At 38.6% G+C, this 121,896-nt stretch overlaps 1 protein-coding gene across 2 annotated transcripts; it reads left to right on the top strand.

The window, feature by feature from the left end:
• The first annotated feature begins 343 nt into the window (after positions 1 to 343).
• Positions 344 to 62,178, top strand: TRMT11 (tRNA methyltransferase 11 homolog). 2 transcript variants are annotated; one of them, XM_065888843.1, is made up of 13 exons: positions 344 to 420; positions 14,871 to 14,936; positions 16,563 to 16,636; positions 20,161 to 20,242; positions 20,331 to 20,423; positions 20,884 to 21,018; positions 22,016 to 22,172; positions 29,720 to 29,800; positions 33,067 to 33,231; positions 34,398 to 34,470; positions 34,596 to 34,727; positions 42,398 to 42,518; positions 61,893 to 62,178. In XM_065888843.1, the coding sequence occupies exons 1-13, from the start codon at positions 349 to 351 to the stop codon at positions 62,022 to 62,024; spliced, it is 1,383 nt and encodes a 460-aa protein (XP_065744915.1). In that variant the 5' UTR covers positions 344 to 348; the 3' UTR covers positions 62,025 to 62,178. The 2 variants fall into 2 exon arrangements, with proteins under 2 accessions (XP_065744915.1, XP_065744916.1); XM_065888844.1 differs by having other exon boundaries at positions 349 to 420; positions 14,907 to 14,936; positions 61,893 to 62,024.
• Positions 62,179 to 121,896: the final 59,718 nt, after the last annotated feature.

Genomic DNA, 121,896 nt, shown 5'->3' with positions numbered 1-121,896 from the left:
TTTCGAAGACCTGGAATTTGAAGAGTTGTAGGGGAAGTTAAAAGTACATTCCAGGTGGAGGATCATTGGGAACTACACAGTCTCATCGCAACCTGCTCTTGAACACAACACATCTTCTCACACCAGCTCCTGGTACACCGGGACCTCAAACAGAACGCACCCGGCAGCAGAAGAAACCTCTCCTGGAACTGCGGTGCTCAAATCCCGCAAGCCGGGAACCTCCGGAGAGAACCGACTCTCCCCACTTCCGCTTCTGGCTCCTCAGGCTCTGCCTTAGCGGAAGCGGTCTGTAGGGGAAGAAAAGAGTGAGACACCCTCGGTGGCGCAGGCGCGCCGCGGGCTGATGCGATGGCGCTGCCGGGACCCGTGAACAGGTATCTTCTGCTAATGGCACAGGAACACCTGGAGTTCCGCCTGCCGGTAAGCGCCGCAGTGACCTCCACCTCTTTCTTCTGGAGAGGACGGCGGGGTGGAGAGTGGTGTGCGAGCGGAGGCGACCCACGCAGTCCGAGCCCGCGGGCAGTGGGGGGTCTGTGCTTGTCGGGGAGATCACGCGTCCCCCCAGTCCCTCGGCCCCTGGGATTGGTCTGAGCTCTGCGGAGGGTGTGAGAGAGAAGTCCGAGACAGCCTTTCAGCCTTGCTAAGCATTTTCATTCATTCTTCAGCCTATGTGCCAGGTACCGGAGTCAGGCAGGTGAATATGACCGGTCCTCTCCCTCCTGGAGCTCTTCGTCTAGAGAATAGAGACAGCAGACAGAAGTACTCAGGGTAGCGTTTTAAGTGTCGAATATGCGGGTCAGGTTTCGTGGGGGTTGGCGTAGTGGTGGTGATGGCGGGTGGTAGGGTTAGATGATGGAAAAGTTGGGGAAATTGTTTTATTTATTCATTCAAGAAACATTTTCAGAGTACCTGTAATCGAATATTCTGGACGCTGGGGATATAATGATGACAAAGTTTCTGTCTTCAAGGAGTTTACTGTTTAGGCTAAGGGGTGAGCAGATGCATAAACGTAGCACTATGAAATAATGTTGGTAAGTGCAGTGATAGGTAGGGAAATAGCATATAGAAGGGAAATATGATCCACCTGAGGGGTGGGTGATGTTGGCCATTAAGATGGCTTCCAGGACGGCATGACACTTGAACTGTAACATAAAAGAGAAGAGTAGGAGTTAGCCAGGCCAAGGAGAGACATAAGCAGATTAGAATTACAAGCTATTCATTATTACCTGATTACCAAATATGTAGCGAGGAATGACAAGAAGAGAGCAGGAGAGGAGGGCAGGGTTCAGAAAATGCAAAGCGTTAAATACTCTGGATCTTAGAAGGGGACTTTATTGAAGAATTTTAAGGAAGTGACAGAATCAGATTTTTTTTTAAGGAAATCACTTTGGCTGCAGTACGGAGGATGGAGTTGAGAGGAATAAGGAGTTAGGAGTTGAGTCTGTTGGAATAGTCTTGTTAATAAATTAAGAAGGCCTGAACTAGGGCAGGGGGTAAGAGGATGGAATAGACTGGGGATATATTTAGGTGATAAAATCATCAGGGCTTGATGATTGATTGAAGGTGGGGGCAAGAGGGACCAATCAAGGATGATTTCTGGGATGGATATAAGGGTGTTTCCACTTAAAATAGAGCGCACAGGCGGCTGTATGATTTAAATTTTGGTTATGCTGCATTGGTTATGCTTGTGTAACATCCAATGGAGATGACCAGGAGGCAGTGAATATGAGTATGCACAGATGTTGATAGAGCTGCATGTACTGGTAATTAATATTTGGGAGTCTTCTGCATATGAACTCTAGGAGAGAAAATGAAATTATTCAGAGAAAGCATAGCTTCGAAAGAGTGGTGGGCCAAATGCAGGTACTTGGAAGCATTGATATTAAGGGGAATTGGGAAAAGGAGGTCATGAAGAAGATAGGCAAGTGTCAGAATAGGAAGTATGTGAGACCATAAAAATCAAGAGGGTAAAGTTTTAGGATTTTGCTAGAGTGGTTGTGTAGTTCTAGGCAAAGAAGCCAGATTGTTTGGTTTAGTGGTCACTGGAAAATGAGGAAGGGGAGATAGACTGCTCTTAACATAAGAAGGGAAAGTACGGGATTGGTTAACAGTTTGAGGGGGCCCTAGAGTCAAGGGAGGATCCCTATCCCTCTTGGAGAAATTTGCGTGTTTGTAGGCTGAAGGGAAGGGGAAAATGGATATAAGGACACAGTGGGAGGTGTTGGCCTTTCAGTAGAAGGGGAGTGTGGGCGGAGGGGACTTAAGATGGGTGCGGGTAGTTGCCTGAGGGCCTGTTTTCTGGGTAATGAATGAGTCAAGGTTTTTTCTTGAAAGATGGGGGACCAAGCGATTGAATGGAGAAACTGAGAAAAATAGTAAAATCTGAAATAATCATTGAGAGCAAAGAGGGAGCTGATGAGCTACAACAGTTGAGTAGAGAAGAACTCAGGTGTTAGAGCGAGGCTGAAAACGCAGCTGAGGGTGAAGAGCATGCATTTGTAATTGTGCCAAGATTCTGTGATTTTCTTCAGTTGTGTTCAACTCACTGGCCTTGGGAGTTTTGAAGGAAGATTGTGGCATTGATTCGGGACTAATGTGTTGCTGGGCAGGTGCGTTGAGAAATGAAAGCAAGTGTAGAGGCACAGAGGGATGGTTGATTATGGTGGTTTGTGTGGGGGATGTGAGGGGAAGGAGGATGAAGTAATGGGCACTGAGGCTAGAGAGGTGGGTAGGATCCAGATTTTGGAGTGTTGTGAAACCATTGGAAGGAATTTGGATTTTGTTTTAGATTTAATGGAGAGCCATTGACTCTTTTTTCTTTTTTTTCCTTTTTAAGCCAGAAAGTGACAAACATTTTTTCATTTTAAATCACTAAGTGACTAGCAATCATTTGTGTTTTAAAAAGATAGTTCTGGAGTACCAGAGAAAGGATACCACTTAGAGGATACTGGGGTGGAACTAGAGAGAAGCCAAGGACGGTGAGTGCCTATAGTCAGATAATGCAGGGAGAATGGAGTGGTTAAACTGCAGTCTTAAAAATAGCATCCCTAGTATTTGCTGGTTTTACCTGTTTTTTCTTTCTTAAATTCTTCTTAGTATCTTTCCCTTGTGCCAGTTTAATCTTCCAAAAGCTCAGCCATCTTTTCTGTCTCCATTGTCCCAAGGCTGAAACTCTAGTCTGGCATTCAAGGCCTGCAGTTGCATGGTTTTCTCCTCTGTATCCTCCCACCCGCTCCTCCCACAAACAGTGCAGCCAAAATAGACTTCCCCATTATTCCCTGAATGATGCCCTCTTGTTTGGGTCTTTCCTATTCCACTCTTCGTTTTACTGATTTTATATTGTCAATATTCATTTAGATTTGCCCACATATTTGTTTTTTTTAGGTTTATATTTTTCACTTGATTCTTTTTCAGATGTGCAATTTCCTTTTTTTTTAATCCTCCACCAAAATTCTTAATTTTGTCTTTTATCCCTTTCAATATAGAAAGCACAGTTATGTTAAAGTACGTAATTGAAAAAAGGGGTCCTATGGGTCTGTTTCTTTTATGTATTGTTTCTCTTGGTTCTTTTTCATGTGTGTGCTGGGTGTTTATTAAATATATACCAGATATATTTGAAAATTTATTTGAAAAAATAAGTGAGGGCTAGGATGATGTAAATCCTCTTGAAGAATATAGGAACATTAACACACTAGGATCACTTGAACTCGTTTTCAGCCATTAAGTTGTTTCTGTTCTGATTTGCACATACTGCTAGTGTGTGTAGCTTTTGGGGATGCCAGTCTAAACTGGGTGGGTTATCAAACTTCCTTTCCTTCTCATTGTTGGCCCTATATTCTTTTTGTTCCGCTAGCTCCATTAAGCTGTCCAAAGGGCTGTCCGCCCTCACAGCTGCTTTTGGAATTGGTAAATGTCCCAGGGAGAGAGTGGCTGCACCTTGAGATTTCTGTCCTCTCCTGGATCTTGGTTTGGTAATTTTTGTAATCTCTTGATGCCTTCAAGCAGAAGTCAGGTTTTTTTTAAAATTCTTTTCAGCAGGAGGCTTAATCTGAATCACCTAGTTTGCCATCATTGGAAGTGAAAGTCCTCTCTCTGTACAGATTCTCCCTGTGTTTCAGGGCTTAAGTGAGTTTTTTTTTTTTTTTTTTGTGGTACGCGGGCCTCTCACTGTTGTGGCCTCTCCCATTGCGGAGCACAGGCTCTGCAGGCGCAGGCTCAGCGGCCATGGCTCACGGGCCTAGCTGCTCCATGGCATGTGGGATCTTCCCAGACCGGGGCACGAACCCGTTTCCCCTGCATCGGCAGGCGGACTCTCAACCACTGTGCCACCAGGGAAGCCCCTTAAATGAGTTTCCATTGAAACTTTTCTTCTAAAACTGAAGTAATCTTTTCTTCCTTTGTACTCTGGTACAATACTTCTTTGCGTCTTTAAGGGCACTCACTGTTGTACACCTCACTTTTCAGTTACTGGATTAAATGTTAGTTCTAGTAGAGCTTAAGCTCCCTCAGGATAAATATATATTTATCTTTACATAGCTCAGTGCCTTGCACATATTAGTTGTTTAATAAATATTGAATTGAGTGAAATAGGATCTCTTCAGGGAAGGCAATCAAAAGGACAGTCTACACTTATGGACCCATCTACTGTAGGAGAACTGCTAGGCAGGAAAACTATAATGAGTAGCTGCCTTTATGATTTAAAATGAAAGATTGAGTGCAAGTGTGGTCTGGTTTTACCTCTGTGCAGTTAATCAGGGCCAGTTTTAGTTGGCAACTGCCTTATTGTACTAAAAGTAAAGTTCAGACCCCTGGGTTTCATTTCTGGTTCTGAAGCAAACTAAATGGATGAAAGAGTGGCTAAAAGAACTGAAAAGCTCGTGAATTAATGTATCAGGTATGCATCAGATCATGCCATATTTTTATATCCAATGTCTAATATAAATTCTTCTATTCCTGATGTAAAAAGATTCTCAACTGGAAAGTGAGTTTGCCATATGATGAATAAAAACCTTGTGTTTTGATTTTTCCAAGTAGGTTGATATTGTAGTTTAATATGTGTTTTGCTTTTAAATTTGAAACTTGGATTATCACATTTACTCTCACTTTAAATCATTGCTTAGATTTTAGGTAATGGTGCTAATCTTATGTTGTAAAATTTCCAATAATCCTCACTTTTTAAAAAAATCTCTTAGAACATTTGTGCTTTAACCTGTTGCTAATTTCTAACAATGTATTCCAAGAGCAGCACACTTCCTTGTTTTAAATGTAAAGCTGATTTCATAATATGGTTTAGTACAGAATGAACAATAGTCATTCTAGGTCAAGAGACAATCTATAACTTCATTTTTTCTTTTAAGTACTATAACTTTGTCAGTCTCACTTGATTTCTTGACTCACTGGACTTCAAGGATAGTGTTGGTCATCATCAGCTTGATTCCTTAATAACAGCCTAGGTTCTTTGCTCCATTCTTTACAGACCTTACCTCATGAGGTAGCTGATTCCTGTTTTATAGGTGGGGGAACTGAGGGTCAAAGGAGTTAAGCTTCTTGTAAAAAAAAAAAAAAATCACACAGCTGCTATTTGGAAGAACTGAAGAACAAATTGTGGTCTGACTCTGAGGTCCAGTGATGCCTCCTATTCAAATTTGTGTCACCCATGTTGCAAAAGGACTTTTGGACTACCTTCAGTGATTTACTGATAGTCTATGCTAGTTCTTGGTCTGTCCATGTGATTCAACTGAGTTCAGCACCTTCTAATGCCAGGGATTAAGAAAATGATTTGTTGCCTAGACAAAAGGGAAAACAGAGAAGGTACTAGTTGTTTAAACCTCCCATTCTTCTTGGTCTTGAGGTAGAGGACTTCATGGTCTGGGTGTACGTTCTCTCATGGTGGCTGTGGCTCATGATGGGCGTGGTTTTCGTCCCTTCCCCTAGTTGGAATGAAAGGGAATTGTAGGCACCCCTCAGTGGGGACACTTATCTCTCATTTGGTTTATTCCTCTATAAGACCTATACAGAGGAGTGGGATTCTACCTGCTTTATGTTATTTGGGGAGGCAAAATTTGTTAGTAGTATAAATCATAAAGTTTGTATAATATCCTGTGTTTATCAGTACATAGTGATTGCTTCATAGACTATATGTACTATCTGAACAGATTTCAAGTTTGCATACCTGATGTTTTAAAGTAGCTTTTGTATTCTCTTTCTAGTTCTGTAATTTTATCCAGAAAGGAGATTAACGTACCATAACTTGTACATAATGAATCCACAGTGATGCTCCCTAGTTAATCACTTTTCTTTTTTTTAATTTAACATATATTTATTCATCTAATTAACTGGACAAGACAGCAGAGTTAATCTCTAAAGGGACTCCTGGCATTTGGTAAAATTCTATTATTCATCTTTTAGTCTTTTAATCATAAAATAATACATTACTAATGATTTTAGTTTCTAGAAAAAGAATGGTTCCAAATACAGCTTGTAAACAAATACAGTAAAAATAATTTTCTGTGCTAGTAATCAAAAAATTAAAATAACAAGTTAAAAGCACTATTTTTTAATCTACTTAATTAACAAAAACAGTACAACATCCAACTGAGCAGTAGTGAAGGCAAATTGATACTCTCACTTTATAATTTAAAACAGTCCTTTAAGAAAGTATTTTGGGAGTGGCTTCAAGATGGCGGAGGAGTAGACATGGAGATCACCTTCCTTCTCACAGATACATCAAAATTACATCTACATGTGGAACAACTCCTACAGAACACCTACTGAATGCTGGCAGAAGACCTCAGACTTCCCAAAAGGCAAGAAACTCCCCACATACCTGGGTAGAGCAAAAGAAAAAAGAAAAATCAGAGACAAAAGAATAGGAATGGGACCTGCCCCTCTGGGAGGGAGCTGTGAAGGAGGAAGAGTTTCCACACACTAGGAAGCCCCTTCACTGGCGGAGACTGTGGGTGGTGAGGGAGAAACTTAGGAGCCACAGAAGAGAGTGCAGCAACAGGGGTGCGGAGGGCAAAGCGCAGAGATTCCCACACAGAGGGTTGGTGCCGACCAGCACTCACCAGCCCGAGAGGCTTGTCAGCTCACCCCCCGGGGCGGGTGGTGGCTGGGAGCTGAGGTTCAGGCTTCGGAGGTCAGACCCCAGGGAGAGGACTGGGGTTGGCTGCCTGAACACAGGCTGAAGGGGGCTAGTGTGCCACAGCTAGCTGGAAGGGAGTCTGGGAAAAAGTCTGGACCTGCCTAAGAGGCAAGAGACCATTGTTTTGGGGTGCACGAGGAGAGGGGATTCAGAGCACCGCCTGAACGAGCTCCAGAGATGGGCGCGAACCATGGCTATCAGCGCGGACACCAGAGATGGGCATGAAATGCTAAGGCTGATGCTGCAGCCACCAAGAAGTCTGTATGCGAGCACAGGTCACTATCCACACCTCCCCTCCTAGGAGCCTGTGCAGCCTGCCACTGTCAGGATCCCATGATCCAGGGACAACTTCCCCAGGAGAACGCACGGTGTGCCTCAGGCTGGTGCAACGTCACGCCGGCCTCTGCCGCCGCAAGCTCACTCTGCAAGCTCACTCTGCATTCCGTACCCCTCCCTCCTTCCGGCCTGAGTGAGCCAGAGCCCCCTAATTAGCTGCTCCTTTAACCCCATCCTGTCTGGGCGGAGAACAGATGCCCTCAGGCGACCTACACCCAGAGATGGGCCAAATCTAAAGCTGAACCCCAGGAGCTGTGCGAACAAAGAAGAGAAAGGGAAATCTCTCCCAGCAGACTCAGGAGCAGTGGATTAAATCTCCACAATCAACTTGATGTACCCTGCATCTCTGGAATACCTGAATAGACAATGAATCATCCCAAAATTGAGGCGGTGGACTTTGGGAGCAACTGTAGACTTGGGGTTTGCTTTCTGCATCAATTTGTTTCTGGTTTTATGTTTATCTTAGTTTAGTATTAAAAGCTTATTATCATTGGTAGATTTGTTTATTGATTTGGTTCTCTTCCTTTTTAAATTTTTTATATATATATATATATATATATTTTTTTTTTTTTTTTTTTTTCCTTTTTCTCTTTTTGTGAGTGTGTGATTCTTTGTGTGATTTTGACTGTGTAGCTGGGCTTTTGCCATTTGTCCTAGGGTTCTGACTTTCTTTTTTAACTGTAGTTTTTAGCACTTGTTATCATTGGTGGATTTGTTTTTTGGTTTGGTTGCTCTCTTTCCTTCTTTTTTTTTTAATTACTTTTTTATTTTTAATAGTTCTTTTCTATTTTAATAACTTTATTTTATTTTTTCCTTTCTTTCTTTCTTTTTTTTTTTTTCTCCCTTTTCTTCTGAGCCATGTGGCTGACAGGGTCTTGGTGCTCCAGCCGGGTGTCAGTCCTAAGCCTCGGAGGTGGGAGAGCTGAGCTAAGGACACTGGACCACCAGAGACGTCCTGGCCCCACGTAATATCAAACAGCAGAAGCTCTCCCAGAGATCACCATCTCAACGCTAAGACCCAGCTCCACTGAACGACCAGCAATCTACAGTGCTGGACACCCTATGCCAAACAACTAGCAAGACAGGAACACAAACGCACCTTTAGCAGAGAGGCTGCCTAAAATCGTAATAAGTTCACAGACACCCCAAAACACACCACCAGATGTGGTCCTGCCCACCAGAAAGACAAGATCCAGCCTCATCCACCAGAACACAGACACCAGTTCTACACAACCCTCTGAACCAACCTGCATAACCAGGAAGCTTACACAACCCTCTGAACCAACCTTACCCACTGGGAGCAGACATCAAAAACAACAGGAACTACGAACCTGCAGATTGTGAAAAGGAGACCCCAAACACAGTAAGTTAAGCAAAATGAGAAGACACAGAAATACACAGCAGATGAAGGAGCAAGGTAAAAAGCCATCAGACCAAACAAATGAAGAGGAAATAGACAGTCTACCTGAAAAAGAATTCAGAGTAATAATTGTAAAGATGATCCAAAATCTTGGAAGTAGAATGGAGAAAATACAAGAAATGTTTAACAAGGACCTAGAACTAAAGAGCAAACAAACAATGATGAACAACACAATAAACAAAATTAAAAATTCTCTAGAAGGAGTCAACAGCAGAATAACTGAGGCAGAAGAACGGGTAAGTGACCTGGAATATGAAATAGTGGAAATAACTACCACAGAGCAGAATAAAGAAAAAAGAATTGAGGACAGTCTCAGAGACCTCTGAGACAACATTAAACGCACCAACATTCGAATTATAGGGGTTCCAGAAGAAGAAGAGAAAAAAAAAGGGACTGAGGGGCTTCCATGATGGTGCAGAGGTTGAGAGTCCGCCTGCCGAAGCAGGGGACACAGATTCGTGCCCTGGTCTGGGAAGATCCCACGTGCCGCAGAGCGGCTGGGCCTGAGCCATGGCCGCTGGGCCTGCGCATCCGGAGCCTGTGCTCCGCAATGGGTGAGGCCACAACAGTGAGAGGCCTGCGTACCACAAAAAAAAAAAGGGACTGTGAAAGTATTTGAAGAGATTATACTTGAAAACTTCCCTAATATGGGTAAGGAAATAGTCAAGTCCAGGAAGCGCAGAGAGTCCCATACAGGATAAACCCAAGGAGAAACACGCCAAGACACATATTAATCAAACTATCAAAAATTAACTACAAAGAAAAAATATTAAAAGCAGCAAGGGAAAAGCAACAATAAACATACAAGGGAATCCCCATAAGGTTAACAGCTACTCTCTCAGCAGAAACTCTGCAAGGCGGAAGGGAGTTGCAGGACATATTTAAAGTGATAAAAGGGAAAAACCTACAACCAAGATTACTCTACCCAGCAAGGATCTCATTCAGATTCAAGGTAGAAATTAAAACCTTTACAGACAAGCAAAAGCTAAGAAAATTCAGCACCACCAAACCAGCTTTACAACAAATGCTAAAGGAACTTCTCTAGGCCAGAAACACAACGGAAGGAAAAGACTTACAATAACAAACCCAAAACAATTAAGAAAATGGTAATAGAAACATAAATATCGATAACTACCTTAAATGTAAATGTTTTAAATGCTCCAACCAAAAGACATAGACTGGCTGAATGGTTACAAAAACAAGACCTGTACATATGCTGTCTACAAGAGACCCAATTCAGACCTAGGGACGCATACAGACTGATAGTGAGGGCATGGAAAAAGATATTCCATGGGAATGGAAATCAAAAGAAAGCTGGAGTAGCAATTCTCATATCAGACAAAATAGACTTTAAAGTAAAGAATGTTACAAGAGACAAGGACACTACATAATGATCAAGGGATCAGTCCAGGAAGAAGATATAGCAATTGTAAATATTTATGCACTCAACATAGGGGCACCTCAATAGATAAGGCAAATGCTAACAGCCATAAAAGGGGAAATCAACAGTAACACAATAATAGTAGGGGACTTTTACACCCCACTTTCACCAATGGACAGATCACCCAAAATGAAAATAAATAAGGAAACACAAGCTTTAAATGATACATTAAACAGGATGGACTTAATTGATACTTATAGGACATTCCATCTAAAAAACAGCAGATAACACTTTCTTCTCAAGTGCTCATGGAACATTCTCCAGGATAGGTCATATCTTGGGTCACAAATCAAGCCTTGGTAAATTTAAGAAAACTGAAATCATATCAAGTATCTTTTCTGGCCACAGTGCTATGAGACTAGGTATCAATTACAGGAAAAAATCTGTAAAAAATACTAACACGTGGAGGCTAAACAATACACTACTGTATAACCAAGAGATTACTGAAGAAATCAAAGGGGAAATTAAAAAATACCTAGAAACAATGACAATGAGAACACGATGACCCAAAACCTATGGGAAGCAGCAAAAGCAGTTCTAAGAGGGAAGTTTATAGCAGTACAGTCCTACCTCAAGTAACAAGAAACATCTCAAATAAACAACCTAACCTCACACCTAAAGCAATTAGAGAAAGAAGAACAAGAAAACCCCAAAGTTAGCAGAAGGAACGAAATCATAAATATCAGACCAGAAATAAATGAAAAAGAAATGAACGAAACAATAGCAAAGATAATTGATCCTAAAAGCTTGTTCTTTGAGAAGATAAACAAAATTGATAAACCATTAGCCAGACTCATCTAGAAAAAAAGGGAGAATCAACAGAATTAGAAATGAAAAAGGAGAAGTAACAACTGACACTGAAGAAATTCAAAGGATCATGAGAGATTACTACAAGCAACTATATGCCAATAAAATGGACAACCTGGAAGAAATGGACAAATTATTAGAAAAACACAACCTTCTGAAATTGAACCAGGAAGAAATAGAAAATATAACCAGACCAATCCCAAGCACTGAAATTGAAACTGTGATTAAAAATCTTCCAACAAACAGAAGCCCAGGACCAGATGGATTCACCGGAATGTTCTATCAAACATTTAGAGAAGAGCTAACACCTATCCTTCTCAAACTCTTCCAAAATGTAGCAGAGGGAGGAACACTCCCAAACTCGTTTTACGAGGCCACCATCAACCTGATACCAAAACCAGACAGAGATGCCACAAAAAGAGAAAACTACTGGCCAATATCACTGATGAACATAGATGCAAAAATCCTCAACAAAAATACTAGCAAACAGAATCCAACAGCCCATTAAAAGGGTCATACACCATGATCAAATGGGGTTTATCCCAGGAATGCAAAGATTCTTCAATATATGCAAATCAATCAATGTGATACACCGTATTAGCAAATTGAAGAATAAAAACCATATAATCATCTCAATAGATGTAGAAAAAGCTTTCGAGAAAATTCAACACCCATTTATGATAAAAACCCTGCAGAAAGTAGGCATAGAGGGAACTTTCCTCAACATAATAAAGGCCATATATGACAAACCCACAGCCAACATCGTTCTCAATGGTGAAAAACTGAAATTATTTCCACTAAGATCAGAAACAAGGCAAGGTTGCCCACTCTCACCACTATTATTATGCATAGTTTTGGAAGTTTTAGCCACAGCAGTCAGAGAAGAAAAAGAAATAAAAGGAATCCAATTCGGAAAAGAAGTAAACCTGTCACTGTTTGCAGATGACATGATACTATACATAGAGAATCCTAAAGATGCCACCAGAAAACTACTAGAGCTAATCAAGGAATTTGGTAAAGTAGTAGGATACAAAATTAATGCACAGAAATCTCTTGCATTTCTATACACTAATGATGAAAAATCTGAAAGAGAAATTAAGGAAACATTCGCATTTACCATTGCAACATAAAGAATAAAATACCTAGGAATAAACCTACCTAAGGAGACAAAAGACCTGTATGCAGAAAACTATAAGACACTGATGAAAGAAATTAAAGATGATACAAACAGATGGAGAGATATACCATGTTTTTGGATTGGAAGAATCAGTATTGTGAAAATGACTGTACTACCCACAGCAATCTACAGATTCAATGCAATCCCTATCAAACTACCAAAGGCATTTTTCACAGAACTAGAACAAAAAATTTCACAACTTGTATGGAAACACAAAAGACCCCGAATAGCCAAGGCAATCTTGAGAAAGAAAAATGGAGCTGGAGGAATCAGGCTCCCTGACTTCAGACTATACTGCAAAGCTACAGTAATCCAGACAGTATGGTACTGGCACAGAAACAGAAATATAGATCAATGGAACAGGGTAGAAAGCCCAGCGATAAACCCACACACATATGGTCATCTTATCTTTGATAAAGGAGGCAAGAATATACAATGGAGAAAAGACAGCCTCTTCAATAAGTGGTGCTGGGAAAACTGGACAGCTACATGTAAAAGAATGAAATTAGAATGCTACCTGACAGCATACACAAAAATAAACTAAAAATGGATTAAAGACCTAAATGTAAGGCCAGACAGTATAAAACTCTTAGAGGATAACATAGGCAGAACTTCATGACATAGATCACAGCAAGATCCTTTTTGACCCACCTCCTAGAGAAATGGAAATAAAAACAAACATAAACAAATGGGACCTAATGAAACTTAAAAGCTTTTGCACAGCAAAGGAAACCATAAACAAGACAAGAAGACAACCCTCAGAATGGGAGAAAATATTTACAAATGAAGCAACTGACAAAGGATTAATCTCCAAAATATACCAGCAGCTCATGCAGCTCAATATCAGAAAAACAACCCAATCCAAAAATGGGCAGAAGACCTAAATAGGCATTTCTCCAAAGAAGATATACAGACTGCCAACAGACACATGAAAGGATGCTCAATATCACTAATCATTAGCAAAATGCAAGTCAAAACTACAATGAGGTATCACTCAATACCAGTCAGAAGGGCCATCATTAAAAAATCTACAAACAGTAAATGCTGGAGAGGGTGTGGAGAAAAGGGAACCCTCTTGCACTGTTGATGGGAATGTAAATTGATTCAGCCACTATGGAGAACAGTATGGAGGTTCCTTAGAAAACTAAAAATAGAACTACCATACAACCCAGCAATCCCACTACTGGGCATATACCCTGAGAAAACCATAATTCAAAACGAATCATGTACCACAGTGTTCATTGCAGCTCTATTTACAATAGCCAGGAAATGGAAGCAACCTAAGTGTCCATCGACAGATGAATGTATAAAGAAGATGTGACACATATATACAATGGAATATTAGTCACCCATAAAAAGAAAGAAAATTGAGTTACTTGTTGTGACATGGATGGACCTAGAGTCTCATAGAGAGTTAAGTAAGTCAGAAGGAGAAAAACAAATATCGTATGCTAACACATATATATGGAATCTAAAAAAAAAAAGTTCTGAAGAACCTAGGGGCAGGACAGGAATAAAGACGCAGACGTAGAGAATGGAAGTGAGGACATGGGGAGGGGGAGGGCTATGCTGGGACCAAGTGAGAGAGTGGCATGGACATATATAGGCTACCAAATGTAAAATAGATAGCTAGTGGGAAGCAGCTGCATAGCACAGGAGATCAGCTCTGTGCTTTGTGTCCACCTAGAGTGGTGGGATAGGGAAGGTGGGAGGGAGATGCAAGAAAGAGGGGATATGGGGATATATGTATATATATATAGGTGATTCACTTTGTTGTACAGCAGAAACTAACACACCATTTTAAAGCAATTACACTCCAATAAAGATGTTAAAAAAAAAGTATTTTGGCCACATATACTCTAAGAAGCCATAAAATTTTTCACGTCTCTGAGTATAGTAATGATACTTTAGAGAAGCAATCTCAAATGGAAAAATCCATATATTTGTGAAAATAAGTATTTAGCTTTGTTTTAAACTGATAAAGTTGAAAACACCTAAATGTCCAACATAAAGTATATTGTTTCCTACTGAAAAATTTGCAATCCTGATGCCAAGGAAGAAAATGTTTATGATATTAATATTCAAAGGGAAAACACAGGGATCCTAAACATCATTACAAACATGTTATTTCTTTTCTGAACATCCTCAAATCATCTAATTTATTTGTATTGATCCATTGTCAGATTTACTAATCTATTGTTTTTGTAATCTGCTTTTTCCTTTTAAAACTCAGTGCATTTTCTCAAAGTTTTTTGACAATGCTTTTTTTTTTTCCCTAAAATTTCTCTGAAATTACTTACCATGATTGTGACTGTAAAGTTTTTTTAGAACCCAGAGTTGTAATTTGTCTGGTATTGACATTTAAACACCTTAAGTAGATAATCTGCTCTTTGTGTGTGTGTGTATGTGTGTGTGTGTGTGTGTGTATGTGTTTGTGTGTGTGTGTGTTATAACTGCATCTTAATAGACTTTAAGTTCCCTGTGTTAAAATGTATTCTCAAAAAAAAAAAAAAAATGTATTCTCTCTCTGATATTTTCAATATAGGAAATAAAGTCTCTGCTTTCACTTTTTGGAGGTCAGTTCACCAATAGTCAGGAAACTTATGGAAAGGTAAGTTGAATTTGTATTTTTCATTAGACCATATGTAGTATCCTTTTAAATGGAACCTTGGATTTAAAGAGAAGAACTCAAAATCTTAAATTTATATTTTTTTGGTTACCTGTGTCTGTTTTTAGGGGCAATTGAATAAAAAGGATATTTTGGAGAAATTTTGGTTTTGGAAAGTTAGATTTATTTCCAGTATTCACTTATTTTATTAGTTTTTGAATTGCAGTTCAACAGATATACCATAATTTATATCTGTTGCTTCACTGGAAAAAGGGCTGTCTTCTATTGATGAGGTATAATTAGAGTTTAGAATTTAGCTGAATTTCAGGCTTATATTGGTACTCATTTTAAAATTTGTAATTGTGCATGTGTGAAATTGTGAGTTTATTTATATATTTTGTATTTGATGGTTTATCAGTGTATTAGAGGAGTTTGGAAAAATAGAAAAAGAAAAAATCATTCACAATTCTTCTTCCTTGACGTGACTTATAATTTGGGGATACTGCCTTCTAGTCTTTTTTCATATACGTTTTTTCCGCTCAGTGGTAATGCTACCAGTGAACTTCTGCATTTCTTTTTCATTTGATAGCATTAATGTAGGCACATATTTCTGCATAGCTTTCATTACTATCAGGGCTGTGTAATATTTTCCATCGATTAGCTCTACCGTAATTTATCTAAAGATTTCATTTCATTCAGGTTGCTTTTAAATTTTTCCTAATAAAAATAATACTGAGATGACCATCTTTTTTCCTGTTTGGATTATTTTGAATTTTTCTGTAGGGTAGTGTAAATATTGGAATAAAGGCTGGGTGTGGCAGGGAGGACTTTTCACAAAAGATGAGAGAACTTAATTTGAAAGTCCCCTGGTGTTGGACTTGTACTCCTGAATGAATTTCACTTATTGAGGGAGGAGGAAAAGAGGGAGAGTGTGGATATAATTGGGTGAGGGTGTTAAACTGAGGTTAGGATCCTGCTACATTTTGCTGCATTCTGGCAAGTGGTTATCTGGGTGGAGCACAGAAGTGCCTATAATCTTGGGTATTAAAACCCGCTGATGCACTTGGAACTTTTTTCCTTAGATAAAATAATAAAAATAAATGATAATTTAATAATATACTGTATAGTTTTCCATCATAGTTATTGCAGAGACAATAACTATGTTTCCCACCCCCTCGGGTGGCCACAACTACCTAGAAAAAAAGGGATCATTCAAAGAAACACATTACTTAGTAGTTAAAAATAAAATAGCTGTGTTATAAGAAATAATTAGCAACAATAAAAAATTCTGAAATTATATTTTGGGGTAAAATACTCATTAATTCTTGATCAAACTATATAAGAGCAAATACAAAATTAACCTGAAGTTTAAATAGCCTTAAATTTGCTGATGTTTTCATTTATACAGTCATTTATAAAAGTGTTCTGATACTGTACTGTATTATCTTAACAGGTTACCTATTAAAATTATTTATTTATTTATTTTTTATCTATTGGAGCAATTTTTATTTTGGTTAGTGTCAAATCAGATATTCTTACATAGAAGTAGCAGATAGGAATCTCTCCTTATTGACTTCTTAAACGAAAGCATATGAGGCCATAAAACCATATATTGTTGTTTTCTTTCAGTCTCCTTTTTGGATTCTTAGCATTCCCTCTGAAGATATTGCCAGAAACTTAATGAAACGGACAGTGTGTGCCAAGTAAGAAAAACTTATAGTGTCCTCCTGCATGAGTGTAAACCAGACTTCTCATAACTACTCTGTCCTACTTTTTGCTTATGTTGGCAGAAGGTAGAAGGGGGTTGATTGTTTGGGGAGCTCAGCTTAGCTTGTAGTTACATGTGTTTGCCACTGGATGGTGGTAGGAGAACAGAGGAGAGTTATCTGCTGAAACTGAGGTTGAGAGAATTTCAGTGGTGAAATGCAGAAACGCTTGCTTTAGAATAATTTTTTTAAACTTCTACATTAAGCAAGCATATGGTATAAGATGTAAATGCTATGTTATTACATAGGATAAATGCCACATTTAATTATAACCAAAGTATTGAAAACCTAAAAATGTTTTTCTTATGGATAGTTTTTAGTTAGATGAACAGATTGGTGAAGTGTAAGATGACAAAAAATGAGGACTACCTAAAGTATGTTTTCTGTTTTATTTGATAGAGGAACTCTGATTATCATATCTTGATATGGATTAATATAATGATGTCTTCCTTATTTATCCTGCCTGAGTGTTTTCTAGCTTTTATCATTAGTATCTGTTCTTTTTTCATTTCTTTCCTTTCTTTCATTTTTTTTATTGTTGGAAAATTCTGTCTTTGGGTTTGAAAATTAAACTGCATTTTTAGCTACCATTTTAAGAACTGAACAACTTATCCTTGAATTGCTTTTTTTTTTTTTACATGCCCCCCATCCCCAAACATTTCTGAAAACTTCTTTTTGCTTAGGAATTATAATATTTAATAATGCAGTGCAAATAAGAATTTACATATATCTAGTTTTGTTAGCATGGTTAGCAATACTTTATAGCATAGTATGTCATTGCTATATTATTGAATAGACTACAACCCCCATATTAGATTTATCCTATTGAAAACTAGCTGCAGTACTAAATCTAATCTCATAAATTGAGGCTTGTTGATGGGTCTTAGTCAATAAAAATGACTAGAAAGCAGAAACAGAACTAAGAAACACATCCTTTGAAAAATTATTGCTCTACATTAGCATATTAAAATTTATAGCTCTAAGAGGTGTTTGAATTCCAAAGGTAAAGCTTATAGGTTTAAAATAGCTACTTGAGAACCAGAACTTGTATACTTCCTTCAAAGCTCATATCTTCTGATGAATATATTTGAGTAATGGTTCAATAAATAGTTGTATAACATTATGAAATAATGTCCCTGGCTGCTTTTTAGTCTCTGTATATTTTGCATAGCTTAAGTGATAACTAAGTAAGAACAGTATTACTGCAGAGGCCTTATCTCTATAAATTTAATAGAAATGGGGGAATTCATTTTCAGAGGATAAAATTTACAGTTCTAATTGTAGCATTAATTGTTCTGGAACTAATAGACTTTTAGAACAGTGCATTCAAAGCTAACTTAAATTCAGATTTTTTTGTGGTAGAATAGGGATTGAAAGTTCATTTTATTTGACTTTTTTTTTTTTTTTAAATAAATTTATTTATTTATTTTATTTTTGGCTGCGTTGGGTCCTTGTTTCTGTGCAAGGGCTTTCTCTAGTTGCAGCGGCGGGGGCCACTCTTCATTGCGATGCGCGGACCTCTCCCTGTCGCGGCCTCTCTTGTTGCGGAGCATAGGCTCCAGATGCACAGGCTCAGTAGCTGTGGCTCACGGGCTTAGTTGCTCCACGCCATGTGGGATCTTCCCAGACCAGGGCTCGAACCTGTGTCCCCTGCATTAGCAGGCAGATTCTCAACTACTGCACCACCAGGGAAGCCCTATTTGACTTATTTTTAACATGGACTATTTTGAGCATATCACAAGCAGTGATACAACACTGAGGTACCTACCTTGTTAGATCTCAACATTTTGAGATATTTGCCACAGCTTTTTTTTTTCTTTTAAAGAAATAAACCATGACAGGAACCATTGGTGCTCCTTGTGTATCTTTCCCCATTCTATTACCCTTCTTCCCTCAAAGCATAGTTTCTTAAAGCATTTTTATTTGTCAGAAAGGTTTCATTATTACTGCTATAATCAGTGAAATATTTTAGGTCATATTGACATTATATTAGTAAGTTGACATCCATGCTTATTTATATAGCACCCATGAGATGTGTCAATTCATATAAGTTTTATAATCTCTAAAATAGGGATCATAATAGTGCAGTCATATATATGAAAACTGTTTACTCCGAAATCTAAATCACAAAGGGTGTTACTCCAGTGTTCCAATTATAACTGAAGCTTATGATGTTATATATCTAATATTTTTATTTTGCCATTTAAATATAAATTTATTAATGTTATATAAATTCTTTCTGAAAAAGAGGGTAGGGAGTATTATTTCATTTTTACTGATTCTAGGTTATCACTACAAGCATTAGTTGCTATAAATTACTGTATAATGGTTCATTAGGGATAATTATGATTTATGGAATTGTCTGTGCCTTTCCTGAATGGCCTGGAGTTCCTGTCTTTTTGCATATTTATATCTGAGAAGCAGTGTATAGATTCTGGAGTCGGATGGATTGGGTTTGAATCTTAGCTTCACCAATTGCTATATGACCTGAGAGAGTTATTTAATCTTTCTGTGCCTCAGTTTCCTCATTGGTTAAATGGATGATGATACTGGCAGCTACCTAATAGGATTCCTGTGAGGAATATGTGAATTAATATTAAGTGGCCTTAGAACAGTCCCTGGTACTTTGAGTTATATTGTTAGCTCTTAGTTAGCTAAGTAAGGGTAGTATTACTGTAGAGGCCCTCTTTCTATAATTCATTACAAGGGAAAGGAGGAATTCATTTTCAGAAGATAGTATACTCAGTCCTAACGGCAGCATTACTTACAATCAAAGTAGTTGAATTCAGATGCACAAAATTGTACTAATATATAGATCAAGTTCCATTACAACTAATTCTAAGAATTGTTTCATTGATTACAATGAAATTTTGCTTAATTTTTTATGTTCCTTGATAGACGCATTAGAATTTTTTGTAGTAAGAATTTTGTTTTTGTAATAGTCATAAAAGTAATTATTACTAAATGTTATTAAATAATGGCTAAATATTAATGGTAACATTTTTATCTGGTCATTTTTCCTTTTGTTTTATTCAGAAGACAGTGGGAATGATTGAATTTCCTGCACCTTTATTACTGTTTCACTAAAATCGCCAGTCATTTTATGGAATCATTTGTGTTCTAGTTAAAAAATGATGAAGTGATAACACAACATTGTAAATCAACTATACTCCAATAAAAATTTTTTAAAAATGATGAAATGATTATGATGAAAACTTCAAATAATCTTGACTTATAAATCCTCCTTATTTGTGTAAAGTTCAACTTCTGTGTTAATTTAGACTTAAGCTATATTTGTTTCCAGGATGCATATTTCTCATTTATAGCTTAGAAAACATAGGCAATAATTGTTTTAGTGGAGCAAGCATAAAAACCAGTGAAATAATTGTTACATATTACTGTATGAACTCATTTTTTTTTTTTTTTTTTACTGAGGTTAATGTCAATCATTTATTTCCTAGGTCTATATTTGAACTATGGGGTCATGGAAAGTCTCCAGAGGAGCTATATAATTCTTTGAAAAACTACCCTGTGGAGAAGATGGTGCGTAGTAAAATGTGGTTTTCTGTAAGCATATCTGTAGATACTGCAGAATTACTAAGCTTAAAGAATTTATCTGCTCTTATTTTAGGTTCCATTTCTGCATTCAGATTCTACATATAAAATAAAGATTCACACATTTAATAAAACGTTGACACAAGAAGAAAAAATCAAACGGATAGATGTAAGTGAATTTAGCAAAAACCAAAAACCTATGAGATTAATGTAATATAGCCACTGTTGATATATAATATCCGCAATGCTAAGTGCTTCTTTTTTTTTTTTTTTTTTTTTTGCGGTACGCGGGCCTCTCACTGCTGTGGCCTCTCCCGTTGCGGAGCACAGGCTCCGGATGTGCAGGGTCAGTGGCCATGGCTCACGGGCCCAGCCGCTCCGCGGCATGTGGGATCTTCCCGGACCAGGGCACGAACCCATGTCCCCTGCATCGGCAGGCGGACTCTCAACAACTGCGCCACCAGGGAAGCCCTGCTAAGTGCTTCTTTTGTACCACATTATGTGCTAAGTATTTTCATGTTTTGTCTTATTTAGTGCTGATACCAGACTTACAAGGTTGGTATTATTATATAAGCACTATGTTTTCTTTTAAATTTTTATAAGACATTGGAATTACTTTTATTTTTTAGGCCCTTGAATTTCTGCCATTTGAAGGAAAGGTGAATTTAAAGAAGCCACAACATATATTCTCTATTTTGGAGGATTATGGTTTGGACCCAAACTGCATCCCTGAGAATCCACATAATATCTATTTTGGTAGATGGGTAAGCAAGTGTTCTTTTTACCTATTCTATGAAACAGAAACAGAATCAGGGACATAGAGAATAGACTGGTGGTTGCCAAGGGGGAGAGGGGTGGGAGAGGGTAGGAGTGGGAGTTTCGGATTAGCACATACAAACTGGTATATATAGAATGAATAAACAACAAGGTTCTACTGTATAGCACAGGGAACTATATTCAATATCCTGTGGTAAACTATAATGGAAAGGAATATGAAAAAGAATGTATATATATGTATAACTGAGTCACTTTGCTGTACAGCGGTAATTAACATTGTAATTCAACTATACTTCAATAAAAAATTGAAAAAAAAGAAAAAATTCTAAGTGGTAGGCCTTTGTATTTGACTCTTTATATGTAAAACTTTAAAGGAGCTGAAGAGTCAGAACTACTGTATGAATTAAAATCAGTGGAAAATATGTGGTTGTGTGTTTTGTTTTTCCAGAGATTCTGATGAAATGCAAGAGGATTGTTAGATATGGGGCCCAGGTAGGAGGTCATGTACCTGGAAGTCTTAAGTCATCGGAAAGTGTGAACTGCTTTTTTAATAAAGCAGAGCAAAGGCAGAGTGCTGTGATAGCAGGATTCTCATTTGTGGAGCTCTCTGATCTAGGTTTCCATTCTGAAGAGAAATGAAATTACTGCAGAGCAGTTCTGCCCACTTCCCTGAGGCAGGAAGCTGTGGCTTATGTTACAGAATATTGTTATTTAGGAGAAAAAAAGAGGTGGCTAGAGCTCACCACCAAGCCCTGGAATAATTGCATTCAAATTCAATTCAAATTTGCTTTGAAAAGCAAAAGTAAATGGGAACACACTAAGAAATAAAGGTATTTGTCCATAACTGCCTTAATCACATATTTATGTGAAGCAGTGGTAAATGGAAAGAAGTTCTCATTATCAAGATACTATGGGTTTATTGTGAATAATTATCTTAAATCTGTTCTGTACATTTACACAAATTGAAAATTATCTCTAATCTAGATTGCAGATGGGCAGAGAGAGCTTATTGAGTCATACAGTGTCAAAAAGAGACACTTTATTGGAAATACGAGCATGGATGCTGGTTTATCATTCATCATGGCCAACCATGGAAAAGTGAAAGAAAATGATATTGTATTTGATCCATTTGTTGGAACAGGTATTTTAATTTAATTGTTAAACTAGTGTAGAGATGTTGCTTGTTTATATTAGTCAAGGTCATAGTAATAGTTTTGCTAAAAGATAAAATAATCCTTTATTTATCATTAGATAAGAGACAACCACATATTTGTATAGTAGCCCATATTTAACACTTTTACCACTTCCAAAGAGGATGCTGAAAGAATTTTGTGGGGTTTATTTCCCCGAGTAAACCACTAAGGGGAGTATACCATACATTGTGGAAATGTCGTAAAGCTATATAGTTTATTTAAATAGGAAAACTCTTACTATACTTCAGTTAAAAAAAAAAAAAGGAAAACTCTTGGGGGGAAGAAAGACTTGAGTGACAGAATTTTAAAAAGTATTCATCTTTTAAAATTGATAATTATATACTTACATGGAAAAAAAATAATGTGCCTTTGGTTTGTGGAGGTTCATATGTGAAGTTTGAAAATAAGAAAAGTGACTAAGTATCAATGGACTACAGCTTGGCTGCTGAGGCTATGACCTGGGTTCTGTATGCACTTGATTGGATGTCCTCATAATTAACTTTGTGTGGAAGTCCTAAAAGTCCAAGTTTATTTCATCTGACTCTGAAGACATTTTCCTGCTTCAACCCATTTTTTCCAATCTTGCCTGTACTTAGGGAGTACTCACATTTGGGTTCATCTGGCTGAATTCATTATGATTCAGATCGTTTAGGAACAAATTATGTGGTTGGAGTTTCTCCCTGTAGTGGTCTTTCCCCATCAGCAACTCATTAGAAACTCATCAGAAACTTTGTAAGCAGTGATGATGCAGTAGCTACTGTTTGTTGACTAGTAAACATGTCAGGTACTAGCTATGCACTCTAATGTTACTATCTAATTTAATTCTTACAACTACTGAAATTGAGATACTTAAAAAAATCTTCCTGAGATTATGGCACAGACAGAGAAGTTAAGTGACTTGGTCAAGGTTATACAGTGTAGAAATCTCATGAGATTCAAACTCAAGCAGTCTAACTCCAGAGCTCGTACTCTTTACTATCATAATGCTGCCTCTCTCAGCCTTAGGATCTGCCAGCCAGCTATTGTACCATAAACTAACTTGAGGAATACAATCCCATGTCATTAGGAGCAAATAGAATCAAGGTCAAGAGATTCTAACTGGTGGAATTATTTCCTGTGTTGTTGAATTAATCTTAGTGAGTCTCTCTTCTGCTATTCCACCATTGTCTTCATATATCCCACCCCCAACATACTACTATACCTATTCCTTTCTTTCCTATCCTCATTATCCTGAGTGCCTCCCCAACTTTTTGAACTTTACAGGAAATAACGCCAAACTGATAGAAAAGTTACAAGATTAAAAATAGAAGAAAGAACACATACATATCCTTGACCCAGAGTAGACTGTTGTTAAAATTTGGCATCATTTGCTTTATCATTTATTTTCTCATTATGTTTATATACAAGTAAGTTGCATCCATTACATCCCTTAACCTCTCAAAGACTTGGAATATGTTTCTTAAGAATAAGGATATTCTCGGGCTTCCCTGGTGGCGCAGTGGTTGAGAGTCCACCTGCCGATGCAGGGGACGCAGGTTTGTGCCCCGGTCCGGGAAGATCCCACATGCCGCGGAGCGGCTGGGCCCGTGAGCCATGGCCGCTGAGCCTGCGCAGCTGGAGCCTGTGCTCCACAGCGGGAGAGGCCACAACAGTGAGAGGCCCGCGGACCGCAAAAAAAAAAAAAAGAATAAGGATATTCTCTTACATAACCACAGTATAGTTTTCAGTGTTAGTAAATGTACTATTAATACAGTAGTTTAGTGTTTGTATTCCATTTTTGGTAATTGACCCACTGATGTCCCTTTATACCATCTGTTTTCCTTTCCAGGTATTGTATTTTGTTGTTAACATTTCTTTGATCCCTTGATATGGAGTATATCCAGAATCTTACTTTTTCTTTTATAAAACTTACAATTTTGAAGAATACTATCCCTCCTCTATTTTTTATCCAGAATGTTCCTTATTTTGGGTCAACCAAACATATACATATTTTAGAAATTGTGAGTTTTCACATATACTACAAATTCTGGTCTAACCGTACAGATTTCTTTTTCTTTTTTCACTTAACTTCACTTAGTATTTCTTAGAAATCACTTCCTTTAGTTCATAGAGATTAGCTTCGTTCTTTTTTTTTTTTTTTTTTTTTTTTTTTAATGCGTTACGCGGGCCTCTCACTGTTGTGGCCTCTCCCGTTGCGGAGGACAGGCTCCGGACGCGCAGGCTCAGCGGCCATGGCTCACGGGCCCAGCCGCTCCGCGGCATGTGGGATCTTCCCAGACCGGGGCACGAACCCGTGTCCCCTGCATCGGCAGGCGGACTCTCAACCACTGCGCCACCAGGGAAGCCCCGTTCTTTTTTATAGTTGTACTCCATGGGTTTATGTACTGTAATTTAGTCAAACAATCACCTAAACTTGGATATAGGTAGTTTCCCATATTTCACAGTTACAAATAATGCTTGCAATGAGCAATCTGTACATATATACTTTCATAGTGTTGGGAGTATAGCTCCAGGGTAAATTCCTAGAATTAGGATTGCTGGGTTGAAGAATGTAAGCGTATGTAGTTTTGTTAAATGTGGCCAAATTACTCTCCATTATACCATCTTGCCTTCTCACCAGCAATATATGAGCCCCTGTTCCCTCACAGCCTCACCAGCAGAGTATATTGTCAGGCTTTTGAAATTTGCCAGTCTGTTGGGTGAAAATGTTATCTCAGTGAAGTGTTCATTTATATTTCTCTTACGAGTGAAATCTAATCACTTTTTCTATTTTAAGGTCCAGTTTTATAACCTTTTTGGAATTATCTCCAAATCTTTTGCGATTTTTCTGTAGACTTTTTGATTCCCCCCCTTATTTTTAAAAATACTTTATATTTTAGTCACTCTCCCCCTTTTTTCCTGTTTTATGTATGTAAATATGTAAAATATTTTCTCCCAGTTTGCCCTTTGTGTTTTGACTTTGCATATAATTGTTTTTTTGCCAGGCAAAAACTTTCCCACTACATCCAAGTTATAGAGGAATTCAGCTCTGTTTTCTGGTACTTTAGTAGTTTTGATTTTTTTCCTTTTAGATCTCGAATGCATTTGGAGTTTATTTTCTTGTATGCCGTGAGGAATTGATTTAATTTATCTTTTTCCAAATGGTCACCCTCTATTAATTCTTAATCTTGTTCTTGGACTTCTAAAACCTTTTCCTGTGAAGTGATTCTTTGAGATACATACATGTACGTGTTTAGTATGCACACATACCCATAGACCAGACCATAAAGTTTAAAAATAGTTACCAGTATGGGTAAAATTTCCTTCCTTTGATGTAGACGAGGCTGGGCATATTATGAAATGCTAACTTCCATAGCAGTCAAGGTGTTGACTATTTTTAGTGTGGTAAGGGGTGAGCAGACCTGCCCCTAATTTGCTTTAAGGCTGCTCCTTAGGGTGGGTAGCATATCTTGGTCATTTGACTGTTTATACTGTATAGGACAATTAATGGAAAATTAATTGCAATATGTAGGACAGTTAATGGAAAATTGCAAGAGGAAGATCTTTGCAAAGATGCTGCTAAAATACATTTCATAATTTGTATTTGTTGTTTAAGCATAGCTTTAAGACTTTAGGTAGTTTTTGGTGCTTTTGTTTTATAACTGGTAATGGCTAATAATTGAGAATAGGCACAGTTCTTAAGCAGTTTGTCCTCTTTACTGGACCTTTTGTCTCTTCGATGGGTAGTACCTTCTGAAGGATTGGAGAAATAAGTAGCCTTGTGCCCTCCTCCATGGTCGTAGTTTTTTATAAGTATTGGATGATATTCTTTTCCTTTTTTAGTATTTTTGTTTTAATTCAAATGTATGATATCCCTTTTCCATTCTAAAGGTACAAAATAGATGTTTATTAGTTTCCTGAAGGCCTTACCCACAGGAAAGGCCTTGTGATATTCTCAAGGTTATAGAGTAGGTTAGAAAGCTTCTGGGAAGTTGAAAGGAGAGATATAATCTTTTCCTCCCTAAATACCTTTCCTTTTCCTTTTAGACAGTCTGTTCTCTTGTCTAGAATGACATTATGAGCTACAGAAACACACTTTCATTTCCATTTTAGCAAATACATTGAGTCTCATTACAGTAAGATTTATTTTAAGTTGTACATCTCCATTTTCTCAAGGGGGAAGATGTATATCGTGGGTCAGCTGTCAGTAATTAGGAAGTACTGCTGTTCTAATATGAACATTGCTAAAGGAATGATCAGCATGCATAAGTTGAATACCTATAATGGCACAGGCCTGCCTGTGATGTGATACAAGACTCGTGAATTGTATACAACTCTTATTAACTGAGTGTGCAGCCTTATTTAATTTAATTTGTTTAATAACAAATTTTACCTTTGTGTATCTAATTAGTCGGCTAATGAATATTTACTTCAATTGCTGCTGACCCTAAAGGAAGTTATATAGTATAGCGTACCATAAGAGCAAAGAGAGCGAGTTTTAAATCCTTACTCTGTCAGTTACTATATGACTTTGAGCAAGATGCTTTACTTGTCTGGGCCTCAATTCCATCATTTGTGAAATGGTAATAAGTAATATATTGTGAGGTTAAATGAGGTAATATATGTATATGAAATTCTTAGGAAATTGTATGATGGATGGAAGACAGTCAATTAACCATACTGTTGATCATTTTTTAATTATTTTGTTAAGCACTTAGATACCTTTTTGGTGAAAGATGTTAGATATAGCTAATATTGAATGGTGATGATGAACAATTTGGCCATGAATCCATTTTCTAGTTCCTTCTTTGGCTGATTTCCAAGATATTCGTAATTTGCAACTATTGGCAAATTATGGCAGCAGGCAAGGTAATTGAGGGTTAAAATTGTAAACTTCTAATTCTTTGTTCATAATGAAAATAATTGGCACAAGTGTGTGCCGATGTCTGTAGGTGCAGTGATGTAGCTCTGCAGCCCTAGCTCTGATTGCTTTTCCCTTTCCCCTCTCTCAAATGAGTCCACTCCTTTAGTAGTTGGGAATATACCCAGGAGACTATTGTGTACTCCTTGCCTGTTCTACCTTCAAGTGGCTCATAGGTTTAAGGAAAGGAGTAAAACTTTGAAATTTTGTCATTGCAGATGATAGACATGGGAGCAAGGTGTTGAGAAGCCCACTGTCTACCTCTGAGAGGAGACTATGAGGAGGAAAAGAGAAAGTTAGCAGAGAGATAATGGATCTCTGTAGGTCTTTGTGAGAATCTCTGCTTCCCATTTTATCCACAACTCTTTGTAGACCCCTTTTCCTGAGTCTCATAGTTTGGTATAATCTCTGTTTTCTGGCAGTATCCTTTTGCTTAAGCTGCTAGTTTAATTTATGAGTTGTTTTTGTTTGTTTGTTTGTTTTTATTAAGGATTACATAGGGGACATAGTATTACAATTTTTCTTCCTTTTCTTTCGGCAAAACCAAAGCCCAGTTCTCATTTTCACATTTTTATAAGGCTTTCCACTTAAATCTCTACAGATGAAACTCATAAATTTGTTTCTATATCTTAAAAGTTCAGTTATTGTGTCCTTTTACCTGTAAGATATTACCCTAACCTTAAACTGGTTACTATTTAGGTAATAAGACATTAAAATACTGATTTGCTAGTCTAGATCACATATGTGGTATTTTTACACTTGATAGCTAATAAGAAATCGGGTGAGTCATGTTATCTGCCCCCTCAACACTTCACCCCCTCCTTTTTTATCACCCCTTCTTCCACCAAAAAGCTTCCAAGGAAACTCCAACTGAGGTATAACTAAATGTGAAAATGCTTCAATTTAATTTAAAAAATAACTAGATGATTAACAGTGATTACCCAGTGACCAGTTCAGAGAAGCTAATTTATATTGATTTTATTTGAAACTTGAAAAGCTTTTAAAGGGCACAAAGTTAACTAACAGATGTAGTCTAACAGATTATTCATCTCCTTTCAGCAGTGTACTCTAAATTGGGTCTTCTCAAAACTCACTCTAACCAAATGGATAAGGTTCTGTTTAAGGAACACAGGAAAGCTTTTGTGTTCCCCTTGACAACTAGTTCTTCTAGGTGAGTATCTGCCTTAATTGGCAGAATTGTAGTAATTCCTCTAATATGGGTGAAGTGATTTTTGTATTTCAAGTCATTACTAAATATAGTACCTTTCCTAAATATGGACTGTTCCATTTATAGGCTAAGCATTATGAGGGCTTACTTAACCTTACCTCCTCAAACAAATGCTTTTTGTAGTTAGTATGAGGGAACCTAGGTTTTGGTTTCTGCTGTACTTTTAGTCTTCCATTTCTCTTATTCATGGCTCCATTAGGTAGTAGTTATAATATTTTTCATTGAGCAAAGTATTTTTAAGTACATGTTACCAAACTATGTTTTAAATGGCTATGGAAGGAACACATTCATTTATAGACCTTGACCCTCTGGAGGCACTACCCATCTTAATTTTAGAGATTACATTTCAAAAGGATATAATGGAAAGAGCCCTAGTTATTTCCCCATATCCAAGTTTGTGCATAGGCTAAGAATATTTTTCTGTATATTTCTGATTTCAGTTTGGCTGACAGATAGTTCTGCAGTATAGCTATTAGGACTTACCCAAGTACTAAGAACATTTTTAATTTGGATAATTAAAAAAGTGAAGTTCATTGAAAAGAACAATTATTAAGATATTTAACTTTGTGAATTTTTATTCTTAAACAATTTAAAAATATTATACCTTTTAGTTTAAAGGATTTCATTAATTTTTAATCTTTATAAGGACGTTCCTTCATATGTGAACTGGTCACACCTACCAAATTACTTAGTCTAGTCAAATCGTGTTAGGACATCTGTGCTTTCTTTGTTCACAGCACTAAGTAAACAGAAAATTCATTGTATTAAATATTTTTGTGTATGTCTGATAACAGTTATTCAGAAATTTGTATCTACAGTTTAAAATCAGATAATTACCTCACTGACAATAGGAGTAACTATTTGTTGTCCTCATATTTTAATTTTTGTAAGAATTAATCTCTTATATATTAATTATGCCCTCTTTAAGTTATTTGAAACTCTGACTTGAGTGAGAATTAAGCCCAATTGTCAGACTTATTTATTGCCAGCTCTTTGTGTAGCAGCCTTGTATGTTCATTGTAAGAAAGGAGCAAGATGCTTTTGTATAGACTTCTCAAAATAAGATGAAAATGTTTAAATACACATTATTTTGACCAAAAAAAGGATAATTTCCCCAAAGTAGTGCTGTTTAAAGTAATAATGCCAGGGCATATATTAATTCCCTGCTTTGTGACCAGTGTGATGAGCACAGCTTACGGGTTTGTTTTTTCAGTTCTGAAGCCTACTAAATATGGCCAGAACCAATGTCATTCTAGGGTACTCTGCCTACAGCTAGTTTGTAAGAATTTGGATCAGATTAAATAGGGGAAGAAATAAGAGTCTGGGACTTTCTGGTTAACAGATCACAATTGTGTGATTTTTTTCAGGTGGCCTTCTGATAGCATCTGCTCATTTTGGTGCATATGTATATGGGACAGACATAGACTACAACACCGTTCATGGCTTGGGTGAGTAGTGGTTCTAGACAGTGTTACAGTCTTTGCTCTTGTACCAAATGTGCCTTTAAGATACTTAAATAGTTATATATGGCATTATACATCTATTTTTAATGTTAAAGTGTTGTGATATAGTTTTAATTATTCTTACAACAATAGGACTTCATTGGGTATCTGCTTTTTATGAAGTGATCCAGTGTGAGCAAAATGACCCCCGGGGAAACACAAAGATGAGTAGGAAAAATCCCTCCTCTCAGAGCTATTTTTGGTCTTAGATTTTTTTTTTTTTTTTTTTTTTTTTGGTCTTAGATTTTTAAAAAGTAGGCAATCAATAAGGTTGTAAAACTTTTGGGTTGGGAAGGAAGTGGGAGAAGGACTAGTCAGTTTTAATTAGCATATTCATGTTAGTAAAACAGAGTTTCTACTTAACAATTATCACCGTTCTTTTATTCAGCAGTCATATGTGTATACTCTAATTTCTAGTCCTTGAGTACCATACATGTTTTTAATTTCACAACTGACCAAAACATCTTTGAGACAGTTAAGGTGACAGTAATAGTAAAGATTCTGCATTAGACTGAGGGTAATTTGAGATAAGCATCTGCTTGCTTTTGAGGCAATTTTGGAAAATACTTTAAAATCTAGAAGCTTTGCTAATGAAGTGTGATTGGATGAAATTGAATCAAACTGAAAATATTTCTTTATAGCTGAATAGTATTAAAAATGTAAAGTTTCTTTGATTTTGAAATTGTAGTTATGCTGGTATTTCATTGTTGTAACTAGAATCAGCCTATAAAACATGCTTTTCCTCTTACTCACCCAGTGTAAATTATTATATAGGTGAGAATTTATTAGACTTTATTTTCTTTTGCTTAAGTAATTTGATATATTGTATTTGATGAACTATCTTTTTTCCTACCTTGCTATAAAGAATTTAGTACTATAAGGAGAATGAGTAACATTTTATAAAGGTCACCTAAATGGGCTAACCAGAAAAAGATAGTCTTTGTCTGCAGTATGTTAGAGTAGACAAAGTGCTAAGAAGAATTATTCCTGTTTGCATTTAGTAGAAGCAGTATGTTTGCTTTAAGGATATTATCCTATATAATTCATTTGAATTTTTATTTATTAGAGTTATGTTTTAAAGTTATGTGATAACCTTTCAGTCTACTTGGGTAGAATTCTGACTGAGGTAGAGGTTCCTCAGAGCTTATCCAAGATGCTGTTAGATATGCCGTTTCCTATGCTTCTAATCTCTTACTATACTCTCAAATACTTTCAAGTTTCATCTATTTTAAAAATACAGAACTTTTTCTATCAATCCTATAGGGACCCTCCTAGCTACTACTTTGTTTTCCTCTTCCTTTTACCAAAGTGTTTCTTTTTCTTTTTTTTAAGAGATTGAGTTTTTTTAATTAATTAATTTATTTATTTATTTATGGCTGTGTTGGGTCTTCATTGCTGCACGCAGGCTTTCTCTAGATGTGGCGAGCGGGGGCTACTCTTCGTTGTGGTGCACGGGCTTCTCATTGCAGTGGCTTCTGTGTGGCGGAGCATGGGCTCTAGGCACGTGGGCTTCACTAGTTGTGGCGCGTGGGCTCCGTAGTTCTGGCTCGCAGGCTCTAAAGCACAGGCTCAGTAGTTGTGGTGCATGGGCTTAGTTGCTCCCCGGCATGTGGGATCTTCCCGGACCAGGGCTCAAACCCATGTACCTTGCATTGGCAGACGGATTCTTAATCACTGCACCACCAGGGAAGTCCGCAAAGTGCTTCTTTCATTTTTTTAAAATAAATTTATTTATTTTTAGCTGTGTTGGGTCTTCATTCCTGCATGTGGGCTTTCTCTCTAGCTGTGACGAGAGGGGGCTCCTCCCTGTTGCGGTGCATGGGCTTCTCACTGCAGTGGCTTCTCTTGTTGCGGAGCACGGGCTGTAGGTGTGAGGGCTTCAGTAGTTGTGGCTCGTGGGATTTAGAGCGCAGGCTCAGTAGTTGTGGCACATGGGCTTAGTTTCTCCACAGCATGTGGGATCTTCCTGGACCAGGGCTCAAACCATGTCCCTTGCGTTGGCAGGCGGATTCTCAACCACTGTGCCACCAGGGAAGTCCCCCAAAGTACTTCTTAAAAAGACTAGTTTATTTGCTATTCCTCTTCTTCATCTCTAACTGCCTTCTGCCTGTTATTTTTCAGCTTGCATGCCTACTGAAAAATCTTACTGAGGCCACAGATCTACAGTATTTGGCAGTGTTGACCTTCATAAAGCAGCCCTTGGTTTCCTAGACAGTGGCTTCATTGGGTGGTACTCTGATTTCTTTGTTTTGATCTTAGTCTCCTGAAGGCCCTGCAGTTTTCTTCAATGTCTGTTTATATGTTGCTTTTCTCCAGGCATCTCTTGTTGACCCCTTTTATCACACTACATATTGTGCAGAGTCATGTCATTCTTCTTTTGCTTTTTAAGTTTTATTTTTATTGTGAAGTAGATCATAATACAGAAGAGTTTATTAAAATAACAAGAGTAATTATCGAACAAACATTTATGTAATTGCCACCTAGGTTAATCAGAAATATCATTCATTCTTACAGATTTAACTTAAGTTTATATACTGACATCTCTCAGGTATACGTATTCTGGCCTCTAACTACCTGCTGAATATCTCTTTCTGAAGCTTCTGTAGGTACCTCAAGGTATATCAAGATTGATGTATCTCAAATGAATCTCATCTTCTTTCCTAGATTTTCTTTTCCTCTTGGTTTCTCAGATCTTAATTGATGGTATCATCATCCACTCATGTCTCCTAAACTAAAACTTTTGAACTTCTTCCTTGAGTCCCCCACTTTAACTCTTCATCTCTTGTGTTCTCGTTTTACCTCCTCTGTCCATGGTCACAGCTCCTGCATTTCCCAAGTTAGCTCTCTTCATTTCTGTTCCATTTATCTAATTCGTCAGTGTTTCTACACTGCTAGAGGAAAGGGACCATGTTCTGTTTAACTCTGTGTCTTTATTAGTACGCTTTGAATGCATTAATTATTGAATGAGTGTTTTAAGGCAGTTTTATGTTAAAGGATAGTTAGACATCAGTACAGTTTACTTTTTGAAATATTTTTTACAATAAGTTAAAATAAAAATAATTGTTCCTTGTATAAATAAAATTAAGATTTGAAATGAAAGCAAGTTTTATTTGATTAAATATAGGTTTAGATAAGTTAAACGTTACTTTTAGCCAAATGACGAGGTAAGAATGTTGTTTGTTAGTTCTGTCTTCCTTTTTCTTTCCCTTCAGGAAAGGCTAGTAGGAAAAACCAGAAATGGAGAGGACCAGATGAAAACATTAGGGCAAATCTTCGTCAATATGGTTTAGAGAAGTATTACCTTGATGTCCTGGTTTCAGATGCATCTAAACCTTCTTGGAGGAAGGGCACATACTTTGATGCAGTCATCACTGATCGTAAGTTTATTTTTATACAAAAGTAGGAGTAGGATTAGGTTCCTAAAGTCATTTACATTTAAGTTACAAAATTTATCAGTACAACAAAGAAAGCCAACTTGTATTAGTATTCCCCTCACCCCTGACTTCTTCACATAGTGAGAAGGAAAAAATTATGAGTGTAGGGCAGGACACCAATTTAACTAACTGGTTTTGATTTTTTAAACTATATGTATTAACTTGTCATCCCTTTTTCTCTTCGGCTTATTTTTTAAGACATAAATTTGTTTTTATATTTGTTTTATATTTGACCGTAATTGGTTATTAGTGTAGCAACTGGAGCCAAAATGTCATTTGCAATTATGGTATCACATTTGAAGAAGAAAGTTTCAGATATTTCCCATTTCTCTATGTGTAAGCTTTTATGTTTTTTTGTTGTTGTTGTGCCCGTAGTAACTGGCATCTCCTGGTATCTCAACCCTTCCATCTCAGACCTTTTCAGTTCTTTGGTAACTTAGATATTTTCAAATCTAACAAAAGAAAAATTAGCAAGTATGAATATCAGTATGAATATACTTTTGAAAATTGAGTGACTTTTTATTAATAATCTACTTTATTATTTGCTCTCACTCTCTATGTGTATTTATAAAAATACGTAATTTTTTTCCTGATCAGTTGAGAGTAAGTTGTATACATCATGGCCCTTCACCGCCCCCCCATACTCCAGTGTATATTTCCTAAGAGTAGGGGTAGTCTCTTAGATAGCCAAAGTACAGTTACCAATTTCAGTGAATCGCTAATTCTTTAATCTGTAGTTTCTCATCCAGTTTTGTCAATTGACCCAGTAATATCCTTTATAGCATGTTTTTCCCTGAAGTGCAGTATCTAGCCTAGTGTCAGGTATTGCCTTTAGTAGTCATATCTTTTAACCCTCCTTTAGTTTGTAACATTTACAACCTTTCTCTGTCTTTTATGACATTGACATTTTGAAGAATACAGTCACCTGCTTGCCTGCCCTCCCAGTGTTTTAAATAGAATGTCCCTCTTGTTATGCATTCTCAGCTGGAATACTGCATAGGTGATGTGTCCTTCTCAGGGTGTCACATCTGGAGGCACATGATGTCCATCTGCTTTGCAGTGGTGATTAGGTGACTTTTGACTATCCGTGTTACCTGTTTTCTGTCTAGCTCCATATGGTATTAGAGAGTCTACAAGAAGAACAGGTTCACAGAAGGAAATACCAAAGGGGATAGAAAAATGGTAAGTAAAAGTTAAATATGGTATGTTACTACTTTGGGAAGAAGCATATTGCTTTTTTTTAATTAACTTAGTTTAATAGTCTTAAAGTTTTTCACTGATTTTGAAATTTTGTTTTCTTTGTCTAGTCCAGAAAGCCACGTTCCTGTTTCCTTGAGTTATCATCTGAGTGATATGTTTTTTGACCTGTTAAACTTTGCAGCTGAGACCCTCGTATTAGGTGGAAGACTAGTCTATTGGTTACCAGTGTACACACCAGAGTATGTAATATTAAATAATTTTACTTTTAATTATTTAAAATATTAAATAATTTTACTTTTTCTTATGGTATTTGTATATCTAGCATACTTTTTTTCCCTGTCTCAGGGTAAATATCTTTGTGTTTAATGTGTATGATGGCCTTCATTTACCAACACGCTGCATAAAACAGGCCCTTTCTTCTTATTGATTGAATTGCTTTGAACTTTTTATTTTACATCAGGGGTTGGCAAACTACAGCCTGTGAGCCTGATATGGTTTTCAGCCTGTTTTTGTAAGGCACTTGAGCTAAGACTGGTTTTTACCTATTTAAAGGGTTATTAGAAAAGAAAAAAACAACAAAGAAGAATATGTGTCAGAAACACATGTGGTCCACAAAGGCTAAAAGATTTACTATCTGGCCTGTAAGAGCAAAAGTTTGCCCCTGTTGTATATCATACTTAGCTCGGGGCCTGTGTGTTCAATAGCTCTTTGGCCAGGCCATAAACTTAGATAAATTTTAACAACTTAGCTGAGTGATTCATCTATCTACTGCTAGTTAGCTTGAATATATATTGGCTCTTAGGATCACCATAAATGCAGTAAAATCTTTTTTAAAAGCTAAGACCAAACAAACTACGAGCTATGCATATATTTAAAGCCCTGATTATGTTCAACATTATTGGTTTGGGTTTTATTATTCAATAGTTATTAATTATAAACAGAGCTGTGTACACCAACAATGAAAGACAAGATGTGTTGACAAAACAGGATCTTTAGATTTGAAAGGCAGTGTCAAGCTGAAAATTTGGCTATTTGTTCAATATGCTATAGATATCTTTTTTTAGAAATTATTTTAATTTCTATATTTACTATACATAATTGTACAAAAAGCATTTTAGACCAGTGTTTTCTTGTTTGTCTTTTCATAATGGTTGATGGTCCCTCAGCAGTTGGAAGCTATGCTTTTTTGTTGTTTCTTTTATAAATGTTTCATTGGGAGCTACCATGACCTAACTTTATTTTTTTATTATTATTAATTTAATATAAACTTATTTATTTATTGGCTGCATTTTGTGTCTTCGTTGCTGTGCACGGGCGTCCTCTAGTTGAGGCGAGCGGGGGCTACTCTCTTCATTGCAGTGCACGGGCTCTAGGCACACAGGCTTCAGTAGTTGTGGCTCACGGGCTCTAGAGCACAGGCTCAGTAGTTGTGGCCCAGGGTCTTAGTTACTCCACGGCATGTGGGATCTTCCTGGACTGGGGCTTGAACCTGTGTCCCCTGCATCGGCAGGCGGATTCTTAACCACTGCACCCTCAGGGAAGCCCTGTCCTAACTTTAGTTTTGCATCTTTTTTATCAGCTAATAAGACTGTACACATTCATACCCATACCCCTTAACACAGGGCTTATGTTCTGTTAAGAAATTAATTATTTCTTAATTTTGGAAATAAGAGAAATTAATTCCAAGGAGTGAAATGACTTGTCTAAAGTTAAAAGCTAGCTAGTTTATTGTTTTCGTTATTCCTAGTGCTGTTCACATAATTGAACATCTTGCCAAGATCCCAGGTATCTGGTATGTGAAGTGATAGATGGTGTTTTATTAATATTTTCAGAGAAAAAAAAATATTTTCAGAGAAGAGCATATTTGTTTATTTTTATTCAAAAGTGGTTTCTGCCTTAGACAAGCTGAACTCCAGCAGCAAACTAACTTGTCTTTTTGTTTTAATTCAAGTTTTCAGAGCTGGAATTTTTAAAAATTTATTTGAAATAAATTTCAAATTTACAGAAAAGTTTCAAATGCAAAAAACTCCCATCTCTCCCCCATCCAAATTTTCCAACTATTAACATACACCTCCTCTACCCACCTTTCCTCACCCATTACATTAATCACATGCCCATTATCAGTTTTGGAACTATTTGAGAAGTTGCAGATATGATGCCCCATCACCCCTGCGTATTTCTTTGCATTTCTCAGAAGGAAGAGCATTGTTGTCAAATCACCATCAACCCCTGAAGTCTGGAAGTCAGCATTGATAGTGCTGCTGTCCAGATCATGGACCCCAGTCAGATATTACTGATTGCAGTCTCTCTAGGAAAATGTACTGCATTGACCCATCATGTCATTCTCCTCCAGTTTGGAATATTTCCTCAATCTTTCCTTATCTTTTGTGTCCTTAACAGTTTTATAGAGTACAGGGCTTATATTGTGAAGGTTGACCCCTAACCCGGTCCATCTGATGTTTCTTCCTTGACCAGACTCAGGCAATGCTCTTGGTAGAAATACCACAAAAATGATACTGTGCTCTTAGTGCACTGCATTATGGGGCACACAGAGCCAACCTCTACTGGAGGTCTTAAACTTGATCATCTGGTCATGTTGTTCTCTGTCAGGTTTCTCCGCTGTGAGTTATCATGTTCTTCTCGATTAGTATTTCCCAGGGGGAGGTATCACAAGATTACACCAATATCTTGTTCTTCATCAGGTGACTACTCACATTGACAACCACCATAATGATGACTTTTCTATTCCATCATTCCTTCTGCATTTTAAGTTGGCATTCTACTATAAGGATTAGTTTTCCCTTCCCTCCCATTAATTTATTAATTTATACTGGTATGGAGTCATAGATTCCTATATTATTCATTGGGTTATAATTTATTACTATCATTATTTTGTTGTTCAAATTGTCCCAGATTTATGATCAGCAGGAGTCCCTCTGAGGTGGCTCCTCTGTCCTTTTGAAATATCCTCATTAGTTTTTGTATGTTTCTTATATTCTGGCATTTCTGACTTTCCACTCTTTTGTAGTTTATTATTTAATTATAATTGAAATTAAGTGTGGTTATGAATATCTTCTGTAATTCTTTTATTTCTTTTTTATAAAAAGTCAAACTGGAGGCACTTTCAACTATTTTAGTATTTCTGAAGACCCTAAAAAATGGCCACTGGGTATTTCTTCAGTGACTTCTTTTTTTTTTGGTTTGTTTGTTTTTGCGGTACGCGGGCCTCTCACTGTGTGGCCTCTCCCGTTGCGGAGCACAGGCTCTGGACGCGCAGGCTCAGCGGCCATGGCTCACGGGCCCAGCTGCTCCGCGGCATGTGGGATCTTCCCGGACCGGGGCACGAACCCGTGTCCCCTCATCAGCAGGCGGACTCTTAACCACTGTGCCACCGGGGAAGCCCCCAGTGACTTCTCTTTTAATAATTTTCGACAAGGGGAAATTTCCAAGTCCATATAACCAAAGGGATTTTTTAGAAGTAAAAAAAAAGGCACATTTTTGTCACTTTTTTTTTTTTTTTTTACCTTAGATGTTTTATCAAAGGACAAATTTCATCCAGGCTAGGACACACATGGAAAGACTACTATGGCATTTACTTCCCTGACTTATTTGTCAGGTCTTCTGATGTTCATAACTAGACTTCTGTTGTGCCTTCTCCTCCCCTTAACTCAAAGTGATCTTATTAATGAACTTAGTTTGTCTTGTGTTTATATTAGGGAATGAACTATTTTCACTTTTGCAGTAAACATAATCCAAAGTATTTACTCTTTTTAAAATAACACAGTATTAGATGAACTTAAAACTAAAGTCATCTGCAAAAGTTTGAAATAATGTTCTTGCTTCTGAATTAAACAATTTAGAATTATTTTGATTATGTTGTATTGCATATATAGCTTTTTATTAGACTAAGAATAAAGAATTCATTTTAAAATTGTACCTTAGCACAGCTTAATTTGAAAACTTTTGTATTTTTGGTATAGTGAATGTAGGCTTTTAGTCCTACTATTGAATTAATTTACTCAGCCAAATCCTGTTATATGATTGAAGTTTAAAAATAAGACTCGCACATTATAATCAAGTTAAGGTATTATTCATTAAACCCAGAACATTTTTATTTTTTTTAAACCCAAGACATTTTGAAAGGTATAAGACGATAAAAACAAAATACTACCTAACAGCTTAGTTATTTGTGAAGAATTGTCAGAACTGATGATTGAAAAAGGATTTTCTCACTATTTGGTAATTTAAATTGTGGTGAAGAAACTGCTACTCAACAAACTTCTGCTTCCTCTAGTCCAGATTCTCCCCACTCTAGTATATTGTATTTTTGGCCAGCATCAAGACACTCTGTATATGTTATGTCCTTCAACCTTTATTTATTCTGTTACTAATTGCTTGATATACTGTTTCTTCTTTCCTCAGCCGTAAAATTCTAGTCATCTTTCAAGGCCTGGCTTAATTGTTACCACCTCTGTGACACTTTCTGAAACCTTCTAAGCAGAATTCATCAATCCTTCATATGTGCTCTCCTAGTAGTTTACTCATTACTCATAGAGACTTACCACATAAAATTATTCTTGACTTTTGGTATTTGTGAGTTTATTATTCACAATTTCAACTATTTGCAAATGACCCTGAAGATCTGTGTAACATTCATTTGGGCAGGGCATACATTCAACTCGTGTATTTGATATTATAGGAGTTGCTAAGCTGTTGAGTGAGTGTAGCTTTTTGCCCAGGTTCCACATATCCCTATGTGTTGTTTTCTAATTGTCATTTATACACAGATAATGTTCTTGAAGTGATTAGAAACTGTGTTTTTTGTGAAGGATGTCCTTTACTGGAAATCCAACTGCTAGTGCTTGTGATAAAAACGATGACAAAGTGAAGAAGTCTAATAAAGTACTCCAAAGTAAGATTTGGGGATAAAGTTTAATTGTGATAAAATGAATTTTGTGGTGGCTCAGAGCCACACAAAACAGAACCGAACATGTTGTTTTTCATCTTTCATACAGGAAACAGAGAAAAGTGATTCTTTTAAGTTGTTTTCAGTAAGTGCTCCAATCAGCACAAAATCTGTTTCTCAAATGGGAAGTGAAACTCTAATGACATTTGGAAATAGTTAGCTTGAGTCATGAAGATTCACAGGAAAATAAATGGCTGTCAAAATTGATTGATGGAAAAGCTAGGGACCTATACACTTTTTTTTTTTTCTTCTTTAAAAAAGGTTGAAATATAATTTGTATACCATGAAAGTCACCTTTTTAAAGTGTACAACTCCATGGTTTTTAATATAACCTCAAAGTTATCAACCATCACCACTGTCTAATTCTAGAACAATTTTTAAATAAATTTATTTTATTTATTTATTTTTGGCTGCGTCGGGTCTTTGTTGCTGCGCATGGGCTTTCTCTAGTTGCAATGAGTGGGGGCTACTCTTCATTGCGGTGCGTGGGCTTCTTTGTTGCGGAGCATGGGCTCTAGGCATGTGGGCTTCAGTAGTTGTGGTGTGCGGGCTCAGTAGCTGTGGCTCGTGGGCTCTAGAGCGCAGGCTCAGTAATTGTGGCGCACGGGCTTAGTTGTTCCGCGGCATGTGGGATCTTCCCGGACTAGGGCTTGAACCTGTGTCCCCTGCATTGGCAGGTGGATTCGTAACCACTGCGCCATCAGGGAAGCCCTCTGGAACATTTTTATTATCCCAAAAAGAAACCCTGTATGCATAAGCAGTCACTACTGCTCTTGTCCCTAGTAACCACTTATCTATCTCTGTGGATTTACCTATTCTGGCTGATTTAGATTTTAAATAGAGGCTTAGATTATAGGGGAATAGTACTAAAAACAGGGAATTAAGATAAGATACCATACTATCATAATAGTCTAGGCATAGTACAGATTTATAGCTTCTACTTAACAGATTGCAAACAGTCCATTAGTATGAAATATGTTAGTAAATATATAGTAAATAATTTTTAACTGCTGTTTTTTATTTTTTAGTGTGATATTTTGGGAGTACACTGTTAAATTGATTGGCTCATTCATATAATAGAGTAGTGGTTAAAAACAAGTTTGTTAATGATAATGATGACCTAAATGATGTCCTTTTCATGCTTAAACTGAAAGTTCAAGTCAAAAAATGATCTAGAACATGTAAATGTTTTTCTGCTGTTAAGCCAAATGCCAATGACTTAGTTTCACCAGTTTAGCATTATTCATGTTATAAATGTTAATTAAAATTGTATTGGTTTTGTACTTTGATTTAATTTATAAATTTGTTTTGGGTTTTATAGTTATATAAATTATATAAGCATGAGGAATTTATGTTTATATACATTTAAGAAACATTTTAATAAAAATACCTTGTCAATAAAAGGTATATAAATAAAATTTAATAAAAATACCTTTTCCTTTGCCAAGAAATAAGATTTTTTTCTTTAAAAAAGGGTATGTTACTAAATTTGACAAGTTCAGACATTTCTAAACCCTGATGTTTGCAAGCCTAAGGTCAAAACTATATCTTCTCTTTGTTACCATTACTTAAGTCTGTCAACTATGGTGTAGAATGTATTCTTTCATATCATAAATGCTTTGTGTGAAGACTCCAAATTTGACATCAACTTAATGTCATAGGAGCACAACATTTCTGACTGTATAGTGAGCATTAGAGAATTATTAGGTGAGATGAAATCTGAAATGGCCATTATTTGTTGGAAAGCCCTAAGGAGGGAGGCAGAGAATGACTTCAAGAGAATTCCTTCCACTGATAATGAAGTGAAGTGCATTATGAATGTTGCTTGGTAAGTGGGTGATGAAAGTTTTGAGCATGTGGTCAAGGTAATGAGGGAGAGCTTGTTGAAGGTCACAGGGACCTAGAGAAATCAGTGAACAAGTGGTGGGGAAGGCAGTGTTGATGCATTAGAATTGGCTGGTCGGATGGTGGTCCTTTACAGGAAGCGCTGATCAGCACCTTTCCCATTTTGGATCAGAGCTTTAAGATATCCCGTATAAGAAATGTTTACAGGCTGTTTATCTAGAAACATATGAAGGTTTGCAAAGGAAAAATAAAAACTGGCAGTCACAGTGTTCTTAAAGGTGCCCCTACCTAGTGAGCCCTCTCTCCTGCTGTTCTTCTGAATTCTGCTCCATAACTGTTTCCCCCACATTTGTTACCTGTTTCTTCTACCAAGATTAGTGCCAACAACCTATCAGACATGAAGTTCTGAACTACTGCACCCTAACTGTCCTGCTTTCTAGGTGTCGTCATCTTCATTCACTAAGTACATGTGCTGTACAGCAGCAAGCACCGCTGCTCTTTATCATAACTTTGGTTTTATTTCATGGCAGAGGATTGATGTCATCTGTAGTGTTTAGTTTAGTGGTAGTTTATCCGAATAATCTTATATAACAAGGTTAATAGAGGTCTCAAGATGTCATAAAAAATTTTGCAGGGACATTTCATTTTAAAGGGGTATATGCTGTAGTGGACTTTACTTTGGGAATTTATAAACATCTCCAGTTGAATCAGTCCCTCATGAATGTTAGGGGGTTTTTATGGAATGTATTTCTGTCTGTCTTATGTGCTCTCGTGGGATCCTTTAGGGTAGAATTGTCATCTTGTATTTTTGTGGTTTAAATGCTTGGCATTCTTCAATAAAACATACCTGTGTTCTCTCTCATCCTCATTATACAGGTAAAAAAATTAAACTACTTTCTTTGGATGTGGTTATGTTAAATACTTTGCTTTTTATAAATGCAGATTGTTTATGGATTATATGGACAATTAGCATATGTGAAATAAAATGGCACAGCATGTAGTGGGAGGACGTCCCATACCACACTGGATAACCCCCATGATGATCCTTTGTGGGGTTCATATGTGAGTATCCCTAACAGTCAGCTGCTCTTTCTTCAGATACACTGAAGAGATGGTACCCTGGCACCCTTGCTTGAAACTCATCAGCAACTGTGAGCAGAAGCTTTCCGGTCGCACATCAAGGCGCTTGATAACGATGGAAAAGGTGAAGGGATTTGAGGTAAGTTATCCTAGTGTTTTTCAGATAAATTCTGGAAGAATTTAGAAGTAGATTTTTCTAGTTTTCCTCTAATGAAGTTTGGAAATGTTAGTCCTTGATTTTTTAAGAAATATTGATGAGTTCAGGAAGAGGTAAAAGTTGAGCAGGTTTGTGGCCTTTGGTGGAGTTCAGAGGGTAGGAATAGAATATAGAAGTTGGGGCTTCCCTGGTGGCGCAGCGGTTGAGAGTCCGCCTGCCGATGCAGGGGACACGGGTTCGTGCCCCGGTCTGGGAAGATCCCACATGCCACGGAGCGGCTAGGCCCGTGAGCCATGGCCGCTGGGCTTGCGCGTCCGGAGCCTGTGCTCCGCAACGGGAGAGGCCACAACAGTGAGAGGCCCGCGTACCACAAAAAAAAAAAAAAAAAAAAAAAAAAAAAAAAGAATATAGAAGTTGAAGACTAGAAATAAAAGTTGACCTTTACTTTTCAGGCTTATTTGACATCCTTGGGCTAACTCAGTTATAAAACAGAGCACTCTTAATTAAACAACCATTGTCTAATTAGCAATGTACTAGTTACCATTTCTCCCCAAAAGCAGAACCTACTTGATTGCAGACTGTACTGAAGAGAAAATGTCACTTTGTATAAAGGAGAAAGTAATTTGCCCCCATCTGTTAGGGTCCAACACGTGTTCTCTCTCTTTTTCTTTCTCTTTCTCCCCCACACATAATTCATTTAAGCTTGAGAAGAAAGAACAAAACATCTGTTACTTCATATCCAGATCAGAATTGATATGAATAATACCTCATACTGGAGCTTAATTAAATCTACAGAATGCTCATTGGGCTGTACTTATCTTGATTGACAACCAAAGCTCTTCCATATTCACTAGAAATTTGAGTAAGCCCCATTTTGTTTTGGATTTATAGGGCAATCGGAAAAGAACAGGGTGTTACTGCCTGAGGATTTTGTCTTACTCATCCTTACTCTGCATTTGATATTTTTCATCTACTTCACAGCTTATGGGTTCTTTCACAATAATAAAAACTAATGTTTGTACAGTCCCTTTTGCATATATTATTTTACATATTTCTTGTTTTTGTCCTTTTAATGTCCATTTCCTGTCTGTCTCTAATTTAGACCCTTATTACCATATACCTGGTTTATGCTGATAATCTCCTAAATTACCTTGCTCCTTCCATTTTTCACACCTCTAGTTCTTACATGTTAAATAAATCTTCCTAAAACACTGCATTCGTTAAGTCACTTCTTGATGCAAAAATTTTCGTGACTCATTTTTATAACAGAGTAAGGTTCAGAATCTTCAATGTGACAAAATTTCCTCAATAATTGGGCTCCAGTATCAGGGCATTTCTGAAGGCTAAGCTATGTGTATATATACATATACGTATATGTGTATGTGTGTATTTGTGTACATGCATACATACATATGTAAAGGTATATGTGATGTAATTAAAATGAATGTCTGATAGTCATTTTAAACAAATACTAGAAGTTTATATGCAAATAGCAGATATTCTTGGAGTGGCATCTTGTACTCAATATACTTATGTCATAATTATTCAGCATGTTCTTAAAACTTTTAGATTTACATTTAAAGAAGAAATATATTAAACAGTTATTTTACTTTATAGTACACCTTGCTTTTCTTCAAATTATATTCCTGGACTTTGCTGCTCACATTTTATACCAGACAGGTCACTTAATGTTTTTTGGAAGTCACATCTCGTTCCAAGGATGACAGTTTACCATTAAACGTTTAAAACATAAGCAGTTTTCAGAAATTCCAAAAGAGTTTTCAAATTGTTTGACACAGTGACACAACCTTCCAAAGCGATCATTTTAAATGGCCACCATTTATTTGGATATGCAGTAAGCCCTCCCTATCCGAGGGTTCCACATCCACAGATTCAGCCAAACTGCTCATCCTAAATGTGGTACATGATCCACAGTTGGTTGAAACTGAGCGTGCGGAACCCGTGGATGCCGAGACCCGACTCTCAGACTTGAGCATCTGCCAATTTTGGTATCCACAGTGGGTCCTGGAACCAATCTCCTGTGGATGCCAAGGAAGGACTGTACCATAGAAGCCCTCTTAACTAACCTCATTTCCAACTCAGTTGATTAACCAGTACTGGCTATTCCTGCTCTAAAACACAATGCATGATGCCTAGAATAGGTCAGATACTTTGAGCTAGTGAGTTACTTGGTCTCTACTATATCTGTACATTTCTGTACTTACAGATGAATTGTCTATTGTGAGTCACTTGTTTTTTTCCTGTGAGCTGTTTATGCCAGTTATATTTGCTATGTCATTTATATAATCTAAATACTAGTTAGACCAGTGAAATGTGAATGGAAGAATAAAGTTGTCATTTCTGTAGAAACAAATATGAATGCTTTAGAAAGATAGGACAAAGTGGATTGCTGAAAAATTTAGAATCTTGTATTGGAAATGGTTGAGATAACTTTAACAGGTTGGAAAAAAGTTACTGCAATCCAGGTTTCTGTACTGAGGTTGCTTTGTAAGAGTCTAAGTTCTTGCTTCATTTTACAGAAGCCAAAACTGGACATCTTTGCAGGTCTTAATTCTGTATCAAAAGATTGATAACGTGGCATGTGGAATCTTAGTTCTCCGACCAGGGATTGAACCCACGCCCCCTGCAGTGGAAGCATAGTCTTAACCACTGGACCACCAGGGAAGTCCCTGAATATACAACTTTTTAAGTTGAAATAAGATGTTTAATATATTAACAAAGAATTTAATTTTGTCCTGCTTTTACTGACTTTTTAAATTAACTGTAGTCTACTCAGCCTGCCATAACAGAATACTGCAGACAGAGTGGCTTAAATAAAAGAACTTGATTTTCTCACAGTTCTGGAGACTGGAAGTCCAAAGCCAGCAGGTTTGGTTTCTGATGAGACCTCTCTTCCTAGCTTGTAGACAGCCGCCTTCTCTTTGTGTCCTCTGTACATACACACTGCTGATGTTTCTTCCTCTTACAAGGACATCGGTGCTATTGGATTGCCACCCCACAGTGATGGCCTCATTTAACTTCATTCACCTCCTTTAAGGCCCTATGTCCAAGTACAGAAATATTGGGGGTTAGGACTTCAACATATGAATTTTGAGGCACACAATTCAGTCCATAACACTGATTATCAGTATCTGTCACATTGAATAAAAGCCTTCTGTTGTATGTTAGAGTATGCTTTTTTCATACTCTCCCAGTCACTTCTCATGTCTTTTATATTTTGAGGGAAGTAGTAAGACATTTGATAATTCAGATAGTAACATTACAGCTCTTAGAAATCACAGCATTTAATGTACTTATATGAGTTATTAATAATAAGAATAATAACATGTGCCAGCCACATGAGTAATATGTATAAAAAACAAATATTACCTATAGATTTTGTAGTTTTAGTCTTGAAATGAGAAAGTAAAGTGAGTGACATTAGCATTCTTAGTGAGGTATAATTGGCATATTTCTCATCTGTACATCATGGTTCAATGTTTGTATGCATTATGAAACGATCACCACAATAAGTCTAGTTAACATCCATCACCATACATAGTTACAAATTTTTTTTTATCATGATGAGGACTTTCAAGATCTACTCTCTTAGCAACTTTCAGATACGCAATGCACTATTATTAACTAGTTACCATGCTGTACATTACGTCCTCATGGCTTATTTATTTTATAGTTGGAAGTTTGTACTTTTTGACCCTCTCCACTGTCTCCCTCCTCTAACCCCCTGACAACTATCAATCTGTTCTCTGTCTTAATAAGCTTCGTTTTTTGTTTGTTTTGTTTTTTAGAATCTACATATAAGTGAGATCATATGATGTTTGTCTTTTTCTGTCTTATTTCACTTTGCTTAATGCCCTCAGGGTCCATCCATGTTGTTGCAAATGGAAAGATTTCATTCTTTTTTTATGGCTGAGGAGTATTCTATTATACATATCATGTCTGCTTTATCCATTCATCCATCGATGAACATACAACTTGCTCCCATATCTCAGCTGTTGTAAATAATGCTGCACTGAATGTGGGGGTGTATGTATCTTTTCAGATTAGGGTTTTCATTTTCATAAGGTAAATGCCCAGAAGTGGAATTGCTGGGTCATATGTTAGTTCTGTTTTTAATTCGAGGGGTCTTCATATTGTTTTCCATTGTGGCTGTACCAATTTACCTTCCTTCCAAAAATGCACACAGGTTCCCTTTCCTTTTTATCCTCACAAACATTTGTTATTTCCTTTGGATAACAGCCATTTTAATAGGTGTGAGATGATATCTCATTGTGGTTTTGATTTGCATTTCCGTGATTAGTGATGTTGAGCATCTTTTCAAGTGCCTGTTGACCATCTGTATGTTGTCTTTGGAAAAATGTCTATTCAGATCCTCTGCCCATTCTTTTATTTTAATTTTTTGCTTTTGAGTTGTATGAGTTCTTTGTATATTTTGGATATTAACCCTTATCAGATACATGATTTGCAAATGTTTTCTCCCATTTGGTAGGTTGCCTTTTCATTTTGTTGATGATTTTCTTTGCTGGGCAGAAACATTTTAGTTTGATGTAGTCTCACTTGTTTTTTTGTTTTTTTGGGTTTTTTTTGCGGTACGCGGGCCTCTCACTGCTGTGGCCTCTCCCATTGCAGAGCACAGGCTCCGGACGCGCAGGCTCAGCGGCCATGGCTCACGGGCCCAGCCGCTCCGCGGCATGTGGGATCTTCCCAGACCGGGGCATGAACCCGTGTCCCCTGCATCGGCAGGCGGACTCTCAACCACTGCGCCACCAGGGAAGATTCTTCCTTTTTTTAATGTGGTGTATCACGTTTTATTGACTTGTACTGAACTCTTCTGGCATCCCTGGAATAAATTCCACTTGATCATGGTGTATGATTCTTTTATGTATCATTGAGTTTGGTTTGCTAATATTTTGTTGAGGAGTTGTATATCTGTATTCATCAAGGATATTAGTCTATAATTTCTTTTCTTGTGGTATCCTTGTCTGGTTTTGGGTAATGCTGGCCTCGTAGAATGAGTTTGGAAGTGTTCCCTCTTCCTGTATATTTTGGAAGAGTTTGAAAAAGATGGTATTAATTCTTCTTTGAATGTTTTGTAGAATTCACAAATGAAGACATCTGGTCCTCTGCTTTTGTTTGTTGGGAAGTTTTTGATTACTGATTCAATTTCTTTCTTTCTTTTTTTTTTTTTTAAAGATGTTGGGGGCAGGAGTTTATTAATTAATTAATTTATTTTTGCTGTGTTGCGTCTTCGTTTCTGTGCGAGGGCTTTCTCTAGTTGTGGCAGGCAGGGACCACTCTTCATCGCGGTGCATGGGCCTCTCACTATGGCGGCCTCTCTTGTTGAGGAGCACAGGCTCCAGACGCGCAGGCTCAGTAGTTGTGGCTCACGGGCTCACGGGCCTAGTTGCTCCATGACATGTGGGATCCTCCCAGACCAAGGCTCGAACCCGTGTCCCCTGAATTAGCAGGCAGATTCTCAACCACTGCACCACCAGGAAAGCCCCTACTGATTCAATTTCTATTAGCAATTGGTCTATTCAGATTTTCTGTTTCTTCATGACCCAATCTTAGAAGGTTGTGTGTTTCTAGGAATTTCTTCTAGGTTGTGTAATTTGTTGGCATATAAGTGTTGATAGTGGTCTCTTATGATCCTTTGTATTTCTGTGGTATCAGTTTAAAGTTTCTTCTTTCAGTTCTGATTTTACTTATTTGAGTCTTTTTTTTTTTTTTCAAGTGAGTCTAGCTAAAGGCTTGTCAGCTCTATTTATCTTTTCAAAGAACCAGCTCTTAGTTTCATTCATCTTTTCTATTATGTTTTTAGTCTCTATTTCACTTATTTCTTCTCTGATCTTTATTTCCTTCCTTTCTAGTTTGTTGAGGTGTAAAGTTAGGTTGTTTATTTAATGTTTATTTTAATGCATTAAAAATACAAATATTACCTATATATTTTGCAGTTTTAAGTCTTGATATTAGAAAGTACAGTGAATGACATCAGCAATCTTTATTTTGTGGCCTCCGTAAAAAGTACTTGCACCATATGATGATTATGAGGGCTTGAAGTACTGTTCCAAAGAATTGGAAGGAGAAAAATCTAGAGAAAAGGCTTTAATAATTAATGGAGCCCCATAATAAACCAGTCATTTCTGTTTTAGTGACAAAATTAAGACCCATTGTGGACAATTTCACATTTGCTTTTCCCTGAGTTTAATTTGTTTAAGAAAGTCTAGTATATTTTTTTTGGTAGATTTATAATATTTCCCTAAGCAAATTTGATACACAGAAGAAGAAATAGAGAATGATCTAAGAATGCTTCTGAGAATGCTTTTTCTTATCTAAAAATGATAAATAAGGTCACTCACCTTAGATATTTTTAAACCTATAAAGGCAGTGTTAATTTTTGTTTGGTTGCTTTTTATCATTTTACTTTTGTCCTTTCAAATTAATTTATAAAACAAGGCAAGCCTTTTGCTCAAGTAATGTTTTGAAATGGCCTTCACTTTATAAGATCAAATTTAATCAGTGAGTTTTAACTTGTATGGAGTTTATTATAACTGAAATTACTTTGTCATGTTAAATTAGTCGTGTTTGGCTTTTAATTAATTACTTCATTTCTACCTTCTGTTTGTATGGAGAGGAGTGTATATAATTGCAGCAAGATCCCAGTCCTTTATAATGAAAGTGATGACATAAAATTGTCAAACAGTTCTCATGCACATCTAACAAATTATTCTCGACCTTGTTCAGTGTTGTTGATTTTGGCAGTGGAAGACTATTAATTTTAGATTTTTACACTTTTGTATACTGTGTCTCTTCATTTTTGATTTGTTACTTGTTAGGTTTAACTTCAGTATAACTTTTGACCCACTTGATGTGTTGTTATAAAGTGTTCTCCCTCCCCCCCTTTTATAATGTAAACATAAGTTATAAATGTAAAAAAATCTAAAGAATATAGATATTTCATAAAACTTTGTATCTTTACATTATTGGCTATAGTTTTCAGACTTACTGAACATTAGTAGTAAAGGAGAAAATTCTTGCTAACCATGTTAAAATTATGAAGATGCCTGATTAAGAAAAGCTAGTTTTCTGTCATTATTCCCTGTTGTAGTCTGAAAGCAAAGTGAATGACAAATAACACTGTTTAATGCTTTATTTTTTACAGCGGTTTCACATCCATTTGACCTTATTATTTTGCCTCTGTTAGAGATGAGGAAGTGGCCAAGGCCTAACCCAGTCCACTTAAATAGGAAGTGGCCAATTTGAGACCAAAACTCCTCTTTGTCCCTGAAATTCTCTCTCCTTTTTTCTAGATCATGTTGCCTCTTCACCAAAACACAATTCTACCTTTAGAATATGCCAAGATTAAAAGGCAAATGTTCTTCAGTAGCATGTTACAAGTTTCTTTTAAAGCCAGTTTTTTCTCATCACTCATGGGGCCATGGCAGAATGATTTGTTTTTATTAGAACTTATTTTTCCTGTTGATACAACATGTAGTCAATGCTGCTATATATAGTTGTGGTCACAGTGGTTACTCCTATAAAACATTTTTCTCATATAAAATTCATAGGAGAAAAATGCTGATCTCTAGAGTTGTCCAGAACAGTTCAGAAATCAAGTGTAGTAGTTTGTCTTCAGTGAAGTACCCAAAATAATACTCTCTCAGTGTTTTATACCAATATATTTGGATAGACAAATGAGTACCCAAAGCAGCCATTTTTAAGACTTCCTTGAAATTTTTTTTTAAGCATTAATGCAACTTTTATATGCTATAGTACTTGGTTAAATATAAGAAAATTATCTTAAACTGTCATTGCACTAAATGGGCCATCATGTGCCCTATTTGTTTTGTGACTTATTTACTTGACATTCTGCCTTACACTGCTGGTGGTTTGAGAAGTACTGAAGTATAGATAAATTTAATTTTAGATACCATATGGACATTAATTTAGACTAAAGTTATAATATTGTGTAAACCAGTTGTTATTTTTTTTATAGCTAGCCAGTATAGTTCACATGATTTAAAGTAGAGAATATTGGGAGGTCATAGTAGCAGGTGATGAAAGTTAATGTAATTTTTTATTTTGGACCAAATGAAAGAGTCCAGTAACATGAAGCCTATGAATGCTTCATTAATCAGAATGGAAGGTGGCCAAAACTGAAAGACTTGACTAAAGGACTGAAAGATTTTAAAGCTGTGGAGGGAGAAAAGAACCATTAACATCATAACAACAACGGTGTTTTAAATAAGAGAGAGAAGAGAAACTGAGGTCACTTGTTTGAGAAAATGGCTTATGAATGGCTTGAAGTGGAAGAAATTAGTCTTTGTATAAGTAGTTTCCATATTAGAATGATAGTAGTGTTACTAATCACAAACTGTGGTGTTTTGCTGACATAATGCTTGTGCCTGTTTCCATTATGCATTATCCTTTCCCAGGATCGATGTCAATTTTTTTTCCTTTGGCAGCCATTTGAATTAAAGGTGGTCTCTTCCTATTGACCTTTCTTTCTGAAATACTTTGTTTTTTGCCTGTCTCTTGCCAGGATGGTTGGGTATTTTCCTTTTGATTAGAGCTATGAAAGATTAGAGATTAGGTATGAAGTATTTCAATCTTGTAACATGCCTGGTGGGAAATAGATGCTACTTCATTTATCAGTGAGAAAAATAAGACAGGGTGACAGTAAATCAGAACATGATAGTTGGATATGAACTGAGTCTAGGTCATAGTACAATACAGTATTCATTACCATCAAAATGTGTGTCTGTGTGTGTGTGTCTCTGTGTGTGTGTGAGAGAGAGAGAGGGCAAGGGAGAGAGATGGAGAAAGAGAGACTCTTTTAAATTATTTTGCATTAGAAATCAGAAGGAAGCTATTTGCATTATTTATAAATTATATTTCAACTTGAGATATTTAAAAAAGGCTTATAAAAACAGCAAGAAGCCTGATGCTGCATATCATATTGTATTAATTCAGTTTTAAGGATCATGCCATCTACTTAGTTCTGAATGAATCACTTTTGCTGTTAATGGTACTTTTCCTTGAATTTAAATTTTAGAGAGTCATCACTTGACTCTTTCTTTTATACTTCTGCAACTAAATGACTTTGCCAAACTGGATGTTTTGTTAAATTAATGCTATCATAATAGTTTTAAATTACTATTTCTGGTAAACCAAGAAAAAGCAAAAGTCTGTCCCCTACTAGCTCCAAGAAGGAATCATTTAAGATACCTGGATCCTTCTACTTATGATGCTATTTGGATATGGCTCTTTTATTTGCAGGAAAAAGCAGTTGTTCTCTGAAGGCAGAGAGAGCATCCATCTTAATATTCCAGCTCTAATGCTCATATTTTCAAACCATGGCAGTAAAACAGTCTTTAACTGCTGTTACAGAATCTTAGGCAGAGGTCAGTTGCAAAATATAAAGTATGATCTAGGGGTCCAAGGCATGAATGGTTTAGGGAAATGGGAAGTTTATGTTCATAGTCAGCATAATCCTCTGGAGCGTTTTTTATAATTCTCAAATGGCACATTTTCTATTTTTGGTATTTTTATTTATTTATCAAATGGTTATTTAATTTAGAACTATATTTCTAGTGTTTTTCAAATTCAAACACAAACTAGTGTCTTCTTCTCACTCCATGACCCATCAAGAACCCAAGCCTGAGATTTTAATGTGTATTTTTTTTGCCCAAAACCTAAAGGGTACAGTTTAATGAATAATTATAAAGTAAACATCTCTGTAACCACCACCAAGGTCAGAATTATGGAGTATTGGAGCATCCCCTTTTGTGGCTATTTTTGATCATAAACACCTCCTCCTGCAGGTATAACCACTAATCTTTTATGGTAATCACTTCCTTACTTTCCTTTGTAATATTATCACTATCGAATTCATCCCTAAGCAAAATAATTTTGTTTGTTTTTGATGTTTACATACATAAATGCATGTGTATTTTAATTAATTTTTCTTTTAATGGATTGTTGATGATTTTAAGAGGTCACCTGGGAGATGAATTGTCTCCAAATTAAAGCAAGAGTATGTATGTTCATGTCTATGCATGTTTTGGTCTGTTACTCATCCTCTGCTGCTTAGGTAAGTAAGGTTCTTCTTAACTTTAATTGACTTTTAGATATAGTAGCTAATAAGTTGTCATTACATTTTTATCCCCTGTGTTGACCTGTATTTTAATGTTTGAGGTTAAGTTTTGAATTTTATGGAGTTATAGGTTTTAGTGGCGAGTATGTAGAAAGTATTCATAGTTCTGTATCATCATGATAGCACAGATATCCATGATGTTTTTTTTTAGTTAGAAAGAAATTATGTGTTGAGTGCCAGATGTCAAAGTTCAATCATTAGGTGTCACTCATTTTCAGAACTCTAGATATAAAGATTTTTATATATATTAAAATATTTTAACAAATTTTAGGTAACTTAATATCTTACAGAGTAATTAAACTTTTTACAAGTACAGATTATATGTAAATACCAAGTTTAGGGATGAAGATTTCCAACCCTTACCTTGCTCCCATTAAGAATAGTGCTAGAGGGTTTTTTTCCTTAACAGTATTGGATGCCAGACTTTTGACCTGCTTGTCCTTGGTTTGGAAATGGCCTAGTGCTGTTTATAGTTGTATAACTTTAGCACAAGTGGTTTCTATAGCTACTGTCCAGTACCAGATGTAGAACACTGGGAAGCTTTGATAAGGGGAGCAGGATTTTTAAACAAAAGCCGGACATGGATAATTACCCTGAAGCTGAACTGAGGTCCATTATGTTCAGCACTGTCATTTACATTTCATTTTCACTCTCTGCTGATTATAAGAAGGAAAATCTACTCACTGTTTTCCTCTTCCATCTCTTTGCCTTCTTCCTCTCACCTTATTAAAGAATGTGTATTATACCTTTAATCTGTTTCATGAATCCTCGCCAGAATTAGGTGAGCATCACCAATTTGATGGCTTTTACTTAACGATGACAGCATCATTGGTTTCCACTTATCATAGAATAAGTTTCGTAAGCCATTTGTATTCAAGTGTTTGCAGTGAAACTGCTGTTTTGTATAAACGGCTGCCACTTTGAGAATATAAATGACTTAAGGTTAATACTAGTGAGGTAGAAGAAATCATTATCTCATTATCAGGAGCTGTCAGTAAGTGAAAGGACAACTTAAACCTGACCTATAATTAAAATAGCCATTTGGTTTTCTTCCAGATGGTTTTCAACTTCATCCCCAAAGTGACACCTTTCTAGGGGAAAGCTCTTGTTTTTAAACAGTAATTTTTATAAATTGATGATTATTCTTAGGTATATTGTTGGGGGGTTCTTTGAAAGTAAGTCTTTTGGCAGTAAAGGGATACCGTGAGAGAGAATTTTGGCTTCAGTTAGAATGTGGGTTGGGAGTGATGAGACAGACTGTAGAGTTAAGCAAGGGGATCCAGTTTGTAGTAGAGGGGGACTGGGGGCAAGGAAGTTGAGAAAATTCATACTTGATGACTCCTTTTTTTTTTTCTCTGTAAAGAAGGATGTAAGTTTTTGTTGAGAGTGAATGGAAAAGGTAGTATGAGAAATGAGAAAACTGTCTTTTACTGATTTTTACATTCATGTATTTTTCATATTTTAGTATGTTTTCTTTTTCTGATTTGATTGCATGTTCCCTGAGGGAAAAGCCATGGCTTTCATCACTCAGCATGTGTTTATGGGACCATTTGTGTCATGTGTTGAGACAGAACAGACTGATAAAACATAGTCCTTATCCTTAGAGAACTTGAATGTGGGAGAAACGATGACCCAACCCATTCCAGCATAATGTGTTTGGTTTTGTAGTGATCAGTGCATATTGCTCTGTGAACACCAGAGGGCGCCTACCTGAGGAGATGGTCCTTGAGTCAAGAGGCCAACATTTTCAGCAAAGGTACAGAGACATGAGAGGGGTTATGGTGCATTCAGGGAACCCTAGACATTGAAGCATGACTGAAATACTAAGTATGTGGGGAGGAGTGGCTTGAGAAGTGGAAAACCAAAGGCCTGCCTAGTGTTGAAGGTCTTTACATACCAAAGAGTTTCAAGTTTATCCTATCGGTGATGGCAAGCCCTGAGGAATGTGAGTTAGTAGAGTGGCAGAAGTTCTTGTTTTAGGAAGGTCACCCGGGCTTTAACATGCAGGCAAGTTTTTATTATGGAAAGATGCCTGTGATACCAGCCTGGAGACTTCTGGCATGGTCATGTGAAGATGATGAGGCTGTCAACTAATAAAGGTAGAAACTGGAGATTGTGGGTGAGACAGTGGAATTGAGAGCTTCAGGGGAGGTAGATGTGCCAGGACCTAATGACTAATTGAATAATTGGGGTAAGGGAGACAGGAGTTAAGGATAACTTTTAGAAATCTGGCTTGGGGTAGCTGAGTAGGTGCATGTATCTTTACCCGTCCTCCCTACTTCCCAAAGGACATGGTGCAGTGCCGCTTTCCTGGACTACTGCAGGAGTCTTCTAGCTGGTTTCCCTGCCTCTGGAATTTCTCCTACCATTACGTTTCCTGTACGGTAGCCGGAATATCTTTCACAATGTAAACAGATAATGAAACTCCCCTGCTTAAAAGTCATCAATAACTTTGTGAAATTTAGACTAAAATTCAGAGTCCTTCACATAACCTTCAAGGCCAGCCTGATCTTAGACTTCTGGCCTGTCTCTCCAATTTCATTTTGTGCCACCTTCCCTTTAGTTTTGCAAGCCTTAGCCACACTAGCCTGCTTTCAGTTCCCAGAATGTACTTACCTCTTTCAAGTCTGAGTGTTTTCACATTGTTTCCTCCCTCATTGTGTTCCCTAGAACACAATGTGTTCCCTAGAATGCTTTCTTCTGGTCTCTTTCTATGAGTAAATTTGACTCATCCTTTAGGTCTCAGATAAATGTCACTTCCTTAGGGAAGCCTTTCTTATCCATTCTCTTCTCCCCCATCTAACTAGGTGTCTCCTTATATTCTTATAGTAACCCTTTTCTTCCCAGTGTTTAATCATGGTTTGTAAATACATGTTTGGGTATACATTGTTTAATGTCTCTTCCCGCTAGTATATAACTGTGATTTCATGGAGCTTGACTGTTTTGCTCACCACTCAGTAAATATTTATGGAATGAATAGTAATTTTTCAGTGATTGTTTTGGGCCCCTCTAGAATAAAAAACAATCAAATTCAACAGCATTTAAATCATCCATTTGAAAGAAGAGTAGGAATAGATAAGCCTAGCTAAAAGTTTTCTGTTTCAAAATACACTGAATTTTATCATTACCCTGATATCACTCCTCAAAAGTCAGTGGTACAGAAACATTTTAATCCCATCATACCTAGGCCTCATTTCTCATGAGAAGCAAACCAAAAAAGCAGCTGAATTGCCATTCTGTGGAAAATCATAACACCTTCCTTCTGTTTAAGGGAGATGATAACAAAGAATGGCAGATTTCTGGGAGAAGGCAGTAATTAGAAGGATAGTTTTACCTAAATGGAGTTGTCAACTTTAGTTTCTTTAAAGTCTGAGCAGTTTTATGATGTTCAGGACGCTCTTACATATATGTATTCTCCCAGTGTAATCCAGAGTGTCATTAGTTCCATTCAAAGTGTCAGCTTCAGGGCTTCCCTGGTGGCGCAGTGGTTGAGTCCGCCTGCCGATGCAGGGGACACGGGTTCGTGCCCCAGTCCGGGAAGAGCCCACGTGCCACGGAGCGGCTGGGCCTGTGAGCCATGGCCGCTGGGCCTGCGCGTCCGGAGCCTGTGCTCCGCGGCGGGAGAGGCCACAGCAAGTGAGAGGCCTGCGTACCGCAAAAAAAAAAAAAAAAAAAAAGTGTCAGCTTCAGATGTAACTACAAAACATACAGTTTTTTTTCTTTTCTTGAGAAGTTGTTCCCCTTTAGATTAACATTTATTAAATTACAAGTGGCTGAAGTACTTTCCTTTCAATGTCTCCTGTGTTCTTTTTGATGCTCTACTTTTGATGTAGAGTTATTTGTAAAAATAAAGATTAACTTGAATAAGGTCTAGTTTATGTACTTTTCCTTTATTTTTCTCGAGAATAATTTGCAAATGGACATAAATGACAATGATACACTTTACAGTCACTAAGGTAAATATGTATTTGTATATTTCCACACTATTCTTCTAAAAATGAAATGGTGTGAATAAATGCCAGTGCCCTCTGAAGGAAAATGGCCATCATGTTGCTGCTCTGTAACTCTAGGTGTTTACAGCAATCAGGACTTAGAGACAGTGAGGGAAATAGAGCACTCCTGGCAGTCAGATGCATGATGGTCAGCTCTGCTTTAAACTATCTGTATCCACAGCGGGAAATACCATACAGAAGGATTTATCTGCTTTAGCCAGCAGAGGGCACTGTACACATAAAAGTACACTACCAATTGTAAAGCTTCCTTTGATTTTTTTTGGCAAGTGTGTTAAAATTCCTCGAGTGGTTTATGTTTAGAATTAGCAGTACTGATAGGACAGGAAATTGGCTGGGTGGGACAGTGGTTAAAGGGGTTCTGTCTAAAAGTTTAGATCTGAAATATGTGCTACCAAATATGTTCCTGTTCCGTGAAGAATGTCCTCTAAATGTCAAACTCCATTTTGAACGACCCACTAATCTACCATGTGGGAAGTTAACTCTTTAACCATTGTTTTGATGTAATTTCTACTTAAAAAAAAAAAAAACTGTGATGGAAAACGCATGAGCTTTGAAGTCTGATCTAGTCTACAATTCTGGAAATACTGCTTACTAGATGTGTGACTTGTGGCAGATAATTCAGACTCTTCTAGTCTCTTTCCATATCTGCAAAATTTAGATAATAATCTGTGAAAAGATGCAGAAAATTAAATAATTCACTTATGTAAAACACATAGTTGCAAATACGTATCAGTTGCTTTCTTGAATCAGAACTTGTATGTTTCTTGTCATATTTACAATTGCTGTTTGTCTTACAAAGTTAAGTGATAGGTCTGAAAGCTGTGTATTTCCATTATGTAGCCATCTGTAGCTAGCACAGATTTTCCTACAGAAATTCTTGATTTCTGGTTATAAAAATGATAAACAGTAGATAGTGTAATCAACAATCTTAATATTTTATTCATATTTCCGTAAGTACTGCCATGTGCCAAAATTTAACCAGTAGTTATGAAATTTGGGAAAAGTGGTCTGTAATCTTTCATTGCCATAGTTTTCTCTCTTGGCATTTCCTAATTCTTTGTGTATTTTTATTTTCCATGAAGTATTTCTTGCTTACTAAAGATTGGCAGAACTCAGGTTTCATGATACATAGATGATATCATGACTGATAGTGATAGACAGATTTGGAAGTGTTAGAGAAACCAGAAATCAAACATTGGGGCAAGATTGAGTTAGTGAGGGATATCAAGCGTTGTGTTGCTTGAGGATACTCTTCTCCTTTTAAGTAAACCCTTGGCATTTGAGATGCTGAGTTGAAAAAAAAATCTGCAGATATTCTTGGTTGAGATGGGCAGGGAATGTGAATAGAGAAGAGTTATCAAAAGGTGATGAAAAATATGTAGAGTTGAATATCATCATCTCAAGTGTGAGCCCTGGTAAACTAAACTAAAGATAGGATGAAAGAGAGAGGGAAAAGAGAAAAAAATAGCGAGCTTGCCATTTTATTCAGCATCAAGTTAACATAAGTTCTGAATGCTGCAAATGGTATTTTTCATAAGGACCAGAGTATATGTTAAATGTGTATTGTTCATAGGTAATGATATTTACATATATGGTATGTATGTGATAATATGTGGACCATAAATGTACTGAATGTTTTATGTGGAACATTTTATGAACCATATCTTTTCCACTTAGATGAAAATGGTAGCCAAAGTCTCTGGAGTGTCTGGCTTATCCCGAAGCAGGACTTAACGCTGCTAGTAATAGAACGGCTCTTGCCAGGTCCCTGGCTGCACGAGGGGTTTGGAGCTTTTGGGTTCTCCAGGAGTTTTTGTTATGAATGTCTTATTTCACAGTTAGGGGGCAATCAATCTTATAGAAGGAGGCGTTCCACTATAGGACCCAAACACATACCTCACATTGATTCTTCTCTACTCCCTGGGAGATAAATAGCATTTCCCCCAGCCCCCAGAGGTTGCATTTCGAAGGTTAATAGTCTTTCCCCACTTTTCCTGTAGCATGTATTTCTCTGTCACTGGGTCTCTGTAGCACTGAATATATGGCCTTTTAGGGGCTTATTTTGCTTTTACTACTATATGTTCTGAGCGAATCTTGAAGTCTAAACTAGTTAGATAAAGAATGCCATAGGTAGTATATGTTTTTTTTGATAAACATTAATTGTCATAGGTTTTAATCATTACTTTTGGGTTTTCCAGGTTTCTGCTGTTCATTCTCAGTCTCTGCCTCTGGTCTTTATAGTCTCTTCTTCATCCTCAGTTTGTCCTATGTATATCCTTTAAGTCAAAGACAAGCTATTTGGTTAAGCTCCCGCTTTGGTCTATGAGGATACCTACCTTCCATTGTGCTTCAGCTTTTCTCTCCTGCTTCCCCCAGTGAGCTGCATAATTGGCAGTTTAGGTGGCTTAGGTACACAAGTAACTGAGCCTGAGTCAGTCCCTGGCCCATCCTGGTCTTCAGCTGTCTTACCATGCCTCTACCTTTTCATATAGCACTCTGGGATCACACATTTCTGTCCTGTCATTCCACTGCAGCCCCAGGACATTCACTGAAGTAGTCTGCAGTGCATTTTGAGATGTAGAGGTGTTCTTGCATGGCTTAGAGGAGCCACAGGGAGAAGAGAGGACAGAAGGCAAAGCTGGGAAGGATCTCACTGCCTGACAGTGTTCTGATCCCTCTTGTACAGAAGAGGAAAGTGAGAAGACATTCAGCAAACTGATGTGCAATTGGATCTCACTCCCAAATATTAAGGGAAAAGCCTCAGAATTGAACCCGTTTGGATTTTAGCCAGAATGCTGGAATATTAGATTTGCATTTTAATAAGTTGCATTTGACCCCATTATGGAGAATAGAGAGGGAGCCACAAAGGCAAGGCAACTGGCAGTTTAGGAAAAAAGCAAGGAGAGATGAGGAAGGCTTAAACTATAATAGTGGAGTTACGGGTGAAAAGGAGGAGTGGATTTGAGAAATTTAGGATGCAGAATCTAAGATTTTAGGACTGACTTAACGTGAGAAGAAAAGGGAGAGCGATTTGACCCAGGTTTCTGATTTTGATGACTGGGTGGAGAATGATGCAAAGAGCTGTGAGAAGTAATGTAGCAGGAGAGATGTCACATCTGGACATAGCTTTACATATAACCAAGTAAAGGTATTTCTGCCAAGATTAAGGTAATGTAGTTCAGAAAGTAGGCAAGTTTTCTAGTGATCTTATTTGATATAAGGACAGAATGTAGAACGCCTGGAAGAGCAGATGATGGCAAGTCCCTTCCTTTCCTATGACTCTTCAGTCAGACTTCTGGTAAAAGTTGGCATGCACAAGGCAAGGCTAAATGCTGGACCATCATCCTGTACTGCTGCTCTCCCAGGTCCGGTCTGGAGATGTGGACGTTGAGTCATCCTGTCCAGTCGACAGTACTGCTAGGGTTACGGTATCCCTCAGGCATCCTGTGGCTCTTTATATCTCCTTCTAGTGTGAAAATTCTGTATCATTGAAATAATCCTCTTAGTTACTAGAACAAAGTTAATAGCATTTCTGATCCAGGTCTCTTCCTTTCTGGGGAGCCTTTGTTCATCACATGTTTATTCCCTGAGATACTCCTGCTTCTTGAGTTGAGGCAAGAGTTAGCTCTTTTGGGGAAAAAAACCTCATTATGTTATAGTTAAAGGGTGTAGTCCCTAGGTCTGGTAGACCTGTGTTCAAATCCTAGCTCTGTCACTTACCAGCTGTATTATCTTGGGCCTGTACTCTTAAATAACTCCTCATCTGTAGATGGTAATAAGAGTGTACTTATCTCTTAGAGATGATGAGTTTGTATTAGATAGTGCATGTAAAGCATTTAGGATGGTTTTTGACCCGTAATAAATACCCCATAAATACTACCTTTCATTTGGTATTCTTTAACTTTTTATCTTTTGGGGATTATACAGCCTGAAGTTAGTAACCATTGGCATGCTTTCACGTGCTTGCAAGAATTTGGAACTGTAGTATACTTAGTGCCATAAAATTTAAATAGCCACTTTTTTTCTTTTTAAATGAATCAGAAAATCTGGGCATGTTTAATAATTTCTTTTTGTGTGTAATTAAAAAAAAACATTCTGGGGCAAAATAGTTTCTGAATAAACAAATCAGCCAACATAATTTTATTTTGGCTAAACCTGGGCTTTTATTAATATTAGATATGAGGGAGAGAATGAAAGTATTCATCTCATACAGGAATGAGGAAAAATACAAAAATATTTTGAGGATTGTTATATTCCAGATATATTTGTAGATATCATTTTTATACTGAAACCAGGATAAATAATTAGGCTTCATATTTTCTAATTATGTCTCCCGCCTATTCTCAGAATCACATTAATCCCTGTACATTTGAATATGAATTTACAGAAATGCATGGGAAATGAGATTTTATTTCTAATTAGATTTTTTTTCACAGTTTAAGGTGGCTAGTGAAATTGGCTGAGAAGCTGATGTTTTAATGTTGTCTGTCAGTCTTCTTATCCTCAATTTTCTAAGCTGAAACATGACATTTTAGCCCAGGTTAATATTTCCAGTTTCCAAATGTCAGTCTAAGCACTAGTCCTCACCTGTCTCTGAAGTCTAAAAGTGTGAAGATCACTTGTTTATCCTGTATCTTCATCTACTGAGGTTACTGAAAGTTGCCAGGAATAGTTTATTTCATTAACTGAACGTGCATGTACTCCCAAACAGTGTTACTGATCTGTATGACATCATACAAATGTAATAATTTGTTGTTGTACACCATTGGAGTAGAAGCTTCCTTGCTTGATAATTCTTACAGTCAAAGACGGTTTCAGTTTGTGCTGAACTAGGAATCGGAAGATGCAGGTGGTTGTCCCAACTCGAGCTGCCTGGATGATTCTCTTTGCATTCCCTGGGTCTCTGTTTTCCCAGTAAAAGTTTTTGTCTTCTCTGTGCAGAGGACTGTTGGGTGGATCAGATGAGGTGAAGTAAGTGAAAACACTTTGGATACCCAAGCATGATACAGATATAAAGTGGTGGTGTATTTCTTGTTCATGTAATAAAGGAAAACAAATGTGTACCAGAGAGTGAGATTTTGCTTAAAGTAAATGACTGTTTTGGTTGCAGGCTAACGAAAGAAATAACTCAAACATCTTTATTTTCTGTATTTTCCAACCCACCAGAACCGGGACCAGTATTCACATCTGCTGAGTGATCACTTTCTGCCGTACCAAGGTCATAATTCCTTCCGTGAGAAATATTTCAGTGGGGTAACAAAAAGAATTGCCAAGGAAGAAAAATCCAGCCAGGAGTGAAAATTAGGATTTTGACAATGGAGAAAGAATAAGGATTTGATAGAAAAGAAATCTGGATGTGAACTTTCATGTATGATACAGAAAATGTACTGTTTTAAATAATTTTATATAACAAAATAAATGCTATAAAGTCAACTGAACAATTCTTTTAACGTTAGCTTTGTTTTATAGATTCTTCTGTTGTATGTGGTCTTTTGAACTTTATATTTATGCTTTCAAGTATTATGGAAATTGAAAACAGTTATATTTTTGGTAATTAATTTACAAATGGTATTGACTTTTTAAACAGATATCTGCTGTATATGTTATAGGCATTAATAGTGTTTGAGAATGTATTCATTAGGTTAGGCTTGTTTAATTTTGGTTTTGATTGTAATTGTTTTACATTGTCATTAATAAAGCTTACCGAGGATTCCTAAAATCGTGTAGTATACGGAGGGGATGTGATGAAGGAAATGAATTTTTATTTATAAATCCCAGACAAGTTAGTAACACAATGATAATGGTGATGATGAGAAAGGCTAGGACCTGACAACTTAAAAAGATTCCAAACTCCTTGAGGCCTGTCCACATCTGAAGCTCGTCTGTACCTTGGATTTGCTTCTGCATTCCTAAACCTTGACTGTCCGTCAAGTTAACTACCCACAATTTTTGGTTTAGAAAGTAACTGATAGTTAAAAGCAGTAACAACAACACAAATCCTTGATGGTTCCCTAATGGCATTAAGTCTAATCAGAGCTCTTTGAAATAGAAGCTGTATTTTCTTGAAGGAGAAACTTTGCTGAGTCCACATTGTGTCCATCATGAAAATATCTTGTTTGAAAACCACTCTACCCATTAATTCAGGATGCTAATAGCTTTCCTGCTCTCGGTGGTCAAAGTACCTCAGCAGGACGGCAGTAAACGAATCCTCTCTCTTTAACCAGAGCCTATTTTTATTTATGCTATTATTTTAGTGTTACTGCTGGCTTTTATGGACTCACACTTTGAATGTGCATAGCTTAGGACCTCCAGAAGACCAGTGCTGCCCAAGCAGAGAAAGAGAGAGCAGGCCATCCGCCTAGTTCTCCCTCCTTTTCTTGTCCTGCAGCTCTGAATTTCAGCAGCAGATCTCAAACATTTCAGTGATTGTTTTGTTTGGGTTTCTGGATGTGATTTGTGGTACACTGGGGAAAATCTAAAAGTATTCAAGGATGATTTATTTTCAGTATTTCTGTTGTAAACTGACTTATTTAAAATTTTTTGAGGTTATATGGGCGGTGAGTTTGAAACTTTGTAGCTGACTAAATTTGGAATGAGATTTTAGCCTTGCCCCATTTTTTGGTTGTCACAAAAATTAGTCCAAATTAGTTCCAAATTAGATCTGGAAAAGTTGCAACATTAATTTTAGTCACTTTGTTCTTAAAAATTATCCAACATTAAAAAATATATATTTCAAATTATTTCTTATTACCATTAGTGGAGGCCTTCTAATCTTTAATTCTTCATTGTTGTGAGGTTTATTTTCATATATATCAGTAAGTTCAATCTCCCATTCCTGAAATGTCACCGGACTCAGAGTGTGAATTTGTGCAGTTGTTTTAAGGTTGGTACTCAGAAGTGAAAAAGAAACCTGATCACTTTCAACCAATTTTGATTTTAGTGCAGGTAACACGTCCTCTTATTCTAAAAAAAAGAGACTTTATTTTCTGGCATCAGGATCTTACTACTTCTGCATAAGTTGGAGAAGATCATTTCTGGGATTGCTTTAGTTTTATGTGTATTCCTCATGCACTTACTGGCTGGAATATCACCTAGCAAAATGCCTACATTTTAGGTAGTCCTGTAGTATGAATTTACAGTGTAATCTGTGAGTGAACCCTAGGTGGTCTGTGGGCTGGCCTATTTAATGTTTATAATATGACAGACTCTGTAATTTTGTTTCTGGCATATATTAAAACATCCGTAAAATACAGACAGTTACAGATATAACCGTCTTGGTGGTATTCCATCATAAGTAACCTCCTTCCCATCCATTCTGGTGGATTTTTTTTTTTTTTTTTTTTTGCTGTGATAGCTGGGAAGGAATAGTGGAATAGGAGGTCTTTGGGGTATTTAGCCAAAGTGGCCAACAGATTAAAAAAAGTTTAAAATCTGCTACAAATTTCTAGCCACTTCCTGCCCAAGGTGACCCAGGTTTAGGCCTGTCCGCCACTAACTTCCTTATGACTAATTCTTTAAGTACAGAGATTGAGCAATGAAACATTTTCAAACTGTTTAAACTCTGGGAGGTAAGTCAGTGTTACCATTATTTCCTTATGGTGGAAACTCATTTAAAATTCAGGGCTGGGCTTCCCTGGTGGCGCAGTGGTTGAGAGTCTGCCTGCCGATGCAGGGGACACGGGTTCGTGCCCTGGTCCGGGAAGATCCCACATGCCGCGGAGCGGCTGGGCCCGTGAGCCATGGCCGCTGAGCCTGGAGAGGGCACAACAGTGAGAGGCCCGCGTACCGCAAAAAAAAAAAAAAAAAAAAAAAATTGATATACCCTACATATTTAAGAAGAACGGTGATTACAACTAAAGAACTTTATTTCAAGTTTGGTAGGGAAAAAGTAGAGTATGAGTTAACATACCAAATGCATTGTAGTGAATGTGTCTAAATTATTGGATGAAAAATGTGCTTTAAAAGTTTGGGACAGAAACAACTTTTAAGGTAATATGTTTTATACTCTTATAATTAAACAATCAGGGATGACTTTTTTTTTTTTAACATCAGGAAATTAGATGTTAAGTTTGTGTTATCTAGATGCCAATATAAGCAAATCTGACTCTTGAATCAAAGGCCTTAGTCCTTTTGGGTTAAGAGAACTAACCCATGCTGGAAATATTATCAAGTATTGCTAATCCAAAGAGATATGTAATAAAACATTATGTGTTGAAAATCAAAGGTGACATTTTTGGGGGGAAATGATCTTTCTACACCATTCTAATCTCCCTTGTAAAACCACAGTGGAACTAAGCTGATGTTCATGGTTCTAATACTAAACAAGGCACTGGCCCTGTATAAATTCATTAATGGAACATAGGGGTAGAAATGGAGGTTGGTGTTGCTGAGAATATTGATGACCTTATTGTTGATTTGCCTGTTTGACCAAAAGGGAGTAAATTATACCAGAATAAGGACTTTGGCTCTTTTTACAAGAGCATGGGTTTTCTCCATTATAAAGTTATTTAGAAAACTAAACACTTGTAAGAATCTTTCTGTCTTAGAAGGATTGTATTCATAGAATAAGCGAAGTCTACTTTGATTTCCAACTCACCCACTCCCATTTTTCTCAGATATTTATCAAGTAATGTGGTTTGTAATCCAAACCAAAAAAAAAAACTGCCTTAATCCAGAACATACACATGGACACAATAACACTAGACTGATGATGTTTGTACTTTACTAAAACATTGAGATGGTCTCTAAAACAGAGTGGTTTAAGAACATAAGGTCTAGAGTGTAAAGAATTGTAATGGAATGATAAACATATCTGCGATTCTATCTAGCCATAGCATCATGGAGACAGCACATTCCTTGATGTTCTTTGGGCAAACCTGACTCTATTCCCTTAATAGAGGTCTGCCTCAGGATGTTCATATGTTTCACTATGTGGGATAAGCAAGTTGACATTTAGACATAACTGAGGCCAACCTGGAATTTGGCTCTTATCCCTTGCTTTATAAGCCATTGTAGACAGGCTCTTAGGGGGATGGAGGCTAAATTCTCATGGCAGTCTCTTAAGAAGCCTGGGCCATGGAACAAAATAGGCTTAAAAGATGAGTGTTAAGATAAGCCAGCTTCACTTTATGTAACTGCTAGCCCTATTTCTTGGGACATTAGGACGTGCTTAGTATATTTTTGTTCTAGAATTTGAATGTTCTTACTAAGATAATTATATCGCCGTGATGCCAAACTGAATCACCTAAAAAGGAATCTGCTTTGACCTCTATGACTTTAAAATCTCTCCTTTAATCAAGCCTTCCTGACTTTCTCCTGAGGGCTTATCAGAAGAACTCTATTTTGTCTAACATCCAGCAGTGGAGATTAGCTGGACTTATGTGTGAAATTAGTCAGATTTTTAAAATGGCTGAGGAGAAAATTAAAATTGGAAATGAAATGGTACTTGGGTTGGGCTTTGATGGGCTGCCCAATTATTGTATCTAATGTGTTGTACATTTGTGAAGTGGGTCAGGATGGTCAGAGCTGGTATTGATGAGCTTTAAAAATCTGTAAAACCTCTTTAATATCTGTTTATTTATAAATCATGGACTGGAGTATCTCACCACAAGTCTGAGTGCTTCCAGCACAAACAGCAAAACTTCTTTTTGCATTATTTTTCTATAGTTTTTACCTCTTGGGTGACAATTCTCCATAGATGCCTTGCGTTTCTGTACACCTTACTAAAGGGGGCACTGACCCCCTGCATCGTAGACCGTCTTTTGGTGGGGTGTGAGCACCCTTGAAAGATAAAGGTAGTGTCTCCACCTCCCCTGCCTCCTCCCTCTTCTGAAAAGGGAAGAAGGCTATTTTAGCTAATAGTTTGCTAACTATTAGCTAACTGCTGGGCTCTTTTCAAAACTGAACACCTGAGCCATCCAACCTGATACTTCCAAAGTGGAGTGGATCAAACAGACTCACAACTACCAAGATAGAAGGGCCCAACAAGCCTCACTTGTCCAATGGAATTGGTATATTCAAGAATGCAGCTGGCTTAGCCCTTGTTGCATCTTGAATTTAGATGAAAAGGTGGCAGCTATCCATTTGGGCAAAGTTTTACCCGCCATTCCACTGCCTGAAACAAAGGGAGTGGCTCAATGGTGTCCTTGATTCATAAAGGTTACATTTAGGGTGGGCTAGAAATACATTTAGGTTACAATCAGGAGATTCCTCGAAATGCCTTCTGCCCCGTTCACTGATGGATTGGCCAAACTGAAACCCAGTGGTGTTGGACTGCTGTGGCTGCTCGATCTCAGCGCCGGGTACACAGACCCGAAAATGGATGTGGCTGACCTGGTCCATGGGCAGAAAAAGCTATTCTCATAACTCCAGCCAATACCCTCTTTGCTGAGCCTTGTTATAGTTTTACTGACTCTTAGGCTGTTGCTAATGACCTACGGTTTGTTCTGTCACTTGGGAAACTACAGATTAGCTGATTAAAGATACCCTTCCTTAGGGGCTACAAATAGTAGAAACAGACTGTGGCTGCCGACAGAGCTGTCTGGGTCATTCTCTGATGAGACCAACTAGAGTAAAGCTGTTGGTTGGGGTGGCACCACCCAGATTGCCATCATTGTTCCCTGGATCCATCATTGTCCCACACATGGCAGCACATCCACCATTGTATAGACAGGACACAAAGTAAAGGACTATGTTTCTGATGCAGAGTTACCATTTGCTGCCAGACTTGTGACTCCTGCCAAAGGTCGACTCTGATTGCCTTGTGGTGAAGGAGACCACATTGCGTGGAGTGTTGTCCAGCCTGCTTCTGGCAGATTGATTATTTTAGATCTTTGCCCCACTCTCAGCGCTGTTGGCGCTTTCTCGGGTTACGACAGTGTTGTTCTGCAGTTGACTCCAGCCACGTCACTTTGGCCCTTGAGACTAATTCGTGTCACATGTTTGGCTTTCTGGACCACTTGGTATTTGGTATGACAACGGTATTATACCTTTCATTGCAAAAGCCACTCGACCATGGGCTGATAGTCAAGGTATCTGGTAGACTTTCCATGCTCCCTACCATCCACAGGCATCTGGAATTTTTGAGCTCTGGAAATTTTCTCTACATTGTTCTGTGTTTTCTCTGGCAGTCATTTACCAAGCCTTCTCAGAAAGGCTTAGTACATTGCTCCAGAGTTGGCTCTGACTAGTGCAGTGTTTTGTCCTTTGTCAGACACCTAAGTCTTTTAGTTGGTGGGTTTCAACTCAGAGACAGTTGTTGATTAATAGCTTGAGTCTCAGGCTGGGAAGGTTTCCAAAACCAGCACCAAAGAGGGAGCTGTGACAATCCAGTCAAAAGGACTCCTCTACCTAGTATGCTTTATTATTGATGTTGAAGCCGGAAAATCAATATTTCATCTGACTTAATATCTTTAATTTTCTTCTCCCTACATTTTCCTCTAGATCTCAAAAAATGTAAACAAAAATTGTCTTCTATTTTATTTTAATGGTAACTGCTTTTCCCTGTAGCAGTTATATGTGCTACTCTATTTTCCCTATTATATGTGTTCTAAGGCTTGCCTGCTGGTGATTGGTTGATGCCAGGGCATAGAAAGAGCATGGTGTGTAGGGGAGCTACATGTGGTTTAGAATCACTGAAGGGTGATGTGTGACCTGGGAATCAACAAAGTACAGCTAGAGATTATGGCAGGAGGGGTTTCTACCTTGCCTCCCTCTGCTCTGGGGGAGGAAGGGAAGCTACCTCAGGATTTTTAGTGGGAAGGAGACATTATCAGGCTTGGTCTATCACCATCACTCCAGTGGTAATAGTTTGGAGTGAAGGGAGATACACTAGAAGCTGGGATGTTTGTCAGAAGGTTGTTGCAGTCATCCATCCAGGTTAGAGATGTAAGGATCTCAACTAGAGCAGTGGTAGTAAAGATTGAATGGAGAATATTAAGAAGATGAAATGAGCATGTCTTGGTGGTTGACTGGGCACAGGGATGAGTAATGGATGACATCCAGGGTTCCAGTTGGGTGACTGCATGGATGGCATGACACAAACTGGAATAGAAAATAGTGGAAAGAGGATGTGTTTAGGATCGGACAGACATCCTGAACATGAGAAGCCTATGGAACAGGCACAGAGACCTGCACAGCAGGCTGTTGAGTATTCAAGGCCGAAGCTGGATAGTGATTGCAAACGTGAGGAGCAGAAGATCCCTGCATGAGACAAAGAACTACTGAGTTAACATACCCCATACAGAGCTAAGGTTCATTCTGTTGCATTGTCCCCCTGCGTGATATGTATGTTTAGCAAAGAGAATTGGCACGACCCAATACCCATGAGACTGGATCAGGCAATTCCAAAGTTATTACAAGAAATTTATATTCGAGTTACTAATGAGATGAAATTACTATGTTGTACTACTAGACGCTGCAGAGAGCAACACTGGCTTTGGGGTGATGTGCTTCTGTCCGACTGGATGGGTGCACGCACTCCATTTGTTGTATACATCAGTGAGCCTCATTGTAGAATTAGAACTTTAAAAACTGATAGGCTGCTGTTAGTTGCCTCTAAGAGAAACCTGCTAAAGAAACACAGGCCATGCTGTTTGAACTCTGGATGTAGAAAAAGAAAATCTCAAGAGTTTTTTTCACTCTTCTCCTTATCCTTTAAAATTAAAAATACTTCCCCTTTCTCTTTTTTAAGTAACTATGTAATAACTTTTGGGTAGCAACATAAAAATTACAGGGTAGGCCAGAATGGGGAAATTTTTAATTAAACTGGGGGTTTTGTTTGTTTCTTCGTTATTGAAAAAAGTTGGGCCAAAATCCCGATTTCCCTCTACTCCCTTTTTATATATACTTACGCATTTGGCAGAGTTCGTGACAAAACCTCTTCCCAGCTGAGGATGGGCCAAAAACCTTTTCTGAAGCTCCTACTAATTTGGATTAAACTAACTGGTCGAAAGCTTCACACAAATTCTGCCAGGAAATGTCATAAGATCCTTTGACATTTAATTCTACAAACAGTCTTATCTTTTGGAGCAAAATAGAGAATAAAAATTTATTTTTTGATTTATGCCTTTGTTAGCTTGTTTTCTTTCTTAGTTTTGGAAAAACAGATCAAGAACCTGAAAACAACAGAACTTTGTTTTTGCCTCCAGTCTGGCTTCTAAACCCGAAGAGAGTAACTTGCATGATGCTAAGTGGGTTCCTGAGGAAAGAAGGGCAAGATGAGTGCCGTGTAATGAGCAAGGCTTCTTGGAGAAGACATGACACGTTTCTACGAGCTGTGAGTGGTCCAGGAGACTCAGTCCTTTAGCAGGTGATATCACCTAGTGCACCAGAACCAAGGGTTAGACCTCGAAGCCTATCAAGTTGATCTCTGTATACTTTGTTGCCATTCTTAGCAATGAAAAAGACACAGCCCCTGTCCTCAATGAGCTTATAGTCGGTGGGGCTACAAGTGGTAGTAAACAAGGAGGTAAGTAGTCAATTCAAATAGTCGCCAGTCTTACCAGAGCATTAGTCCACGGTGAATATAAGAGGAGCATTTAACCACTTCGAATAGTGTAGGGTGTATTAACCATGTGTTTCTGATATTTTGACATGTGGGACCTTGCTGATCTTGGAGAGACTGCTCCTTCCAGGGCCAGCCAATTCCTAGAGGCAGTGAAGGACTCGCCTGCTAGTGTGTCGCTCATATGCAGACCAGGCAGCTCAGAGCCCATATACCCCTACGTCCTCTCTCAGCCCCTTACACTCTGGGCCACTATTCCCATGTCATAATCACTCAAGGGCCAGATACAGACAATTAAGGACAGACCCTACACCCCAGAGCCCACTGAAACTATTCAAACTAGCCAATCCCAAGCCTGCTTACCCTACTTCACAGTTTGTTCCTGTGGGAACCCCAGGAAAGGCTCTTGCCCACATTTTCCCCAAGCTCCCCTCTGCCTTCTGACCAACCTGTGTGCCCCTGCATGGCAAGACATGCTCTCTTTGGGGAACTTTGAGGAGCAAGCTATCTTTTCAATGGCAATCATATTCTAATCTGTTGGTCTCAGCTTACTTGAATAATCATAAAATCGACATTTTAAAATATAAGAGGTGGGAGAGGGTGACATCTAAGTAGACTCCTGAAGAAGCAGTGCAAGTTGCCAGCTGACGTCAGGTTGTGTGAGGGTGAGAGGGGGATTCCAGGCAGAGGGAAAAGCACATTTGGATAACAATTCAAGTAGTTTGGATACTTGGAGCTAAACTAAAAGTGTTGGGTGAAGAGAAGAAATGAAGCCGGAGAGGAAATGAGGGCCAGATCATAAAGGACTTACATGCCTTTCTACAGAGCTTGGGCCTGAACTGGGAGAAGTTTCCTCCCTACGAGGATCGTTCCCTTTATGCTGTTGTCAAGGCTCTTTAGGAAGTTGTAGCTTCTTGCAAAATGGCACCCTGTGGCTGAGATGCTTGACAAAGGTCCTATGGTGGTGGAGTTTGTGGCTTTGCCACTGCTCTAGGGTCTGTTCCTTTCTTGGTTCTGGGTCTCAGTTAATGACCGTTCAGTGGGGCAAGCCACATACTTAAGGTGGCCTGAAGCAAAGCATTACTACCTGGGAGCCTCAGTTTCTTCATCTTAGGCTCCCTTCTTAGGCTCCCAGTTACACTGTGTGCAAGATTTCCCACTTAAATGCAGCAGAAACCTCCCTGACCCTGACTGACAAGACACTTGCTTCAGAGCCGAGAAACAGTCTTGAGTTGGCCTCCTGCACTGAGCGAGATGCTTTTTATTGGTTTCACTCTTCACACAGTGCTGACGGTGTAAGCTTGCAGAAGAGCAAGCTGACAAAAATAAAGACTCCTGAGTTGCCGGCTCTTGTTTGTCCTTATTTGCAAGGACAAACACAAACCCTGTCTCCGGGAGCTGCTTCTTCACTCCAAGACAAATGAGCTGTTGAAGTGTCATGATTTTGAAATCCGAGCAATAGACATAAAGGATATTTTATTGATCAACCTCAAGGAATCTCTCATAAATAAAAAACGGTTTGTGATTCAAACACTGTTGCTTGTTTCAGAGCTTTGCCATGGGGTCCATTGTTCTGATGTCTAAGACCTGTAGTGTTCCCTGAAGGAAAATGGTTCAGAACCCCAAGCACTTGTCTTTCCCATCTCCTTGAAGTAGCCTACCCAGAGCATAGTCTTTTTTTTTTTTTTTTTTTGAGTCACCAAATTCTTATGACCCTTTAAAAGCCCTTCAGTAACGAAGATGAGAGGGAGAGCATTTGTTTGTCATCCTTCTTTCCTCTCCAGTCCCCTCCCTCTATCATTCCCTTCTTGCTTCTCCAACATTTACTGAATGCCTGATGTATACCAACCACCTTGGATAAAAAGGTGATAAAAAGCCTGTTTCTTGGGCTGAGAAGCTATATACATAGTCTTTGGTTAAGCTAATTTTTGTTACACTATTAAAAATCATATTCTGAGTTCCAAACTCTGGTACTTAAAAAAAAAACAAGCAAAAATATCAAACACAAAGCTAGACTGTGCCACTTTCAGTATAATACTGTTCTCTTGCTGAGGAACTAGTGAGGTTAGGAATGGTGGGGAGATAGGCTGGGAGATATAGTCAGTCTTAAAAGAATTGAAAAATTTTCTCCTTTAGTGTATATTTCTTTTTTGGGGCTGCACCATGGGGCATGTGGGACCTTAGTTCTCCGACCAAGGATCGAACCCATGCCCCCTGCATTGGGAGCGTGGAGTCTTAACCACTGGACTGCCAGGGAAGTCCCTTAGTGTATATTTCTTTTCATCCCTTAACCATTTTCTTTAAATGTTCATGTTTCCTCCTATAAACCTCTACAGTTATCTTTTTCATGCTTCCTCTGTGCTCTATAAAGTTCCACAGTCCTTTAAACATTTTTAAAAAATTTGGTGAATAGGCAATAAGTTTACATGGTTTAAAATCCAAAACAGCTTAAAAGGATATACCCAGTGAAAAGTTTCCCTCTCCCCTCTTTCCCTCCCAGTGGGTGCCTCAGCCACCCAGCTCCCTGCCCTGGAGACAACCACTGTCACAGATGGCTTAGCTCAATGTCAAACAACATAGGATAATCCAAATGTGAAGCCATCATTGCAACACACATGTGGAACATGGCAGGAACAAAGTGTGACCGACCCTTTCTAGTTGGGCCCCAACAAGCGTCTTCCTGCCCGGTGTCGTTTGAGCTAATAGAAAGAGACCGAGTTCGGTTCAGAAGCAAAGGACAGTTTTATTCTTTGATCAGAGACTGGAGAGGTGAGAGCTCGCGCTCTAGAGTCCACGCCCTCCCTGACCGGCCTTGATTCGGGCTGCTTTACAGGGTTCTCCTGGCCGGGGTAGGGGGTGGAGCAGAGCTCTCACGGGTCGGGCACTGGCGCAGGCACCGCTATGCTGCTGGGGCTCCAGGTCGCGGGGCGGGAACGGGGGCGGGGACGGGGGGTGGGGTGGGCGGGGCGGGCAGCGACTCTGCACACGCCGGCCGCCATCTTGAATTGCGGTGTCGAGCGCAGCGCTTCTGCCCAAGGTCCACGAATGAGGTGTCAGCGAAGCCTTTTGTCGTCGGGAACTCTGGTCTGAAGGGCCGGGCAAGGCCTCTGCACGCGGCAGCCTGTGAGCAAGTGAGACTAGACCAAGCACAAAGGAAAAGGAAAAACAAAAGGTTAGACTTTATTACCTGGATTCTATTTTTATTTCCCAGGAATTGTTGATGGGCTTTGCCGGTAACAAAAGAACCAGAAGTGAGAGGGTCCCTCCCAGCACCATCAGGACAGCTGTGACTTCATCTGTGTCTACTTCTCATTGTTAACCTAAAAATAATAATAATGTTTCCTTATCTATCTCCCTTGGAATGAGAGTCTATTGAGATGATGTGTATAAATGAATTTTAAAAGATTGTTCTGTAAGGGAAGAGAAAACCCAGAGCCTAAAGCTAAACCCGTCAGGCATATTTGTCATGGGAAAGAGTCAAATCCTCCAGGCTATCGTCCAAAAAGGTCTTTCACTTGATTTCAAAACTTCCAATGAAGAGACGCGGAGGGGCTGTTGGGCTCAGTAGGGAAAGGTAAAGGATGGATTTATTTCCTGTCAGTTTTCAGATTCTTTCTTGAGTCCTCCCATGAGACTAGTGGAGGCAGTGCCCTTTCTTAGGTGCATAACTAAGCAAAGAATGCGACTCCTTTTGTTAGCTGCCTGATCGGCCACCTTTGGGATCAGCTGAGGCTTATTTCCTGGGCTGCTTGATTCCTTTCTGGTCCGTGGAGTGGTTTCCAATCGAGAAAAGATTTGGTCAAGGTTACTTTGAAAAACATGTGGATTTGGGAGAAAAAATAGATTGCTGGAGGACTGTCTCTTTAGGGTGGAGGTCACCATCCCCCCTGAGGCAAAGCGTGCCCTTTACTTGGGAGGAAGTTGTACTTCTGGAAGGAATGCGGACTCGGTGTGCCATTGAATGTGCATGTGTGAAGGGGACTTGGCCTGAGAGCCCGGGCTGGAGCCCTTGTTTATCCACAGAAGATAAGAAGCAGGGACGGAGATAAGGCGGGCTTTGATGTGTGTGTGCCTGCACCTGGCCCCGGAAAGGCTGTGTCTAGTGCAGATAGCAGCTCCGGTAGGCAGCCCACTGAGCCTTGTGTAGTGACAAATAGCCCTGCAGTTATGTGGACGAGACCGCTGTCCTCTGGTCAGTGAATTCTGGTGCCATTTTATCAAAGGATCCCTCATCTTATGCCCTTCATAGACTTCTTTTTTTTTAAGAGAATTATTAATATGTACATACTCAATAAATGATAAACTTGTTTTGAGCATTAATTTTCCTTTACAAAGCAGCCTAAGCAAAGCCCCAGGATGCCTGGGAGAGTGTCCAAGGTTGCAAGACTTTACTGCCCCCTATCTCCCTCTTTACTCTTCTCCATCCCTCTGTGGCAGGAAATAAAGTTTATTCCACAGGTAACTGTCTGATGGTGTCTGTGGTTTATGTCTTGACTTTCGGATGCTGGGAATTAAATCTTATGTGTTAAGTTTTCTTTGAAGTTATTTATCTTCCATATATTAGGGAAAAATCAGATACTTTTCAAGGAGAGTCTTTTGGTGAATCATATTGGGATATCTGGGTGGACATACTGTTTCTCTTCCTTGCTCTGTTAGGGGATCTCTGGAGAAGTTTAGAGTCCCCACTGATTGGAAGGGATTGGTGGCTTTTTGGTCAGTGTTGAATATAAATCAGAGGTCTGAACACTGTAATTCTAGGAGAAATCATAGTGACCAGTGAACAAAACAAGCTTGGTTAAAGTTGCTCTAAATGCACAGACACCAGGAGTTTTGTAATGGGTTTGGTGATAATTAAAATAGTTAAAATGTTTCTGTGCAGGGAGCAGTTAGTCTTCAGGAAAAACACAGAAAATGTGTCATTTATACCACTGTCTTCAGGCAATCAAACCTGCCATCTGTATGTGAGATGGTTTTAGCTTTTTCACAGCAATGGAACTCAAGGCACATAGGTCAAGCCCTAGTGGCCTAAGAGATTACCTCCTTATGGCCCTCGTTGTCTTCAAAGTCTTTCTACTAGAGCATCTTTGCTAAAGGGCAGGTGAGGATTGAGAGGCTTCGCTGGGCAGCTCCATCTCCCCAGTAGTATTTCAAAAGGATATGTCCAATGCAGATGATGGAGCTGGCTGGATTTTTGTTATTGTGCCTCAGATGGGTCTAGGAGCCTACCTTGGGTATTGAGGTTATTCCCTTCTGTGCCTCTGGATTTATTGAGTCCTTGCACCTCTGCTGTCTATCAGCACCACTCTGTCTCCCTGTTGATGGCCAAAGATGTGGCAGGTAACAGCTGTACTATAAACAGGGTTAGCTACTAGATTTCTAAGTTTCTCTTCACTTTTAAGATTCTGGGCCCAGAAAGATCCCAGAGGTGGTACAAGCCAATCATACGTCACACAATTCAGGGTGTTCCTCCCTATTCTCTCAATGTATTTTGGACCAGGGATTGTGTGGCTAAAATGAGTGTCTATGACAGCTCTTATAAACAGACCAAAAACATGAGTAGTAGGAGAAACAGTTAGTGGATAGAAGGTAGAGGCTGAGCATGAGGAAATTCAGTGAGCTGCAGTGCTAATAATAATTACCCAAATATACCAAATATTTAATAGGCTGACATTGTAATAAGTGCTTTTTATGGAATATTTCATCTTCATGGCCATTCTATGCCATTTTACAGATGAGGAAACTGAAATTTATGGAGACTAAATGAAGTAAGTGGTTTAGCGGTGAATAATGTTAGATTTGAACCTGCAGTTGACTGATGACATCTGTACTTTGGACCATTACGGTCTACCAATAGCTATTAACTCTTTTCTCCTATGGACTGTAGGTTTTTCCAGGATAAGGCCTCTGGCCCATTTATTTTGGTGTTCTCAATACCTAATCATATTGTCTGGTTGTATGGAATTAAATCCTGTTCTCCATTGACATAGAACTGCACATTGTCATGTCCAAAGACAGCTCTGAGAATATATTCAGAAAATTTATCTGGAGGAAAGGAAGGAAAAAAATCATGGTCAATGGAAATGTGGGTGAGAGCTGTTTCCGCTGGCCATGATGTTTTCACGAGCCCTCTGCTCACCAGCATTCTAGTGAAAATGAATGGACAAGGACCATCAAGACTCAGAGAAAAATTAGATAAACCCTATGGATTTACTTCAAATGCGTTGTCACTTTTTACTTTTTGTGAGCAGCTTGTTTTTTTCTTCCTTTCTTCATGCTGTAGACCCAACCTAGACCTGGTTGCAAGATTTTTATCATATTTCTTAAATTCAAAACCTTAGGTCAAGAACTCAAATTTTAAAATTGAGGAATTGTTTTCCCCTTAGGGTTAGCTACTCTATTACCTACAAGCTCTAAAAATAATGCTTCGCCTCAGAACCTGACATCTGTTGTCTGTGTTTTACTTTTATCTTATCACTGGCTCTCCAGCTCAAGCTGTCCACTGAGGGAAGTGAAATGCCAGAGGGGGTGTGTGTGGTGCCCTCACCCTCCTTCAGGCAAGTAAGGCCAAGTGTGCTACAAGAACACTGTTGACTCTGTCTCTACAGAGAGAATAGACCATTCACTCCATGTTCTGTCACTCAGTGCATCTGTGACAAGGTGCAGATAAAGCACCTCACAACATCCGGAGGGTCTGGGTTGGCCCTGCTCACAGGATGTGGCCAGTCACTGCCAGAGGTGAGGACAAGGCCTGGGCTCTGTCCAGCAAGCACACAATAGATTTGTTTCAAAGTTTCCCTTTTTTCTTTTGATGGAGAAATGAATCTCCCAACTCTGATGACAGACAATGCCCCATTTTAAGGGCTGATGTAAGTCAGTATATTAGATTTCTGAGTTGAGCAGCATTTTGAGAATGCAACCTAAACCACTGTGGTCTGCTTTTAGATCAGAGGACAAATGGATTGTAGTTTCTGTGCTCGGGGAAAGGGAATCACTTGGTGTCTTAGTTTGTTTGGGCTCCTATAACAGGATAACAGACTGGGTAGCTTATAAACAACAGAAATTTATTTCTCACAGTTCTGGAGGCTGAGAAGTTCAAGATCAAAGTGCCAGCAGATTCGATGTCTGGTGAGAGCCTACTTCCTGTTCATAGATTATTATATTCTCGCTGTGTCCTCACACGGCACAAGGGGCAAGGGAGCTCTCTAGGGTCTCTTTCATGAGGGCACTAATCTCATTCGTGAGGCTCCATCCTCATGACCTGAGCACCTCCCAAAAGCCCCACCTCCTAGTACCTTCACATTGGGGATTAGGATTTCAAAGAATGAATTTGGGAGGGACACAGATATTCAGTCCATTGCACTTATATAAATGAAATCCATAAGACTCACGTTTGTGGGTAGTTTCAATCTTCTTCCTCACCATATCTTTCTAAAAGTTGCCAAAAGGTAAGTAGCCTCTTGTTACTTGGAAGTGCTGGTGAGTAGTGCAGGGGCTGAATGAAGGACCACATGATGTGAGAGGAGAATCACGGCCACGGGGGAGCCGCAAGGTAGGGGGAGGCTCAGCCCTCTGGTCCTTTGCTGTTATCACCCCAGAGCTTGTTAGAAATGCCTGATCACAGGCCCCACGCCAGACCTGCCAAATCAGAATCTGCATCTTAACAAAATCCCCAAGTGATTTATATGGACATTAAAATTTGATAAGCACTGCTCCAAACTCAAAACAAGTTTCCATTAATACCACATATGTAACAACTATTGTCTAATAGCAGAGAAGAAAGATGACTAAAGTCATTAACATAGTTCTTAAACTTTTGTTATCAAGGTTAATTATTTGTTTATTTAAACTAAAATGGCCTACTCCCTCCAAAACCATTTATTACACATCAGTAAATCACAGGCTTCTTTTTTTTTTCCCTACACGCTTCACAATCCTCAGAATGAACCAAGGATCAGTCAGTTCTTTCAGTTGCTGATGCCTGTAACCAGTTCCGTCTGATACTTGAAGTTGTTGGTGTCCTTCTTTGCCACCAATAGCCAGTGTGTAGTCATTACACTGTTAGAAGATAATGGCTGTTGTGAACAGCTGTTGGTCTTGCCTGCCCAGAGGCCCATTTCCCTTTTATTTCATAATAACATCTTCCTCATCAGAGGCCTCCAGATTGGTGGGGCTGTCAATCAAGGTCCTCTCCCCTCCAGTGACCAAATGAGTTGGTGTGTGACCACAGCAGGGCCAATCAGGCACTCTCTGTGATACTGAAGCTCATTTAGTCTGTCATAAGAGCTGAGAGGACCATTGCTGCCTAGATCCTGGAGTTTCTGGATTACCATCCTGCCTGAGGCTTGGCTGTTCAACTTTTTCTTCTGTTGCTATTCCATGTTCTTACAATATATTCCATTTTTATTTGCCTAAGATAGCCACAGTTCCTTTCTGTTGATGCAAACCAAAGAACTCTGGCTGAGCAAAGGAGTCTAAATATGTTTCATGTTGTGGAAAACCAATTTTGTTTTTAATGAGGAGGGATGGCACTTATGAATCACCACAACTTTCCACTTTGTTTCATTGACTGGGTTGTGTTCTATAGCCAGGTGTAAAAGATTTTAAGGTTGTTTAAATGTTATGTATAACCTTTATCCTGTACCTTGTTGTAGTTTTTTATATATATGTATGTCTTCGCAAAGGCTAATATTAATCAATAATCACCAGGATACAGGTAGGTGATACTTCCGTGGCAACTTCAACCTTAACCTCAGTGTGTTTTTAGTTTTTAAACTTATGACTTTGGTTTTCATGTGCTCTTAGTACATCCTAAGTGAGTTCAAAATTAACCCCAGGGAAAGAAAGAACACATGTATAGCTTATCAATCTATTGTACAGAAAACAATACTGTTAGTATAGGCCAATCCACTTAACGACCCTCAAAGGATGTTACTTAGTGGACAGATTTTGGTTTTATCTATTCGTAGAGCTGCATAAAAACTCACACACTTTTCCCACAGATGTATTTCTTAATTTTATTAGTGAACACAAAGGACTGAAGGTGATACAAATTAATCAAATGAATAAATGATACTGCCTTATAAACAATCAATTGAATCAAGCCCAGAGAATAGCTAACATGTAGTTACTTATTTTTTAAATGCCTTTGGAAGAAAATAGAAATGGATCCTGGTGAAACGTTGGTTGTTTTAATGTCCTAAATAAATAATCAATACTCTTCAGCCATTTAAAAAATATTGTAGATTAATATTTATTGGACATGTGTTGTCCATGATAGATAAATTAAAAAAGGGTATGTACCATGTGATTGCATTTTATTATCTGTTATTTGTAATGATGTTACATATACACAGAAATATTGCAGTGTCTTACAGTGGTTATCTCTGGGTAGTTTTATTTTATCTTATTTTATTGATTTGTTTTATTTCCTTCCAATTATGTGTTTTTCTGATTTTTCTATAAAAACATGTTTTGCTTTAATAACATGAAAACAAGAAGAGGTTATTTTTAGTTAAAAATAAAATAGAGACTCAGTGAACTTTGTGTATAGATTAATATGGGGAGATATGTCAAGGATTAGATGTCTAGACTAAACCTTATTATACAATGTAGAAATTACAAAAATACTAAATTTTCCTGAGAATGTGGAAAATCTTATTAGCTTTTAGTTTTAATTAACCAAATTCAGTGGAACATAAATTAAGAAAATATTTCTGCAACAGTTCTGATTTTGTAAAAACATCCTGCAATTGGGGATTAAAAAAGAAGAATAAATTAAACTTGTGTTAGAACAGGCGTTTCTGTTTTCTAGACCAGAGCTTCTCAAATCCTAATGTGAATCCCCTAGGGATCTTGTGAAAATGCAGATGGTCTGTGGTGAGGCCTGAGATTCTGTATTTCCATCCTGCTTCCAGGTGGAGCCCGATGCTGCTGGTCTGTGGCCACACTTTGAGTGGCAAGGGTCTCTAGACCGAAGTTGTCATTCTTAATGACATTGGAAATCATTCCAAGCCAAGGAAAAATAAACAATCACTGAGCAAAAGCTTTTAGAGTCCAGGCCAGAAAGCTGGGAGGATTTGAGCCTTCTGGGTCTGGGACTTGAAGGTTTCATCAGAGTGGAACTGAGGTCAGAGTTCTAGGAGTAGGAGTGAGGGATGAGATGGTGGATCAGAACATGTGGAGGTGGGTCGAGGGGGGACCATGCAAGGAGGGAGACCATTCTACTGATGTTGTCGAACCCTAGTTTGTGTGCCCAATGCACAGTAAGGCCAAACAAACCAAAACATCGGGGTTTGGAGCGGATAAAGTTTTATTTCAGGGCCAAGGAAGGAGAATGTTTGTTCGTGCTCAAAAGTCCTGAACTCCCCACTGATTTTGAGGGAAGAGTTTTTATAGGCAGAGTTTGGGAAGAGGAAGGCAGTGTGTGTGACCTTCCTCTGATTGGATGGTAGTGAGGTAACAGGGTGGTGTTGCAGGAATCAGACTTCTGAGTCCATGTGCTTATGCTCAGCTTGAAATTATCATCCTCCACCTGGATAGGAGCCTTATTTCTTGTAGAAGGACTCAGAAATATCACTCCCCTAATTAGTAATTGTTTGAATCTGCCCTTTAGAACTCAGGGAGAGTCTAGGAGGCTGAAGCCTTTTCCCTACTAACAAGAAATGGGGGACATGGAAAGGCTTTTGTTCCCAGGAGAGCCTCACAGGGTCCTGCTTGGTTTCACTGACTATGGCTATTCCTACAATATTATTTGATATAACATTCCTGAAGATGCCACTGATGGTCTCCTTCACCCAGTGGATTAGAAAGAGCTAGAGGTTGGCAAAATTTGGAGAGGATACTTTGGGAGAAGTGGCAGCTTGTAAGCATGGGAGGAGGGGAGGGAGGAGGTGATGGTGAGGGCTGATGTTGGTGCTGACTACTGAGCAAAGGTGGGCCTGCAGTGGAGGGACGGAGGGACCAGGCAACAATTGGGGACCCTTGACCTGTGGGGTATCTGAGGACAGCCCAAGGCATCTCTGAAAGTCTGCCTATGTGCCAACTGACACCCTCGATTAAACCAGAGCTCTGCGGTCCACTTTTAAGTACATGGGAACAGTTCCAGAAGGATTAGTATCTTCTCTTCTCAAAATGAGAATTAGAGTACATTAACTACACTGCTGCCAGAGTCACCCAGAGCCGTGGGCTCCTGGATTGAGGTTGTGTAGGGGAAATAGAGGCAAGAGCTATTAGACTGCATTTCCCAAACAACTTGCCTCCTGAAGCTGAAAGGCAGTGTTATAAGAAAAAATTAATTTGCCTCCAATATACAAAGAAAGTCACAATTAAAGATTGGAGACAATCTTTTAAAACGTTCTGTTTAATAAACTGTGACAATTTCTGACAAGATAATAATGGTCAATAAACCATAAAGAGCAAATTCTATTTTGAGAGCAAACACCAGGTCAAAAACATGGTTTCTGCAGGCCAAAAAGTCATGTACGTTAGGAGGCCCAGTGGTTTTTCATTGTCACTTAATTGTTTGTTTCAAAGCCTTGTTTTGTGTTTGCTTACTACCTTTGATGCAGAGCAGGGATAGTTACAAAGGATAATTAACTTGATACTAGAACAGAACTTGCATTTACTTTGGAGATGAAGACTGATCCCCTGGGTGGAGGTGGGGCCCCTGCTTTGAGCCTAGGAGCATCTAGATTCAGCTGAGATCCTCATCTGCGGATAAGTACAGAGTCACCACTTACACTCACTAGGGGACAGAGATGACAGAAGGAGAAAGTGAAAGGGTAGAAACTAGTTCCCAAAGCTAGAAACCACCGACCATAGTTCACTCACAAAAAGATGTGAACTATTTGCCTATGAAAAGGAGCTCTAAAAACCCAAATGATTGAATCTGAAGCTTTTTTTTACTGTTAAGTAAATAGCTTGACAAGACCACCTACTATATAAAGGGAATCTATTAACTGGAGTACTGTAAAGGAGAGATGATACTTGGTCCCGTCATCTGTTTCTTCTGTCATGATGTCCACTGAGCCTGGGCCTGGAGAAGCTACAGGGCTCCTGTAAGATGCAGGCAGGACTGAGCTGAATCCCACCAGCCTGAGTCCTCATGTAGCCCTGCTACCCAGCAATGTAAAGGATGCCCCCTTTGTGTTTTATCCACTGACAGTGACCTTCTCTTGGTACATTGGAAGACTCCAAACCAGAAAACAAAATAATCTATCCTTTAATTCTGGACAACCGCTGGCTAAATTGTGATTAAGTAGGCTTGGTTTAATTCCTGATGCCTCTGTTCACTCCTATCAACACCTTACTTAATCCTCTCTGGGCTTCAATGTTCTTAACTGTGAAATGGGAATAATCATAGTACCTATCTCATAGGGCTGTTGTGAGGATTATAAATTTAACACATGTAAAGTGCTTAGGAGAGTGCCCGCACACAGTAAGTACTCAGAAGATAATACTTTATCATCAAAATTATATTATTATTGCTCTTTAGCTGTACAGTCAAGGGCAGATTGTACAGTTTCTCTGAAGCTGTTCCTTATATGTACAATGAGGATAATAGTACCTATTTCATGAGCTTACTGTAGGTGGAAAAGGATGGATGCTGAGGCAGATGCTCCGACTATGGACAGGTGGAGCTCAGATGGTATTGGGCAGAGTTGCCTGCACGTTTACATTTACACAGGAGTGGAGACTCCTTAGAGAAAGGGACTAGGATTCAGACCTCCTCCCTTGTTGGATGGCTCCAGGGAACAGGATCAAGGCCAGACTGTAAAAGTAGGTGAGCAAGAAAGCCCTCTGGAAGAAACACATTTTGCAGGCCAGTACCAAGGCTGGCCTCTCCCGGCTGGCCGGGGTGAGCCAGGGGTGCCCTGAGGGCCAGAATTCATCTTCTCCTGCCTTGTAGTGAGTGAATCACAGGCCCATACTGTTTGGCGTGACACTCTGTGGGCTGAATATACTCCTCAGTCGGAACACTGCATTCTCTTGCCTAGAGATGATGGGAACCCTGGGTGAATTGTCAGACCTACCCTGAGGGTGAGACAAAGGGCAAACTACATGGTGCAGTAGAGGTGAGGCTTGAAGTGCCCTCTACCTCAACAGCCAGAACATTGGCTCCACTAGCCAAGGTGAAAACAAGGTGCATTGCTTAATGGCTGGAATGTTGGGGGGCCTGAGCAACTCCCTTCAAAACTTTATTTTTAAAATAATTGCTCTTTTGTAAAATATATCATATATAGTAAAATGTGTACAACGTAAGTATATTGTTCAATAAATTATCACAGAGTAAACACACATGACTCATGTAACCATCACTTAAATCAAGAAATAGAATATTGCCCAAACAAGAAGCCATCCATGTGCCACTTTCCCAACACAGTTGCCCTGGTGCCGGTTAAATGGAATCAATATCCTGACTTTCAGGTAAGCGCTTCATTGCTTACCTTAGAGATTTACCACCTAAGAGTGCATCTTCAAACACCATGGTTTGGTAGCTTGTTTTGCTCAACACTTTTGTAAGATTCATGTATATTGTTGCATCTAACCAAAGTTTGTTCATGTTCTTTGCTGTGTGAATATAGTATAGTTTACAGTATTTATCAGTTGTAGCAATGATGGACATTTGGGTTATTTACAGATTTGGGCATTCATGAATAATGCTGCTGCCAACATTTTTTTGTGTCTGCTGGTAAACGCATACATTCATTTGGTCGGGTTTATACCTTGGAGTTGACTTGCTAGGTTATACTGTATGCGTATTTTCAACTTTAACAGATTATGCCAGGTTATTTTCCAAAGCGGTTGTACCAATTTACCTTCCCACCAGAAGTGATTAAGAACTTAATTGCCCCGCATTCTCACCCATACAATCTTTTTAATTTTAGTCATTTTGGTAAGTGTGTGCTAAATGTGCTGTGTTTAAACAGTTTTTTTAAATAATAGTTTTATTGAGATAGAATTCACATACCACACAATTCACTCATTTCTTGAATGGACAGTTCAGTGATTTTTAGTATATTCACAGAATTGTGTAACCATTACTTATCGTTTGTAATTTTTATTTTCCTGATTTCTAGTAGATGAACACCTCTTCACATGTTTATAGATCATTTGGATTTCATCTGTGATGTGTCTAAGTCTCTGCCTCATTTTTGGGGGTGTGTTGTCCATCTTTTTAAAATTGTTTCATTGGAGTTATTAAAAAATTCTGAGTCTGAACCTTTCTTCAATTTGTGGCTTTTTACTTGTTTAATATTACTATCTGATAAACAGCTGTTTTCATTTTTGTTACGTATAAATTCAACAATTTTTTTCTTCATGGTGAGAACTTTATGTGTCCTGTTTTAGAAATACTTTATTTTCCTAAGTCAGGTCATGAAGTTAGTCTCCTATATTATCTTCTAGAAAATCTGTTGTTTTGCCTTTCACATTTAGAGCTCTGATTCACTCAGAAATAATTTTAGTGTATGGTGTGAGTTAAGGAGATCAAATTTTATTTTCTTTCTGTTAAAATATCCAGTTTTCCTAGCACTATTTATTTAAAACATCATCCATTCCCCACTGCTCTGCAGGGCAACATTCGACATAAACCAAGTATCCATTTATGCACAGGTCTGTTTAGGGCTTTTTCTATTCCATAGATAGAATTGTGCGTGTTTGGACCAATACCTCACTATCTTAATCACTGTAACTTTAGAATATGATTTGATATTTGACATCTGGAAAAGCAAGTCATCTTCTCTTTTCTTTTTTGTTTTTATTTAAAAGAGCATTTTGACTATTTCTAACTCTTTGCATTTTCCTATGAATTTAAAACTCATCTCATCAAGTCCCACAAAAGCATCTGTTAGAATTTTGACTGAAAGACTCTCTTCATTCCCTCTTTTTTTTCTTTTTCTTTTTTTTCCAGTTTTACAAAATGGATCCCAAAAGAATTGTTTCTTCTCACTTTGTGAGTGACCGTATTCCAGGCACTACAGCTATGATGGTGGTGACTGCGGTCTGGCATTGGCTTTTGTAGGAACCAACCTCCAGACCAGCAGTTGTGGAGTTATCCAGAATTGAGGGCTGTTGGAGTTCCTGACCTATGGGAAGAGCCAGGACTCATTTAGGAGATGAGTCAGCATATCTGGGGATTCTTGGTCCTCTTGAGAAGAGGACCACAGGAAAAGGAGAGAGTCTGCCAGTTTGGGGAGGGAGAACTTGGAGTCACTGTAATTTAAGGTATCAAGGTGTGTGCCTGGAAGCTGGTGAAATCCAGTCATTCTGATTCCTTGATAACTGAATGAGTGAAGGGTCTCTATCAGCACCAAACAATGCCAAGTCACAGAAGATGTTGAGTAAATGAGTTACTTTCCTCCCTTCTCTTGCTTTGCCCCAACTACCTGTAAGGCTGTGCTTGACTGAACACACAGTAGGACTAGGCTACAAATGTTAGGCAGCCGTAAACCAATGGCTTGGTAGTTTGTGATCAGATATAGGAAATTCCTTTGAGCAGATGTGTTGTCTGTGATGCCAAAGAGACAAAGTTGTGAGCAACCACTAAAATGCCAAACTTTTACTGACTGTACCTTTACTGTTTCTGGGAGAATTCTGAAAACATCCCTAAAGCAATAAGCATTTGGGTTTCTCTGGTTTCTACATAGTTTCTTTTTCTTAAAAGAAGCAAACTTCTTAAGAAACAATAAAACTCCAACATTGAGTTGTACCTAAGTGTTCTTGCTGTTTTAGTTGCTTTGGACCTATGTCTGAGCCCTGCAATTGGAGACAGCTGGCAAGCTGCGAAGCTGCATGTTATCCCAGCTCGCCTTTGTTAACAGCTTCATGCTGGGAGCTCTCCATCTACTGCTGCCAGCAGGGTGTCGCTGTTTCCGGAACCTGTCATCTAGGACCTGCCAGCATTCAAAGGCATCGTCTTCTCTGGTTATTGGAAACTTCTAAGGAACAGTTTTTCTTTTGTTTTTGAAGGCTGTAACTGTGGACATGAGGGAGAGACTGACAATAGTGATACCTTTGGTTTCTGTAAATGAAGGTTTCTTCCTAGTTTCATTGAAACAAAAAAGGATCTGTCATAAATGCCCTGTTAAAGTTACCTTTGTTTTTGAAGAGTCAAATAGAGGAGTTAAGGTATGGCTACTTCCCAATGGATCCCTCTGGGAGGGTTTGGGGGCAGTTAGAGAGTCTTACAAAAGTAGAACCACATGGATCAAAATAAAAGCAAACACAACAGATGACACAATAAATAGTAGCCATGGGTCCCTTTCCTTTTCTGAATTCTGGATGGAAAGTCAGTCAGGAAGGGGGTCTAATCTCTGGAGACAGTGATGGAGATGTGCTGCCCATCAGAGAACGAAGGAACTTTCACTTCTTTTGCTTTCTCTCTAGGATTCCTACATCAGAATCAAGAGACATGTTGGTTTCCATAGTAGTTTCCAGTTTGCTGCTTGTGGTTAGGGTCCAGAGAACTTTGGAAGCTGCAAGGCTTATCCTTGCTGCACAGACACACTCTTCCCTTGTTTTTTGGCCCAATATCACGTACCTGGTATTCTCACATGTTCTCTTTCTCCAAAATTTGAATAAAAATTGACTTTCAGATCTTACATTCATCCTAAGGGAGAGATGTTTGCAAAACCAGATGGATTCGTGAGATCAAAAACCAAAAATAAAGGAATGAACCTCTGAAGGTAGAATTCCAGGAATCAGCCAGTTGGTGGGAAAGTTTGTATGGTTTTTCTCTCCTTCCTCCCTTTCCCCCTTTCTCTCTTTTCCACTCCTCCCTTTTTTCCTATAGGAATCATAGACCTAGTGCTTTTCTTCCAGGAACTTAACATTCTAGTTGGTTACATCATCATGCATAAACCAAATTTGAATGATAATGACAATATAACAGCACCACTTATTCAGCATTTATATAAACAATGTGCTAAGCATCTTATATGTTTTACTACATTCAATTCTTATAACAGTTCTGTGATGTTAGTAGTATTTCCCACATTTTTACAGATGGGGAAGCTGAGGCCGAGAGAGGTTGAGCTTGCCTAATAACCATACACCTAGTAAGTGGAGGATCCAAACTGGTCTGACTTCCAACCACTTTGATAATTCAGCCCTACACTCCGATTCATAGGCTACAATAATTTGGTCTGTAAAAGAAGGAAATAAAATGCCAGTGAGTGAAGCTTTGTGGAGTTGATGCGACTTGAGTTGGTGAAGAATATATGGAGGAAGTAGGCAAGTGAGTGTCATTTATGGCCTTATTATGCCCTCAATTCTGATCAGTTTTTCCCTTCAGAAAAAATAGTCTCATTGCCAGACATGAGTGTTTGTAGTGTAGTAGTTTTCCACTTTAACTAAGACCTGGTTATCATTAATCAATGCGTGCAGCCCTGTTTCCTCTGGGGGGCTTCTTTTGGATGCTGATAAATCTTTCTAATTAGCTGTAAAAATCATGTAAAATAGACATCATGGTTTTTTTTGTGTGTGTGTGCTGGGTCTTAATTGCAGCAGGCAGGCTCTTTAGTTGCAGCTTGCCTGCTCCTTAGTTGTGGCACATGTGCTCCTTAGTTATGGCTGGTGGGCTCCTTAGTTGTGGCACGCAAACTCTCAGTTGTGGCATGCGTGTGGGATCTAGTTCCCTGAACAGGGATCGAACCCAGGCCCCATGCATTGGGAGCTCGGAGTCTTAACCACTGCGCCACCAGGGAAGTCCTGATGTCGTGTTTCAATCATAAGCCACTTGGGCCATTGGCATTCGTGTGATAGCTTGAATTTTTATTTTCCTTTACCAAATTGCTTTGAATTTATGACATTTTTAGTAGATCTTCTGTAAGTCCACAGACGTCAGGATTGCAAAAGCTATGCATTGTTTTCAGTAACTCAATCACAGAAAAGCAAAGCAAAAAAAAAAAAGCAAAAGAAAACATTGACACATTGTCAGTAGTTTATTTTCCCATATGTTGGTGGGCTATTAAAGATCTTTGAAATCTCTGCAGATAATTCAATGCAGGCCTGGTTCTAAGAATAAAAGCTGGCATACTGATCAGTGAAGGAGAATTTTTTTTTTCTCAGAAGCTAAAATGAACTCTTCCGAGAGTTGGGGAGAAGAATATGGGATTAGAAGGCACATTACAATTGGCCTTTAGTGTTAAGATGTAACGTCAGATCAGGTTCAGAACATAATGGCCACAGCTGGAAAAATCAAGTGTCAGCTAAAGTTTTCTCCACATCTTGGCGTATCAGTGGTTCTCAAATTTCAGCATGTATCAGAATCATTTGGAGGGTTTGTCACAGCACAGATTGCTGGGCCCCAGGCCAGAGTTTCTGACTCAATAGGTCTTTGATGGGGCCTGAGATTTGCACTGCTGATGTTCTCAGGTGATGCTGATGCTGCTGGGGCAGGTACCAAATTTCAAGGGTCTGATTTACAATCCCAGCTCCATGCTATCCAGCTGTGTGATGTGAACACTTCTTAGTGTCTTGTGTCTTTTTCCTTGAATCACTTGCACCTAGTCTAGTGCAGGTTTAGGAATCACTGTAAAAACCACTGTGATATATCTAATAGCATCTGCTGGGATCCCAGCTGATAAAAATATTTATTTCATTGTTCCTGGGGAGTTCTAAGGATTAACTAATGCTGTTCTTCAGTATAAGGTCATGTAGCAATGTTGAACATAGCGCATGAAGCCTGATAATTACTTTCAGCACTTATATTCTGAAAAGAAAACACTATTATTTCTGAAAGTCACATACTTGTGTTCTTGTCTTTGTGTATGCCACAGCACCTAATAGAATGTGTTTAGTAGCTGTTCAATAAATGCTATTAAGTTGAAACATTGGATTTTAAATTTAAACTAGGTGCCAAGAACTCATCTGTTAAATTATAGCCGTTGTGTAGATAGAAATAATCTGAATTTTGTACACTTTATATGTGAATTAGAATTTATACAGAATTGGGAGAAGAAATTATGTCTTCCTCAATCTTTATAAAAATTGAATGTAATGATTGAGCATTTGGGGCTCAGATCATAGAGGATCCTATCTGAGGCGTATTAGTGTTGCCCTTACCAGGATTTCTAGGAGTAACCTTCTGGCTCTGTGCCTCTTTGGGAGGCTTTTCCCTGTAGCCATTGATGGCTGGATCCTGAACATGGTTGAAAATGCAGATTTGTGTCATAGTAGAAACGCTGTGTGCCCCAGTTGAGTACCACCTCAGAAGGATTTTTGCTCACTCTGAAGCCAGGAGAATGGGCACTCTCCCTGAGTCTTCGCTCGTGAGGACTCAACGAGAGATTACTAAAACCACTCTCTTATAAAATATAGTCTGAATCACTGCACCTAGCACACCAAATACACGTGGATAATTCCATTTTCTATTTTTAAATGTCAGGGCAAGTTCCTTCATTTCTCTAGTTAATAAATGAAGTCCTCCAATGAGACATTATGCGTGACCCACTCTTATCCATTCTCAAATGGATACAAGAATTGCAAAGTTACAACATAAACCCACTTTGGAAATAGTTCCTTGCCTCATACTCAATTCCTGTGACATGAATATAAAATAATTCCTATTCTGTTAGCCTAAATACAGTTAGTGAGTATCAAAAAGTTGAGTGGTTAGGTAATAAACTGATTCTTTTTTATTATGAGTATATTATTCTTTTTTAGTGTCTTAGGGAGATATTTTTCTTGGATATAAATATCAGTGTTTTTCCTGAACAACTGGTTTCTTTTAAACAATGTGAAATTGTTGCTAACCAAGTTTCCATGCTCACAGTAGCTATTAGACAGTTTGGGCCCTATTTGTGACTAGTCAGTCATGTAGCTTACAGGATATGTGCTTTTGCCTTTCTGTGTGTGTGTGTGTATGTGTGTGTGTGTGTGCGTGTATTTGTGTGTGTGTTTCCTATTCCTTTCTTATGTACTTTATGAAAAAGACTATAATTGTAAAACTGTTCTTGTTTATCTTAGACTAATTGGAAAATATGGAAAAGCAAAAATAACAAACCCAGAATATTTTATAGTCTTTTTCTATACATGTACACATCTTTCTATTTTAATAAATTGGCACATTAGTATGTAAGTGTGTTATAAGCCACTTTTTTCTTTAAACAGCATGTCTCTCATCGCTTACTCTTAATGTATGCTATCCTTCTGTGTTTATATATCTTTTAAACTACCTAAAATCCTTTCAGAACAAGGAAGGGTAAATGTGAATTAATCACACTTAAAAAAACAAACCTGTATCTGGTGACTAGGTACAGATTGATAGGGAATGATCGAGATCAAACGAAAGGTAAAAAATACAATGAAATCCCCTGTAGTTTCCCTAAGCAATGATGTTTGTGATAGAGAAATGAATAAAATATATATCCTTCATATATAGGGCACCCTTCATATCAAAATACATTACCGACCTATCCACAAGAAAATATGGTCTCTAAGTGGTGTTTTCATGAGGGTGGCAGATCTGTACCACACTTAGGTCTTGACACAGCTGGGACAAAGGTCCACTCCACAGTCAGAGGTCCCACAGTTGGGGATCAGCAGAAAGCTCACTGATCCGCACAGTACTGAGGCCCAGTTTCATTCTTATTAGTTGCATGCTAACCCGTGGAGCCAATCAGCTTAGCCTACGGATTTCCACCTGCCCTCTGGCTAGCTCTCTTGGGGATCCTAACAGTCCTTGCAGGGGTAACAATGCCATATCTCAGCTTCCTGGGATCAATTTGTGCACAACAAGTTTTCAAACCAAGGATTCATTGAACATGCTGTGAATTGTCCTTCCAAGAGGTAAGGCACAACTTACTTGTGCCTTAAAAATCGTCTTTTGTAAAGATGCCCATGCTTGCAAATGGATTCCTAAATATTCCAAGGCTGATTGTATTAATAAGTAAAACCAGCCAATCCTTCTTCCTCTCTCTACTTCTGTGCCTGTGCTCTTTGCCTCAATGCCCTAAATTTGCATTTTTACCAGGCTAGTCCTGAGGACAAGCTGAGGTACCTCTTCTGCCAGAAGGTCTTGTCTACGCTTCTGCTGCATGTACTCCTGTGCATGTAGCTTACACAGCACTTAGCACTTATTACACCATAATTGCTCATAATCCTGTGCCCCACTGGCACAGACTTCTTTACTTATTATAGGAGCACACTATTTGTTGAATGAATAAATGATATGTAGGTTTTTCTCAGCAAAATGGGCTTCTTGGGGGTGGGGATAAGTATATATAAGCTAAAATAGTTTGAATAGTAGCTATAGCTAAAAGAAATTATCAGAAGGGCCATTGCAATGGAGAGAAAAGACATTAGGGTCTAGCAGTTATCCCATTTCTTTTTACTATTAGATCCCTGGAACAATGTTTTTCTACACTGCATCCAAAATAATAACTTCTTAATTTCTTATTTCAGTGAAACCCAGATAAATAGGAACTTAATTAGGCAGAATCCTTAATTAACTGGATCCTGCCTGAACCAGAATTTAGGGAAAAATACAAACAGCAAGTAATTAAAGAATTATTTTCAAGACGGGCTGCAAGAAAAAGTCTGAAGGTCAGTGCTCATTCAATCCATTTCTTCATTTACTGAAGTAAATACAAATAATCAATTTTCATGGTGTTGTTATATCATCAAAAATTTCTTAATTTTTGAAAAATAATGGCTGATAAGAGGAATAATACATTTTAGAAAGATTCTCAATAAAAACTCAAAAAATCATTTAAATGTAAACAGAACATCGTATTTTGGGAATCAAGTTTCCTAAGTTAAGTCCTAAATGCCAATTAAATGTTCTGTATAAAGAAAACCTGATTAATAAATTAATCATGGAGACATATGCAGGACACCTTAAAACAATTGCTTTTAACTCTTATTAAAGGAAACTTTCAAGTTTCTGTTTTCAAGAAGTCAGAGAGTAAATGACTATGTGAAATCCATAAGTAAGGCTTTATTTAAATGGTACCTCTCATCTCTCTACTGCTAAGAAATAGTAATATATTAGGTAATTAACCCTAGGTGCTGCAACATGCAAATTTCCAAATCTCAGTAACTTAATGTAATAAAGCTTGTTTCTTGCTCACACGGAGGCCAGTTTGTGTCGGGGAGAGCTTCTCCATCTGGTCCCATCCCATCTGGACCACAGAGTCTCCAAGGTCACTCTGGCAAAGACGGAGGAAGATGGAGAAGACACATGAGTCTTAGTTGTCTTGGCCTAGCTTTCATTCATCCCCTTTTTCTGCCTGCTTAATATGCTACTAAAGTTGATGAGGTAGGAGTAGGAGGTAGGGAAAAACTGAGGAAAAGAGGACATAGGTTGTAGATATTTATTATCTCCTCTGGTAGCAGAACCCACATTTCCTTATGAGAGCCAGCTGTCTTCCAATTTTGGTTCATATAGTTCTGACTTGACCCTTCCTTTCCCTCCAGGGCTGAGCATGTGCCCTACACCTGACCAAGCAGAGACGGCATGAGACAGGAGAGCCCTTCTTTCAGGCCTCCCTAGCTTTAGGTGCTCTATGTGCCTATAATGCCAGTAACTGTGCCAATATAGTGCCATCATTGGATGTGTCTGCTTGAAAATGAAGCCAAACAAAGAAACTGTAGAGCAAGAGAAAAGAGACAGGATTTGGATGACACTGATAGAATCCCTGGAATGAGCAGTGCCAGTTCATGCCTTGGCTTTACCAGTTATGTAAGCCACGTATTCCCTTAGTTTGAGCTAGGATGAGTTGGGTTTCTGTAACTTGCAACTAAAAGAGAAGAGCTAGTAATTATCACTCTACAAAACTCCAAAATAGCATCCTTGTACCCCTTTGTCTTTAAACCCAAATAACTAGCAGTTATCTAAGAAAGTACTGATAATTATAACCCATACATTTACATCACAGAATTGTTGCTTTTGTAATATAGATACCATATAAATGAAGAGTGACTAATTGTCCTATATGTGTTTCTTCTAATCCTAGTTCAACTATTAGTTATAATTACTAGTTGGCTGATTACTATCTGAGTCAAAATGGATTTAATTCTGTTAGTTAATCATTTCCACTTGTGACAAGTCAAATATTTAAATCAGCTTTAAGAATATTAAGGGAGAAACTCCCCTCCATCCCTATCACCTCCACAAAAATCAGACTGTTAGTTAATAGAATGTTTTGCAAATATCTAAAGTAAATCTGAGTAATGTTTTCTCTGGCCATAATACCACAAAGGTATAGATCCCAGAGGCAGAACCAAACTTTGCAGACTGTGTCGGGGGATTTGGCCCAGGTGTCTGTCCTATTTAACCCAACACTTCTGCAGAAAAGTCTGAAAGAAGATACGCAGTAACTTTCTGGTGACCCAAACTATTGTAACCTCAGTCTCTAAATCACATGACATTTGCTTACTTTCTTTCCAATAGGCTGATTAATTATTTATCTTTATTTAGTGTTCTCAGTCAGGAGCCAAAAGAAGTTGAAGCAGCTGGGGTCAATTTTTAAATTTAAAACTAACAGAGCAATTTGGCTGTCTGATGTGGAACCGAAGAGTGACTTTCCTTTAACATTGTCATCACCACAGTGTCCAACATACTCTGTTTCAGATGTGCAACATCTGGGCTTTGAAGAGTATGATTAGGAAATCAAACAAGACACGTGGACAACCAAAATGAGATAAGAGGCTCCAACAGATCACTTTCCTTTCTTATGTAGTTTCTTTCATCTGATTCTGTTAAAGTTTGCTGGAAACCTCTACCTGGAAAACAGAATTCCTCCTCTTTTACAAGCAAGGCAGCAAATGTAAAGAAAGTTTTATTGTCCAAGATAGTTAAATGAACTGAATAAGAATCCACATGAAAAATCCCCTAAATCCCTCCCCATAGATTTTCCTCAGGTAATAAGTTGAATTAAACCAAAATCCTCTTACTGGCTGGACAGAAAGTGTTACTGGCCCTAGAGTGATGAGTGGGAGGAATCAAGTTTCCTCTTAGAAGACATTTCTTTTCTTCCCAGATTGGGGCTGTTTTTCCTTCAACATATATAAAGTAAACGTTATTTTCTTCCCTATGTGAGAGTGGAGACTTAACAACTCAGCTGAAAACTTCAAATGACAATACTTGATCTATAGCAACTTCAACTGGGAAAGGCTAATAAACTTTAAGTGGGATTCTCTAGGGGTAGAGAGAGTGTTAATCATTTGACTATTAGCCTGTTCTTCATTACAACTCTGCTTCTTATGTGGTTAACATAATCTCCTCATGTCTAAAAAATCCTGAAGTTACATAAACCAAGTCTGGGTTGAATCTAGTCGTCTCAGTTGAGTATTAGCATATATATGGACATATGGGATGGAGCACACATCCTTTGAGTATTTGTTGAGGATACCCTTCATGCTCACATGGTACTAAGTGAATGGGGGCAGTGGATCAAGTCCCTACCTTATGGTAATCCAGTTGCTGAGATAATACTAGCACAGAATAAACAATGGTTACTAGTAAAAGGCAGCATACCACTAAAACTGTGTTATGTAATATAGACTAAAACTCTTTAGGAGCTCAGAAAACAGGCTGTGGTCATGATAAATGGACAGTGAGAGTGAGGGATTGTTCTGGGATTTAAAAAAGGTTTAATCACAGACCGTGCACCTCACCCGCTATGTGTGCCTGAACAATATACACCCTTAGTCACAAGGTAGACTGGTTTGGGAATATGGGAAGCCTCATGCTAATGTGTCATCCCCACCAAGGAAACAGCATTTGTATCCTACGTATTGTGGCTTCGTTGCGTACATTTTATGCTCATTGGAGAGGATATTTATGCATAATCTATCCTATTCTTTTTTATTCTTATAAAAGAGATCTTGGAAAGGTAAGATAGTCACTTGCCTGAGGGAAGTATAGGACTCAGTGATGGAGGGCACTTTGGGATTGGGAGAACTGCCTGTGAAATCAAATTTAGGTAAAAAGATATCCCAGCAGCCATATGTAAATTGTTCCCTCATGTAGAAACAATAGTGTGCACTGGATAATTCAATAGAAAACATTAGTCATTTATCATCCTTAATTATCAGTCATCTCTAACTGCATCTGGTTTGCATTTTTTATTAGAAACTTTTTTTTTTTTTTGAGTTGGATCCGGGCATTTTTTTTCTTCCGTTCATGATTTCATTTTGTTATTCTTTTAAAAATTCCATCACTAATTCCCATGATGTGAGGAGGGCTCTATTTCATAAGGCACAATAAATCAAGCAGCTCCTCTGTCGTAATGTCGTCCTTACTGTGCATTTGTCATAGGCCCTGGATCGCTGAGTTTACTTAAGGTTAGAGAGTCAAGCTGCTTTGAGGACAAACTCAGCCAGCACTGAGGGGTATGCACGTAGCCCCGCCAGAGGAGCCAGAGGTATACAACTTCAGTCAGCTTGAGGGAGAACAGCTGCTTCAGAAAAGACAAGTGGCAAAAACTGACCCGGGGACATCTGGAAGTTTGCATGCTTTTGTCCTGCTGCTCTGGACAGTGTATGGTGGCTGAGGTGCACTTTTGTGTGTAAAATTGATGCATAATATTCTTCTCTTATAGAGTAATGGTAATTGCTAATATTTCTCAAATTTTTTCTATATACTCTGCATCATGAAATGTATTACTTTTATACATTATCACATTTAATCCTTATAACTACCATTTGAGGGAGGTAAATATTATTTACATCTTTCAGATGAGCAAACTATGACCGTAAAAAGGTATAGTTGCTTGTTAATTTTTTGACCGGGGAGTTCCTGGACCATAAAGGTAGAATAAATCAGAACCTCAGACCTGCATGAGGTAGCCAAAGAGAGAATCATTTTTACTGTGAAAATCCCAGGACCCGATAGGACAGTTCCTTCTTTTTTCTCCCCATGATATGGGGTTTCTTTTTACTGAAGGTGTAGGCAACAGGGACATAGTAATCATCAGAGTGCATTGGACTGCAGAGGTCTTTGGTGATGGCTAATTGATCATGGTGTCCCTAGGAATGAAATAGGACTGAGCAGTATACTAGAGTATTGCTTGATCTATATAATAGAAAAACTCTAGTTCGGGTAGCCAAAAGCCTGACTGAGTTGCCACAGTGGAGAGTAAAGGCCACTCACCAAGTTTTCTAACCTAATCCAATTCACAGATTCAGAGTCCCTTGATTGAAGGAAAGGCCAGGTCCCCTTGAGCAAGGACCCTTCATTATTGCTTCTAGTAAATACCATAGAATTCCTGCAAGTCGTTTCCCAAAGGGACCTGCAGCCATTTGATAGAATGAGGGTGCATGTGGAAAAGGAAAAAGAAATACCTAGGTCTTACAGGAATTACTAGATACTGGCTCTTAATTATGTTAATTCCTGTGACCTAAACTACCCACCATAGCCCACCAGTTAAAATAGGGGTTTTCGGTGGTCAGGAGACAGATGAAATCTGAGCCCAAGTTTAACTCACTGAGAGCTCAGTTGTTCAACTGACCAATTTTGTGGTTATTTCCCCTGGATGTATAGTTGTAGAAATTGGAATGTATAATTGGCAGCAGTCAGAATCCCTGCTTAGGCTTTCTGACCCATGGGAAAAGGGTCATTACAATAGGAGGAGCAAAGTAGAAGCCCCTGGAATTTCCCACCCCTACAACTATAGTAAACCAAAAGCAATATCACATCCCTGGGGGAAATTGCAGAGATTAGTGCCACTATCAAAGACCTGGAAGGTGCAGAGTGCGCATTCTCGTGCCCATTTAGCTCACCTGTTTAGCCTATGCAGACATTGACTGGATCTTGGAATGACTGTGAATCATAAATTTAAACAGGTGGTAACTAATTGCAGCTGCTGTCCCAACTTGACTAGAACAAATAAACACAGGCCCTGGAGCTTGGAATATAGCTATTGACCTGAATAATACCTTTCCCTCCAAACTATTTTGCAAGGATCACCAGAGGCGGTTTGATTTTATCTGGCACAGCCAACAGTGGACCTTCACACACTTGAGTCTGGGCTATGTCAATTCTGCTCTCTGCTGTAAGATAGTTTGCAGAGAAATAGATTGTCATGACATTGAACAAAACATTACACTGATGTTCTACATAATATCATGTTGATTGTATCTAAGGAGCAGAAAGTAGAAATCAGATGCCTTAGTAAAAAAAAATGTGTAAACAAGAGAATGGGACATAAATCCCACAAACATTCAGAGGCCCAGCATTTCAGTGAAGTTTCTGGGGGCTTAATGGTCTAGAGTAAGGTGAAAGATAAGTTGCTGCACCTTGCACCATCCGCCATGAATAAAAGAAGGTACAGGGGGCTTCCCTGGTGGCTCAGTGGTTGAGAGTCCGCCTGCCAATGCAGGGGACATGGGTTCGTGCCCCGGTCCGGGAAGAGTCCACATGCAGCGTAGCGGCTGGGCCCGTGAGCCATGGCCGCTGAGCCTGCGCGTCTGGAGCCTGTGCTCCGCAACGGGAGAGGCCACAACAGTGAGAGGCCCGCGTACCACAAAAAAAAAGAGGTACAGTGCTTGGTGTGTGGTTTCTAAACAAAAATTGAGGTCACATATACCACATTTGAGCATGCTCCTAGCTATGTGCAGAGTTACCCCTTAAGGCTGCCGGTTTTGAATGTGAACCAGAGCAGGAGAAGGCTCTGCAGCCATTCCAGCCTCAGGGCCTGCTGCTCCACCACTTGAGCCTTATGATCCAGGAGATCCAGTGACAATGTGTACATAGCAAATAGGGATGCTGTATGGAGTTCTGGCAAGTAGATCTCTAGGCTTTTGAGGCAGATCTGTGCCTTCCTCTACAAGTAATTATTCTTTTTTTTTTTTTTTTTTGCGGTATGCGGGCCTCTCACTGCTGTGGCCTCTCCCGTTGCGGAGCACAGGCTCCAGATGCACAGGCCCAGCGGCCATGGCTTACGGGCCCAGCCGCTTCGTGGCATGTGGGATCCTCCCGGACCGGGGCATGAACCCGTGTCCCCTGCATCGGCAGGCGGACTCGCAACCACTGCGCCACCAGGGAAGCCCAGTAATTATTCTTTTGAAAAAGCTTATTTACTACTGCACCATGTAAAGACTGAAAGTTCAACCACAGGACACCAAGTGAGTATGTGGCTTGAGCTTCCCATCATGAACTGCATGTTGTCTGACCCACGAAGTTGGGTGTGTACAGTGCAGTCTATCATCACGTGAAAATGATATATAAGAAACCAAGCTTGGGCAGGTCTAGAAGGTACTGGTAAGTTGCTCTAGCTTATTGTTCAGACTCTCAAAATTGAGTCCTCATCCTCGATTCACGCCTGTGACCTCCAGTGGAGTTCTTTAAAGCCAACTGAACAAAGAAGAAAAATCTTGAGCATAGTTTACAGACGGTTCTGCATGTTATAACAATACCACCGAAGTTGGACAGCTGCATCATTATGGCCCTACTTAGGGGTGACTCTGACATATAAATATGTCAACAGGTTTCTGTTTCTCTGAAACCTGGGTAATACAATAGATGATATTATTGTGATATATTAGATTGTAATATATTGTCAATATATTATTGGGTATTTTCAATATTAGGAATTGTAATGTAACATCAATTGTATATTGTTAATATAAATGTAATAATGTAATATCAGTTAAGCATTTGCTCTGTGTTCTTTTCTTTGAAGACTTGGTTACCACACTGTGGAATCTTGCCCCAAATTATGATCATGTTCATTTTTTATAATTTGTTTTTCATTTTGAAAATTGGTCTTTAGGCATGTCCTGTATTGTCTAAAATTGTTTAACTACTATCAATTTTGATCTACTTTATATCAGGTTTCCCAGTGTTCTAGAAATGAACCAAGAGACTTTTATTTCATTTTATTTTTTTAACATTTTGGAATTTCATGTCCTCATATTTAAATTATTCTCTAGGTTTCAATTCAGAGATCACTGTTTTCAATGCATAATGCAGAAGCAGGTGAAAGATTCACTCTCATCCACTGATCTTGTTTTTAACCATGATTTTTGCTGAGCATTCTTTTTGGAAGAGAGCTTCACTTATCTGATATGCGTTCAGACCTTGACAAACTGATATCCCATCATCATCTCTCTCTATGAGGCTCTCCGAGGCACATTATTGAGTTTATCAGTGGTAGTTTCTAGGCCTTCCTTGTTCCTGGAGTACTCTTCCTTTTCCCTGATCCCAGTTTACCTGAGTCTGAGCATGAATATGCTCAGAGAAATTTTGCTCTGAGAGATTTCTATGACCCTTTGCACTAGATTTGATCCCTTAAGTGAGGTCCTCTACTGTTTACTTCCATTGTCCTCAATTTTCAGCAGACTTTCATCACTGATTAAATGTCTGTCTTTTTCACTAGCCTATACTTTCCACTAAAGCAGGAATCTGACTTGGTTCCTGACACATAGTACTGGTTAACATATGCCAGGAAGTGGTTTAGTTAGTTATTAGTTATTCATGCATTAGTGTATTAGTTATTCATGCAATAGGTAGTTACCCTTTCTTATTTCATAGGCGACTAGGCCCATTTACCATTTTCCTTCCGTCTCTTGCCATTTCAATTTCCTTTATTTTCTAAGCATATCAAACATTAGAAAAAGTTTTGATATGTGAGGTAGCATAACATATTTAATATGAGGAAGGCTGCTCCTTGTGGCCCTGAATGTGCCTCCATGTCTTCTTTGTACTCATGAAGGCTTACAGCATCAGTAAGCTATAATAGGCCAATCCTTGACACAGTGGATTTATTCAGTCAGTTGACATCCTGGCTGTGTTCAAGGTGATGCCTGCCTGTTGTCCCTTTTCTGGTCTCAGAGGTTAAACAAATGGTTTCAGAGGTCTATGGTTTTCACAGTTGGAGGAAGATGTCCTTAGATTGCTTACATGAGAAGGGTACATTTTCTGGTCTCTAATTCCTGTGCTGATTTATTTAAAAGTAATGGATTCAAATTAAGAAATACTCAATACAAATATCATCCAAATAGAATCACAAATGAAATTTTTCCCATTTTATTCATTGAATCATGAGTGAATTACTTAAATTCCCATTACTACTTAAACACATTTGCTTAGCTTAGTTCTGGGCAAAATTTACTTAAGCCACAATGAGTGTAAGAGAGGAATGTTTAGTTAGTGGTGCCACAGTGGGCAGTTGCTCAAGCTAGAAACCTAGACATCATCCTTGACTGCCTTTTTTCCATTCCCATATCTATCCTCATTGGATCATTCCGTGTATTCTGTCAATTCTATCTTCTACTGCCTCTCAAATTCATCCCTTTTTCTACGTATGAATTTCTACTCTTTTGGTTCATAGTCTCTTTATTTCTCACTCAGATCACTGCATCTATTTAATCTGTTCTTCTCCCTGTCCTCAGTCTGTTCTCCAAATCACAGCCATATTAAGCCAGATCATGCATCTTCCTACTTAAACTTCTTCAGTGATTCCTCATTGTCTATAGAGTTAAGTTCATGCTTTTTCGGTACCACATACTTCCATACTTGGTTCTTGTTCATCTCTTCAGTTTTATCTTGGGTTACTTCTTCCATGCTTTGAACTTCATGATCTCTTGTGACATTAGGCCGTTGTACAAACTGCTTCCACCACTCAGGGGTGGGATTATCCTCCCTCTGGGCTTCCCATAGCTCCCTGTGCTTACCTTTGTCATGCCATTATTCACATTGTTTGCACTCTCTATTTTTCTATCTCCTCCCCATGCCGAAAAGAATCATAAGTTTTCTGGAGGCAGGAGCTGAGCCTTATTTGTGCCTAACCTGGTGCCTGATGCAGAGAGGGTGTCTCAGTAAACATTTGTTGAATAAATAAATTAATGAATAAAAGTAATAGAGGGCTTCCCTGGTGGCGCAGTGGTTGAGAGTTCGCCTGCTGATGCAGGGGACATGGGTTCGTGCCCCGGTCCGGGAGGATCCCACATACCGCGGAGCGGCTGGGCCCGTGAGCCATGACCACTGAGCCTGCGCGTCCGGAGCCTGTGCTCCGCAACGGGAGAGGCCACAACAGTGAGAGGCCCGCGTACCGCAAAAAAAAAAAAAAAAAAAAAAGTAATAGAGTGTACGTCCAAAAATTTCCTATTCTATATTAGTTCACAAACCTAGTTAAGTTAGTAGTTTTCCAATTATAAACCATCACAAGCTCAATGCAGGAACTCGCTTTTGTTCTAACTGACTACAGTGTTCTTCAGGGACACAAATGACATTAAATATTTTGTAAATGGACCCACTGAAGTGCAAGAAGGAATATTATATTGGAAAATATTAAGCGGATCATTTCCCAACCACAAGTTGCAAATTAAAGAAGAAAAATCCTCAACCAGTATTAAAACCTTTAAAGTAAATACTGCCAGCATTTTAAAGGGAGGACACAACCAAATCCAGTGAGCAAGACTGTAGACGGAAGACAAATGGTAAACTAAAGAACATTAGCCAAGAAAATAAAAAGTCAGGAAACCCACCTGGGCAATGAGTGAAAATGAAACTCAAGGTGTTAAAAATGTCTTGATTTCTACAGGGTTGTTCCATTGTTTTTGGTTTTGCTTTTCCCTATGAGCTGATCTCAGAGACTTTTTCTTTGCAGAAAGAGGCCATGGCTGTCATTTTATCATGGTGTGTTCTGTTCATATCCTACACAGGCACCAAATTATGAAGAAAGGAGAGCCTTGTTGGAGGCCAGGGGCAGGCTGGGTATGCCTTTAAACTAGACAGTGATAAATAAGCCCAGCTAGAAAGATGACTTGAAAACTGGATTCTTCCCAATGTACATCCCCCAAAAGAAATGCTGAACAACTTCTCCTTTCCTCTCTGCTTTTACAATTCTACCTTTTAAAGATCTGTCTCAGTTTCCCCCAATGTCCTTGAAGCGTTCCCTAGAAATTCAGCCACTTTGGTCATTTCTCCTGACCTTCCTGAGACTCTAGAATCAGACCATTCAATTATTCATATTATTATGTTATAGCTATCACTAATTATGTTTTTGTGTGTGAATGTTGTCTTCCCAATCAGATTATTTCCTCTTCCAAGAACAGTGTCACTGACTTTAAAAAAATATTCCTGACAGTTATTAGCACAATGTACAGTGTACATAGCAAGCACTCAGTAAACATTGCCATTAAATTGAATTAAATTAAACAAAAGACATTTTATGACATTATTTTTCCCTTGAAAAATTATTAACAGAACCAAAAATCAGAACATGACCATCTTCACGTGTCCCTGTATATAACAAATAGTTTCTTTTCTCTCTTTCTTGTTTTCAGTATTATAAGAGGGCATTATGCCACACCAGTGGTTTTAAATCTTGGAGGCACATTTGAATTGAGTGGGGAATTTTTGAAATGCAGACACCAAGGCTGCTATGTAGACCAATTCAACCAGAAGGCACAGGGAGCAGAAAGAGATCGCCAGGTGATTTTAATACAGCTGGAGTTAGAAAATACTGTACAGTTGCATCAGTTGAAGAGTCAGTCAATTGACAGTGCTAATTATTAAGGTGCTCTTGGAAACTGCTCACGTGGGCTTCTATTGGTTGCCTTTTTTAAGTGTGCCATGCTGTTCATGAGTTTTTAGGCTTCTCAAATATCTCAATATCCCCTTCTTTGGTGTATAGGTACTTTTTCTTTCATCTATTTATAATAATACAAGCAACGTTTAACTAAAGAGTAATTTGGTACAACCAAAATTCAAGAAGTTTAGGGAGTTTAATGAGAGCAGAAGTTTAGGTTGGTTCTATACACTTACAGGAAAAAAGAGAATTGACTTACTTTGCTAGAAAAATCAACCCCCAAACCATTTTCATCTGAAACCCACATCCTTTTAAATATCTAAAATAGCTATTTTCTCAAAAATGAGAATTAGTTCACAATTACTTGGATAATTACATAAACTCCCAGTCTTGCTTGCAGTTACAGACCAGTATTGTATTGTCTTGTTTTGTTCTTATTTTTAAATCATTTATTGAAATCTTGCTACATACCAGACACTTTGCAAAGCTCGTTACATATAATCTCATTTAATTATCAGACTATCCATTTGAGGCGTGTGTTGGTATAACACAAGGAAACGGAAGCTCAAAAAGGTAAGAAACTTAGGGTCCCATAGTTACTGGGAAACAAAGGCAAGATTCAAACCCAGGTGGGAACAGGTCCAAAGTTCTTAATCTTTGCACTGTGCTTCAGGAATAACTTCTACCATATGGTGCTTCTGAGCAAAGAATTGAATTAAATGCTTAACCTGAAATCCAAGGGTGATGGAAAAGAAATAAATTGGAGGAGTTTCTTCCTCATTGAAGTTCAACTGTAAGTCATTTGTGAATTTATATCTACTGTAATTGTGTTTGTAACTTTCCCCTAGAATGTGTTTTGGATGATCTTGTAAAATTTCAAAGAAAATTCATGGGATTTTTTTCTCAGTATTAAAAGTTGGGGAAAAACCGCAATGTGGCTTTAATGTATGGTTTATTTATAAGGAAATTATAGAATATATTAACACAACTGTTCTGTATTTAAATCCAATGACAGTTCAACTACTGGTTCTTGAACATGCTGTGCTGTTTCTTGCCTCTGTGGATGTGCACATGCTGTTTGCACTACCAGGCCCTATACCCCGCTATCCTTGGTCATGTCTACTTGTCAAATTCCAGCTAATCCTCCAAGATGCTCAAGCATCTTTCCTCTTGTTGAACTCTTTTCACTACTACCTGCCAGGAAACTAAATAACATTTTTTCTTTGTTTCCCTAATTCAGCCTAGACCTTATGACTTTCTCTGTTAGTTTCTACAGTTCTCATGACAACCCTTTCTCACTTGTCTCTCCTGGGAAACTTCTTTGAGGCAGAACTGTTTCTTGATTTTCTATCCACAGTGCCTAGCACAGGGTATGTGCTCAGGAGATGGATGGTTGAATTTTTGAATGAATTGCGATTTAGACAAATTGGAATTGACCAAAAAGACCATGCTGTGCAAGTAGAGCAAAGCTTCCATCCATTTCTGATTAGAATTCTGTTCTGCTTGAAAACCTGTTGCCTCCTCCAAAAAAATTTTTAAGGGAAATATAGGTATGCATATACAAATAAACACATTTACTGTTGATCAAAGCCTTCTCTGAAAGCAATTAGTTGATTTACAGTGCAATTGGTAGCAATGCTTATGTACGTGGGTGTGTATGAATGTAAGTCTTTATCTCATGTCATCTGTTTGTCTCTTGATATTTAATTTAATTTAGAAAACCAAGACATCCGTATATCACTGTTTGCTCTAGTACGTAAGACTGGTTCATCCTGACATTCATCTGTGCAATTTCTGTGACTAAAATAACAACTTTGAGAGAGACTCCATACATGTGGGGTGTGGGTGTTAGTTTGTTAATATGGGAAACAGCATCTGAATCCATCTTCTTCAAAGCTTTCCTTTGAAACAGATGTGCTCTCTCACACTGAGGAGAGATATTTGGGGCAATGTCTCTTGGGTACACTGGGTCAGGTCCCATCTGCCTGGCACTGTGAGGGTCCTCAACCTCAAAGGGCATGGTAATCTAGTGTGGCAACTTGATTGTTTACATAGAAGCCTAAGGAGCACTGGTTACCTTCTTTGGGGTTGAAATGTTAAAACTCAAACAGTTATCTCCGTCTACAGAAGATTGTGCATTTTGATGACACATTAATTGCTTTCCATCAGTATATTCTGGCCTTAAAATGACTGTATGGAAATTCATTCAATATCTTGAGATTTTTCCAGTTTGCTCAAATTCTGACTTCTTAACTTATTAATTCATATTCCATGTTTTTAAATTACTCAGAAGAGAGAAGTTAAGAATAACTCATCACTGTGTTTACGAGTCCTAAGAAGCATTTAAGTTATATACAATCATATGATCTCAAAATTTAAGAAGCTGTGCAAGAAACAAATAGCCCGTTAAGATAGTTATTCAAATGATTCAAGTTTAGTCTTATAAAAACTTTATTTGGTGTGATTAATCATAATTACTTGCTCATAGTGGTTGAATTCTCTGTGTAGATTCAGTTTTCATTTTCATTTAAGTACCACACCTGGTTTTCTAACTGTTAGAGGAAATGAAGCACACAGTGAATACAGTCTGAGGCCTTTTGCTCTTCGCTGTGGCTGGTCCATATGTTTGTTTATTTCTTTATTTTTGTTATGATATTTTTTTTAATTTAACTTTTTTTTTTTATACAGCAGGTTCTTATTAGTCATCCATTTTATACACATCAGTGTATACATGTCAATCCCAATCTCCCAATTCATCACACCACCACCCCCCTTCCCACCACTTTCCCCCCGGTGTCCGTACATTTTTTTCTCTACTTCTGTGTCTCAACTTCTGCCCTGCAAACCAATTCATCTGTACCATTTTGTTATGATATTTTGAGTCTGTGGTGACTGTGAAATTCTGCATTTGTCTTGGTGATTTCTAGAAATTTCAGGGACTTTGACCAATTCAATGGTTCCACTTCCAAAGATTTATTTGTTAGCTGATAACTGGATACCAGAATTCTCACAAATAGGTAAAAATGACACATTCTTAATTTGTGACTCAGAAAGTATGTGAGCTCTGCCAATCTTGGTGGAGCCAAATGATACAGTTCTAGAAACTGTACAAGAGTTCTAGGTTTACCCCAATGTACTCTGGACCCCTCACTCAAATCTCGTATGTGCTAGAGTCTGTTTGAAAAGGAATCTTACATTTTAATCTGCTCCATGAACTGTTTCTTACTTATGAAATACTTTCCGCATTGCTTATTTAATTGAGGTGGAAAGAGGGAGATATTTTCCCAGAAAGGTGTTAAATTATCTTTTTAAAAGTCCAAGTATAATTTTGAGAGTTTTATGAGTTATCCTCACATTTGTTTGATCACAAATCTGAGTTATGTGGGTAAGATAAAAACACATAACAAATTAGTGATTTTTCCTAACATGTCAACTCCATCACATTGCCTACTTTGAACTTCGGACACCTGAGAGGAAGATGTAAACGCTGTTGGCTCTGGTTTTCAACACTACAAGATTTCTTTCCTCCTTGCACACTCTCTGTATGTTACGTATTTGGAATGTCAAGATAAATTAACTATAAAGATAATTCCAATGTAAGCATGTAGGTTGAGAAGTTTGGAGACCAGTAGAAAGGACCTATAACTCCTTTCTTCTGAGTGTAACTGGGTTCCAGACACACTAGGGGTAATGCTGCTTCAGGCTTCAGTACACTGGCCAAGATTGTTTCATTTGGTACCCTAGTAGAGAAAATAGGACATATTTTTTTCTCCCTAGTACTGGATGATCAGTTGGGTGCTGGAACTTTCTCAAGAACTTAGAAACAGAAAATAAGAGGAACTCTGTTAGAGAGTTAAATTATAGAATTTACACAGGTTAGTGGGAGAGTACAGTTAATCAGGTACCTAAGTAGCTTGAGGCCTACAAGACATATATATCTCCTACGACTAATAAGTTAATTTAGCAAGTTCATAGGACATAAAGTCAATATATAAAAATAAATTACATTTCTAAATACTAGCAATGAATAATTGCAAATTTTCTGAGTTAGTAGACTTATCCAGGATGCTTCACCTAGCTCTAGAGTTTTTTCCAAAGTATGATGTAAGCAGCAGGAGGACTGAGTGCTTCCTGGAACTGTGTTTTTGAGCTGACTTTCAGGGTGGTATGTTTTTGAACAGTTGTTCCTCGATTCATGGTTATTTAAGTGGTGGAATGGAAAAAGTGATTGTATACATGGGACATCACTAAGCAAACTAGTAGAGCTGTCTGTTGAGTTTTCTCTACTATGTTTTTGTGAAGTATGCCTGGGGAGGTGGTATTCTCATATTCATAGTCATTTAATTTTGTTTGTGCTTCTCAGAGTAATAAAATCTCATGTGTCATTTTGAGCATGGTTGTATCCTTTAATCCTGTGTGGAAGTAGAAACTCTGTCAAAGAAGAGCATATATCTAGTAGGATGGAGAGGGATGTTCCTTTAGAAGGGAAATTTTCTCATTTAAAATTATTGCAATGTTATATATTTATATGTCAGTGTTGACATAGTCTCAAGGAGCTTTAAAATTACTGCCCTAGTTGCCGGGATTCAATACTTGTGATTTTGTCATGGAGAAATAGAAAACCCTTGGTCTGTTTTGTCATCCAAAGGCTTTATGCCGAAACCTTGGGACACAGTAGACATGTCATAGGAAAGGTTATTCCCTGGCTGATGGGCGTGGAGAATGCCAGGGATCTCATAGGCGTGACCTGGGTTTGAATGTAGAAAGAAACAAGATGATGGTTCTTTTTCGTACCTTTTGATTACTATGTGTGAGCTGAATGTTCAAGAACAGGCTTGGGGTGAACACTGTAGGTCACATTAACTGTGGCCTATTTTCTACTTAATTAATAACAAGTACATTATGTAGAGTCTTTTCAAAGAACTCTCACATATGTTTATTCCACCAACACATTCTGCCTTATTTTACCCTCACAATGAATTTGTAAGGCAGGTGGAGATCTGCCTTTTGAGGTAGCTAAAGAAGCTTGGATTGAGAATTCAGATCTATATTCTAGTAATTAATTTTATGGTCTAAATCTCCTCATGTTTAAGATACTTATAAAACTCTCATTGTAATATTTCCACTTTCTAAAGATAAACTCATAAAACACAGAGAGTTAAGTTATTTTTTTCAAGATCATGCTTTTCCATGCAGTTAGGGCTGGCTCTGAGCTTATAGCATTCACCTGTAGAATTTAAAAACACCATGCTAGGAATGTCGATACTAGCAGTGTTGGTAAACAACTGGCCCTCCTATGTGATTATTTAAGCATGAAGCCTTCACTGAGAAGTACAGACCAGGAAAGTAATCTCTTCAGTTGTATTGCCTACTGAAGATTGATGAAGAGCTGCGTTATTTGCAGTAATCTGTCAAGGTTTTAAACATACTCTAAGGGAGAGGAAGCTGTGGTCACCTTGGTCCTTGTGTGAGGTAATGGTCTAGAATGGAGTTGACTGCATAATGCTAGAATGGCTGGATGACCTTTTGTTCATTAAGAATATTTAATTCCCTTGCTTTTTTTCTTTGTTTGACATATAACTTTTCAATGCCAACTTGGCTTTCCACGTAGAGTCACTTATTCAGTCAGCAAAAAATTTTTTGAGTCTGCCAAATGCTAGGTCCACATATTCAGAGTTGAGAAATGTGGTCTCTGTCCTTGCCCTTGTTCATGACCTATTTGAGGTGGGGGAGGGGGAGCTAAACCAAACATAAAAAATAATTATTTTAGAGTGGGAACCTGCTATAACAGAGATATGAACAGATTGTAATGGGAACAATTAACTCTTCTGGGCCCAGGTTTAAGTGGAAAAGAAGGAATAAGAAAAATTTTCACATGGGAGGTAATACTTAATCCAAGTCTTACAGTATGAGAAGGGAAGAAGAACTTTCTAAATAGAACCATTTGTTAAGGGATGGAGGCATGAGAAAGCATGGCTTATTAAGGAAAGAATGGCAGATTTCGTGTGATTGGAGCTTGGTTTTGGGGGGGTTATGGCCAGGTGTGGGAGAAAAGAAGAGATAAAACTAGAGTCAAGCTGACATCAGACATCCAGTGACTGATTCCCAGGCCAAGGTTTTTCTGCATCAAATGATGAGCCAACAAAGGGAGAAGAGTTTGCTATATTTAACCAATAGGGGAATTCTGGTTGTCTTGGAAATTAACTCTTGACTACAGAGTAGAGTATTTTGGTTTTTAGTGTAGTCTTTCTCTTGGTCCAGTACACCCATAGAATTCCAGGTTCATTGGCAAGTAACCTGATCAGTGCAAATAGGTAAAGTAGTGTTCTAGTTTACAGTTCAGTCTATTCTAAGTCTTGATACTTTCAGTCTCCTTTGGGCCTGATTGGTTCTGGGTAATTCCACAAAACTGTATTTTTTGGATCTGCACAATGGAATACCCTCCTGTTGATCCCTTTGTGATGTTTCCTATGTCCTTAATCAGCTTATCTCCAACTCTCAATTGGTGGCAGATTGAGGTTAGACTCTAGAACCTCTTAATCCTAACTAATTATTTATAGAGGTCATGCTATCTCTAATTTCAAAAGCCCATATGAATTAGATTTCAGTCTCTTTCTCATGAGAATCAAATGCTTTAGCTAGCATGGTATGGTGATCATGACCATTAGGGCATTGTTGCTGTTTGTTGCCTTGTCTTTAAACCTCTGTAAATGGAAATGGGATTTATTAATCTTTGTATTTCCCCTCCACCCCCCATCATGCCTAGTCTTGTGCATGTAGTAGGAGCTCAGTAACTATTCACCAAATGATGACTTCACAATCATATTTCTTCTATAAATAATTTTTGGTTTGCATCTGGGATCTGTCTCTTGCTATTTTGCGTTACCTATTAATATGAAATTGATTTAAATTGATCCAACTTTCTTGGAGAATTTCCTTAAGAAGAGGCTTGTTATATCAGAGCTATGAAAGGCTAAAATTTGGAGAACAGAACACAAGGCAGTGAGTCACTGCTACAGATATAAGCTTGGGGTTTATGACCACAGTCAATGGCTGGAACCATTTGTAATTACACGGAATGTTATTTGTTTCATCAGACTATTCCGACTTGCAGGCTTTTCTTCCTCTCAAACAGCTTAACTTTTATTTGACATTAATGTATCAAAACTAAAGATGACTAGATACATAAATGAGTGGGTTTATATTTTCCCAAAACTGTGTGATTTGACAGTGATGGCTATGAAACAGAGGAACCTTCTGATGGTATTGTTAGAAGAAAAGTTATTAACTTCAGAGTTCTAATAGAGTATCTAGATTGGAAAATAACTTTCTCTCTTGGGAAGGTAATCTCCCTGACTCAGCCTCTCTGTTTGTTAGCACTGACGGTGTCTCATTAGCTGCTAAAAAGCAGCAATAAATAATGCTTACATCATGGGACCTCCATTCTGTATTTAAAAGACCATATAGTAGGGCTTCCCTGGTGGCGCAGTGGTTGAGAGCCCGCCTGCTGATGCAGGGGACACAGGTTCGTGCCCCGGTCTGGGAAGATCCCACGTGCCGCGGAGCCACTAGGCCCGAGCCATGGCCACTGAGCCTGTGCATCTGGAGCCTGTGCTCCGCAACGGGGTGGCCACAACGGTGAGAGGCCCGCGTACTGCTTATAGTAATAAATGATAATTATTTTAAATACTACTCAAGGGAAAGCAAAATTCCAGAGAATATGTTTTTAATGTGCCAAGCTGAGGAATAAAAGGAACATTTTACATCATTTTAACTTTCCTTACCTTAGGGCAAAGTATATTATGGAACTTGTCTGAGAAATATGACAAAATCTTTATTTTATTGCATGCATATTGAGTGTGAAATGTTCCCATATTTTTAATGGTTTCTGAAGCGTGATTCATGAATTTTTTTGTAATATCCTAGGGGTTCTCAAACTTTTTTTTTTTTTTTTTTGCGGTACGCGGGCCTCTCACTGTTGTGGCCTCTCCCGTTGCGGAGGGCAGGCTCCAGACGTGCAGGCTCAGCGGCTACGGCTCACGGGCCCAGCCGCTCCGCGGCATGTGGGATCTTCCCGGACCGGGACACGAACCCATGTCCCCTGCATAGACAGGCAGACTCTCAACCACTGCACCACCAGGGAAGCCCCCAATCTTTTTAATCAATTGAAATTTTTAAAAAATCTGAACTTGAGCCAAGATTTCTTCATCTCATCTTTTTTTGCCTCTAGAGATTTAGTTGGCTTATAAAGACTAAAACTGGTTTAAGCTCTTTATTTCTGAACTCTTTAATTTCTTTACATTTCAATATGTGTGTGTTCTTGGGGCAAGGGCCTGGGGAGTGCGGGCAGTAAGGAGAGGAAGTGGAGGGAAGCACTTAAAAATGCCTGTTACCCTTTTAAAGAAACATCTCCAAGCTCTCTTTGTTTGTTCTTATGGTAAGTGGTTTTACAAAGTGCTGGGTAGGATAATTTCCCTGAAATTTTCCCTGAATTTTAATGACCTGAGAATTATTCAAAATTTCTTCCAGAACACTAAATGGAAGGGCGTGTGGTCTAGTCTGGAGTTTCCGCACTGTTTTTCTGGACAGATCACACCTCTAGACTCAGCAGGCCACCCCAGAGGAGATGTCCTTCCTTCCTCTCACTGAAGAACCCTTCTGCCTCCCCTGCCCTCTATTATTTGGGGTAATTACGTATTGCACTTGGTGTCCACTCACGTCTCTGCTCCCCTCCATGTCCTCTTTTCTGCTGCCCTCATTTCCCTAGTCAGGTGCGGCACAGCCTCTGCACAGGTGTTCCTTACTGCACTATGGAAGCTTTCTCTATAAGGCCTCCTCTCAGTCTTGCCCACTCTGAACTTCCCATTACGGCTTGTCTTCTCTTTGTCTTGGGTGCTATTTAAATTTAAAAGAATTATTCAATTATTTGTATATATTCCCCTTAGATATACTTGCCTTTTAATTAAGAGTACAGTACGTGTCAGATGCATTATTGGAATGCAAAGAAATGAATGGTGGTTACTTTGGGTTCCATAAAAGTCTGAGCTTTTTAAAAGTGTGCCTGTATCACTCCATATAGGCCACAGGTGCCATACAACCCGTTTACATTCCTGCCTCAACCTGCTTCTCTCTTCTGCAGCAATTCTGTCTTTGCCCCAACGTAGTTGCAATCATCTCCTTTCTTTAGCCTTCCTGCAGAGATCTGAGAAACAAGATTGAGAGAGAGGAGGGGGCAGGGCAGGACAAGCTGGAGAACAGTACAGTTAGTAGAAGCCCAGTAAGGAATATTAATATGTACCAGTCCCTCACTTTAGTGATCAGTTTCCCTCTTGATCAAATGGGCCTACATAAACAGATGCCTACACCGTTTTGCTCTTTCATGTTTCAGCAGCTTAAGAAATGTCCAAAAAGGGGATTTCTTTTTTTTTTTTTAAGGAATGGGTAAAAAATTTATGGGTTTAAACTACTAATTAATTTAGAAAGTGTAGGTGTTCAACATTCATTAAGTCTACAAGGATGTATTGAGTACCAGTTATGTGCCAGACACAGCTGGCAGGTAATTAAATTAGGCAGCTGCTCACGTAGCATTAAGTCTACCGAGGAGTTGCTTCCCAACCTCCCTCTTCTGGGAGTTACTTCTCACTGCTAGGAACTTGGTAGCACCCTTAAATTATCTGTAGTCAATGCACATCATTTGGTTGCCTTTTAAGAATATATTGCATTTGTGTATTCTGCTTCGAATGTGTTGTGTTTTGAATTCAGGAGGGCAAATTTCCCCAGATTTCAGTAAAGCCCTACTCTTTGGTGTGATATTAATACCATACCTCTTAGCCTTTACTTTCACATTCTCTATATCCAATCACACCACCTGTTCAGCAGAATTCTCTGTGTAGAAGTCTTGTTCCACATATCTCTGTCAAAATGAAAATAAATTTTATTCATTACTCAAAATTTGTCCACATGCTTGTGAGTTGATATCAGAACTAATAGACTACGTAATTGACTTTCTATGTATTGCTAAACAAGACTTAATGCTGAGATCTGCCAGGTAATTCTGATCAACTTTGTGCATGGGAAGTTGGATCCCTGTACTTTTCCTGATAATAATAGCAGTTAAAATTTATTGACGTCAACTAGGTTGGGCTTATGTGTAGTATCTCATTTAACCTATGCTAGTCCTGTGAGGATGGGTCCATTTTCTTCCCAATTTTACATTAGATGAAATGAAAACTTAGGTTAAGTCATAATGATAGCAAGTCAAATTTAGTGGATATATTTGGGAGTGTTAGAAAAATAAGATTCTTCTTTAACATCTGAGACATAATAAAGGTAAAGTAAGATAATTTTTTTCTCAGTATATTTTGAGAAGGAAAAAGAAAACAAAATACTTTAAGGATTGTGAAATCCTTCCCACATCTTTGCAACACTGAGTGGAAAAACAAGGAGGGCAGGGATTCCATCTTAGTTAAAAAAAACCTGTAGATGTTATTAAATCTCTCTTCATTTTGACATATTGTATAAGTCTGATTATTACACAACCCCAAGTATTAGGCCATTTTTCATTTCTCCAATGAAAAGATAATAAAATAATATATTGATTTTAGAGTCAATATGTTGATATGAAATAATACATGAACTAGTATATTGATTTAGAAATGATTTTTTCCACACTTTTCATGAAACAGTTTCACTGAAATGCTTTACATACATCTTCAACATCACTAGAAGAACTTTTGAATCACCTACCAGAGTTTTCCCAACAACTTCATATTTACCTGCACCTAACTATTGAGTTATAACATTGTTCGATTTAGTATATGATGCCGATACTGGAAATTTTACGCTGTTTGTAATTTCTGTATTATAATAACTTATTTTCAAAAAGCCTACTTACAATGTTAAATCTGTATTAAGTTTCTTTGCCTCCTACCTAATTTTTAAAAATCAGTTCTTTCAGGTGACCTCTATAAGTCTTGTCTGATACAATTTCAGCCAACATTACTTTTGTTCAAACTAAAACAATTGAGAAAGTGCCCTGCAGTATGAGAGATATTGTAAGGGCTTCGGTATATGATGATTCTCTCATTTCTGAAGTATAGTTTATGAGGGAAAACAAAAGCTAGATTTATATTCATGAATATGTTGTAGTTCCAGAAATTTCACTTCTGAAGCACAACCGTAGTAATTTATGGATGTAAAATGATGTGGAAACTGTGTATCAGGTCCAAAGAACTCTATAATGTCTATACGACCCAACCTTTTATTTTAAGTTCTTTGCTTACAGTGAAGACACAAAGACCAAAGATAAGATGTTTACAAAGTTTCTTGGGTAAGAGTAGAGGATAAAATAGTACATGGAGAGTCAAACTTGAATGCAAAATATATTATCAAAAAGGAGGCACAGAAGCTGTCTTTTCTAATTCTGCTTGAAAATCATGATGAAAATAGGCATTGCCCTTCACGTGAGTACACCTTACACCCTCCATTTCATGCTTCTTTGTTCTCATCTGATGCCAAAAACAAAAATGCAAGGGGAGGCAGCATAACTTACCTCTCTGAGGTCAACAAGAAGACTGACCCCTGCCCATGAAGAGTGAGCCACACGTCGATATGATCGAGGAAGTAGCTGGAGAAGTATCAGGACAAACCAACTCTCTTTTTTGATAAAGATCTTGCGGTTTCGTATTAGGCACTTTTAAGAGCTGAGTATGTGCCTGGCACTTGGCTAGGTTTTGGTCGCTGGTGGTGGTGGGTATGGTTTGACCCAAAGGAAAATAAAAATGTGCTCCCAGTTTTCAAGGAGCTCATGGTCTTAGAAAGGGAACAAGCCTCAAGATCTGAGCTATGAGAGGAATTCCAAATTCCTGGTCTCCAGGAAGTGGGTAGAGAGGATAATTTGGTTAAGGCTTAAAGTGGAGGTACTTCAGCAAGGGAGGACAGACCAGGTAGCTACTCTGGGAAAGAGGTTTAATGAAGGAGGTTGGTACATGGGTAGCTCCAGAATCAAGGGAAGAAATGGCCTAAGACTTTTTTGTTGTTTTTGTTTTTAATTCCAGAGATTGAAAAGGAAATCAATCAGACTTCTGAGGTGATATTTGGGATTGGAAAGAAATATGTGGTTGTGGGTCTGGAAAAGATGGGCCTCTGTACCAGTCTGGGCGTGGAGCCTTTAGAGCAGCAGGGACCTTGGAAGGGCCTAGCTGAGCATGTGCCTGGCAGGTCTGGCAGCCTGGGTGGAGTGCGGTGCCGAGAGGGTAGTGCTGCTGACAGTTTTCCCTTCTTTCCAGAGGCCATTGCAACCTATGGCACTTTTTGCATGCTTTGGATTGGAAGTTAGGTGACCCTCCTAATTGGTTTTTGTAAACCTGGGGTTCTCAGATAATGCAGGGGAAGGAGAATAAGGTGAAGTAGAAGATGAAGCCAGTATAACATTCTTGAGTTCGTTTTAATCCTATCTGGTGAAATGAGAGAAAGGATCTCATTTGTACCCAAAATTGTATAAGCATTTCAAACGAGTTCCATTTTATAGATTAGGATTAAAGTTGTGACCAGCTCAATGTCACATTAGTAAGTCACAATGCTGAGATTTCAATAGCTGTAACCAGATACCCTAGGCAGTCTCATTTCTTATGTTACGTTCCTTCTTTTTGATAGTCTTCCCATTTTGAAATTCTCCCCTTTTCTTTGTATCCTTATCTCATTATCGTCTCCCTTATGGTTTTAGAAACCTTTCTTGTTGCAGGTGACAGAAACCCAACTTAAACAAGGTTGAGCAAAACAAAATTTGCTAATGGAATCTACTGTATAGATGTGGGGGTGACTTCACATACTCTGAGGGTAAGAATGGGACTGAGCCTCAGGAACATTGTCCCAATCGTCTGTGGCCAGGAGGACTCATTCTATACCAACACGGTGGCTTCCACACTACAGATGATGTCTGGGCTACGGGAGGGGCAGGGAGGATCTGAGGCAAAAGTTCCCAGAAGAAGGTATTCTCTTTGGCCAACAAATGTTTATTACAGTTAATAATAATTTTGTATTTATTATAATGTATGCCCCACTTACAAAATGATTCCATGAAGCTAATAATAATAATAATATTTTATGAGGCTATACAGATCTTCCTCAACTTACAAAGAGATTTGTCCCAATAAATCCATCGGGAGTTGAAAATATGTTAGTTGAAATGTGTTTAATGCACCTAAACTACTGAACATCGTAGCCTGGCCTACCTTAAACGTGCTCAGAAGGCTTACATTAGCCTACAGTTGGGCAAAATCATTGAACACAAAGCCTGTTGTATAATAAAGTGTTGAATAGCTCACGTAATATATTGAATATTTACTGAAAGTGAAAAACAGGATGGTTGTGTGGGAACAGAATGGTTGAAAGTCTATCAGTTGTTTGCCCTCCTGATCACGTGGATGACTGGGAGCTTCAGCTCACTGCCACTGCCCAGCATCATGAGAGAGTATCATACTGTACAGCACTAGTCCAGGAAAAGATCAAAATTCAAAATTTGAAGTACAGTTTCTACTGAGTGTGTATTGCTTTGGCACCATCATAAAATAAAAAAGGAGTCCAATCACCATAAGTCAGGAACCGCCTGTATATGTTACATGATCTAATTCCAAATCACAACTACTTGATGCAGTCAAGTGGCAGGTGTGCCTGTTCCCATTTTATAGATGAGGAAACCGATGTGCAGAGAGGTTACAGTTTGCCCAAGGACACACAGCTGGTAAGTTACAGAGATGGAACTCATGCATTTACCACCACATCCTCCTCCTGGAGGCTTTAATTCTCAAAATCAACTCTGTTGTTTAGGTCTTTTTCATTTATTTTAAGGAAACAACATTCTGGATTAATTTTAAGTAAAAGTACCCTGAAGGTACACTGAATTTTCAGACTTGGACAGCTGATTATCTGATGGAGCTATAGTGTTTCCATTTCTCTTCTGGTTGGGAGAAAGGCCATTCTCCATGCTTCTCTTTTCATTTGATTTCCTATTGGCATCTCTGTTTCCCTCTATACTCTTCAACAGTCAAGCCAGATGCCAGTTGTCTGTGTGAAGACACACTGCTTCTCAAATACACCAGGATGCCAAATGTATGCGTAATATTTGACCATATGTAACTCTCCCAAGTAAACTCCTGGGTACTGACGTTCCAATGTCAGCACCGAACAACAGGAAGACTAAATTCCATCACCTAACCAGAAGACTCACATATGCCTCATATTTATAAATTTTCTATAGATGTGTTGCAGTCTAAATTTGACTTTTTAGTATGATAGAGATGTTGTATGCTTTCTCCATGGGGGCAGTGAGAGCTTGCAAAAATACAAATCGATGGGACCTCAACAGGTTATTGCTGTCATTATTGATTATAGCAATTGATTATTGTGGAGAAACTTGCAAGCAGGGAACATTTCTCAAGACGGATCCTGAAAGAAAAGAAGAGAAGAATGTGTAAGTGGTAGGCAATAGATATGCTACCAAAAAATAAAAGGTTGAACTACTACTAACTGGGCCAGGAAAATTCCCTGCGGCTGGACAGCGTGGGCTTAAATTCTGGAACTTCAAGCAAAGTATTTCAAAGGACCTAGGATAGAGGCTAGAATTTTAAGAAATGTCTTTACCACTTCCCAACCCCCTCCCAACTCCTGAGATACTGCCCTAATCATCATTGAAAAAACAAAAACCCAAAACAAAACCCCTTTCGGAGGATTTACTACATGCAAAGCTTTTTTTGGGACCTGGTGCGAGTTAAGATGAAGTAGGCCTTCGTCCTCAAGTCACTCGGGGTTTAGTACAGGGAAACTTCATTGCCATCAAAGTACCTAACAACACAAGGCAGGAAGCCAGAGTGGAAAGCAACATTTCTTTGAAATGGCCCCAGTATTGAGAGAGAGGCTGAGACTCTTAACTTGCCTCTGAGCTGGCTAAAGGATCTGGTGAAAAGAGAGCTCTCTGTTGAACTGCAGTCTCTTCTTCTAGCAGGTATTAACAGTCCTATTGGTAATAAAAGAGCAAGTATTTATCAGGCACTTACATGTGCTAAGTACTTTAATTCTGTTTTTCATTTGACTTTCAAAACAACTTAATGGAGAGATACCATTCCTTCCCCCCCACCCCCCCCCCCCCACCCCACGGTATGCAGGCCTCTCACTGTTGTGGCCTCTCCCGTTTCGGAGCACAGGCTCCGGACACGCAGGCTCAGCGGCCATGGCTCGCAGGCCCAGCCACTCGGTGGCATGTGAGATCTTCCCAGACCGGGGCACGAGCCCGTGTCCCCTGCATCGGCAGGCAGACTCTCAACTACTGCGCCACCAGGGAAGCCCGAGATACCATTCTTATACCTGAATTACAGTGAAGTGAACTGAGGTTGTGAGGATAAAATAACTTGTCAAGGTCATATAATTGTAGGCTCATGAAATTGTTGATCCCATAAAAAATTGCATTTTCATTCTACAGAGATGGGGATGTGTTAACCATTCTCTAAAGGAGGTGTACTTCGAGTCACAAATGTGTTACTTTTCACTTCTGCCAAGGCAAACCCTATTCATCCTGCAAGAATTGTGGGACTGGCTCAATTTCCATCAGAAACTCTTCCTGGGACCCAGTGACCTGTCTTTCCAAATAGCACCTAGAACACTTGTGCCTGCCTCATTTATATGGCAGTTAATTATGAACTGCCCTGAGCTCTCACTTATCACACAGTACTGTTTAACTTCATTTAATCTTTCCATCTGGCTTGTAAACTCCTTCAAAGTTGGAGGCTTTGTCTTAGGAATCATAAAAATAAGTCTTCTATAGCATCCACCACACTGTCATTGTAATCATTTTTTAAATTTATTTGAATTAAAGTTGTATTCATCATCTCTTGGGGCTTAACAAATTACCACAAACATTGTGATCTCACAATTTCCATGGGTCAGAAGTTGGCCACATCTTGACTGTGTCCTTTGTAAAATTGCAACTGAGGGGTCAGCTGGGGCTCAGTTCTCATTTGGAGGCTTGCGTGGTGATGGTTATGCTGTCAAGCTCTCTCAGGTTGTTGGCAGAAGTCGCTTCCTTGTGGATGTAAGACTGAGGTCTCCAGCTTCTTGTTGGCTATCAGATGGAGCCCCTCTCAGCTCCTATAGGCTGCCCCCAGTTCCATGTTACATGGTTCTCATCCATAGATCCTCTTCTAAAATGGCAGTTTCCTTCTTCAAAGCCAAGCAACCGAGAGCCTCTGGAGTGAGTCCGTTAGTAAGATGGAGTCTTACATAATGTAACAATCCCATCACCTTTGCCATATTCTGTTTGGTTAGGAGCAAGTCACACGTCCTGCTCACTCTCAAGGGGATAGAATTATTCAAGGGCTGGAACAACAAGAGTTGGGGATCATGAGAAGCCCACCTTAGAGTCTATCTACTGTAAAAGTGAGAGAAGCAGAAAATGCACAAATATTTGAGACTATCAAATTCATCTAGCAAATCAATAATAGTACTTGAAATAGAATTCAGAAACCCGATTCTGGTATTGTTTTAACTACTAAATCATCACCATCAATAGTGAGATGCCCTTGGCTACATAGTCAGTTCTGGCTGGTGGAGACAGAGCCCAGGAATTAATCAACTAGGTGTGTGTGTTGAGGGAGATAACTTGCTTTGAATAATCACTGTCCAAAGTGGTGTGGTCAACTCAAACTTCACTCTTGCTGGAGCTGAGATACAAGGTCATCTATCCAGGAGTGGACAGCAAAGACCTGAGTGTATTAAGATTGCGGTTCAAAAAAAAAAGATTGCGGTTCATTTAGTCTCTCAGAGAGAGAAGTTGGAAAGGTCCAGCTAGTTTGTCAGGACCTTAGCCTGAAAGGACGGGGATATAACCTAGTAGAGGATTCAGCTGCTAACAGGAAGCTGAGATAGAGCCATAGCTATGAAGAATGGAGAAACACACATGTGGGGTGGAGGTCGGATTGTGGCTCATTGCGCCCATTCCTCGCTCACAGGACTAGCATTTGGCTGCATCTGTGGGCAGAGGGAAGGCTCCTAATGTACTCCCTGTGGAGGGCCTCACTGAAAGGAGAAGCTGAGAATTATCTCAAGAAATGTAGGCTCTGATTCTATATTGATCAAATTTGTCAGATCCAATACACATTTGCATTTTGTTTTTCTCTGAATATAAGACACATTTTCTTAATTATTTTTAATGACTTCTTTTTCCGTCTTCCTTTCTCTTCTTTTCTTTAAACACTTTAACTTTTATTAAAATCCTTGGATTACTATCCACGTATTCTTTTTTCATTGAAAATCTAATGATAAGATATAATCCTATCGATTGAACAAATTGTATCAGATATGCTTTTTTGCATATTGCTTATTTATTACAACTTCCTATACATTTTAAAATAACACGTGTTTTCTAGGGTCTTTCTCCCATGACTCATTTTTGGAGCTGGTCTGAGAAGGAGTTATTCTCCAGACATGGCACCATTGACCCTCATTTCGAATTACATTTTTAATTTATTTTTAAAAAGATATTTCATTCACAGAATCCCCACTGAGCTTTTTACTGTGGAAAATTAGGGCCTGTAAATCATCCCCCTTGGAAAACTATAAATTTTATACAATTGAAACATTCCATGGACTGGGCTTGGCACTTTGATGAAATCACTCCTTTACTTCTCATAATTTATGTGCTTCCCCCATTCTCCTCCCTTCTGCGCCATCATCATCTTGCCCTCCCAGCAACGGCGGGGGGTGGTATCGTGCCTTTAAATTGCTCACTGGGGTTTACTGAGTATAATTTTTGAGTGAATTCATATAAACCCACAATATTACAACCTATCCAAAATTATGAATAATAAAACTTTTCATTTTCTCCTGGCAGGCAGAAGGGACTGGGTTGATCACGAGGGAGGTAGCTCAGCGCGGCGCACTGGGGAAGGACAAAGTCCCTGGAGCCAGATGACATGGGATCTGCGAGTGGCTTCCTGAGTCCCAGGCCTCAGTACCCTCAGAAATTGGTAGGTGCAGATGGGTGATTTTTAAGGTTCTTTTTAGCTGTCACTCATTCTGATTCTATGGCTTGAAGATGATTCTTGGCATGTTGCTTCTTTTAAAGGGTAGTTAGGAAACCCAACAAGATATATCTCAAAGGTTTGATGTGCTATCTTGAATGTGGGTGGTTAACTCTCATTTTTTAGGGGAAAGCACAATAGTAGTAAAGAACAAAGCACTCCTGGTTTTTGTCTGTTGGTTTTTCACTGGATTGTGAGGTCTTGGAAACTAGGGGCTGTGTCTTATTTAACTTGGAAACCTTGGCTTTTAGTATAGAACCTGATACTAAATAATAATAAAAGCACTCAATAATAAAAGCATTGAATGAACACAGAGAATCCAAAGGTGTGTTGCCTCCATAAATTCAAGTGCCTGGAACAGTGCCAGACACACAGTAGGTATTTGATACATATTTGTTGAATTTCCAACAAATGGGCTACTTGCCATCATTGAGATGTTCGAATTTCCCTGTGTCCATTCCCAGTCCAGTTGGAATCTTTATATCTTAGTGTTCTTCCTCACTAGAACTCCAGATGGGTCTTCTAAGAAATTGCTAGCTTTATGGCATCACTAGTACTCACAGTCCTGGAAAGAGTTTTGCTGCTGGAGAAACAGGACAGAATTAGAAGATAGAAGTGGTATGGCAGGGTGGCTGAACCTGAGCTTTGGCGTGAGACCTGGGCATACATCATAAAATCACTGTGACCTTGGGTGGAATATTCCCTCTGCTAAGCTCTCTCTATCTTTTGAATTGGGTGGGGGGTGTCATAATTGTATAGCATGGTGGGGGTCATAATTGTACTTATCTCTTAGGGTAGAAGCAAGGATTCAAACAGATCATCTATGTCAAGTGCTTAGCCCAGTGCTCGTATATAGTAAATGTTCAGTAAATGTGGGCTATGACTTATTTTTAATTATTATTATTAGTATTGGTGTATAAATCAGTACTTGCTATAGTTTTTACTTTTGTGTTGAAATTCAGATTCTTTTGTGGCAGTGTAACTATTGTCCTATGTAAAATTTGTTTCAGTTTTAATTTAACCATTTATTTAGCTTTTCAGGGCATATTTTGAGATCCTTGCATTAAAAGAAAAGAGTATCTCTGATACTCATTTGAAGAACCTCACCATTTTGG

This window comes from Phocoena phocoena, chromosome 12, assembly GCF_963924675.1.
Source record: "Phocoena phocoena chromosome 12, mPhoPho1.1, whole genome shotgun sequence".
NCBI lineage: Eukaryota > Metazoa > Chordata > Mammalia > Artiodactyla > Phocoenidae > Phocoena > Phocoena phocoena.
This window is presented reverse-complemented; position numbering and strand designations above follow the sequence as displayed.

Bases quoted from the DNA above. Each gene is read 5' to 3' on its own strand.
- TRMT11 (XM_065888843.1), top strand. From the start codon at position 349: ATGGCGCTGCCGGGACCCGTGAACAGGTATCTTCTGCTAATGGCACAG. The intron at 421-14,870 runs GTAAGCGCCGCA...TTTTCAATATAG, and splicing joins ACCTGGAGTTCCGCCTGCCG to GAAATAAAGTCTCTGCTTTC. The intron at 29,801-33,066 runs GTGAGTAGTGGT...CTTTCCCTTCAG, and splicing joins CAACACCGTTCATGGCTTGG to GAAAGGCTAGTAGGAAAAAC.